The sequence below is a fragment of the Amphiura filiformis genome, chromosome 11 (assembly GCF_039555335.1).
Source record: "Amphiura filiformis chromosome 11, Afil_fr2py, whole genome shotgun sequence".
NCBI classification, from domain to species: domain Eukaryota; kingdom Metazoa; phylum Echinodermata; class Ophiuroidea; order Amphilepidida; family Amphiuridae; genus Amphiura; species Amphiura filiformis.
Window position 1 is genome coordinate 26,375,407 of NC_092638.1, and position 118,765 is coordinate 26,494,171.

Here is a 118,765-nt window from a genome sequence, read left to right on the forward strand (position 1 = left end):
CATATTTAAATTGAAAGAGAATCTAAATTTTTGCATTAGCCGATAGGGCCACCTTAATAGAAACCTGTAAAATGTGGTTTGGTATTTCAAAAACAGGTTGCAGACCCATTGTAAACTCACCTCTCTGTTATAGACCCAAGGAGAGCTGACCTCGCTGCACTATGTGTGTAGTGTTCAACACATCTACACAAAATTGATTTGTACCCACAAGATAGTGAAAAGCTGACGACCTCTATTGGCAATTATTTGAAGTAATATTTGTGAAATTTGATGTCTGTGACAAGTTTTTCTCAACTCTGGAATAGAAACAACTCTTTTTGCTTCAATGTGATATATAATTATTTATTTAATTTGCTGTTATATTATATAGAATACAAGTAGAAATGTATCGTAACTTATAAACTATAACTAATTGTACCAATAAAATCAAGTTGGGTGTCTGTATATCAATGTAACATCCTAACACTGAATCTCTTGGTTAAATCTTGAGGTTAAGTTTGCAATAATAGTGAAGCTTATACAGGTCATTTCATTATTCAGTAGTATTGACCTTATCCAATTGAAATCCATGCAACCCGTATGGTATACATGATCTTAATCCCCAATGGAGGGGTGTAAATTTCAAAAGGGAATCGGCCATTGAGGTAACACCATTTGAAATTTGTACTCCCTGTGTGCAAGATTAAGGTCTTCCATAGGGGGTGTATGGATTTAAACTGGAATAGCCCATTTTGTGACAGGGATTTTCATTAAATTATCATTTGCAATCACATACAAATGACAATTTTGCTGAAATTACTTTTCTTTTCTTAGCACAGCAGGCAGCATGGATAACAAAGATAGGAAATGTGTAAATGCTCTCTCATGTATTGAAAGCTCCTTGATGGCATCCAGTTTGTGGTGCATTGTGCAATATTTGCTGTAGTATATATGCAATGCAAACAAAGTAATAGTGGTAGGATACCAATGACATCATGAGAATTTACCTGGAGGTATGATAAATACGATGGTTGTTTAAGACCCCATAGATTGGGCTATATATGGCCTGGGTTTAACACAAGTGCCCCTGATCTTATGTCTTTGATTGTCATTCAATTCCAAGCAGCATGCTGTCACCCTTCCTTATATTTGTGCTGTACCTCAATGTTTGAGTGTTATAATTTTGTACAGGTTTTACATGCAATTTAGCTATGATCTTGATCCTTGAATAGCTCTGACCCGAAACATGGACAGGGATGACAATTCCTGTACATAAACCAGCAGTTTTATCAGATTTCTGAACCACAAGACCCTGCTGCCATAGATAGAAGAGACTCCCTTTGTAAGAATTATTTTCTTAATTGTTTCTAATCTGTATAGAATTACTCATTGATTTACTTTTGGGGTGTTTTTGCTCTTTTTATGTACCCGTCTAGTGCTGTGTTTCTTAGAATAGGTCAAGCTTCTACAATTCAATTTTAAGTGGCCAATTCTATCCTGAGGGTGAAAATCCATCTCAAAATTTATAATTGGTAATTGGCCAATTACTATCAAATTAAAGCCATAATATATGATCTTATAATATGGAATTTGCAAACCTAATTTTTTGCTATATTGTAATGTTTACTCATGCCCCCAACATAACCTAAATGGAATCGGCCAAATGTGTTGTGTTTGTAGGACAACAGAGCAATTTCCAACATAATGTCATAATTCACACATAGAACACCACATTAAAAGGCAGAAATAGCTTGTGAGGTTTCTCTAGCTTTACCTCGTATTTCTGCTTTAAATGGGCAGAACCTCTCCTGAGAGTTATTACAATTATTCAACATTTTTGGTAAAGAATACAAGATTAACATTGAACAGATATCGTATATTATGGCTTTAATTGTGAAAATGTTCAACTCGAGAGGTAAAAGAAAAGTCTATCGTGCATGTTATTGTTTATTAACGCTTATGTACATAATTACTATTTAGCAATGAGTGGTGTTAGTGAAATTAATTCTGAGGTCATTACTGTAAAAGTGGAAATTTTCGCGGTATGTTAATTTTCGTGCTTTTTCGCACGCAACACAGCTACCGCGAAAATAAAAACAAGCAAATATTTTCTTCTAATGTATAGGTCTATGTAAGGAAACTCAAAATCGCGAAATTAAAAACAGCAATGTAGGTCAAAATCACCAAAGCGCAAAAATATTATATACGCGAAAATTACCACCTTTACAGTCCTTTTGTAAAAAAAATATATCTAATAATTTACATATCTTGGGTGATGTAACATATAAATTAAAGAAATGAAGTTCAAACATGTATATTTTGTAAACTTTTTGTATTATTTTGAAGCAAATCATGATGGTGTCTCGGTGTGTCCTTGTCATGATTGAGGTTATTTGTTAAATATCAAGAAACCAATAATTGCACAAAAGTTTTATAGTAAATTGTATGCAACTTGAGCAGCAAAGATTGTAGTACTGTGTCTTAGAAAAGCCTGATGTTATATCATAATTTTGAAGCAAATGTAGATTGCACACATAACAAAAAGGACCAAAACTGTCTTTCAAGATATTTTACATGGTTAAATTTTATTACAAAATATACTTTGTTTATACATGACAAATATGTGCCTTATGGATATTATTTTTTGTTACCGGTACACAAGTTTCTGATATCTTGATACATTTTCTGTACAAACAAAATGATTTTATTTTGATAAATTTATAAATTCCATTCATTAGTATTGAGGTTGTGTACAAATTTTGTATGATGTCATTTTGAGAAGCAAAGTAACACGTGTGCCAATAATATTTCCATCGTAGAAATAAATTATGTGAACAAATTTGAATATAGAAGTCACACATTTACTTATAGACGATTTCCGTAATTGACCACTTCGTCGCCGTTGGCGGCGTTTGGCTCTGCTAACTCCAGTTTAGCGAGCAGAAACACTGAAAGGGAGGTCAAAGATCAAATTACATACTCAATTATGCAAAGTTAATTTGCTAAGTAACTATAAGGACTATCTAGCTGAAACTTGGTACATAATGTAGTATAAGTAAAATAGAAGTATATTACGTTTAGCATTTTGCTAATTTTAATCTGCATAATTAATTAGAGTTTATTTTATTTTTTCAAGAAATTAACCCTAATTAATTATGCAGATTAAAATTAGCAAAATGCTAAACATAATATACTTCTATTGTGCTGGTACTACATTATGTATCTAGTCTCAGCTAGATAGTCCTTATATTTACTTAGCAAATTAACTTTGCATAATTGGGAGCATGTAATTTGATCTTTGGCCTCGCTTTCAGTGTTTCTGTTCCGCTAAACTGGAGTTAGCAGAGCCAAACGCCGCCAACGGCGATGAAGTGATCAATTACGGAAATCGTCTATAAAAGGATTATGTGATGAAATCATGAGCTTACGAGGACCTGTCCATTGGCAGGCTCCTTATTTTTAATGGAATTATATATAACATATTTTCAAAACTAAGTAATGTACAATCTCAACTTGTGTATAAATTAAGATGAATGAAGCCAACTAATTATGCATTCATGTTTTGTTTTCTTAGCTTTGAAGAAGACATGACTGTAAGTGTAAATTATGAACTATTTAACGGTACATTAATTAAAGCAATAAAACAGCAAATTTAATCATGAATAGAACTTTATGAGCTTGTGTGTATTGATCATGATTTGTTAGCATACCATTTATTAGTGACCAGTTGCAACAAAAGGGACATCTTTTTGGAAAAAGCACTTGTCAACATGAAAGATAATCAACTTGAGTGAAGTTATACACTGCCTTCTGAAGATGAAGAGCTATATAATAGTAGTTATATCCCACTACTTGATAGTTCCCACCCTTTCATGGAATATGGGTAAATCAATCATTATTGAATTCTTAAGGGCTGGGGTATGAATGTTTGGACAGTATTTATTTTGGGACATTAGAGCACATCAGACATATCGAATTGCATTCTGAATACGAAGAATGTCATTCTGATATCAAATAATTTTGAATTTTTGAAATTAGCAATTTAATACACATTTTATGGCAAATCATTAAAATTGATATTTTTGATATTTAACAGTACTTGAAGTAAACTTTATAAATCTGATGATTTATACTTAAAGTGTATGTAGGTGGGTTGAAAAAGCGACGATCAATTGAAAATTTTGACCTTTTCATATTGAAGATATGGATTTTTTTCCCAAAACACCAAAAAAATTAGGTCTTTTTGGAAAAAAATCCATATCTTCAATATGAAAGGTCAAAATTTTCAATTGACCGTCGGCTTTTCCTCCCTGCTACATACACTTTAAGAATATATCATTAGATTTATATAATTTACTTTAGGACTGTTATATATCAAAAATTCAAAAATATCAAATTTTTATAATTTGTCATAAAATTTGTATTATATTGTGATTTTCAAAAATGAAAATTATTTGATATCAGAAAGACATGCTTCGTATTCAGAATACAATTCGATAGGTCTGAGGTGCTCTCATGTGCCACAAAAAATACTATCGAAACGCAATAAACGCTCATTTTAGATCCCTTAAGCTCTATTTGATTTAGCATTAGGGCCTAAGCTTTACTTTTCATCTCAAGCATTCAAGTTATCTTGTGGGTTCATATTATTTGTCGAACCTGACCATGAAGTTTTATATTCTGGTCAGCATATGCGCAATTCAACCCATATAACTATGTTTCATCTCCCAGAGGGCAGCATATATTACATATAAATTTGCATCTTTTTCACCCATCTTCAAAAATGCTGCACACCTTGATTTTAGCAAGAAAAATGATTTTGTTCTCATTCATTATATTCATAGCAATTAAATGGTGTTCCTTTTGATGTGACTGGTAAGGCCAATAAAAAAATCCAACTCCTTGTTTCTCATTCCATAAGGTGTGATATGAGATGTACAGTAAGCCAAAGAATTAAGGTACCAGTTATGTTCACTTCTGTAGGCCTATCCTAAACAAAGGCAAATAATGTGCAGTGGGCACCATTCTTATAGGGGACGCCAAATTGACCAATTCAGCATCGATTCTGTGCCCATCCAAGCGATGAAGGTCAAAATTTTTTGCACATTTCAGCACAAAATCATTTGAAAGATCTATTTAAGACCAATATTCAACTTCATTATAACAAAATGAATTAGTGGAAGGTCCTATTTGTGTAAATTTTCGCTTGCAATTGTTTCAATAATCGGGGTAGGGGCGCCATTATGTATCCTTTGCCCTGGGAGCCACAACTCCTAGCTACACTATTGAATATGTCAAAATTAAAAACAAGCAGATAATACCTGTACTCTTTAGCTTTCATTTAAGACCTTATTTATTGAAATTGGTTGAGAATTTAAGAAACAAAGACATCTGTGATTTTAAACAGTTCTCTCGACAAATATTTGACTTACTTGATATTTCATCCCACATCCATGGGATTTCATCAGAAAGTGAGGTAGAGCGGTAAAAACACCTAGTCATGTCTGTCTTTGTTTAGGATATACAGGGGGTGAACAGCTGGTACCTTAATTCTTTGAAGGTGGTCAGAAGTTGCGAAAATAATTGATTAAATGCTGAAAATTAATTTATACTCCCAGGCATTGATACTCAAAATCTAAAAGTGAATTTTGTATGAATATTACACTCTTTTGGTGTTCAATGAAAAACAAATTGTATTGTGTTATTTACTCATAGACGCCTGCGCATGCAGAAGATTTGATGGCTACAATGGGCTGTTCCATTTGAAATCCACACTACTCCCAATGTGGAAGACGTCAGCTAATTCTTCCACAGGGGTAATGTTGATTTTAAATGGAATAGCCCAAATGCATTCACTAAGGAGTATTGTGAAGCACCAACTATTAAAAATCTGAAATGAGAAACAAAGAATGGTCTTCCACTTTCTAAAAGTTTAAACTGACTTTCAGCACAACAAATTCAACTTGCCCTGAATTTTTGATGTGCAACACACATCTTTATGTGAAGAAGTCTTTGATGTTGTGTTAGACTTGCCCTTATGTTGCATTGGCAATTTTTGGTTGAATGAGGGTGTTGTACAAGGTTGGCAAGTTGTGGTAATTATTTCTTGATTTGATGGCCTCCCTCACGAAACAGGGATACTCTCTACCAACCTTTGTGGATTCCAAGTTGTGGCAAGATTCTGTCTTGTGTTCAGCAACAGCAAACACCCTCATTCGACCAAAACAAGTTGCCTATGCTCAAAAGAGCAAGCCCAACACAACATAATGAAAGTTTGTGTCACACATCGAAAATTCAAAGATAGTTGACTTTTTTAGAAATGGTTTTATCACCAGCACATATGAAGTTGAGTATTGATCTTCTACTACATGTATAATACAACGTCTGCATGTATGAATTTGCTGTTAGTAATAATAAACTTGAGACATCTTGGAATAAGGAATCTTACGGTTTTGTGCAGATCATTTTATTGTTATCAGTGTAACTTGGCTCAGTCCGAGATAAAGGATTGTTGTGTATTTCCTCAGGAAGAAAACTATTAATTTTGTGAATTAACCAACCAAAATGATGGCCTTGTAATGTAAGGCTTTGTTTTATCCATTATTGCAATTTGCCAGATGAATGAAACCCATCAAATTTGTACTTGATCCCCTATATCACAAAAATTGACTTAAAGAAGATCATTATTGGATCGATCATCAACACTCAGATCTGTTCAGAACATTGTATAGTGAAAAGTATGTGATCTACTTCCAAGTTGAACTGTTATAGCTGCCACAAATTTAATCTAGCATTGCCCATCCCATGATCCAAAATGGTGTTGTTAGCTAAGACACTGATTGCAAACTTCACCAGTCCAACAAGGAGAATATCGGAGAAGACAGCTATCCCGGCAGTCAGTAAAAATATATGTAAGTTGGCATTACCCTACCATCATGAATCCAGGAACCAGTCATATACATCGTATTCGCCTATTACACGGTTCAGCCTTATGCGGGGAGAGCCTCGAACTGGCAATAGACATAAAAAGGAAGTATAATCATGCATGCTGCCAGATCGAGGCTCTCCTCGCATATGACGGAACCGTGGAATGGGTGAATTGGAACGATATATGGTCCTGTGTCACAACCTGGGGTACCTTTGTGTTACATAGTAAAAAAATCAAATGGTTCAAACATTTTACCTACACATCTCATTTGAAGTGGTTCATCCTCCTGAGCATTTTGACACCTTTTTATGGAAATCGGTTAAAAATGAGAGAGTGAGGGCAAAAACAATCACAAAGTAGGGAGGATGTAACCCGACCTCTTTTTTCCACATTTACAATCATTTTGAGCAAGTATATTGGTCTTTAAATGAACTTCTGTATTTATTTACTTGGTTTAGATGTCTGGGAGTCCATTTAGACATTTTTTACCAGATTCAAATTTTTAATGGGGGTTTTAAATCAAATTTACGATATGAATCCTCCCCTAATCCTCCTCCCCTAATCCTCAGCCACCCTTGGCACATTTCATGGCAAACGTCATAAGAAAATAATTAAAAAATATTTTAAAACAGGATAAAAACATGAGTAATCTAGAATAAATTAGCCTCAATTTAAGACCTAATTGAATCTTCTAAGTGAAGGAATACTCAAGAGACAGTGTTTTAAAATCCAAGCTGCACATCTAAATGTAACAAAGCCACCTTTTTGGGTTCCCCAGTATATGACACAGGATCATATATGGTACATGTTGCTGGGTGTCTTGTAAAAAATGTTACATTAATAAGAAAAGATATTCAAAATATTTCCATCACACTATTTTTTAATAGATTTGGAAAGAAATTAAAATTTCTTTCCAAATCTTATATATTCCAGGTAGATAGCTGCTGTACATGGATAAATGATTATGATCAATTTATAAAAGGCTCCAAATTTAAAGCGGTCAAGGATTCAGGTGACTAAATTCCTCTGTATTGTTAACCCCCTGAGCACTACCTGCTGATCTAACATTGCCTCTGATTGGTCAATTACATGTATGTGATATCTTCACTTTAATCACCAATCAGAATGGAGCTTTGCAAAAAATTCACCCCATTTTTTGTGTGTGGTGAAATTATTCTAACAATGTTGCTGATTGGTCCAATCGATAAAAAAAATTTTTTTTGCCAATCGGCAGGTAGTTCTCATGGGGTTAATGAAAAGGAGGCATGATTGAATTACATCAGGTGATACACAGGCAAATAATAAGATTATGATGATGCAAGCACCAAAAAATATTGATTATGACTAGTTCTTGACGGGAAATCATATAGGATTTTCATTAGAATTCGCTGGCCTAGTGCATGTTAGAATATGACCGTTGCTAGGTCAACTGGCTCACACTTTCTTTGTTACGAACCACTGATCAAAATGATCACAACACAAAGCCTATGGCATAATTCGGAACAGGTGTATGAGCCCAGGCTTGAACCAGTAACCAATGGTTTACTAACGTGCAATACGGCAGCGAATTGAAACGCATAATAATGCCTGTGTGTTTGATATGGCTGCTGCTGGAAGATGGAATACTCTTGAAGAACATGTTTCATGATCGTCACTTATATTGAACCATGAAGTTGGCAGGAAACTGAGATTGTTTTCTATCCCCTTTCCCCTTACCAAAACCGACATCAAGTTGCCAAGAATTACCAAAAGTATGTTGCATTTGGAACAAGTCTTAATAAAGAGGCATGTATACTTGTCGTATGCTGTTATGCTGAGGTATGGAATCTGGTCCAAATGGAATTTAGACTCATTTGCTTACAATCTCCTGAATGAAACCATTTTATCTAGCTCACTCACTAAAAATCTCATGAGAGCTAAGACACTTCTCTGTGTCACTGATATCAATATGGTACAATGTATGAAAATGCTTTCAAAATTTCAGAATAAAATCACTGTGTTTTAATGTTACATTTATTATGATGGCAACACTTGCCCAGCAACCCTCACAGGGTTGCCAAACGTGCGATTTGGTAGCCCAATGGTTAAGAAAAATTGGGCGACATTTCAACATTGGCTCCCGTGACTTTCTGTAGTTTCCTGTCCCATAGAAACCATTGGTTAAGGGAAAAAATTTGGCAACTTTTTCGATTGTTTGACCCTGGATTTGGGCTGAAACTTTCTGGCAACCCTGAACCCCATACAAGTGTCCAATTTGTTATTTACTGTTTGGTCTTCAGGCACTGTAGCATGCAAACTTGGCTGATCTAAGCCAATTTTCTCACAGCCAGAATTTTGCTTCCAGTATTTTTGTTTGCAACAGATATGAGGCATATTGTCACGGAGGTATAAGTGTGTTAGTGTTATAGACCTTACGGGGAAGTCCTCTTTTGGTCTACACGCTAGCGCGCTCGCCTCTTAATCCCAGGGTCGTGGGTTAGAGTCCCGGCAGGACCGGAAGTGGCTCAAGGAGGCGCAGGATATTTTCGTGAGGGGTTTGTGACAATATGACCACCACCTCCAAATCTATTTTGCAAAGGTACAATTTTCCAGCAAATTGTGACTGTTCACAGTGGAGGTTTGGTCCCAGATGTCCATCAATCCTCGCTTCCATGACAAACATCACCTATTGTTTTCGCATACTGCTGAGTTATCATATGAGAAGTTTGTTGTGCAAGCTGACCTTTGACCTCATCTGTTATACTGTAATCTAATGTCACTTCTTGGAATACTTCACTAATGGAGACCTACAATACAATATGTGGGAAACATGTACTATTAGGAAAAGAACTTTTGGAAAGACTTAAGGGGGTACTACACCCCTCGATAAATTTGTGTCTATTTTTGCATTTTTCTCAAAAACTAATAACTCAGTGGTAACAAAAGTTATGCATATTATAGGGTCAAGGAATCCAATTACTACTACTGGAATTTCAGTGACTCAAGGCAAGCGGTTTGTTATTTATGATAAGAAAAGAGGTACCGCTAGGATGTACCTCATTTCCTATCATATATACTGAACCGCTTGTCTTGAGTCACTGAAATTTCAGTGTAGTAATTGGATTCCTTGCCCCAATAATATACCTAAATTTTGTTACCGGTGTGTTATTATTTTTTGAGAAAATGCAAAAATAGTCACAATTTACCACATGGGTGTAGTACCCCTTAAAGAGCTGTTCAAATTTCCCCACCATTATACGAAAACTTTACAATGACCTTAATGTTCTCTCTGCGTCGCACAAAACTCTACAGTCAGAAGTGAGCGAGCTACAGAAGTCCCAAGAAACCCTTAATAAAGAAAATGTAAAACTACGCCACGATCTTGAAATCATCAAACAAAGTACTACTGACAAACCGGACTCCCGAATGAAACAGAACTTTGTGATTCCCCTGAAGACAAGATCAGTTCCGCCTTTGCATGTTTAATCGTAGGTGACTCCATTGTCAGAGACTTTAAAGATCATTTTGAGAACACTGAAGTAAAATCTGTCAGTGGTGCGACTGTATCTGATATTTTCAACGAGTTAGATCAACGCAATGATCTCAGCACCTTTACTGATATACTGATACATGCGGGTATAAACGATATTTCGAAGAACATTGCCTTTGATGACAGTGTGTCTTCCTTGGAAGCCGTGATCACCCTCCTCATGGTAAAAGCCCCAACAGCCAACATTTGCATATCGGCTGTCTGTCCCCGCACTAAAGGAAAAGTTCAACACAAGGTTGAAACGCTTAACGAGGCGTTTAAAGACTTGGCCACTATTATATATTTTAGATAAATAATTTAGCAGTTATGATGCCCAAAAGTTTCCATAATTCCAGGGTTAATACCAACCTTAATAGGAAAAAGTAATTAAAAATTCACTATGGATTAGTTTTGAAAACATTAATAGTTCTCTGTGCATTCTTCATCACTTTATGATATTCAACTATGAAACATTTTGTTGAAAAATTGTTCAATAGGATTTTATGTCTGATAAACAAATTGAGGGTTCCTATAATTTGATGAGGGTTAGTATGGGAATTTGATGTCCCACAGGCTGTAGTAATAAAGAGGATCTGCCTCTGCCATACCTTATAGTGCAGGTCTTCTCAACTAAACTCCTCAACAAAAGTTTGGAAAGTTTTTTCAAGCATCTGTATCTCAAATTATTTGTGACATATTCATATCGTATTGCATATCACTGGATAGCTACAATACTCCCCTTTACAATGACTCCCCATTTGAAACAATAACATTTTTCACGGCTGAGTACACGCCTTGTGAATGTAGTGGGGTCTCAAACAGAATTTACCAAATGACCATTATTCTGTGCTCAAACAAAGCTAGCCACTAAACTCAATAGCGGGTGGAAAAAAACCACAGGCAGCCACAATAGTGAGGCACCTTCTCCTCATGCTGCTCACCGACCTGGTTACACATTACTGTGTGATGGAATTCCATTCTTCAACAAGGATTCGTCGCAGGTTATTCAATGTGGTTGCATGGGCTTCTCTGGCACGCACAGCATGATCAAGCTGGTCCCACAAGTGTTCAATCGGGTTGAGGTCTGGCGCCTGGGTCTGGCCTGGTGGCAGGCCAATTTGACTCTACTCCCATATTCTGCAGGTAGTCGTTGACTACCGTGGCTGTGTGGGGCGAGCGGTGTCATCTTGGAAGATTGCATTAGGTCCCAGATTGTGAAGTTATGTGATTGCAGCTTGCTGCACAGAATAATGGTCAATTTGGCAAATTCTTTTTGAGACCCCACTACATTCACAAGGCGTGTACTCAGCCGTGATATATGTTATTGTTTCAAATGGGGTGTCATTGTAAAGGGGAGTATTGTAGCTATCCAGTGATATGCAACACGATATGAATGTCACTAATAATTTGAGATACAGATGCTTGAAAAAACTTTCCAAACTTTTGTTGAGGAGTTTAGTTCATAATCATTTGAAGTGCCAACTGGAAAATTTTAGTAACAATGAAGTGCCAACATGTTAAGGGAGCCCATATCGGGTACTGTGCAGTGGTGACGCTTTATCGGGGTAAGCTCCTGGAGTGTAAGGTTTTATAAAGGCCCAGATTGGGTATTTCACCCTTTTTTGTTCAAGATTTATGTTAAAAAATTATATAAATTACCGTGCACTACTTCGAGCATCACCTCGACTGACTCAAAATGCCACCGCTCGCCGCCAGTTGAAAGGGCCTGATCTAGTATGATGACTTAAAAACATTTTATTGGTTACTTACCTGTGAGAAGCCAAGTTTGGTGAACATTTTGATGCTAACTTGATTCTCCATACCAATTTTGGCCACATATTTAGACACTGACAGCTTGGAGATGCCTGTAATGATCACATGGATACCAGTGATAGTCAAATGGAAAATACCTAAGTTACATCACAATAACACAAAATCTACACCAACTCAAAAACTTATGTGATCAATGACCCTCACTTTTCTCAAAATAAATCAAGCTTTTCATACCACCGGAAACCTCTGACTTTGAAAGGTACGTGTGCAAAAATTGTCCTGCAGATTCTTTCGCTTAAGGGTTCATACCACTAAATCCGCCTGTGAAGCGGTTTCCGGTAAAAGTTTATCACAACTATAGTCCCAACTTTGCATTAAAAATGTGCAAAATCGGTACAATATTAACAATTTTAGTGTTGCAAATCGTGTTTTGCTAGAACTTGTGAATGTGATCTCTAATAATTTGAACAGAAAACACGAAAATTTGAGTGATGTTTACGATGATGAGCGCATGAACACACGAGGTCAAAACGCGGTTAGCAGTCGGACGTAAACACGGGAAAATCAGGTCTTTTATATAGCGCTATTTTTCTCAAAAAGTAGACCTAAAATATGGTGTCATTTTCAGATCTGTTAGGCAAAATTTCGTTCTGGTTATGATGATACTAAATATATATTTCAAAGTAAGATGTAACTCGACTTATAGCCTAAAACGTGACCCCTATTTTGCACGTAAAGTCTATGGAAAGCTATTTTGTGGCATGTACCCTTAAAATAAAATTACAGCACAGGAGCCTATACTATGATCAGCTCGTAACCATTATAGGCCACCTCAACCTCAGTAAAGCAAAGGTGTGGCCCAAATCAGCAAAATGTCTCTTAGTTGCTTGTCCGGATCAACCCAGACAGAACATCCCAACACTGCAATATTCATTCCATTGAAAGGGCAATTTATACTGCTATGCACACCTCCTAAAACAGATGCACTTTCAGAAGTTTCTAGAATATTTTTCATGTTCTGTTTTTGATAAGCAAAGGTACACTTTGTTTTACTTTGAGTTTGGCAGTGGTTCTTTTATGCATTTGCACAGCAAGCATGCCAACAAAGCGCCCTTGTATGCATGTGCACATGCTGGATTAGGTTAACATGCCGGATTTGAGACTATGGCTAGCAACATTCACATACATCTACATGTATGTCACTACCAACTATAGGTTCAACAAACTATCATTCATTCAGCAGCTTTGGGCAGGATAATCCAGATTTAAATCTGATTTTCAGCTATTTTTCTGCCCTTGCTCTGTACAAAAGTATAGAAGCTTTCCAAATTCCATATTTTTTCAGATTTTTCATACCTGTTTTCTGAAATTTATCTGTGGTCACTCACACCCCTAGTTTGGGGTATAGGCTAAAAATGCGCTGTCACACAAAGGAACACATTGGGTTCAATATCTGAACTAGGAGTGAATTACATAGGCATTCTAATAATTATTTTTTAATAATCTAGTGTAGAATTTCTAACATACCATATTGCATCATCAGAAGCAGTACTTCTTTTCCAAATCCTTTTCCACGGCATGATGGCTCTGTGTATTAAAAACAATTAATTATGTAGTAGTTAAGTCCATTTATTCTATGTTAAAAAAATAAAAAATAATTCATTTTTATAAAATGGTTTCACTTTCCAGACAAATTGCAATTTTGCTGTAATTTTTACATGTCCTGTAAAACACTTAAATTTGTGGCATTTTTTTTCTTCAAATTCCCAAATTAAATTTTCATATCTGTCAACTGTTCACATATATTAATCTGATTTGTTAAGATTTTAGAGTTCTAAAACTCACTAAATCTGAACAAGTAGATTTTTCAAACCTTCCATAGAACAAATTTATATAACAAAAATACATGTAGGCCAATGCATGAAATGTTGTAATATCCGAATAATAAAGTCAATTTTTAATGTTAACATCTTGGGTCTTTCCCAAATCAGAGTCCTATCAAAGGGGGTGCAGAGGGTGTGTGTGCTCCGCGGGTTCTATGCCTAAAACATGCAAAACAGCCTACCTTTAGTGGATTTCTGGGCTATTCTTACATCTACGCACCGGGGGTGTCTAAAGTTTCTAGGTATGCCAGTCAAGTCAGATTTTGGACTTTCTTTTGTTGGGGGATATGGCAATTTCCAGTGCCACCGACAAGAGGCTTAAGGGTGTATGTTACCCCTGGGCCTGGGGTCCTAGGGGTAAAACATACCTTAATGGGCCCATAAAAGCAAAGAAAAGAGACATCAGGGGGCTCAAGCGTTAATTTTACCCCTGGGCCTGTGATGGCTCTCAAGGCGGCACTGGCAATTTAATTCTGCAAATTTAATAATTCTTCTGTTTAAGACCTAAAATTGCTCACCAAATGAAGATGTTTTGCAGTACTTACCAGCTATCATAATTTCAATCTCTGCAACAGAACTGTCATCAGCATCATTGAAGAACAGATTTACATCACCACACATACTATCTAAAAAAAAGTTTGATGCCCAATGTTAACAGTTTGGTGTAATAACACAGTGCTGTGATAAAATGCTTTATGAATTTAATAAGGGAAATTACAATGCAATGCTCACAAGCTGAATTTCCCACTCCTTTTTTCTTGTTGTATGTTGTATGCATATTGTGAGCATAGCGAGCAGGAAAGATTGCATACTGTTTTCATAAGCCTTTCTAGAACGTTTTATTTAAAAGGTGCCCCATGTGTGCTAGAAATCGCTTGCTTCCTCTCTCAGGTTGCCAAAAATTGCTTGCCTCGCCCTTTTGGCTGGCCAAAAATTCATGCCCCTCAATTATTGCACAGCCCCTAACTAATGTAGTTTGAATACGGTATGAAACATTACTTTTTCAGAAAGATACAAAGAGTCCATTACCTTCTTCAGAAATGTCAGGATCTTGCCATTTCACTTTATCAAGAACTATAAAAGTTAATTCTGCAAGGCACACAAAGTAGTAAAATTCAAATTAATTTAATATGTACAAGTTCACAAAGAAAGAAAGAATGAAAGAAAGACAGAGAAAGAATGAAAGAAAGAAAGAAAGAAAGAAAGAAAGAAAGAAAGAAAGAAAGAAAGAAAGAAAGAAAGAAAGAAAGAAAGGAAGGAAGGAAGGAAGGAAGGAAGGAAGGAAGGAAGGAAGGAAGGAAGGAAGGAAGGACGGACGACGACGGACGGACGACAGACGACGGACGGATTTGAGACCAGACGAACGAAACGAGCAAGAAAGAAAGAAAGAAAGAAAGAAAGAAAGAAAGAAAGAAAGAAGAAGAAAAGACAGAGCATCCAATATTTGAACAGTAACTAATTTAACAATAAAACAACTTTGTTCATGTCCATGTCATGTGACATCTTTTAAGACAGGGGACATGTACTCTTGGCACCTCTTTAGGAGATGACAATTAGGCAGAACAAGCAATTTTAATCATAAAGTTTGTTTCAATTTTTGCAGTCAAAATGGCTATAGTATAAGTAGAATTACATGTAAACAGTTGTTTTGCACATAAATCTATGCAGTGTCTTTGACTATTTGTGACCTGCTACTACGAAATATGCATTAACTTGCAAGTTGGTAGTTTCGAGATGCCTCTGCTACTGTTGGTGTTCTTTGTTTCACATGCATCTGTTCAAGCCAGTAGTATATGTATGTCCTCTAAGAATGGGGGCACAATATGCCATTCACAAAGGACATACTACTGGCTTGTACAGGTGTGCGCCACATACAGTACATCAACTCAGTCAGCCAGGATGTCTCAAAACTACCAACTTGCGACTTCACGCTCATTTCGTGGTAGCAGGTCACATTGAAGTGTGTATGCCAGCACTTTGAATGATGCTTGTGATGTGCACTTCCCCTAATGAAATACATACTGACATTACTGCATGCACTCTATAGGGTAGAAGAATTTGGAATAAAACTCAACTGTTATCATCCAAGTGCCATGATTTCTGCATTTCATACTCCTGATCCATAGTGAGTGGCTCTGAGGCTGTTAGCTGCTGTAGCTCTGGGGACTTCATCCATTCATGGTATCTGAAAAAAATGAAATAATGGGTCTGCCAATTAATGACAAATGCGGGAAAGGAATAACAATTTTTAGAAGTACACTGGTCAGGATTTTTTACTTCTGTTTTTTTTGGTGGTGGGGGATGGGGAGGGGGACAAAGTGTCATTATTGAAAGAAGTGTGAACATGGTCTAGATTGGGACAGGGACAATATCTGGGAAATATGGGAACAATTGTGGGAAAAGGGGCTAATCAGTTGAAATCCATACTCTGGTATGGAAGACATTACCTCAATATCTAACGTAGTTGGTGTAGATTTCAAATGTAGTCGCCCATTAGCTCCCACTTACATGTAGGTAACCCAATTTAAGAATCATGCTCCCTGTGTGGAAGATTAAGGCAATATATCTTTCATAGGGGGTGTATAGATTTCAACTGGAATAGCCCTGTATATATATGTTAGTGACTGGTGGTGGTGGTACTAATGTGCAGTGTGCTGATAGATCAACTTGGCAACTTTTCAATGCATGGAAATTATCAAGGGCCTAGCTATATTGCTTAGCATTTATCTACATGTACCTGCAACAAAGAAAAAAGCTTTCTTCAACTTCAAGAACAGAAACGAAGCAGCAAATAAAGAGGAATGTAATAATCTGTCCCTGCCCCATATCCATTGAAAAATGGCCCAAACAGTGCTGCTGCCCTCTCCAAATCGGATTAATGCATGTAATTTTGCAATTCACATTGAATCACTTTTATGGCTTTAAAAAGCCATATTATAACATTTCCGTATTAAGAAATAGAATTATATTTTTTTGGTATAAAATATGTTAGTTTTCACTGTCAGACATGTCCTCTTTTAATTTGGGCCCAAACAGCGGAGGCAATACAAAGAAAATCGGTATTTAATACCAGCGCATATGTCGCCAATGTGAGGCACTCATTTGAATATGAGTTGTGTCTCTATTCTTTTGATATGTCACCACAGTTGCATGCACCTCAATTGTTTGTTCATATAGAATATGCACACTGAGGTTACGTTACCTGGAAGTCCACTGTCATGCTGTTGTTTATTGTACTGTATATAGTAACCGTGCATCACATTCGCATTTTGGCAAATAAATAAGTTTGATTGGTCTTTGTAATTGCGTATGAGGTTATGAATTCTGCATTTACCTTGGTACATGGTACTTCTTGTATGGAACAAGCACAACTTTGTGACCTTCTAACAACGTCTGTTCATTGAGTCTCATACTGAGCTGGATTACTGGAATCTGAAATGGAAAAATATTTTGTTACGGTTCAGAATATTTGTATTGACATTTGTTGACTTGTTGGCAATTATGTCAGTTTTGTCACATTGTGAAACTTGAAACCAGCCAAGTTTGCACGCTATGAGCCATACGGAAACTAAAAATAAACAACAGTGAACCACATTTTCAGCCATTTTGTTATGATTATATTCAGTGGCGTGCCTGTGTTAATGAAATAGACATGTACAAAATGGTGTGTACCAGTCCTAGATACATACATGTATAGGACTCATGACTGGCAGCGAGTGTAAGACTAAGGGAGCGATTATTATTTATGACAGAGGGGAATGGGAAAATTTAGGGGAACACAAAATTTTTTGGGGTCTTTAGGGGAACCTGAAATTTTAGTTGAACCAGGAGGGGGGATTGTTAAATTTTAAATGGAGAAAATTGGGAAAACCACGGGAACGCGAAAATTTTGAGCGGGCGCGAGGGGGAACGCAAATTTGTTCCAAAATCGCCCATTACCCCCCCTGCCGTAAATAACGATCGGTCCCTAAGACTGTACTAATAATGCACTCATGACATTGCTTCTGTCAGCTTGTTGACAACAAAACAATCTTTCCAAAAATGTACTTCTTTTATGCACTAATTTGTTTGTTTTTGTTTGCCAGAGCAAAGTTTGCTAATTTGAAAGAGATTAACCATGCTAGCAATATTCACCGATATGTCATTTGAGCAACTTTTTTTGGGAGCTATACCCATTGTGATCAGGGATTTGGTGTTGTTTATTTTGGAATACCCATTGCAATTTGCATACATGGTGTCATGCTTCACTGATTCTGATGCAATTTGAGATAGCTCCCAAACTATATCCTCGTATCCATCGTCGGTTACCAGTGGCCTGAATTGAGGATAGACTTCGCAATCAACATGAGTCATGACAAGTAAACTACAATGCCAATGTTTATGTAGGTTTAGGATGGGGTTTAGGATTCTCAAGGTAGGCCTACTAGTTTTGTACAATACACGACTTACACTATATTTTGCTGTGTATCGCGCATTTAATGTATAAATAGAACTTGTATCCGATTGGCTGATGAGGCGCTCTCCTGTTGCCAAGTGGAAATTTGAATGAACTTTGTGCCATACGCATTGTTAGCTCCGACTTTGCAACGTCATGGCAGTATGCGCCCTTCAAACTTTTCCCACTCGACAAGCCCGTAGGAAAGACAACTAGTAGGGATCTATACGATGATTTTTATGTTGGTTGGTATCATCTAGAAAGGATAACATTCAAATTGAGAAAACAATCTACAATCAAGGAAAAAAGTCTTGGAACGCTTGCGTGTAAATAACGGAAAACTGTCACCCCCTCTCCCCCGTGCAATGTTGAGAACTGCCAATGTCTTCAGCGGTTCCCCAATGTGTTCCAACATTGCTTGATGGGGAGAGGGAAGGGTAAATCATTGTTGTAGATGTCATGTTTCTTCCCAAACACAATATAGGTCATTTCCATGAACATAAGAAATTCTGCACGAATTTCGACAGAGTGTGCCAAGCGTTCAAGGACTTTTTTCCTTGATTGTCTCTACCGAATGCAAAATATTTCATCTAAATTTCGTTTTTGTCTCATAACTCAAAAACGGAATGTCGTATGAGCTTCAAATTTCACACGATTTGAGAATGGGTTATATACTTTGCAATCATAATAAAATTGTTGATAACGAATTTGGTTTACTTAGGGAGTGGTCACCGAAAACACCCCATATGCTAAATTACACACGTTTCATAATTATGGCTCTAAACTGCTCTAAAATGTCGTTTTGTCCATAACTCAAAAACAGAATGTTGTATGAGCTTCATATTGTACACGATTTGAGAGGGATTATATGCTTTGCAATCATAATAAAATTGTTGATAAAGAATTTGGTTTATTTAGGGAGTGGTCACTGAAAACACCCCATATGCTAAATTACACACTTTTCATAATTATGGCTCTAAACTGCTCTAAAATGTCGATTTTGTCCATAACTCAAAAACAGAATGTTGTATGAGCTTCATATTGCACACGATTAGAGAGTAGATAATATCCTTTTGAATCATAATAAAATTGTTGATAAAATTTTGAGTTATTTAGGGATTGGTCACTGACAACACCTCCTATGCTAAATGACACAAGTTTTGTAATTATGGCCCTCTTCTGTATGATACTGAGTCAATTTTCGTTTTTGTCTCATAACACAAAAACACTACAAATGCATTTTTAGTACAATATCACAATGTTTTGCAGCATGTTTCCAAAATGGTTTTTTAATGTTATTAAAACGTTATGTACCCTTTATGATATAACCTAACGTGTAAAATTTATGTTTTCTCTAAAACTTGTGTTTACTGAGTATAGGCACATCCGGCGAATCAGAAAGATTATGATGTAACAATTTGAAACAACGCTTTTCTGAATAGTATTTATAACAAAATCCGCTTTTGCGATGAGAAAAAAACAAAACAAAACAAAACAATTTAATACACTTAAAGAAAAAATATAGACCACCATTGGGACTCGAACCATGCACATCAGTCAATAGCCAAAAGGTTAACAGTCGGAGGACTAATCCGCTTTGCACGCTGCCATTGCAAAGCGAAATAACAAGTTTTGTTCTTTTATAGTAGTCAGGTATGGGAAAGTGTAAACTTGTATAGTAGAAATGGCAAAAGTGTATCAGTTTACCATAATGACAAAATGGTCCAAAATCGACATTTTATGTTTTGAGGCCGCATCTCATGAGATGCGTCCGTTTGTTTACATTTGCTATACCAATTGAGAATGTTTTAATGCAAAAGGAATGACACCTTGATCTCTTATATAAATTTTTAACACTTTACCATTTTGAATTGAAATAAATATATATGCTATTTCTTTCAATTCAAAATGGCAAATATGTTTCATTTGCGGATTAGTCCTCAGACTGATAACCTTTTGACTATTGACCGATGTGGTTCGAGTCCCAATGGTGGTCTTTTTAAAAGTATATTCAATTGTTGTTTTCTTTTCTTTTCTTGTTTTTTTTTCTCATCGCAAAAGCGTATTTTAATATAAATAATATTCAGAAATGAGTTGTTTATCGTATTTATTTCAATTCAAATTGGTAAACTTAACTGTTAACAAATTTTATATCATTCCTGTTGCAATAAAACATTTTCAATTGGTATAGCAAATGTAAACGAACGTGACGCTTCCTGAGATGCGGCCTAAAAACATAAAATATCGATTTTGGACCATTTTGTCATTATGGTAAACTGATACATTTTGAGGTTTCTACTATAGGGTGCTTGCATGGAAGATCACAAAGTTCAAACCATCCTAAAGACACGCTCCAGAGGACATGCAAATGCACGGAGTACAATACCAATCACCTGTTTAACTGGTTTTGATCAAAGTAATTCTTTGTACTCCATGCATTAGCATATCTTATGGAGCGTGTCTGGAAAATGATTTGAACTCATGACCTTTCGTGCAAGCACTCTATACAAGTTTACACTTTCCCGATACCTGATTACTATAAAAGAACAAAACTTGTTACTTCGATTGCGAAATGGCAGCGTGGCGTAGCGGATTAGTCCTCAGACTGATAACCTTTTGACTATTGACCGATGTGAATGGTTCGAGTCCCAGTGGTGGTCTTTTTTAAAAAGTATATTCAATTGTGGTTTTTTTTTTTTTTCTTGTTTTCTCATCGCATAAAAGCGTGTCTTAATAGAAATAATATTCAGAAATGAGTTGTTTCAAATTGTTACATCATGATCTTTGTGATTCGCTCGGATATGCCTATACTCAGCATACACAAGTTTTCCAGAAAACATTTATATATGCCTATACTCAGCAAACACAAGTTTTAGACAAAACATTTACATGTTGGGTTATATCATAAAGGGTACAAAATGTTTGAAGTTTTAATAACATTGAAAATATTTTGGAAACATGCTGCAAAACATTGTGATATTGTAAATAAATGTATTTGTAGTGTTTTTGAGTTCTGAGACAAAAACGAAATTTGACTACAGTAGAGGGCATAATTACTGAAACTTGTGTAATTTAGCATAGGAGGTGTTTTCAGTGACCACTCCCTGAATAACCCAACAATTTTATCAAAAATTTTATTATGATTCAAAAGGATATTATCTACTCTCAAATCTGGTGCCATATGAAACTCATACAACATTCTGTTTTTGAGTTATGGACAAAAACGACATTTTAGAGCATTTTAGAGCCATGATTAAGAAACGTGAGTAATTTAGCATAGGGGGTGTTTCCAATGACCACTCTCTAAATAAACCAAATTCTTTATTAACAATTTTATTATGATTACAAAGCATATGATCCACTCTCAAATCGTGTGCAATTTGAAGCTCATATATGACATTCCGTTTTTGAGTTATGAGACAAAAAAGCGAAATTTAGATGAAATATTTTGCATTCGGTAGAGACAATCAAGGAAAAAAAGTCTTGGAACGCTTATGCGTGTAAATAACGGAAAACTGTCACCCCTCTCCCCGTGCAATGTTGAGAACTGCCAATGTCTTCAGCGGTTCCCCAATGTGTTCCAACATTGCTTGATGGGGAGAGGGAAGGGTAAATCATTGTTGTAGATGTCATGTTTCTTCCCAAACACAATATAGGTCATTTCCATGAACATAAGAAATTCTGCACGGAATTTCGACAGAGTGTGCCAAGCGTTCCAAGGACTTTTTTCCTTGATTGTAGGTATGACTTATACTAAAAGACAACAGCTCCTGTACTATAAGGTGGGCATGCAAAAAGGGTGGTGGTGGAACATTTTTTCGCACAATGCCCGGGATAAATTATTGTAGCACTACAACCCCTACACTGAAATTATTGTGCAAGGTCTCATTTTAAAGCTTAAAGTATGGGTAACAAATGCTGCTAAAACTAAACCAATACAATGTCTGTAACAAAAGTTACAGCACATTAAGTTTGAAGAGATAGGGGTGGTGGTGCAGGTGGCAGCGGTGCAGGTGGCGGCGGTCCATGTTAAAGTATAGGAAATGTCAATTTTCTATGCTTTGGCAACTTTTCTTGAGTATATCTACATCAAATATTATGCTTTAGGGCTGATTCAAGTATTTACCATGAGTAATGAATCTGTAGAATAGTTTAGGATCATAAAACTGTTCCCATCATCGCTATTTGTAAAATGGTCACACATTTTTGTTCAAATTGTACCTATTTTCTTATGTATTTCATTGTTTTTTGACCGCAAATTACAATATATCATAACACACTCAATAATGATTCAATCCTGAGAAAAGTATACATTTTCTGAATGGAAATTGCATGAGGAATCTAAATATTTCATTAAAAAAGTTGTTGGAGCTAATATTAAGCAATTATTGTCACTTTTGCAAAATTACTACTTAAAAATTAAGTTGTTTTTTGGGCACCCTGTATAAATCAGATCTGATTTTCAAAAATTGTTTTAATGAACTAGGTTAATGAACTATAGTATATATAACGTACATGTTCTGATGATAACGTTTGTAACAAAACCACATTACAACTTTAAATTTGAAACTTATATGATTAGGGTCCAATTTGAGGAAAATGCATTTTAAAATATAAATTTACATAGAAGTCTGTGTATTAACGATATGTTAATTGGCTGCTATAACAAAAACGCAACCTATTTTGAGGTTAAATTTTTTGTCAGTGATTTACAGGTGTCATATCCTATAAAATATCAAAAAATACATTTTTGATAATTTTTTACCATGTTCTGGAAATTGGACCACCTTATGACATGCGACCACCACTGGTATCCAGCCACTGAACGTTGATTATATAAGCTCCAGGATAAGGCCCAAGCATTGGCCGACCAGTTTGAAAAATGGCTTAAATGTGGGGCTCAATGGAAAAAAATCACTAAAAATTAATTTTGACAACCAAAACCCACGTGATCACATAGTGCAATCTATGTTCCACCAAGTCGACACTTGTTAAAGCTCAAAAGCAATTTGTGTGTAAATCAAGACCATCCAAAACAGCTTTCTTACAGTAAAGAAAAGGAGGTCATCTGGAGTCATATACAGTAGTGTACATTGTACATGTGCCTGCTGTCACAATTTCACACACAAAATTTTGGGCAATTTGGTGACACTATTTGTGACCGTACAGCTCGAATGAGCCGTAACTGAATTCCCTAAATTGTATTCTGAGTTACAGTGTAAAATGTGCATGCAGGTCGTATTCATCAGCAATCTCTAGCTGGCGTGACATCTATCTCATTTTGATAGTCAAACACCAATCATTAATCCTATTATTGAAGAGGAATAAGCTTCTACCTTAGATGGCAATAGAATTTTTAATAGCTCTGGTCTTTGTTTGCTTTGCCTAAATCCTGTTCAAGTGGTGGGTTACCAGGCATTGTATTTGTATAGGGTGGTATAACCAACAATTAACAATGCAAGAATTTTTTTGAACCTCGTTGACTTGGAGATGATTTGATATGACCGCCAATTATGACTGTTTGATATTTATTGCCAGCAATGTGGAAAAAGAGACACATGTAGAAACCAAAAAAGCTACCATTTTGTTGAAGGAGCAAAGTTCATAACCCTGCTACTGGATATCGTTTGAAGTCAAATAATATACCACTTTAAAGCTTATGATGTATATTTTCTAAACACGAAATAAAACAATTTTGACCGGGGGAGGAATTTACGGCTCATTCGCCGTGACAGGTCACATTTTTGTCTGCAACTTCAAAAGTATATGCACTAGAAACATGATTGACCCCTTAGTTATTGTTTAGCCTAGGTATTCGCAAGGGGGTGACACTAAATTCACGGTTGTTCTATTAGCAACGCAAAACTGGTTTACTAGCTAGAAAGTGAGGCCAGTTATCGATCCGTTATGAATAATTCATGTTCGACCCCTTGGATCATGTTAATTAATATTGGCAAATAACAACGTTGTTAGTTTTGCGAACTTTGCCTGTTCAATGAGAGTATAGCGCCCCCAATACATCTGGGCACAAATCACGCGAAAACGATCCAGTTTAATGAAATGGCGGACAGGTATTCCCATCAGGCACCAGTGATATGTTCTTTCAAAGAAAGTCTACTAATTTGATATGAAATGACATTTTGCAATAGCAAAGTCAAAATTAGTACTTGAAGTCAATAATATGAAGGAAATACGTGACAGAGGCAAGGTGTGAAACACAAGTAGTATTTGAAGTTAAAATAACCTTTGATACCCGACCTGACCTTCCATAGCTTTCCATCATGGCGCCTTATTCGTCTTTATGTATTTCTATTATGCTCTCAAGTAAAATAAAATACAATCTGCACTAAGCAGACAGAATGTTACTTGGCTCCCTGCATGAATTATTGATTTTATACGGAAGTAAAGAAATACACAGTTGCCTGCAAGCCGTGTACCATACTCTAAATACTTACGGTAAATCTGAATAATGGTCACGTGTTGAAATATCATGTGTTCGGGAAATCACGTGGCAACATTTTAAGATTTCAGACTTGTTTACCAGTTAAATTGACATTTGTATTATTGATTATTTATCTTTGCTAATTAATATATCTTTTAAATGCTGATAAATCGTGGTTGGCTGCCCATATTATATGTTAAATTCAATGTTTTATGAATATAATTCTACCACGCAGATGGGGTCACACAGCATAATTTCACACTACACGATTTAGCTACATTACATTTGGAGCTCTGCACTTCAAATTCACGTCAACTTCAAAGTTTATACACTTAATATATTTAATATAATACTTATTTTTTGGTTATAACAAACTGGAACACGAAATATACTAGCTTATTACCTATACAGCAAGGGGATTTATACACATTCACTCAGCAATTTGACATGCCTGGCGCATCAAGACATTCTCTGTCTGGATAACATGACTGTCACCCTCAATACGTCTGGGCGCAAATTTAAATAACAATACGCTATTTACATATGAATGCGACTTCATGCTAATTTCTAGTGCCGCTTCCAGGCCTATTCCGTGGTATTCGCTTTAAAAGGGTACCATTCATGTTGAAGTGACAGAAAGGCGTTGATATACAGTGAAATAGCTGGAAGATTACAAGTCCTGTGTAAACTTGAACGTCTCAGGACCCTTTTATAACATACGTAAATTCATCTCTAATAAATGCCCCTTACGAAAAAATTAGGTAAACCAGGTGAAAAATAAGCGCCCACCCAAAATGACTTTGTTAAGCGCCCTGGGCGCTTATTGGAATGAATACGGTAATTTGATTCTCTTTCAATTCAATTGAAAGAACTTTCAGCTGAAAATATATGAACATCCCTATCTGTGACAAGATGTAACTTTTGGAAAGCGCTTTGACAAAACGGTTATCAGTTTTGGCTTTCTTATACTCTGAAGGACTTGATTTAATTTAAAAATGATGTGGTTTGATGACAAATTTGAATCAATTCGCTTCATACCTTAAAAGTACAATCAGTAATTCAGTATACATGTAGTCCTGACACGAATGTAACTAAATTCGTCTCAGGTACATCATTATTATGTATTAAACAAAAACATGATATCCAGAGGATGTTTAAAGACATTCCCACAACCCAATGGGGGTTTCTGACCTTGTATAGGTATAATACAAAAAAAATTGAACTTTTTTTGATTCTCATCAAAGTAATCTCATATTAAAGAGGTAAATGAAAGAAAACTGATGAGGCATAAATGAATGTCATACGACATGTGGTTGCGGAGATATGCTAATTTGAATGTCTCAATTTTTCAGCCAATTTCCTGTACAAACTTTTGTGCATGCACATATTAAAATGCTTATAGGCCTATACTGTGCATTGTGAGTAGGGGGCCAACACAATTTTAAAACAAGCACTTGCTATTTACGGTACTGAACTGTAAATGTAATCCTAGATTGATTGAATATGTATTGATGTGAACATCTTGGCCTATCATTTTCTTTGGAAGGGGGGGTCCCAAATATACAGGGGGGTCATAATTTTTGGAAAGAAAAATAGGGGGTCATGAAATTTTGATGACCAAAATGTAGGGAGTCGCAAGATGACCACAGATAGTGTGTTTATCTTATTCAAAAAGACTGAATACAATTTTAGCCTCTTCAGGGGGCACATGACTTGTAAGGTGTATCAGTGGGTGGTGGGGGAGGGGGTCATAAAAGTTTGTTGCCGAAATAGGGGGGTCGCAATTTTATTGATGCTGACTTTTTGGAAATTTGGGCGCCCCACAGAAAATGATAGCCCCCTAATATACAAATGAACATGTATGAGTAACATCTTGTTTTATTTCTGTTTTCTGATGCAGATTCCAGCTTTGACAGAGGATGGAAACCAGGGACTGTCTTTTGGAATTTGCAGGAGAGCATTACATAGCTCTTCTAGAGCCTTCAAGAGCTGTTTAGAACATTTACAATAAAATGTAGTGAGAGAATGGTCAACCAAGCTAAAAATCACTCTCCGATTTAAGGAGAGCAGAAGAGAGCGATTGCTCTCGCTCTCCTCAAAAGGCAGTCCCTGGGAAACCACAGTGAGGGCCAACAGCATATGCAAAAATAAAGAAAAACTTTTCAAAAAAAATGAAATTTGTGTTGAAGTGTCTTATTATTTTTTTGTCATTGAAAAACTCACGGTTTTGATACTACCCACCCGAGTACACCTTTTCACTGATACAAGGGGGGGAGGGGGGGGGGGTAATTTGTTTGAGGGGGCACCCTTTAAAATGTTTAATTATTAAAAGCACTAGCTGCAGATGCATTCACCCCCTCCCCAGGAAAATGTTTTGAGCAGGCACCCTTTGGAGCACTGGCTGGCGCATGCTCCCTATTCCGAAGATCATTGCGGAAACTCGAGGGCCAGTTCACTTGATTATCAGAATGGGGTCACTCCTGCTCAAGTATGAACCCCCCCCTTCCCCCAGCTTAAGTTGTGTGTTTGAGCAGGCACCCTTTGGAGCACTGGCTGGCGCATGCTCCCTATTCTGAAGATCATTGCGGAAACTCGAGGGCCAGTTCACTTGATCAACAGAATGGGGTCACTCCTGCTCAAGTATGAACCCCCACCCCACCCCTTCCCCCAGCTTAAGTTTAAGGGGGGGGTAATTTGTTTGAGGGGGCACCCTTTAAAATGTTTAATTATTATAAGTACTAGCTGATGCATTCACCCCCTCCCCCAGGAAAATGTTTTTGAGCAGGCACCCTTTGGAGCACTGGCTGGCGCATGCTCCCTATTCCGAAGATCATTGCGGAAACTCGAGGGCCAGTTCACTTGATCATCAGAATGGGGTCACTCCTGCTCAAGTATGAACCCCCTGCCCCCATCCCCCAGCTTAAGTTTTGTCTTTGAGCAGGCACCCTTTGGAGCACTGGCTGGCGATGCTCCCTATTCCAAAGATCATTATGCGAAACTCGAGGGCCAGTTCACTTGATCATTAGAATGGGGTCACTCCTGCTCAAGTTACCCCCCCATGACGTGGCGTCATAGGACTACGCCCCCCCATCAATTTGAACATTTAGAAAATCAAATAGGAAAATGGCCAAAACCGGCATGTGCCCGCCCCCTCCCCCCCGGCCATCATACCCGATGTGCCCACAATCATTCATGCGTCTATAGCAAAAATCTGATAGCGCTATGCATGATGGGATAGGAATAGAAAAGGTCCAAATTTGCTTCTTCCCCCGACTCATAGTCGGCACAGAGTGAGAATCTATCCCAGCATCCACAGCATGAGCCCATTCAATTAGTATATACGCAAACCATGCCGGGTTAAACATGTTCACTCACTGGCAAAAGTAGCCGAATTCGTACTACACAAAGTCCCCAGTTCACTCACTTTTTGCGCAAGGCATCCATCCAATCTCATCAAAACAAACATTTTTATGTACAAAAAACTACCTTTATTTACCGCGTGCTCCATTTAACTTACCGCTCAACTCCGTTATTCAGATATTTGGAGAGTAATTTCCGAAAAAAAATAGATCAAAATCGTCACTTTCAAACCCACTAGAAAGTCGCCAAAATTTGCCGCGACCACGTGCGAATCATCTGACCTCTTTCGGGTTATGATCAAGTTCAACCTTTTGACTTGACCTTGTAAGCTTTGGAACTGTTTTTAACTCGATCTAATTCCCCCCAAAATTTTTTTTCAAAAACATCGCCGTAAAATTTACTACCGGTAATGAATTTCCAAAATGGCGCCGGGTGCGCGATTTCCCTATGCTGAGAGAGGCTGAATATTGCGCATGCTCAGGTAAGGAATGCTCACATACCTACCTTGTATGTCTGGCTTTTGTACACATGTGGTAGGCCTACAGTTGATCATGGCTTGCATTGGAATTGTGTGCAAATATCTAGTGTTTTCATCCTATTATTTAACATTCATAACATCGAGACTTAGGAATACAATTAATGCAGTGGGACAATATGAATGTTTCCTGTAAGAAAATCAAATATCAGTCCGAAGTTGGCTGCAGTTTTAAAATTACCATTTTGTGTGTGTGGCAATGGGGACTTTGCCTTTAAAATTAGGTTATATTGATCAAATTTCCCAATCATAGTGCATTGTAGGAATGCCTTTAAGCCTCCTCTGCATGATATCATATTGCTATTCTTGTTTTTATGATTGATAAGCAAGCCCGGTTGATATTGATAAGCTTATTTATTTTTTAACAAAAGCATCCTCGTCGATCCTTACCCAAATTTACTTCAGTCAGCTTGCTGACAGCAAAAAAAAAATCCGTTGAATTGTGTCTACATATGCTTTTAAATCACTTATGTTATTTATTCGATGAAACTGGCACATTGGCAGTTTGAAGTAAATTAAAACAGGTATACCATTAAAACAAGAGAAACGGAAATTTGTGAAAACCTCTCAGTCCTCTCTTCGGTAGTTATTCACAGCCCGTAAGCCCCAATCACCACTTGCAGGGCGCATACCACTAAATAATCGTCCTTTTGAAATACGTGTAAAAACGCCGGTTACGTTTTCATTGCTCGTTTTGAGGCCTTTTGGGCTCGTTTCATGGAGGTATATAAATATTTATATACCTCCATGCTCGTTTTAAGATATTTTATGATAACCAGTCGCTTGCAAATCGATGAAAGTTTAACATACATGTTTCAATGTATGGATAGTCTTCCACCTCGTTTTCCCGTTACGAGGCTGTGAATAGCGCCCTCGCTGTTTTTGACATGCTCTAAAGACTGCAAAACTGTTTCTGCCGTGTTTTTTTTTAATCCGCGGACCTATTTTCTTGATAATGATAAAAATGCGACTTTTTTGTCGACTCAAATTCATGTATAGGCTTCAAAGACTAACCTAGAAGACATGAAGCTACTTGATGTGTGTCATGATGAACTCTGACATGAGATTATCCACAACAGAGGCTGCGTGTCCTAGCCTACCACCTTTCGCAAACAAAGACTAACCTAGAAGACTTTATAGTGAAATGAATCAAAGTAATCCTACTACTAGTACCAAGAAACCTAGGCATGTAAAATCAACTTGAGATCTACTACACCTGGGAAACCACTTGGTAGCCAACATGTGACTATTGATAACTATCGAAGTATTAAAGGAAAGGCTGCCGTCCTTGAATACTCTGAACATGGAGGTATATAAATAAATGGAGACTGATCCAGCCAAGCCTCCTTTGTACTACGTTGGTTATGACCAATTATTGTTGAATAGGCAATTTCAGGTTTATATTGATTATGCTAAGCTGATTACATTGTGAAGTCTGTTTCACTGGCCATTGATTTCAATGGGGTAAAATGAAGTTTATACTTATTGGAAGGTGCTCATGTTTCATAAAATTTTGATATCAAAATCTCATTTTCGCCAAAAATTGAGTGCTTAAATTCTGAGACTAGTATACCTAGGTTTAGGTATACTAGTCTCAGTTAAATTGCATCAAGAAATCAGTCTTTTTGAAAAAAGAAACACCTTATCTGTTGTCATCTTGTGACTCCCTACATTTTGGTCATGAAAAATTTAATTATGACTTTTTTTCCCAAAACTTTATGACCCCCCGTATATTTGGAACCCCTCCTCCAAAGAAAATGATAGCCCCTAATAATATTAATATAATCATTTAGGCCTAAATACTGATAATTATTTATTATAAAATGAGAAGTTTAATGATGATGATCTAGGCGGCCTATACGATTTCATGACAATACAGAATTATAAATTAAAAAAACAATAACATGACATATCCATCATGGCACTCAATTAATTTGACCGGAAGCTTCAACCAAAATCACGGTTATCATACACTAAACTATGAGAAACTGTTTAAACAAAGTATGTAGGGCCTATACATTCTGTATATCAATTTCTCTCTAGAAAAGATTGTCTGATCATCACTTTTGCTTGAATTCCGAAGTACTTCCGGTAAATTTTGCTCGCTCGTAACTCAAATGGCCCAAATTGGCCCAACATAATTTTTTCACAATCGGAAGGTAAAAACGTTTTGCTTTCATTTGCACTATATTTGAACTCCCTCAGACCCCCTTAAAAGCTTAATATATGAACATGAAAACTAAGTATATTTGTCAAGTTACCGCACAACTAGTGTAGAAAACAGTTTCATAACTTGAGAACAGAACATCCGAATTTCTTCGGGTTTTCGCACGATCATACATTGAAACTATAAGCTATCAAAACTGGTGACTTTGAACATCTGATTGACTAGCTGACGTCATTATACAATCTCTTTTACAAGGCTTCCGGTACGGGTCAATGTAGGGTCAATTCCTATGAGGAAATTTTGGGAGTGACAATCAATGAACCATGGTAGAGGCTCATAACCATCGTGGAGATCAATAGCTTGGCTGAAGTGGCTGGTCAATTCAAGTTTGGTGACTCATTGAATAGAGGTAACGGGATAATCTCCACTTAAGAGATTAGAATTCTGGCGATCATTCTCCATTTATTTATATACCTCCGTGCTCTGAATAAGCAGTCAGATATCTTATTTGGATCTGAATCCTGGCTAGAAGATAGCATCGCCTCTGCGGAGATTTTCCCAAGCCACCTACAAATCTTCAGAAAGGAGAGGAGGAGTATTTATTGCGGTCAATGCTTCGAACGAAAAGACCTCTCCCATTCTGATATAGACTACCCCGTAGTCCACTTGCCCATTCTGCATATACTCTGGGTATTGTATTTGAGCTTAAAACTCTGATTTAATTAATGTGTGCACAATTGATAGATTTTCACATCTGATCTTTTTAGTCACTCTACACCCTCTGTTTGTTAGCTCCCCAAGTGGACTACTGACATTGGATTGCGGTCAGAGATGCTTAACACGGCTGTCTATGAGCTTCTATGGATGAGATTGTCGGAAATCTGGCCTACTAAAATTGGCCATGATGTAATGCATCTTTAAATGGATCTGGCTTGTGATTGGTCGCCCAGATCTCGTTATGGTTTAAATCCTCCGGGTACCTATCATTGCCATTAATAACTACATGGTACACAAGTCTGCCGCCATTGTGTTGTGTAATTGCATGAACGCGTTACTAAGTGCATGAGCGCGTATTGTATTTGCTTGCGGTTAAATTTGATTGATAAACAAGTGTGATTGACAGTGTGAGTGTCTGGGACTTTGCCCACTCAAAAACCCGTTTAAAATTGGAAGTCCATAGTCTAATTCTGATATCAAATCATTATGGTGTGAAGCTTCTTTGAATGACCAGACATTCCTAATTGGTGCCTTTTATCGCCCACCGAGCGAAAAATCTGCTACCAGTACTATTGTGAACCTGAATGAAAGTTTGATGAAGATCAACAGCGCACCGTTAAAGTCACACTACATTATCCTTGGCGGCGGTTTTAACGTACCTGGTCTTACCTGGAAACTTGGAGAGACTACTGAAACTAGAGACTGTTTACAGAGATCGCTCATGCACTTCATAAATGACAACCACCTACATTGTAACGCAAGGGACAGTGGTTACGGCCTTGGACTCATAATCTGAGAGCTTGCTTGACGTGCGTGGGTTCGAGTCCCCGTCCCGCCACCGTGTTGCGCCCTTGGGCAAGGCGCTTTGTCACGCTCGCCTCACCCACCCAGGTGCAATGGGAAGCTGTTAGGGGTAGTCACAGTCGTTGTACTGATGAACCCTGCGCCATTTGTAGGCAGCAAACGTGGTTCCGACATATTCTAATAACGGCGGAATAAATGTTTTGAGGCTGTTTACGGCATAAAGCGCTATATAAATATCTACATTTAAACGTGATGCAAACGGGACTGAAAATACTTTGGGTCTGCTAATAACAACACATCCGTCTCTGATTTCTGATGTTAAACCAATTGTTTTAACCTTGTAAAAGGGATGTGCTACTTGTTTTAACCCTGTGCTACTTGTTTTAACCTTGTAAAAGGGATGTTTTTATGCTCCCGAAACGTCGGTTGTTTTGTCTTTTTAACCCTAAATTTTGGATGTTGTTGTACATATTAAACAGTTACAGTTAAACCAATAGCAGGTATCAGCGATCACAGCATCGTCCGGGCAAGAGTTGCCACCAGACAAGACACTCTCAAAACCGCCCCGTAAGATTCTTCTTTGGAGGAATGGCGAACCGGAGAACTTTAAAGCAAAGGCTAAAAGAGATGAAGGATGACTACTTTGACCGCAAACCTGAACCAAAGACTGTGGAAGAGAACTGGAAGCTACTGGAGTTGGTTCCGTGATTCCTTATGCAGCATAGTATCAGAGACTGTTCCCCACAAGATGGTTAAGGGTGTTCCCCACAAGATGGTTAAGGGAAACACACGGTCACCTTGGTTTTCTTCAAAGTTAAAGAGACTCTGCAGCACGAACGAAAATCATTAAGGCAAAAACTCGGGTAAAGAGAGTGACTGGGCCAAGTTCAACACTACCGTGAAACAAGTTGACAGGGCTATCAGAAAAGCCCACAGAGACTATGTGAATGACATTATGGTTATGGAATCGGACAACTCAAAAGCTGCTTCTGAATATTGATGTGTCCAAAGCCATCGGACCAGATAAGATCCTAAATCAAGCTTTGAAAATGGCCGCAGTTGAACTGGCACCAGTCATTCAGCACTTGTTTCAGCATTCACTAGACACAAGCAGTGGCGTGCGCAGCACATTGAAAGCCGTGGTGTGGGGCAGGTTGTTCAGTTCCCCGAACGGAGTATGATTAGGAGCAAATTTTAACGTTTTTAACGTTTTCCCCCGAATCCCCCGAATGACCAACAAAAGTGGACACAAGGGACTTACCGTTAGACTGGAGGAAAGCAAATGTTACGCCAATCTACAAGAAAAGCGCCACCACAGACCAGTCTCGCTCACATCTACCTGTTTCAAATTACTGGAGCACATCGCAGACAGTAATCTGATGAGACATCTTTCCAGGTGGAACATCTTATCCGACAACCAGCATGCCTTTCGTAAGGCCAGATCATGCGAGTCTCAACTGATCTTGACATCCAACGACCTTACCAAGCACTTGGACAACGGACTTACTAAAGACACGGGTATCCTTGATTTTTCAAAAGCTTTGACGTCATTCCCCATCATAGACTGCTCATCAAATTAGACTTACACGATATCCGCTGTACGACCAAGAACTGGGTGTCCTCCTTCCTCAGAAAAAGATTTTAAAGGGTTGCCGTAAATGGAAAATCCCCTGAGTGGGTACCTGTTCTTAGCGGAACTCCACAAGACGGTTTTGGGACCTCACCTCTTCCTTCTTTATATCAATGACATCCAAGATGGAGTGAATAGTACAACAGGACTCTTCTCGGATGACTGTCTTATCTACAAGACCATCAGATCCCGGCATCAGATCTCCCGAAGACGAGTGTGATTTTAAACACCATGGTAAATTGGTTCAGCAAGTGGGGCATGAGATTCAATCCCAGCAAATGTAAGACCATACGTATCACAAGGAAAAGAAATCCAGCCCCTACCTCATTATGAAATGATGGGTGCCGACCTGGCCACAAGACGCAACCAGCAGCCATTAGCTTGGAATCTAAATCCAAAGCGACCTCCGATGGAATAAACAGACTGACCATGCCAAAACGAAAGCCTTCAGGGTACTAAATTTCCTGAGAAGGAACTTCTACGACACTTCATTCTCCATCAAAGAAAGACTGTTCAATACTCCTGTCCGTACATGTTGACTATGCCACCGCCGCCTTGGACCATAATACAGATCTAAGACATCAAAAACCTTGAAAAGGTTTAAAATGCAGGGGAGAGATATACAACAAATACCTACGGCAAGGACACCAGCTTCACAACTCGCAGCGTCACAACTCACTGAACTGAAGACAGACGCCGCAAACACACTATATCCGAGAACCGCTAAAACCCACTAACCGCTCCACCCAAATAGCAGTCACTGGGTTTAGCAGTTCTTTGCATGGATATAGCCAGGTTTTCTGATATAGTATGGTTCATTCATTCTTCTTTATTTCATTAAAATATAAAATATTGAGGTGACCAGATCACCAGGCTGTCATTAAACAGGAAACTGTCATTAAATCAATATAATGTTTTGGATCACCACAGTCAAAAGGCCCTAGTAGGGCTACTCTGTGTTATGTTAGAATGAATATTTTAAACAGTTACTGTTTTTGGTATACGTGCTATGTAAGAATAGAATATGCATGCAAATTATGTTCAGCCATTTTCTTATTAATATGCAAATATATTCATGAATACTCATTACTATTTTTGAATTTATTCTAGTATATTCTAGTACATTGTACTACATTCCAGGACATTCTTGTACATTGTAGTACATTCTAGTACATCCCAGTACATTGTAGTACATCCCAGTACATTCTAGTACATCCCAGTAAATCCTAGTACATCCGAGTACATTCTAGTACATCTCAGTACATTCTAGTATATCCCAGTACATTTTAGTACATCCCAGTACGTTCTAGTACATCCCAGTACATTATAGTACATCCCAGTACATTTTAGTACATCCCAGTACATTCTAGTACATCTCAGTACATTCTAGTACCTCTTAGTACATTCTAGTACATCCAAGTACATCCCAGTACATTCTAGTACATCTCGGTACATTCTAGTACATCCTAGTACATCCCAGTGCATTGTAGTACATCCCAGTACATTTTAGTACATCCCAGTACATCCTAGTACATTATAGTACATCCCAGTACATTCTAGTACATCACAGTATATTCTAGTACATCATAGTACATTCTAGTACATCCCAGTACATCCTAGTACATCCGAGTACATTCTAGTACATCTCAGTACATTCTAGTATATCCCAGTACATTCTAGTACATCCCAGTACGTTCTAGTACATCCCAGTACATTATAGTACATCCCAGTACATTCTAGTACATCTCGGTACATTCTAGTACATCCTAGTACATCCCAGTACATTGTAGTACATCCCAGTACATTTTAGTACATCCTAGTACATTATAGTACATCCCAGTACATTCTAGTACATCACAGTACATTCTAGTACATCATAGTACATCCCAGTACATGCTAGTACATCTTAGTACATTCTAGTATATCCCAGTACATTCTAGTACATCCCAGTACGTTCTAGTACATCCCAGTACATTATAGTACATCCCAGTACATTTTAGTACATCCCAGTACATTCTAGTACATCTCAGTACATTCTCGTACATCTTAGTACATTCTAGTACATCCAAGTACACCCCAGTACATTCTAGTACATCTCGGTACATTCTAGTACATCCTAGTACATCCCAGTACATTGTAGTACATCCCAGTACATTTTAGTACATCCTAGTACATTATAGTACATCCCAGTACATTCTAGTACATCACAGTACATTCTAGTACATCATAGTACATCCCAGTACATGCTAGTACATCTTAGTACATTCTAGTTCATCCTAGTACATTCTAGTACATCGCAGTACATCCCAGTACATTCTAGTACATCTCAGTACATCCTAGTACATCCGAGTACATTCTAGTACATCTCAGTACATTTTAGTACATCTCGGTACATTCTAGTACATCCCAGTACATTCTAGTACCTCTTAGTACATTCTAGTACATCCAAGTACATCCCAGTACATTCTAGTACATCTCGGTACATTCTAGTACATCCTAGTACATCCCAGTACATTGTAGTACATCCCAGTACATTTTAGTAAATCCCAGTACATCCTAGTACATTATAGTACATCCCAGTACATTCTAGTACATCACAGTATATTCTAGTACATCATAGTACATTCTAGTACATCCCAGTACATCCTAGTACATCCGAGTACATTCTAGTACATCTCAGTACATTCTAGTATATCCCAGTACATTCTAGTACATCCCAGTACGTTCTAGTACATCCCAGTACATTATAGTACATCCCAGTACATTTTAGTACATCCCAGTACATTCTAGTACATCTCAGTAAATTCTAGTACATATCAGTACATTCTAGTACATCCAAGTACATCCCAGTACATTCTAGTACATCTCGGTACATTCTAGTACATCCTAGTACATCCCAGTACATTGTAGTACATCCCAGTACATTTTAGTACATCCTAGTACATTATAGTACATCCCAGTACATTCTAGTACATCACAGTACATTCTAGTACATCATAGTACATCCCAGTACATGCTAGTACATCTTAGTACATTCTAGTATATCCCAGTACATTCTAGTACATCCCAGTACGTTCTAGTACATCCCAGTACATTATAGTACATCCCAGCACATTTTAGTACATCCCAGTACATTCTAGTACATCTCAGTACATTCTAGTACATCTTAGTACATTCTAGTACATCCAAGTACATCCCAGTACATTCTAGTACATCTCGGTACATTCTAGTACATCCTAGTACATCCCAGTACATTGTAGTACATCCCAGTACATTTTAGTACATCCTAGTACATTATAGTACATCCCAGTACATTCTAGTACATCACAGTACATTCTAGTACATCATAGTACATCCCAGTACATGCTAGTACATCTTAGTCCATTCTTGTTCATCCTAGTACATTCTAGTACATCGCAGTACATCCCAGTACATTATAGTACATCTCAGTACATCCTAGTACATCCGAGTACATTCTAGTACATCTCAGTACATTTTAGTACATCTCGGTACATTCTAGTACATCCCAGTACATTCTAGTACCTCTTAGTACATTCTAGTACATCCAAGTACATCCCAGTACATTCTAGTACATCTCGGTACATTCTAGTACATCCTAGTACATTCCAGTACATTGTAGTACATCCCAGTACATTTTAGTAAATCCCAGTACATCCTAGTACATTATAGTACATCCCAGTACATTCTAGTACATCACAGTATATTCTAGTACATCATAGTACATTCTAGTACATTCCAGTACATCCTAGTACATCCGAGTACATTCTAGTACATCTCAGTACATTCTAGTATATCCCAGTACATTCTAGTACATCCCAGTACGTTCTAGTACATCTCAGTACATTATAGTACATCCCAGTACATTTTAGTACATCCCAGTACATTCTAGTACATCTCAGTACATTCTAGTACATCTTAGTACATTCTAGTACATTCTAGTACATCTTAGTACATCTTAGTACATTCTAGTACATCCAAGTACATCCCAGTACATTCTAGTACATCTCGGTACATTCTAGTACATCCTAGTACATCCCAGTACATTTTAGTACATCCTAGTACATTATAGTACATCCCAGTACATTCTAGTACATCACAGTACATTCTAGTACATCCTAGTACATCCCAGTACATCTTAGTACATTCTAGTACATCCAGTACATCCCAGTACATTCTAGTACATCTCGGTACATTCTAGTACATCCTAGTACATCCCAGTACATTGTAGTACATCCCAGTACATTTTAGTAAATCCCAGTACATCCTAGTACATTATAGTACATCCCAGTACATTCTAGTACATCACAGTATATTCTAGTACATCATAGTACATTCTAGTACATCCCAGTACATCCTAGTACATCCGAGTACATTCTAGTACATCCCAGTACATTCTAGTACATCTTAGTACATCTTAGTACATTCTAGTACATCCCAGTACATCCTAGTACATCCGAGTACATTCTAGTACATCTCAGTACATTCTAGTATATCCCAGTACATTCTAGTACATCCCAGTACGTTCTAGTACATCCCAGTACATTATAGTACATCCCAGTACATTTTAGTACATCCCAGTACATTCTAGTACATCCAAGTACATCCCAGTACATTCTAGTACATCTCGGTACATTCTAGTACATCCTAGTACATCCCAGTACATTGTAGTACATCCCAGTACATTTTAGTACATCCTAGTACATTATAGTACATCCCAGTACATTCTAGTACATCACAGTACATTCTAGTACATCATAGTACATCCCAGTACATGCTAGTACATCTTAGTCCATTCTTGTTCATCCTAGTACATTCTAGTACATCGCAGTACATCCCAGTACATTCTAGTACATCTCAGTACATCCTAGTACATCCGAGTACATTCTAGTACATCTCAGTACATTTTAGTACATCTCGGTACATTCTAGTACATCCCAGTACATTCTAGTACCTCTTAGTACATTCTAGTACATCCAAGTACATCCCAGTACATTCTAGTACATCTCGGTACATTCTAGTACATCCTAGTACATCCCAGTACATTGTAGTACATCCCAGTACATTTTAGTAAATCCCAGTACATCCTAGTACATTATAGTACATCCCAGTACATTCTAGTACATCACAGTATATTCTAGTACATCATAGTACATTCTAGTACATCCCAGTACATCCTAGTACATCCGAGTACATTCTAGTACATCTCAGTACATTCTAGTATATCCCAGTACATTCTAGTACATCCCAGTACGTTATAGTACATCTCAGTACATTATAGTACATCCCAGTACATTTTAGTACACCCCAGTACATTCTAGTACATCTCAGTACATTCTAGTACATCTTAGTACATTCTAGTACATTCTAGTACATCTTAGTACATCTTAGTACATTCTAGTACATCCAAGTACATCCCAGTACATTCTAGTACATCTCGGTACATTCTAGTACATCCTAGTACATCCCAGTACATTTTAGTACATCCTAGTACATTATAGTACATCCCAGTACATTCTAGTACATCACAGTACATTCTAGTACATCATAGTACATCCCAGTACATGCTAGTACATCTTAGTACATTCTAGTATATCCCAGTACATTCTAGTACATCCCAGTACGTTCTAGTACATCCCAGTACATTTTAGTACATCCCAGTACATTCTAGTACATCTCAGTACATTCTAGTACATCTTAGTACATTCTAGTACATCCAAGTACATCCCAGTACATTCTAGTACATCTCGGTACATTCTAGTACATCCTAGTACATCCCAGTACATTGTAGTACATCCCAGTACATTTTAGTACATCCTAGTACATTATAGTACATCCCAGTACATTCCAGTACATCACAGTACATTCTAGTACATCATAGTACATCCCAGTACATGCTAGTACATCTTAGTACATTCTAGTTCATCCTAGTACATTCTAGTACATCGCAGTACATCCCAGTACATTCTAGTACATCTCAGTACATCCTAGTACATCCGAGTACATTCTAGTACATCTCAGTACATTTTAGTACATCTCGGTACATTCTAGTACATCCCAGTACATTCTAGTACCTCTTAGTACATTCTAGTACATCCAAGTACATCCCAGTACATTCTAGTACATCTCGGTACATTCTAGTACATCCTAGTACATCCCTGTACATTATAGTACATCCCAGTACATTTTAGTACATCCCAGTACATCCTAGTACATTATAGTACATCCCAGTACATTCTAGTACATCACAGTATATTCTAGTACATCATAGTACATTCTAGTACATCCCAGTACATCCTAGTACATCCGAGTACATTCTAGTACATCTCAGTACATTCTAGTATATCCCAGTACATTCTAGTACATCCCAGTACGTTCTAGTACATCCCAGTACATTATAGTACATCCCAGTACATTCTAGTACATCTCGGTACATTCTAGTACATCCTAGTACATCCCAGTACATTTTAGTAAATCCCAGTACATCCTAGTACATTATAGTACATCCCAGTACATTCTAGTACATCACAGTATATTCTAGTACATCATAGTACATTCTAGTACATCCCAGTACATCCTAGTACATCCGAGTACATTCTAGTACATCTCAGTACATTCTAGTATATCCCAGTACATTCTAGTACATCCCAGTACGTTATAGTACATCTCAGTACATTATAGTACATCCCAGTACATTTTAGTACATCCCAGTACATTCTAGTACATCTCAGTACATTCTAGTACATCTTAGTACATTCTAGTACATTCTAGTACATCTTAGTACATCTTAGTACATTCTAGTACATCCCAGTACATTCTAGTACATCTCGGTACATTCTAGTACATCCTAGTACATCCCAGTACATTTTAGTACATCCTAGTACATTATAGTACATCCCAGTACATTCTAGTACATCACAGTACATTCTAGTACATCATAGTACATCCCAGTACATGCTAGTACATCTTAGTACATTCTAGTATATCCCAGTACATTCTAGTACATCCCAGTACGTTCTAGTACATCCCAGTACATTATAGTACATCCCAGTACATTTTAGTACATCCCAGTACATTCTAGTACATCTCAGTACATTCTAGTACATCTTAGTACATTCTAGTACATCCAAGTACATCCCAGTACATTCTAGTACATCTCGGTACATTCTAGTACATCCTAGTACATCCCAGTACATTGTAGTACATCCCAGTACATTTTAGTACATCCTATTATAGTTATGCGCATTGCAATCGCCAACACAAGGTCCGAGGGATGATGAGACCGTAGGCCAAACCCAACACACTGAATCTCACCTATACATAGTATAGGTGAGAAAAGGGGAATAATTTGCCCGACCGGGGAAAGCAGCTGCTTCAACATAGTGAGGAGACCAGTGGATCCCTAGTGAGCAAAACGGAGTGTCAGGTTCCACTGATCTGGCTATGGGAAGCGAAGTGGGGCCTGTGAAAAGGCACAAGCGCTGACCCGATCGCCCAAGCAACCGCTTTCCCAAAACAAAAAGAAGATAACAAACTCTGAGCTAAGAGCGCCAATGAGGGCATAGCTAAATGGGAGGAGAGGGCGGGAAGTAGCAGCTAGAAAACTGAAGATGCTAAAAATGGAACAGTCAATAGTGGAATCTCGACAATAGAGGGCGACAAACGTAGGTAGCCAGAGGGGCTCTGCACTGCTGAACAATAAAGCAAGTTAGCAATACTAACTTTCCCTTATAGTTATGCGCATTGCAATCGCCAACACAAGGTCCGAGGGATGATGAGACCGTAGGCCAAACCCAACACACTGAATCTCACCTATACATAGTATAGGTGAGAAAAGGGAATAATTTGCCCGACCGGGGAAAGCAGCTGCTTCAACATAGTGAGGAGACCAGTGGATCCCTAGTGAGCAAAACGGAGTGTCAGGTTCCACTGATCTGGCTATGGGAAGCGAAGTGGGGCCTGTGAAAAGGCACCAAGCGCTGACCCGATCGCCCAAATTGGCCCAAGAAATATGTAGTAATAATGATAATAAAAAATAATATATATATATATATTAGCCCACCAGTAAAGACAACTTGGAACGGCAAGCATGTATGAAGAACGCTGAATACTTTATTAATCATAAAACATGACATTAAAATACAAGCTGACATAACAGACAAATGGGTTCATAGACTGAAAACTTATACTGTGCACTAATAACTACAAGCCACCACGGGCTGAACAACTACTTTAATTGGTCATTAACAAACAAGACCCACAATATCATTGGTAACTCAAAACTTATAAACTTGAAAAACAGTGAGTTGAAAAAAGAACACTTGACCACTATGGAAAGTCTAATGGCTGTTAATATAAAATGTCTTTAACAAACATGAAAACCGTGGTTGTAATGTACTTTTTAAAAAACTATTATGGATAGTCTGACAACCACCTCTTAACGATAAATGACTTACGCATAGTTGCTCACTAATATACAACTTTCACACTGACTGTGTTAAATTAGCCATTATCTTTGCTAATAACTGATGTCTGTGACTTGACTAAAAGAAATTTGCTTACATATATCAAAGACTGAAAGCAAAACGCTGCTGACCGAGATTCAAAGTCCCATACCTTAGCATGAAAAAAATAAAAATTATCAATATTGTGTGCACTCTGTGGGCGCATTGACAAGCTGTTGTGGTATGTTAGCTAGCACTGAGGGTGGTGTAGTGATATACAATTGGTAAGCATCGCTAGCCCACCGGCCTTGGGCTTTAATCAACCAATCTGGCAAGCCTGCCGCCGCTGCCGTTGTAGCGGAACCTGACCGGAAGCTGTGCGACGAAAAACGTGTAGGATCTAGACCTAGGTGACTAACGGCCGTTTTGATAACGCAGTTAAAATGGGAGGGGGAGAGGTGCTGGCCGCTACTGAGAACAAAAAGTGGGCCAGCAGGGAAACTCGCTAAGCGGTGTGGTAGGTAGCAGGAGAGGGCACGTACCGGACATAGCGGGGAATCAATTGGCTTGATCAAAATATCTATACCCACGGAAAACCTATCTGTTTTGGAGTGACGAAGGTGTAGGCGGAGCCAATTATCATGAAAATACACATCTCCAGTTTGAATATTGTTATCACCCAAGGTGGGAAGCAGCTCCCCTATACGGAAGCAGCAAAAAAATGCCAGCGAGCAACAAGACCAAAGACAATGTTGGTCAAACAGATTGATGGTGGAAGTGGCAAAATAATGATGTATTCCTTGTAAAATGGGGACAGTGATTGGTAGGCGAGATGCCACGGGAGGTGATGTGTGGCGAAGGCCACAGAGGGTGCGTTGGAGGATGGGCATGGATGGTAGGTCTAGAGCAAAACCACGTAAATTGTGGGCAAACGTAATTGCGGCAAGGTAGGTCCTAGCTGAAGAGTAGCTATACCCATAGAGGGATAGGTGGGCGACAAAGAGACAAAGGCTTCGTTCGGTTGCGGGAAAAATGCTAATAGAGTGCCAACGACAAAATTTCTCCCACATGTTGCTGCCTGTTTTGTAAGTGGCATTGGTTCCTCTGGCAACACTGTGCTCCAAAAGCCATTGAGATTGCTGAATTAGGTGTTGCGGAATAGGTCCGCCGTCATTGATGCTGGGATCAATATGGGATCCTGATCCGCTTCTGGCGCCACGATATGGAACTGGGCCTGTAGATTACGAGAAATCAAATCGGCAAAAGTGTTAGTGTGACCTGGGATGTGGGTCATGGCAACATGAAAATTGTATTGTGCTGCGGTGAGAAAAAGCTTGCGGACGAGAGACATGACCAGTGGGGCCCGTGAGGACTGCTTATACCAGATATCAACGACTGCTCTATTGTCTGTATGGAATAGGACTCGTTTACCGAACCAAGCACTGCCCCAGACTCTTGCTGCTACTACGATTGGGAAGAGTTCCATCCATGTGATATGGATGGACTCATTGTCCTTGATCTCCTGGGACCACGGAATGAAGAACCACCTACCCATGAAGTAAGCACCTGCTCCAACCGATGCAGCTGCATCTGTGAACAACTGCAAGGAGTCAGCTGGTGTCCATGTAGGTTCGATGAAACGGGCTGTGCCATTCCATTCTGGAAGGAATCGGGCCCACCAGGCAATGTCCTGTCTTGCCTCGATGGTGAGATCCAGACGGTGATGTAACTTCTGTGCCTTCATAGATAGGTCTATGAGCCTACGGAAGAATATACGACCTGCGGGAATGCACTTGGAAGCGAAAGATAATTTCCCTATTAAGGATAAGAGATCACGTTTGGTGCACTTCTTCCTGTTTGGGTCCCATTCGCTTAGTTCCTGCTGCAGCTGTTGAAGCTTCTCAGGTGGTAAGGACAGGGATTGATGGGGTGCATTCAACTCAATGCCCAGGAATGTGATGATTGGGGTTGGGCCTTCTAATTTGCCAGGGATAATGGAATGTTGAGCTGATTACAGTCATGTTTGAAGGTGATGAATGTCTGCAAGCACTTGTCCTTCTCGTCGCCACACCAGAAATCATCAAGGTAGTATAAGATTGTCGAGGACTTACACTGGTGACCGGCGATCCAAGCTAATAAGGAAGAGAATTGAGTGAAATGGAATGGGCTGGACCTGAGACCAAAAGGAAGCCTGGTATGAAAGAAATACTCTCCTTCCCACTCATATCCGAGAAGAGGCCAATCTTCACAGCGCACAGGAATCAATCTAAATGCATCCTTGATGTCAAGTTTACACATGTAGGCATCTGGGCCCACATGACTTAGGATGGCAGTAGCATCATCAACACCTGCATATTCTAAGCTGTAATCATCTTTGCAGATGGCATGGTTAACTCCTTCCTCAGGACGAGAGAGGTCTGTTATCATCCTGAAGGTACCAGACTTCTTGGGGACAACTCCGATAGAATTGACAACAAAATCAGGCAAAGGGGGTGAATCAAAGGGACCCACTGACCAACCAGACTCAAGTTCTTTCTGTATCGTAGCTCGAATCACTTCTGGGTTATCAAAGGCAGAGCGCATGTTGGGGGTGCGCAACGCAGTGCGGAGACCACGGAAACCAATATCCACACCATTGCGAAGTCCATCGCAGACGTTGTTGACCAAAATCTGATCAGGGTGGGACTGAAGCATATGCTCAAAGGAGTCAACCTGAATAGGAGTTGAAGGGCAGAGCTGTTGGATTGTGGACTGGTGAAGTAGGGGAAAAGTGGTGGATAGTTTAGAGGAAGTTAAAACTTCCTCTGTGGCCCGTTTTTTGGCTCCGACTGGCGTGGTTGGTAGGCGCGCTGTGGTGTACGAGTTGTAAGGGCATAGTGGTCCGCGCCTGGGTGGGGCTTCCCACATAAGAAACACACATGTGGGCGTGAGCAGCTGCTGGTAGAACACTGCTTGATATTGAAACGCTTGCATGGTTCATCCTTGCTAGTGGGCTGTGCTGCCACGCGCTGGTCTTTGCGTGCAGGCTGATAGGAGGGCTGAGCTATGCTTGGGAGAGCCAAGGGGCTGCTGAAAGACATGGACTGGATGTCCTGGTCTGGACATTCCCAATGCATAACTGCTGGGTATCTACTCATACGCTTCCTAAATTCTGTGTCATATGATAAGCAGGCCTGCAAGGGATATAATGTGAGCTTGCTTGCCATGAATGCTTGATAAGAAAACAAACCTAAGGCCAAGTGTGGGAAGTAAAATGCATGGTAAGCTGCAAAAATGCTAAACGCTTGGCACCATTGAGCAGAAGTAGTAATGGCTGCCGTAGGCCTGGCTGATGAAACCGTCGTGGCACCCTCATCGTCTACTATGATTTTGCAGGTGGTGCTGTTCTGCTCGACCCTATGGCCTGCAGGAGCAGGCGTGCCAAGTCGACGAACCTGTTCCGTGATTGCAGAGCATGCAGGATCTTATCCTCGATGTATGGCAGACGCAAGTCCATAGGTGGTAGGGATGGAGCTGATAAAGCTGAAAGTGAGAAAGTTGAGAGTGCAAGCAGCAGTTAGGAACTGAGAACATAAGGCAAATGTTGCTTGTGGTTAGCTGAATGAAAAAACTGAGATATAACAGGGGTACTGATAGGGCGCCCCCTGGTTATGCCAGGGAGCAAAGGCATAGGTACAAGTTTGGATAAGTGTAACTGTAAGTGCACAGTGAATATAAAAGAGTAGGTAGAGAAGGTAACTTACCATGAGGTGTAGCTGGGGGCACTAATTGATAGGGGAATGATGACATCAGTGGACTGGCGGATGGTTGCTGGGCCGCCATTGCCATGGTAGATGGTTGGGTATATGCAGCTTGGAAGGTCGGCTGAGTTTGGCCATACGTGTATGACTGTGCTTGGCCCATCTGCATCGGCTGCTGCTGCCCCGGATGTGCAGGGCACAGTGCAATGAGCAGTGCCATTGTTAAAAACCGGTGGTGTCGGTTGTGGGCAGGCCATTTGCATCACCTGTTGCTGCTCCAGGGGTGGTAAGGGGTCATGCAATGAGTGGTGCTAGTGCTCTGAACTGTTGGGGTTGGTTGAGGGCAGGCCATTTGCATCACCTGTTGTTGCTCCAGGGGTTGTAAGGGGCCGTGCAATGAGTGGTGCCAGTGCTCTGAACTGTTGGTTGCAGAATTGCATTGGCTGTTGCGGCTGCCTGAAGGGGCGGCTCAGACTGTTGCCCTGATGGTGACGGTAATCGCCGGGTTGATTTTCTTCTCACTGCAGATGCTACAATGAAGGGAAAAAAATAGCCTGATAAAATATGTAGTAGCAAGGATATGCCAAAGGTGGACATTTTGGCATAGGTTTAGCATAACTGAACGTGACTAGTAGGTCTGCAAAATTGAACGTGACTAGTAGGTCTGCAAAATTGAACAGTGAGCGTAGGCATAACCGTAAATGATGCACAAGGATATGACATGTACTAGAAGATCTATACGCGAATGGCATAGGTGAAGCCGAATCATACATGCATGCAAGCAGAAATGTAGACACCTACGTAACCGTACACAGGAACAAACAGAATATAAATTATGTACGTCTACAGCAAGATACGGGAATGGCGTAGGCAAAGCCGTACCATTATAAACTGATGTGAACAGCGAGCGTAGGCGTAACCGTACTCATACGCGAATGGCGTAGGCGAAGCCGTACCATGTATAGTGAAGTGACCATGAGCGTAGGCGTAACCGTACTCATACGCGAATGGCGTAGGCGAAGCCGTACCATGTATAGTGAAGAAAGCAGTGAGCGTAGGCGTAACCCAACTCATATGTAAATGGCGTAGGCAAAGCCGGACCATATATACTGAAGTGAACATGAGCTTAGGCGTAACCGTACTCATACATGACTGGCATAGGCAAAGCCAAACCATTAAACTGAAGTGAACAGTGAGCGTAGGCGTAACCGTACTCATATGAAAATGGCGTAGGCGAAGCCGAACCATATATACTGAAGAGAATGGTGAGCGTAGGCGTAACCGTACTCATAAACAGGATATGTGTATGCCTGTGAAAAAAACCCAAATACATGAACGGCGTAGCCGAACCATAAGCATGAATTGCCGAAGGTAACAGTGAGTGTTGGCGAAGCCGTACTCAATAAGGATGGTCTAGTATGTTAGTAAAGGAGCAGAGTGACCAGTACATGAGCACTGTCATGACTGTAGCCACCCATGCACCATAGCAGCACAGCCAGGAATTGCCCCACCACGACTAGAGTACCGTGGGCGTGGTAGGATCAACCACTGGAACAGCTAGAAAACTGAAGATGCTAAAAATGGAACAGTCAATAGTGGAATCTCGACAATAGAGGGCGACAAACGTAGGTAGCCAGAGGGGGCTCTGCACTGCTGAACAATAAAGCAAGTTAGCAATACTAACTTTCCCGTACATTATAGTACATCCCAGTACATTCCAGTACATCACAGTACATTCTAGTACATCATAGTACATCCCAGTACATGCTAGTACATCTTAGTACATTCTAGTTCATCCTAGTACATTCTAGTACATCGCAGTACATCCCAGTACATTCTAGTACATCTCAGTACATCCTAGTACATCCGAGTACATTCTAGTACATCTCAGTACATTTTAGTACATCTCTCGGTACATTCTAGTACATCCCAGTACATTCTAGTACCTCTTAGTACATTCTAGTACATCCAAGTACATCCCAGTACATTCTAGTACATCTCGGTACATTCTAGTACATCCTAGTACATCCCAGTACATTGTAGTACATCCCAGTACATTTTAGTACATCCCAGTACATCCTAGTACATTATAGTACATCCCAGTACATTCTAGTACATCACAGTATATTCTAGTACATCATAGTACATTCTAGTACATCCCAGTACATCCTAGTACATCCGAGTACATTCTAGTACATCTCAGTACATTCTAGTATATCCCAGTACATTCTAGTACATCCCAGTACGTTCTAGTACATCCCAGTACATTATAGTACATCCCAGTACATTCTAGTACATCTCGGTACATTCTAGTACATCCTAGTACATCCCAGTACATTGTAGTACATCCCAGTACATTTTAGTACATCCTAGTACATTATAGTACATCCCAGTACATTCTAGTACATCACAGTACATTCTAGTACATCATAGTACATCCCAGTACATGCTAGTACATCTTAGTACATTCTAGTATATCCCCGTACATTCTAGTACATCCCAGTACGTTCTAGTACATCCCAGTACATTATAGTACATCCCAGTACATTTTATTACATCCCAGTACATTCTAGTACATCTCAGTACATTCTCGTACATCTTAGTACATTCTAGTACATCCAAGTACATCCCAGTACATTCTAGTACATCTCGGTACATTCTAGTACATCCTAGTACATCCCAGTACATTGTAGTACATCCCAGTACATTTTAGTACATCCTAGTACATTATAGTACATCCCAGTACATTCTAGTACATCACAGTACATTCTAGTACATCATAGTACATCCCAGTACATGCTAGTACATCTTAGTACATTCTAGTTCATCCTAGTACATTCTAGTACATCGCAGTACATCCCAGTACATTCTAGTACATCTCAGTACATCCTAGTACATCCGAGTACATTCTAGTACATCTCAGTACATTTTAGTACATCTCGGTACATTCTAGTACATCCCAGTACATTCTAGTACCTCTTAGTACATTCTAGTACATCCAAGTACATCCCAGTACATTCTAGTACATCTCGGTACATTCTAGTACATCCTAGTACATCCCAGTACATTGTAGTACATCCCAGTACATTTTAGTAAATCCCAGTACATCCTAGTACATTATAGTACATCCCAGTACATTCTAGTACATCACAGTATATTCTAGTACATCATAGTACATTCTAGTACATCCCAGTACATCCTAGTACATCCGAGTACATTCTAGTACATCTCAGTACATTCTAGTATATCCCAGTACATTCTAGTACATCCCAGTACGTTCTAGTACATCCCAGTACATTATAGTACATCCCAGTACATTTTAGTACATCCCAGTACATTCTAGTACATCTCAGTACATTCTAGTACATCTTAGTACATTCTAGTACATCCAAGTACATCCCAGTACATTCTAGTACATCTCGGTACATTCTAGTACATCCTAGTACATCCCAGTACATTGTAGTACATCCCAGTACATTTTAGTACATCCTAGTACATTATAGTACATCCCAGTACATTCTAGTACATCACAGTACATTCTAGTACATCATAGTACATCCCAGTACATGCTAGTACATCTTAGTACATTCTAGTATATCCCAGTACATTCTAGTACATCCCAGTACGTTCTAGTACATCCCAGTACATTATAGTACATCCCAGCACATTTTAGTACATCCCAGTACATTCTAGTACATCTCAGTACATTCTAGTACATCTTAGTACATTCTAGTACATCCAAGTACATCCCAGTACATTCTAGTACATCTCGGTACATTCTAGTACATCCTAGTACATCCCAGTACATTGTAGTACATCCCAGTACATTTTAGTACATCCTAGTACATTATAGTACATCCCAGTACATTCTAGTACATCACAGTACATTCTAGTACATCATAGTACATCCCAGTACATGCTAGTACATCTTAGTCCATTCTTGTTCATCCTAGTACATTCTAGTACATCGCAGTACATCCCAGTACATTATAGTACATCTCAGTACATCCTAGTACATCCGAGTACATTCTAGTACATCTCAGTACATTTTAGTACATCTCGGTACATTCTAGTACATCCCAGTACATTCTAGTACCTCTTAGTACATTCTAGTACATCCAAGTACATCCCAGTACATTCTAGTACATCTCGGTACATTCTAGTACATCCTAGTACATTCCAGTACATTGTAGTACATCCCAGTACATTTTAGTACATCCTAGTACATTATAGTACATCCCAGTACATTCTAGTACATCACAGTATATTCTAGTACATCATAGTACATTCTAGTACATCCCAGTACATCCTAGTACATCCGAGTACATTCTAGTACATCTCAGTACATTCTAGTATATCCCAGTACATTCTAGTACATCCCAGTACGTTCTAGTACATCTCAGTACATTATAGTACATCCCAGTACATTTTAGTACATCCCAGTACATTCTAGTACATCTCAGTACATTCTAGTACATCTTAGTACATTCTAGTACATTCTAGTACATCTTAGTACATCTTAGTACATTCTAGTACATCCAAGTACATCCCAGTACATTCTAGTACATCTCGGTACATTCTAGTACATCCTAGTACATCCCAGTACATTTTAGTACATCCTAGTACATTATAGTACATCCCAGTACATTCTAGTACATCACAGTACATTCTAGTACATCCTAGTACATCCCAGTACATCTTAGTACATCCATCCAGTACATCCCAGTACATTCTAGTACATCTCGGTACATTCTAGTACATCCTAGTACATCCCAGTACATTGTAGTACATCCCAGTACATTTTAGTAAATCCCAGTACATCCTAGTACATTATAGTACATCCCAGTACATTCTAGTACATCACAGTATATTCTAGTACATCATAGTACATTCTAGTACATCCCAGTACATCCTAGTACATCCGAGTACATTCTAGTACATCTCAGTACATCTTAGTACATCTTAGTACATTCTAGTACATCCCAGTACATCCTAGTACATCCGAGTACATTCTAGTACATCTCAGTACATTCTAGTATATCCCAGTACATTCTAGTACATCCCAGTACATTCTAGTACATCCCAGTACATTATAGTACATCCCAGTACATTTTAGTACATCCCAGTACATTCTAGTACATCTCAGTACATTCTAGTACATCTTAGTACATTCTAGTACATCCAAGTACATCCCAGTACATTTTAGTACATCTCGGTACATTCTAGTACATCCTAGTACATCCCAGTACATTGTAGTACATCCCAGTACATTTTAGTACATCCTAGTACATTATAGTACATCCCAGTACATTCTAGTACATCACAGTACATTCTAGTACATCATAGTACATCCCAGTACATGCTAGTACATCTTAGTCCATTCTTGTTCATCCTAGTACATTCTAGTACATCGCAGTACATCCCAGTACATTCTAGTACATCTCAGTACATCCTAGTACATCCGAGTACATTCTAGTACATCTCAGTACATTTTAGTACATCTCGGTACATTCTAGTACATCCCAGTACATTCTAGTACCTCTTAGTACATTCTAGTACATCCAAGTACATCCCAGTACATTCTAGTACATCTCGGTACATTCTAGTACATCCTAGTACATCCCAGTACATTGTAGTACATCCCAGTACATTTTAGTAAATCCCAGTACATCCTAGTACATTATAGTACATCCCAGTACATTCTAGTACATCACAGTATATTCTAGTACATCATAGTACATTCTAGTACATCCCAGTACATCCTAGTACATCCGAGTACATTCTAGTACATCTCAGTACATTCTAGTATATCCCAGTACATTCTAGTACATCCCAGTACATTATAGTACATCCCAGTACATTTTAGTACATCTCAGTACATTCTAGTACATCTCAGTACATTCTAGTACATCTTAGTACATTCTAGTACATTCTAGTACATCTTAGTACATCTTAGTACATTCTAGTACATCCAAGTACATCCCAGTACATTCTAGTACATCTCGGTACATTCTAGTACATCCTAGTACATCCCAGTACATTTTAGTACATCCTAGTACATTATAGTACATCCCAGTACATTCTAGTACATCACAGTACATTCTAGTACATCATAGTACATCCCAGTACATGCTAGTACATCTTAGTACATTCTAGTATATCCCAGTACATTCTAGTACATCCCAGTACGTTCTAGTACATCCCAGTACATTATAGTACATCCCAGTACATTTTAGTACATCCCAGTACATTCTAGTACATCTCAGTACATTCTAGTACATCTTAGTACATTCTAGTACATCCAAGTACATCCCAGTACATTCTAGTACATCTCGGTACATTCTAGTACATCCTAGTACATCCCAGTACATTGTAGTACATCCCAGTACATTTTAGTTCATCCTAGTACATTATAGTACATCCCAGTACATTCCAGTACATCACAGTACATTCTAGTACATCATAGTACATCCCAGTACATGCTAGTACATCTTAGTACATTCTAGTTCATCCTAGTACATTCTAGTACATCGCAGTACATTCTAGTACATCTCAGTACATCCTAGTACATCCGAGTACATTCTAGTACATCTCAGTACATTTTAGTACATCTCGGTACATTCTAGTACATCCCAGTACATTCTAGTACCTCTTAGTACATTCTAGTACATCCAAGTACATCCCAGTACATTCTAGTACATCTCAGTACATTCTAGTACATCCTAGTACATCCCAGTACATTGTAGTACATCCCAGTACATTTTAGTAAATCCCAGTACATCCTAGTACATTATAGTACATCCCAGTACATTCTAGTACATCACAGTATATTCTAGTACATCATAGTACATTCTAGTACATCCCAGTACATCCTAGTACATCCGAGTACATTCTAGTACATCTCAGTACATTCTAGTACATCTTAGTACATCTTAGTACATTCTAGTACATCCAAGTACATCCCAGTACATTCTAGTACATCTCGGTACATTCTAGTACATCCCAGTACATTGTAGTACATCCCAGTACATTTTAGTACATCCTAGTACATTATAGTACATCCCAGTATATTCTAGTACATCACAGTACATTCTAGTACATCATAGTACATCCCAGTACATGCTAGTACATCTTAGTACATTCTAGTATATCCCAGTACATTCTAGTACATCCCAGTACGTTCTAGTACATCCCAGTACATTATAGTACATCCCAGTACATTTTAGTACATCCCAGTACATTCTAGTACATCTCAGTACATTATAGTACATCTTAGTACATTCTAGTACATTCTAGTACATCCAAGTACATCCCAGTACATTCTAGTACATCTCGGTACATTCTAGTACATCCTAGTACATCCCAGTACATTGTAGTACATCCCAGTACATTTTAGTACATCCTAGTACATTATAGTACATCCCAGTACATTCTAGTACATCACAGTACATTCTAGTACATCATAGTACATCCCAGTACATGCTAGTACATCTTAGTACATTCTAGTTCATCCTAGTACATTCTAGTACATCGCAGTACATCGCAGTACATTCTAGTACATCTCAGTACATCCTAGTACATCCGAGTACATTCTAGTACATCTCAGTACATTTTAGTACATCTCGGTACATCCTAGTACATCCCAGTACATTGTAGTACATCCCAGTACATTTTAGTAAATCCCAGTACATCCTAGTACATTATAGTACATCCCAGTACATTATAGTACATCACAGTATATTCTAGTACATCATAGTACATTCTAGTACATCCCAGTACATCCTAGTACATCCTAGTACATCCGAGTACATTCTAGTACATCTCAGTACATTCTAGTACATCTTAGTACATCTTAGTACATTCTAGTACATCCAAGTACATCCCAGTACATTCTAGTACATCTCGGTACATTCTAGTACATCCTAGTACATCCCAGTACATTGTAGTACATCCCAGTACATTTTAGTACATCCTAGTACATTATAGTACATCCCAGTATATTCTAGTACATCACAGTACATTCTAGTACATCATAGTACATCCCAGTACATGCTAGTACATCTTAGTACATTCTAGTATATCCCAGTACATTCTAGTACATCCCAGTACGTTCTAGTACATCCCAGTACATTATAGTACATCCCAGTACATTTTAGTACATCCCAGTACATTCTAGTACATCTCAGTACATTATAGTACATCCCAGTATATTCTAGTACATCACAGTACATTCTAGTACATCATAGTACATCCCAGTACATGCTAGTACATCTTAGTACATTCTAGTATATCCCAGTACAGTACATTCTAGTACATCCCAGTACGTTCTAGTACATCCCAGTACATTATAGTACATCCCAGTACATTTTAGTACATCCCAGTACATCCTAGTACATCCCAGTACATTGTAGTACATCCCAGTACATTTTAGTACATCCTAGTACATTATAGTACATCCCAGTATATTCTAGTACATCACAGTACATTCTAGTACATCATAGTACATCCCAGTACATGCTAGTACATCTTAGTACATTCTAGTATATCCCAGTACATTCTAGTACATCCCAGTACAGTACATCCCAGTACATCCTAGTACATCCCAGTACATTGTAGTACATCCCAGTACATTTTAGTAAATCCCAGTACATCCTAGTACATTATAGTACATCCCAGTACATTCTAGTACATCACAGTATATTCTAGTACATCATAGTACATTCTAGTACATCCCAGTACATCCTAGTACATCCGAGTACATTCTAGTACATCTCAGTACATTCTAGTACATCTTAGTACATCTTAGTACATTCTAGTACATCCAAGTACATCCCAGTACATTCTAGTACATCTCGGTACATTCTAGTACATCCCAGTACATTGTAGTACATCCCAGTACATTTTAGTACATCCTAGTACATTATAGTACATCCCAGTATATTCTAGTACATCACAGTACATTCTAGTACATCATAGTACATCCCAGTACATGCTAGTACATCTTAGTACATTCTAGTATATCCCAGTACATTCTAGTACATCCCAGTACGTTCTAGTACATCCCAGTACATTATAGTACATCCCAGTACATTTTAGTACATCCCAGTACATTCTAGTACATCTCAGTACATTATAGTACATCTTAGTACATTCTAGTACATCCAAGTACATCCCAGTACATTCTAGTACATCTCGGTACATTCTAGTACATCCTAGTACATCCCAGTACATTGTAGTACATCCCAGTACATTTTAGTACATCCTAGTACATTATAGTACATCCCAGTACATTCTAGTACATCACAGTACATTCTAGTACATCATAGTACATCCCAGTACATGCTAGTACATCTTAGTACATTCTAGTTCATCCTAGTACATTCTAGTACATCGCAGTACATCGCAGTACATTCTAGTACATCTCAGTACATCCTAGTACATCCGAGTACATTCTAGTACATCTCAGTACATTTTAGTACATCTCGGTACATCCTAGTACATCCCAGTACATTGTAGTACATCCCAGTACATTTTAGTAAATCCCAGTACATCCTAGTACATTATAGTACATCCCAGTACATTATAGTACATCACAGTATATTCTAGTACATCATAGTACATTCTAGTACATCCCAGTACATCCTAGTACATCCGAGTACATTCTAGTACATCTCAGTACATTCTAGTACATCTTAGTACATCTTAGTACATTCTAGTACATCCAAGTACATCCCAGTACATTCTAGTACATCTCAGTACATTCTAGTACATCCTAGTACATCCCAGTACATTGTAGTACATCCCAGTACATTTTAGTACATCCTAGTACATTATAGTACATCCCAGTATATTCTAGTACATCACAGTACATTCTAGTACATCATAGTACATCCCAGTACATGCTAGTACATCTTAGTACATTCTAGTATATCCCAGTACATTCTAGTACATCCCAGTACGTTCTAGTACATCCCAGTACATTATAGTACATCCCAGTACATTTTAGTACATCCCAGTACATTCTAGTACATCTCAGTACATTATAGTACATCTTAGTACATTCTAGTACATCCAAGTACATCCCAGTACATTCTAGTACATCTCGGTACATTCTAGTACATCCTAGTACATCCCAGTACATTGTAGTACATCCCAGTACATTTTAGTACATCCTAGTACATTATAGTACATCCCAGTACATTCTAGTACATCACAGTACATTCTAGTACATCATAGTACATCCCAGTACATGCTAGTACATCTTAGTACATTCTAGTTCATCCTAGTACATTCTAGTACATCGCAGTACATCCCAGTACATTCTAGTACATCTCAGTACATCCTAGTACATCCGAGTACATTCTAGTACATCTCAGTACATTTTAGTACATCTCAGTACATTCTAGTACATCCCAGTACATTCTAGTACCTCTTAGTACATTCTAGTACATCCAAGTACATCCCAGTACATTCTAGTACATCTCGGTACATTCTAGTACATCCTAGTACATCCCAGTACATTGTAGTACATCCCAGTACATTTTAGTAAATCCCAGTACATCCTAGTACATTATAGTACATCCCAGTACATTCTAGTACATCACAGTATATTCTAGTACATCATAGTACATTCTAGTACATCCCAGTACATCCTAGTACATCCGAGTACATTCTAGTACATCTCAGTACATTCTAGTATATCCCAGTACATTCTAGTACATCCCAGTACGTTCTAGTACATCCCAGTACATTATAGTACATCCCAGTACATTTTAGTACATCCCAGTACATTCTAGTACATCTCAGTACATTCTAGTACATCTTAGTACATTCTAGTACATCCAAGTACATCCCAGTACATTCTAGTACATCTCGGTACATTCTAGTACATCCTAGTACATCCCAGTACATTGTAGTACATCCCAGTACATTTTAGTACATCCTAGTACATTATAGTACATCCCAGTACATTCTAGTACATCCCAGTACATTATAGTACATCATAGTACATCCCAATACATGCTAGTACATCTTAGTCCATTCTTGTTCATCCTAGTACATCCCAGTACATTGTAGTACATCCCAGTACATTTTAGTACATCCTAGTACATTATAGTACATCCCAGTATATTCTAGTACATCACAGTACATTCTAGTACATCATAGTACATCCCAGTACATTCTAGTACATCCCAGTACATTCTAGTACATCCCAGTACATTATAGTACATCCCAGCACATTTTAGTACATCCCAGTACATTCTAGTACATCTCAGTACATTCTAGTACATCTTAGTACATTCTAGTACATCCAAGTACATCCCAGTACATTCTAGTACATCTCGGTACATTCTAGTACATCCTAGTACATCCCAGTACATTGTAGTACATCCCAGTACATTTTAGTACATCCTAGTACATTATAGTACATCCCAGTACATTCTAGTACATCACAGTACATTCTAGTACATCATAGTACATCCCAGTACATGCTAGTACATCTTAGTCCATTCTTGTTCATCCTAGTACATTCTAGTACATCGCAGTACATCCCAGTACATTATAGTACATCTCAGTACATCCTAGTACATCCGAGTACATTCTAGTACATCCCAGTACATTCTAGTACATCACAGTACATTCTAGTACATCATAGTACATCCCAGTACATGCTAGTACATCTTAGTACATTTTAGTTCATCCTAGTACATTCTAGTACATCGCAGTACATCCCAGTACATTCTAGTACATCTCAGTACATCCTAGTACATCCGAGTACATTCTAGTACATCTCAGTACATTTTAGTACATCTCGGTACATTCTAGTACATCCCAGTACATTATAGTACCTCTTAGTACATTCTAGTACATCCAAGTACATCCCAGTACATTCTAGTACATCTCAGTACATTCTAGTACATCCTAGTACATCCCAGTACATTGTAGTACATCCCAGTACATTTTAGTAAATCCCAGTACATCCTAGTACATTATAGTACATCCCAGTACATTCTAGTACATCACAGTATATTCTAGTACATCATAGTACATTCTAGTACATCCCAGTACATCCTAGTACATCCGAGTACATTCTAGTACATCTCAGTACATTCTAGTATATCCCAGTACATTCTAGTACATCCCAGTACGTTCTAGTACATCTCAGTACATTATAGTACATCCCAGTACATTTTAGTACATCCCAGTACATTCTAGTACATCTCAGTACATTCTAGTACATCTTAGTACATTCTAGTACATCCAAGTACATCCCAGTACATTATAGTACATCTCAGTACATTCTAGTACATCCTAGTACATCCCAGTACATTGTAGTACATCCCAGTACATTTAGTACATCCTAGTACATTATAGTACATCCCAGTACATTCTAGTACATCACAGTACATTCTAGTACATCATAGTACATCCCAGTACATGCTAGTACATCTTAGTACATTCTAGTATATCCCAGTACATTCTAGTACATCCCAGTACGTTCTAGTACATCCCAGTACATTATAGTACATCCCAGTACATTTTAGTACATCCCAGTACATTCTAGTACATCTCAGTACATTCTAGTACATCTTAGTACATTCTAGTACATCCAAGTACATCCCAGTACATTCTAGTACATCTCGGTACATTCTAGTACATCCTAGTACATCCCAGTACATTGTAGTACATCCCAGTACATTTTAGTACATCCTAGTACATTATAGTACATCCCAGTACATTCTAGTACATCACAGTACATTCTAGTACATCATAGTACATCCCAGTACATGCTAGTACATCTTAGTACATTCTAGTTCATCCTAGTACATTCTAGTACATCGCAGTACATCCCAGTACATTCTAGTACATCTCAGTACATCCTAGTACATCCGAGTACATTCTAGTACATCTCAGTACATTTTAGTACATATCGGTACATTCTAGTACATCCCAGTACATTCTAGTACATCTCAGTACATTCTAGTACATCTTAGTACATTCTAGTACATCCCAGTACATTCCAGTACATTCTAGTACATCATAGTACATCCCAGTACATTCTGGTATATCTTATTACATTCTAGTATATTCTAGTACATCCCAGTACATCCCAGTACATTTTAGTACATCTCGGTACATTCTAGTACATCCTAGTACATCCCAATACATTCTAGTACGTCCCAGTACATTCTAGTACATCCCAGTACATCATAGTACATGATAGTACATCCCAGTACATTCTGGTACATCCGAGTACATTCTAGTACATCTCAGTACATTTTAGTACATCTCGGTACATCCTAGTACATCCCAGTACATTGTAGTACATCCCAGTACATTTTAGTAAATCCCAGTACATCCTAGTACATTATATTATAGTACATTTTAGTATACTCTAGAACATCCCAGTACATTTTAGTACATCTCGGTACATTTAATACATCCCAGTACATTCTAGTACATCCCAGTACATTCTAGTACATCTCAGTACATTCTAGTACATCTTAGTACATTCTAGTACATCCCAGTACATTCCAGTACATCCCAGTACATTCCAGTACATATCAGTACATTCTAGTACATCTTAGTAAAATCTAGTACATTCTAGTACATCCCAGTACATCCCAGTACATTTTAGTACATCTCAGTACATTCTAGTACATCCCAGTACATTCTAGTACATCCCAGTACATTCTAGTACATCCTAGTACATTCTAGTACATCCCAGTACATCCTAGTACATCATAGTACATCCCAGTACATTCTGTACATCTTAGTACATTCTAGTATATTCTAGTACATCCCAGTACATTTTAGTACATCTCGGTACATTCTAGTACATCCCAGTACATTCTAGTACATCCCAGTACATTCTAGTACATCTCAGTACATTGTAGTACATCTTAGTACATTCTAGTACATCCCAGTACATTCCAGTACATATCAGTACATCTCAGTACATTCTAGTACATCCTAGTACATCCTAGTACATCCCAGTACATTTTAGTACATCCCAGTACATTCTAGTACATCCCAGTACATTCTAGTACATCCCAGTAAAATCTAGTACATTCTAGTACATTCCAGTACATCCCAGTACATTTTAGTACATCTCGGTACATTCTAGTACATCCTAGTACATCCCAGTACATTTTAGTACGTCCCAGTACATTCCATCCCAGTACATTCTAGTACATCTCGGTACATTCTAGTACAATGTATATGGTTAATAATGAATTATTAATGAATACCTACTCAATTGTCTGTCCCGCACTTTTTGATCTGCTCTGATCTCATCCCGTAAAAAAATATTGTGACACTTTTGATAATAGTTGTACAATCACCTTCATGTGGTTGTAAACTACATCTGTAAACTACAAACTGTGATTTAAATCACATGTATACATGGGTAGTTATTGGTTTACACCTGTAACAGATGCAATAATGAAATGGTATAAAATAATGAATAATGAATAATGAAATGGTCACCTACACAGTCATGAAAAATAATGTAACGGGAAACTGGGAATTGACTTTCATTAGCCCAAGACCAAATAAAGTGGAGCTGGCAATTTAGTTTTGTAAAATTTAACCAATCAATCTGACGTTGATGCGGGATCCCGCTTTGTCATGAATATACTGGGTGGTCATAGAATATTTGGACCCAAAATAGGGGGCTGGCGACATAAAATTTTTGCACACAATGCGCACATTTTTTTGACTTACAATCAAGATGTGCGCACTATCTTTAATTATATAATGCTAATTTTTTGCGCGCAAATTCGCACGTAAGTTTTTTGCGCGTGCCGCACCTTAGTTCTGGCAAAGAATAATTTGTCTTGAGTCTGTGTAGACAAAAGTACATCCTAGTACATCATAGTACATCCCAGTACATTCTGGTACATCATAGTACATTCTAGTATATTCTAGTACATCCCAGTACATTTTAGTACATCTCGGTACATTCTAGTACATCCCAGTACATTCTAGTACATCTCAGTACATTCTAGTACACCTTAGTACATTCCAGTACATCCCAGTACATCTTAGTAAAATCTAGTACATTCTAGTACATCCCAGTACATCCTAGTACATCCGATGTTTAAAGAGTGATAGAGTTACGCAATCTGCTGTTTAGTTATCAATTAGAACTTTGCAGAGAATCATGACAAGATAGCTTTTCACTGTACCTGATTGAAATACCAAAAGTATGTCAATATTTTGGTGCACTCTTAGCTATAATTTTTGCTTTTTGCAAAACATGCACATGGAGGCCGGATTATGTGGTTTTATATTAAAATTCCACTCAGCCAAAATTATTCCTAAAATATATAGGAATATCGAATAGACACGAGAGGTTCTTTAAATATTTTAAGAAACTCGTTGGAAGCTATTGTAGGACGCGTTTCGATTAACTGTGATCAAATTAATTTTATCTATTTTGGTTAATCTCATCAGCTACATTTTGCTGTGTTTGATCTTAGGATAGATGCCCATTTTAGGCTGTTTTGTCGCACATATATACCAAATGACCGTCTAGCTTTTTGATATTCAAATTGGTAGATGTGCGGATCAAACACAAAAAGCGTGTTATATTTTAATCTTCACTACTTATATGGATGTATCTGGTCTTGATAAGACTAAGAAAACAAACCGATATAATGAACAAGTTTGAAAATACAACATACTTTGGTTTTGTTGGTTGAAACTATGATTATGAACCCGTTTTAGGCATGTTTTTATAAAGTTCTATACATAGGCCTACAGTGCAGCGTTATAGATGTGCATATAAAAGAGCCTTATTATGAGGACCATATGATTACCCGATTGGGTGTGGTTTTATTATGGTTCATTATAAGGTCTATATATTTAAAATAACATGTTAACATGCAGATCAGGTACGTATAAGAACAATGGAACTAGTGTAACCAACTAAAGTGTCAAGGAAGCTCGTAAGGAAACATTCATGAAGATAATGTGATGATAGATAATTAATTTTCATCTAATAGATCCAACAAATCTCTCAGTGTAGGAGACATAGGGCAAATTCCGGTTTTGGAGTTAGCATCCGCTATACTTTGCAAAGTCGGAGTCAAAGATATATTAGGGTTTTGGTCTAAAGTTATCGTTGCTCTGATAAGACGCTCTCCTATGTTTTGAGTGCGTCTTAAAGCTAGTATAGGGGGGCAAGGGAAGATTTTGCACAGGTTATGATTATTTGATATAAAATGCCAGTTCCTGAGAAGTGCCTTTTTGATTTTTGCATTACCTCTTTGGGGGAAGTGATGCGTGCAGAAAACTAGAGGTATTTCCTCACGTTTTTTTGGAACATCCTCTAAGTAAATATTTCGTCTATTGTATGAAATATCTGCTAGGCATGCGAGCACTTCTGGTTTCTTATATCCTCTTGTGAGAAGTTTTGAGATAAAGAAATCAAGTTTGTGCTCATATTCTGTCTCCGAGCTGGAGTTTCGAATATATCTTATAGCCTCACCCTTAACCATGCCACGAAAACACGAATTTGGGTGAGACGAATCTCTTGAAAGATATTGAAATGTGTCACAGGGTTTGCTGTAGCATTTTATATCTAAGATCTGTTTGTCATGAAATCTTTCATCCTTGTATAGAGTTAGGTCTAGAAAATTAATTTCTGTTTTGACCACTCATGTGTGAATTTCAGAGTCGGGTGCATAGAGTTGATACGACTTATGAAATTAGCTAACTCGTTTTCATCTCCCAAACCAAAACATAAGAATATCATCACGATAACGGAACCATTTGAAGATTTTATCGCTAAGGAAATGAATTTCTTTTCCAACGAATGGAACATTATGTCACATAGTTCTGGGGAGCATTTTTGTCCCATAGCTACACCTGTCGTTTGCAAATAGTATTTTTCATTAAATGAAAAACAGTTTCTATGCAAAATCAGTTTTAATAATGCTTCCATATGACGGATATGTGGCATTCTAGGAAAGTACATTCCTGGATTAACTTCTGAAAAAGTCTTTAAAACTTCTTTTTCAACTTCATTTTGAAGAACATTAGTGAACATTCCAATGCAATCTATTGTAACCAAAAGACATTGGGCTGGAAGTTTTAATTGCTCAATTTTTCTTATCGCATCTTTTGTGTCTCTCAAGTATGTGTTTTGTTTTTGAACGAGAGGACTGCAAAAAGTCGATAAATTCACCAATTTTTCACATGGTCCACTAACATTACTGACTATAGGTCTTTCAGTAAAGACCCGGCCAGTAGGGGTGGTTTTGTGAACTTTTGGCAAAAAGTAGCAAGTTGGTGTTCGAATTTTATGTTCTATCGGATACAGATAGTCGTGTGTATTTTTATCAATACTTTGATCCCATAACATGAGGTTAAGCTGTTTTTGAACCAATTTTACCGTATCAAATGTCATGTCTGCATCGATTACAGTGTATTGATTACCTTCCAGCATGATTTCGCCTTCATGTATGTAATCATTTTTATTGATTACGACCACGCCACGAGATTTATCCGGTTTTTGGAAAACCAAATGTTTCTTTTCCCTTAATGATTTGAGAGCTTGACGTTCGGGTTTTGTCAAGTTATCGTTTATGTTATTATTCTTAATTTTGTTTAAAGAGTGATAGAGTTACGCAATCTGCTGTTTAGTTATCAATTAGAACTTTGCAGAGAATTATGACAAGATAGCTTTTCACTGTACCTGATTGAAATACCAAAAAGTATGTCAATATTTTGGTGCACTCTTAGTTATAATTTTTGCTTTTTGCAAAACATGCACATGGAGGCCGGATTATGTGGTTTTATATTAAAATTCCACTCAGCCAAAATTATTCCTAAAATATATAGGAATATCGAATAGACACGAGAGGTTCTTTAAATATTTTAAGAAACTCGTTGGAAGTTATTGTAGGACGCGTTTCGATTAACTGTGATCAAATTAATTTGATCTATTTTGGTTAATCTCATCAGCTACATTTTGCTGTGTTTGATCTTAGGATAGATGCCCATTTTAGGCTGTTTTGTCGCACATATATACCAAATGACCGTCTAGCTTTTTGATATTCAAATTGGTAGATGTGCGGATCAAACACAAAAGCGTGTTATATTTTAATCTTCACTACTTATATGGATGTATCTGGTCTTGATAAGACTAAGAAAACAAACCGATATAATGAACAAGTTTGAAAATACAACATACTTTGGTTTTGTTTGGTTGAAACTATGATTATGAACCCGTTTTAGGCATGTTTTTATAAAGTTCTATACATAGGCCTACAGTGCAGCGTTATAGATGTGCATATAAAAGAGCCTTATTATGTTTAAAGAGTGATAGAGTTACGCAATCTGCTGTTTAGTTATCAATTAGAACTTTGCAGAGAATCATGACAAGATAGCTTTTAACTGTACCTGATTGAAATACCAAAAAGTATGTCAATATTTTGGTGCACTCTTAGCTATAATTTTTGCTTTTTGCAAAACATGCACATGGAGGCCGGATTATGTGGTTTTATATTAAAATTCCACTCAGCCAAAATTATTCCTAAAATATATAGGAATATCGAATAGACACGAGAGGTTCTTTAAAAACGGGATGTACCAGAATGTACTGGGATGTACTAGGATGTACTGGGATGTACCAGAATGTACTGGGATGTACTACAATGTACTGGGATATACTAGAATGTACTGGGATGTACTAGAATGTACTGTGATGTACTAGAATGTACTGGGATGTACTAGAATGTACTGGGATGTATTAAAATATACTGGGATGTACTGACATGTACTATAATGTACTGGGATGTACTGAGATGTACTGTGATGTACTATAATGTACTGGTATGTACTATAATGATAGAATGTAGTGGGATGAACTAGAATGTACTGAGATGTACTAGAATGTACTGGGATGTACTAGGATGTACTAGAATGTACCGAGATGTACTAGAATGTACTGGGATGTACTGCGATGTACTAGAATGTACTAAGATGTACTAGAATGTACTGAGATGTACTAGAATGTACTGGGATGTACTAAAATGTACTGGGATGTACTAGAATGTACTGGGATGTACTAGAACGTACTGGGATGTACTAGAATGTACTGGGATATACTAGAATGTACTGAGATGTACTATAATGTACTCGGATGTAATAGGATGTAATGGGATGTACTAGAATGTACTAGATATGTACTAGAATGTACTGGGATGTACTATAATGTACTAAGATGTACTAGAATGTACTGAGATGTACTAAAATGTACTGGGATGTACTAGAATGTACTGGGATGTACTAGAACGTACTAGAATGTACTGGGATGTACTAAAATGTACTGGGATGTACTTGGATGTACTGGGTTGTACTAGGATGTACTGGGATGTACCATAATGTACTGGGATGTACTATGATGTACTAGGCTGTACTGGGATGTACCAGAATGTACTGGGATGTACTAGAATGTACTGAGATGTACTAGAATGCACTGGGATGTACTAAAATGTACTGGGATGTACTAGAATGTACTGGGATGAACTAAAATGTACTGGGATGTACTAGAATGTACTGGGATGTACTAGAATGTACTTGGATGTACTAGGTTGTACTAGGATGTACTGGGATATGAATTGGGATGTACTAGAACGTACTGGGATGTACTAGAACGTACTGGGATGTAATAGAATGTACTAGAATGTACTGGGATGTACTAGAATGTACTGGGATGTACTAGAACGTACTGGGATGTACTAGTACGTACTGGGATGTACTAGAATGTACTGGGATGTACTGTAATGTACTAGAATGTACTAGAATGTACTGGGATGTACTAGAACGTACTGGGATGTACTAGTACGTACTGGGATATACTAGGGATGTACTAGAATGTACTGGGATGTACTAGAACGTACTGGGATGTACTAGTACGTACTGGGATGTACTAGAATGTACTGGGATGTACTGTAATGTACTAGAATGTACTAGAATGTACTGGGATGTACTAGAACGTACTGGGATGTACTAGTACGTACTGGGATATACTAGAATGTACTGGGATGTACAATAATGTACTAGAATGTACTGGGATGTACTAGAATGTACTGGGATGTACTAGAACGTACTGGGATGTACTAGAATGTACTAGAATGTACTGGGATGTACTAGAATGTACTGGGATGTACTACAACGTACTGTGATGTACTAGTACGTACTGGGATGTACTGGAATGTACTGGGATGTACTATAATGTACTAGAATGTACTGGGATGTACTAGAACGTACTGGGATGTACTATTACGTACTGGGATGTACTAGAATGTACTGGGATGTACGATAATGTACTAGAATGTACTGGGATGTACTAGAATGTACTGGGATATACTAGAATGTACTGGGATGTACTATAATGTACTAGAATGTACTAGAATTTACTAGAATGTACTGGGATGTACTAGAATATACTGGGATGTACTAGAATGTACTAGAATGTACTAGAATGTACTAGAATGTACTAGAATGTACTGGGATGTACTCGAATGTACTGGGATATACTAGAATGTACTGGGATGTACTAGAATGTACTAGAATGTACTAGAATTTACTAGAATGTACTGGGATGTACTAGAATGTACTGGGATATACTAGAATGTACTGGGATGTACTATAATGTACTAGAATGTACTAGAATTTACTAGAATGTACTGGGATGTACTAGAATATACTGGGATGTACTCTAATGTACTAGAATGTACTAGAATTTACTAGAATGTACTGGGATGTACTAGAATGTACTGGGATATACTAGAATGTACTGGGATATACTAGAATGTACTGGGATGTACTAGAATGTACTAGAATGTACTAGAATTTACTAGAATGTACTGGGATGTACTAGAATATACTGGGATGTACTAGAATGTACTAGAATGTACTAGAATGTACTAGAATGTACTAGAATGTACTGGGATGTACTCAAATGTACTGGGATATACTAGAATGTACTGGGATGTACTAGAATGTACTGCGATGTACTAGAATGTACTGGGATATACTAGAATGTACTGGTATTTACTATAATGTACTAGAATGTACTAGAATTTACTAGAATGTACTGGGATGTACTAGAATATACTGGGATGTACTAGAATGTACTAGAATGTACTAGAATGTACTAGAATGTACTGGGATGTACTCGAATGTACTGGGATATACTAGAATGTACTAGGATGTACTAGAATGTACTAGAATGTACTAGAATTTACTAGAATGTACTGGGATGTACTAGAATGTACTGGGATATACTAGAATGTACTGGGATGTACTATAATGTACTAGAATGTACTAGAACATACTAGAATGTACTGGGATGTACTAAAATATACTGGGATGTACTCTAATGTACTAGAATGTACTAGAATTTACTAGAATGTACTGGGATGTACTAGAATGTACTGGGATATACTAGAATGTACTGGGATATACTAGAATGTACTGGGATGTACTAGAATGTACTAGAATGTACTAGAATTTACTAGAATGTACTGGGATGTACTAGAATATACTGGGATGTACTAGAATGTACTAGAATGTACTAGAATGTACTAGAATGTACTATGTACTATGTACTGGGATATACTAGAATGTACTGGGATGTACTAGAATGTACTAGGATGTACTAGAATGTACTGGGATGTACTAGAATATACTGGGATGTACTCTAATGTACTAGAATGTACTGCGATGTACTAGAATGTACTGGGATATACTAGAATTGTACTGGGATGTACTATAATGTACTAGAATGTACTAGAATTTACTGGGATGTACTAGAATATAGAACTGTGTACTAGAATGTACTAGAATGTACTAGAATGTACTGGGATGTACTCGAATGTACTGGGATATACTAGAATGTACTGGGATGTACTAGAATGTACTAGAATGTACTAGAATTTACTAGAATGTACTGGGATGTACTAGAATGTACTGGGATATACTAGAATGTACTGGGATGTACTATAATGTACTAGAATGTACTAGAATTTACTAGAATGTACTGGGATGTACTAGAATATACTGGGATGTACTCTAATGTACTAGAATGTACTAGAATGTACTGGGATATACTAGAATGTACTGGGATATACTAGAATGTACTGGGATGTACTAGAATGTACTAGAATGTACTAGAATTTACTAGAATGTACTGGGATGTACTAGAATATACTGGGATGTACTAGAATGTACTAGAATGTACTAGAATGTACTAGAATGTACTGGGATGTACTAGAATGTACTGGGATGTACATGAATGTACTGGGATATACTAGAATGTACTGGGATGTACTCGAATGTACTGGGATATACTAGAATGTACTGGGATGTACTAGAATGTACTAGGATGTACTAGAATGTACTGGGATGTACTAGAATATACTGGGATGTACTCTAATGTACTCTAATGTACTAGAATGTACTGCGATGTACTAGAATGTACTGGGATATACTAGAATGTACTGGGATGTACTATAATATACTAGAATGTACTAGAATTTACTGGGATGTACTAGAATATACTGGGATGTACTAGAATGTACTAGAATGTACTAGAATGTACTAGAATGTACTGGGATGTACTAGAATGTACTGGGATATACTAGAATGTACTGGGATGTACTAGAATGTACTAGAATGTACTAGAATTTACTAGAATGTACTGGGATGTACTAGAATGTACTGGGATATACTAGAATGTACTGGGATGTACTATAATGTACTAGAATGTACTAGAATTTACTAGAATGTACTGGGATGTACTAGAATATACTGGGATGTACTCTAATGTACTAGAATGTACTAGAATGTACTGGGATATACTAGAATGTACTGGGATATACTAGAATGTACTGGGATGTACTAGAATGTACTAGAATGTACTAGAATTTACTAGAATGTACTGGGATGTACTAGAATATACTGGGATGTACTAGAATGTACTAGAATGTACTAGAATGTACTGGGATGTACTCGAATGTACTGGGATATACTAGAATGTACTGGGATGTACTAGAATGTACTAGAATTTACTAGAATGTACTGGGATGTACTACTGGGAGAATGTACTGGGATGTACTATAATGTACTATAATGTACTAGAATTTACTAGAATGTACTGGGATGTACTAGAATATACTGGGATGTACTAGAATGTACTAGAATTTACTAGAATGTACTGGGATGTACTAGAATATACTGGGATTACTAGAATGTACTGGGATGTACTAGAATATACTGGGATGTACTAGAATGTACTAGAATGTACTAGAATGTACTAGAATGTACTGGGATGTACTCGAATGTACTGGGATATACTAGAATGTACTGGGATGTACTAGAATGTACTAGAATGTACTAGAATTTACTAGAATGTACTGGGATGTACTAGAATGTACTGGGATATACTAGAATGTACTGGGATGTACTATAATGTACTAGAATGTACTAGAATTTACTAGAATGTACTGGGATGTACTAGAATATACTGGGATGTACTAGAATGTACTAGAATGTACTAGAATGTACTAGAATGTACTGGGATGTACTCGAATGTACTGGGATATACTAGAATGTACTGGGATGTACTAGAATGTACTAGAATGTACTAGAATTTATTAGAATGTACTGGGATGTACTAGAATGTACTGGGATATACTAGAATGTACTGGGATGTACTATAATGTACTAGAATGTACTAGAATTTACTAGAATGTACTGGGATGTACTAGAATATACTGGGATGTACTCTAATGTACTCTAATGTACTAGAATTTACTAGAATGTACTGGGATGTACTAGAATGTACTGGGATATACTAGAATGTACTGGGATATACTAGAATGTACTGGGATGTACTAGAATGTACTAGAATGTACTAGAATTTACTAAAATGTACTGGGATGTACTAGAATATACTGGGATGTACTAGAATGTACTAGAATGTACTAGAATGTACTAGAATGTACTAGAATGTACTAGAATGTACTGGGATGTACTCAAATGTACTGGGATATACTAGAATGTACTGGGATGTACTAGAATGTACTGCGATGTACTAGAATGTACTGGGATATACTAGAATGTACTGGGATGTACTATAATGTACTAGAATGTACTAGAATTTACTAGAATGTACTGGGATATACTAGAATATACTGGGATGTACTAGAATGTACTAGAATGTACTAGAATGTACTGGGATGTACTCGAATGTACTGGGATATACTAGAATGTACTGGGATGTACTAGAATGTACTAGAATGTACTAGAATTTACTAGAATGTACTGGGATGTACTAGAATATACTGGGATGTACTAGAATGTACTAGAATGTACTAGAATGTACTAGAATGTACTAGAATGTACTGGGATGTACTCGAATGTACTGGGATATACTAGAATGTACTGGGATGTACTAGAATGTACTAGGATGTACTAGAATGTACTGGGATGTACTAGAATATACTGGGATGTACTCTAATGTACTAGAATGTACTAGAATGTACTGCGATGTACTAGAATGTACTGGGATATACTAGAATGTACTGGGATGTACTATAATGTACTAGAATGTACTAGAATTTACTGGGATGTACTAGAATGTACTAGGGATGTACTAGAATGTACTAGAATGTACTAGAATGTACTAGAATGTACTGGGATGTACTCGAATGTACTGGGATATACTAGAATGTACTGGGATGTACTAGAATGTACTAGAATGTACTAGAATTTACTAGAATGTACTGGGATGTACTAGAATGTACTGGGATATACTAGAATGTACTGGGATGTACTATAATGTACTAGAATGTACTAGAATTTACTAGAATGTACTGGGATGTACTAGAATATACTGGGATGTACTCTAATGTACTAGAATGTACTAGAATGTACTGGGATATACTAGAATGTACTGGGATATACTAGAATGTACTGGGATGTACTAGAATGTACTAGAATGTACTAGAATTTACTAGAATGTACTGGGATGTACTAGAATATACTGGGATGTACTAGAATGTACTAGAATGTACTAGAATGTACTAGAATGTACTGGGATGTACTCGAATGTACTGGGATATACTAGAATGTACTGGGATGTACTAGAATGTACTAGAATTTACTAGAATGTACTGGGATGTAGTAGAATGTACTGGGATATACTAGAATGTACTGGGATGTACTATAATGTACTAGAATGTACTAGAATTTACTAGAATGTACTGGGATGTACTAGAATATACTGGGATGTACTAGAATGTACTAGAATTTACTAGAATGTACTGGGATGTACTAGAATATACTGGGATTACTAGAATGTACTGGGATGTACTAGAATATACTGGGATGTACTAGAATGTACTAGAATGTACTAGAATGTACTAGAATGTACTGGGATGTACTCGAATGTACTGGGATATACTAGAATGTACTGGGATGTACTAGAATGTACTAGAATGTACTAGAATTTACTAGAATGTACTGGGATGTACTAGAATATACTGGGATGTACTCTAATGTACTAGAATGTACTAGAATGTACTGGGATATACTAGAATGTACTGGGATATACTAGAATGTACTGGGATGTACTAGAATGTACTAGAATGTACTAGAATTTACTAGAATGTACTGGGATGTACTAGAATATACTGGGATGTACTAGAATGTACTAGAATGTACTAGAATGTACTAGAATGTACTGGGATGTACTCGAATGTACTGGGATATACTAGAATGTACTGGGATGTACTAGAATGTACTAGAATGTACTAGAATTTACTAGAATGTACTGGGATGTACTAGAATGTACTGGGATATACTAGAATGTACTGGGATGTACTATAATGTACTATAATGTACTAGAATGTACTGGGATGTACTAGAATATACTGGGATGTACTAGAATGTACTAGAATTTACTAGAATGTACTGGGATGTACTAGAATATACTGGGATTACTAGAATGTACTGGGATGTACTAGAATATACTGGGATGTACTAGAATGTACTAGAATGTACTAGAATGTACTGGGATGTACTCGAATGTACTGGGATATACTAGAATGTACTGGGATGTACTAGAATGTACTAGAATGTACTAGAATGTACTAGAATGTACTAGAATGTACTAGAATATACTGGGATGTACTCTAATGTACTAGAATGTACTAGAATGTACTGCGATGTACTAGAATGTACTGGGATATACTAGAATGTACTGGGATGTACTATAATGTACTAGAATGTACTAGAATTTACTAGAATGTACTGGGATGTACTAGAATATACTGGGATGTACTAGAATGTACTAGAATGTACTAGAATGTACTAGAATGTACTGGGATGTAGTCGAATGTACTGGGATATACTAGAATGTACTGGGATGTACTAGAATGTACTAGAATGTACTAGAATTTACTAGAATGTACTGGGATGTACTAGAATGTACTGGGATATACTAGAATGTACTGGGATGTACTATAATGTACTAGAATTTACTAGAATGTACTGGGATGTACTAGAATATACTGGGATGTACTCTAATGTACTAGAATGTACTAGAATTTACTAGAATGTACTGGGATGTACTAGAATGTACTGGGATATACTAGAATGTACTGGGATATACTAGAATGTACTGGGATGTACTAGAATGTACTAGAATGTACTAGAATGTACTAGAATGTACTGGGATGTACTCGAATGTACTGGGATATACTAGAATGTACTGGGATGTACTAGAATGTACTAGAATTTACTAGAATTTACTAGAATGTACTGGGATGTACTAGAATGTACTGGGATATACTAGAATGTACTGGGATGTACTATAATGTACTAGAATGTACTAGAATTTACTAGAATGTACTGGGATGTACTAGAATATACTGGGATGTACTAGAATGTACTAGAATTTACTAGAATGTACTGGGATGTACTAGAATATACTGGGATTACTAGAATGTACTGGGATGTACTAGAATATACTGGGATGTACTAGAATGTACTAGAATGTACTAGAATGTACTAGAATGTACTGGGATGTACTCGAATGTACTGGGATATACTAGAATGTACTGGGATGTACTAGAATGTACTAGAATGTACTAGAATTTACTAGAATGTACTGGGATGTACTAGAATATACTGGGATGTACTCTAATGTACTCTAATGTACTAGAATGTACTGGGATATACTAGAATGTACTGGGATATACTAGAATGTACTGGGATGTACTAGAATGTACTAGAATGTACTAGAATTTACTAGAATGTACTGGGATGTACTAGAATATACTGGGATGTACTAGAATGTACTAGAATGTACTAGAATGTACTAGAATGTACTGGGATGTACTCGAATGTACTGGGATATACTAGAATGTACTGGGATGTACTAGAATGTACTAGAATGTACTAGAATTTACTAGAATGTACTGGGATGTACTAGAATGTACTGGGATATACTAGAATGTACTGGGATGTACTATAATGTACTAGAATGTACTAGAATTTACTAGAATGTACTGGGATGTACTAGAATATACTGGGATGTACTAGAATGTACTAGAATTTACTAGAATGTACTGGGATGTACTAGAATATACTGGGATTACTAGAATGTACTGGGATGTACTAGAATATACTGGGATGTACTAGAATGTACTAGAATGTACTAGAATGTACTAGAATGTACTGGGATGTACTCGAATGTACTGGGATATACTAGAATGTACTGGGATGTACTAGAATGTACTAGAATGTACTAGAATGTACTAGAATGTACTAGAATGTACTAGAATATACTGGGATGTACTCTAATGTACTAGAATGTACTAGAATGTACTGCGATGTACTAGAATGTACTAGAATTTACTAGAATGTACTGGGATGTACTAGAATATACCGGGATGTACTAGAATGTACTAGAATGTACTAGAATGTACTAGAATGTACTGGGATGTACTCGAATGTACTGGGATATACTAGAATGTACTGGGATGTACTAGAATGTACTAGAATGTACTAGAATTTACTAGAATGTACTGGGATGTACTAGAATGTACTGGGATATACTAGAATGTACTGGGATGTACTATAATGTACTAGAATTTACTAGAATGTACTATAATGTACTAGAATTTACTAGAATGTACTGGGATGTACTAGAATATACTGGGATGTACTCTAATGTACTAGAATGTACTAGAATTTACTAGAATGTACTGGGATGTACTAGAATGTACTGGGATATACTAGAATGTACTGGGATATACTAGAATGTACTGGGGTGTACTAGAATGTACTAGAATGTACTAGAATTTACTAGAATGTACTGGGATGTACTAGAATATACTGGGATGTACTAGAATGTACTAGAATGTACTAGAATGTACTGGGATATACTAGAATGTACTGGGATGTACTAGAATGTACTAGAATGTACTAGAATTTACTAGAATGTACTGGGATGTACTAGAATGTACTGGGATATACTAGAATGTACTGGGATGTACTATAATGTACTAGAATGTACTAGAATTTACTAGAATGTACTGGGATGTACTAGAATATACTGGGATGTACTAGAATGTACTACAATGTACTAGAATGTCCTAGAATGTACTAAAATGTACTAGAATATACTAGAATGTACTGGGATGTACTAGAATGTACATGGATATATTAGAATGTACTGGGATGTACTGAAGTTATTTATTTATTTATTTATTTATTTATTTATTTATTTATTTATTTATTTATTTATTTATTTATTTATTTATTTATTTACTAATTTATATTAATATTTATGGTTTATATGTAAATTTATGTTAATGGTATCTATATGTAAATTTATGTTAATGGTATCTTATTAATCTTATATGGAACACTAACCCTGTTTTTAGTATAGCGCCATCTCTTGATTGCATGTAATGGCGTCTCGCGTGTATAGAAGACCTAAAAGGCATTTTCATTAATTTCGTATTTCAAGCTTTAACTATCCTGCTGTATATAGAACTACTTAACTTGCATAAAGTAAACAGTAACAAAATCAAAACTAAGTTAGGTGTGTTATTTATTCTAAGCATGTACTTTTAAACAAAACAGATGAAAGGTAAATCTATTTGCAACTACAATCCAATAGTGGGGCGCCCGCTACGGCTACATAGGAGTCGAACGCGCTCTTTAATTGCCGCACCAGGACTCTCTACAGTGCTCGGGCATTTCGGATCCAGTAATTGAGTCAATTCGACACCTTTATTTTTCTGTATACATGATGCAATAAGCAGTCGCCAAATCACTCCTAACATACTTAATTCTTATTACCTTGAAAAAGTTAATCAGGATTGTAGATATCAATTATTGGTAAATTATGCTTTACAAATCCACTTGATTACTCACGTTTTTAGACGTTTCATCTTCCTACGGAAGACTTCATCAGTAATGTGATGAACCAGCAACACTCCTACTCTCATCTCCAGAGGGTGTAGTTCTTTGCAATAGCTGGTCATATACATGATTGAGGGAGAAATTTACATGCAGAAATTTGGAGCGGCCATGGGAAGCCCAGTGAGCGCGATTATCGCGAACATTTTTATGGAATGGCTGGAACAAAAAGAGCTAAAAAGCCATAGCCAATGCACCCATCGCGTGTCGTCCAAAGTTATGGAAAAGATATGTCGACGATATCCTGGAGATTATACCAAAGGGCACTACGCAAGAACTGACAGATCACCTCAACAAAGCGGATCCAACCAACAACATTAAAGGCCCATTCAGTGATTTGCTCATCCGGACGATCGTAAAAATCATCAAAATTCAGATTTTGGTACCTTTGTAATTGGCATAGATGTGCTAACATAGCCTGCTAGTGGTTCGGTCGAAAGCCGTGTATTTTAGACAAAATAAAGCATTTGCATGATTCTGGACTTTTGATACTGACAGTACAAAAAGTCCGACTCGAGACTCGAGATCGAAAGAAGCTCACTCTCCACATACCAACACGCGTTGCGTATTGTTTCTACTACTTATTACATCAGTAGCTACTATTTTAAACAAAATACACAATTTTAACTGTTTTTCATATTTGAATTGACCGTTAGTTTGCCTCGGTGACCTTTAATTGCTTATTTTGTTTTCTACTACAAAAATTAAGCGTGTTTTAAATCAATTTAGACTCTACTTCCCCGTGTTAGAAACACTGGACTAGGAAGTTTTTCCAGTCGATTGGTGGCGCACTGTACGAAAATCTCGATTTTCTCGAGTCGATCTGAGTTGAAGTAGAAAACCTTTCTAAAACTTCTGTTTTTTGACTAATTTTGTCGATGTATTCAGGGGACAAGTGGTTTAATGAAATTCTGTAGACTTATTCTTTATTTCTAAGCAACTCTGACAAATTTCCATTTTTTTTAATGTTCCTGTGAAATCACTGAAAGGGCCTTTAAGTTCACGCACGAGGAAGAAGCAGAAGGAAAAATACCTTTCCTCGATACGCTGATCAATCGGAAAGAAGACGGTTCGGTAAAGACAACAGTGTACAGAAAGAAAACGCACACCGACCAGTATTTAAACTTTGCTTCGCAACATCCCTTACACCAAAAATTGGGTGTAGTCAGAACATTGCTTGATCGGAAAGACGCGATTGTAACGGAAGAGGAGGATAAACAACAGGAGGAGGAACACATCAAGCATGCGCTAAATCAATGTGGATATCCTAACTGGACGATTGAAAAAGTGAAACAACAGATCAGTGATAAGACCAAAGCGAAGAAGAAAGCAAAGGACAAGAATACAGAAAGAATTAAGGGCATGGTAGTGATACCCTATGTCCAAGGTGTGTCCGAAAGACTGCAACGTGTGTTTAAAAAGCATAACATCCAGACAGCGATGAGACCACACAATACGCTGAAACAAAACCTTGTACACCCCAAAGACAAAATAGAAGCCACCAAAACTTGCGATTGTGTTTATGAAATACCATGCAAAAGTTGCAAGAAGTCGTACATTGGGGAAACCGGCAGACCTTTCGGGGTAAGACTGAAAGAACATTTAAAAGAATCTCAAAAGTTAACAGAGAGGAAATTCACACGCGCTGTTCGAAAGGAGTCGGTCGATGAAATTAACAAGTCCGCCATCACAGACCATGTTTCGCAACAAAACCATGTTATTGATTGGGACGGAGCCAAAGTAATCGACAAAGACTCATGTAAGCAAACCAGATGGATTAGAGAAGCAATGTGGATCAGAAAACGGGGGGCCAACGTTATCAACCGCGATGAAGGGACATACTCACTCAATCATGTATATGACCAGCTATTGCAAAGAACTACACCCTCTGGAGATGAGAGTAGGAGTGTTGCTGGTTCATCACATTACTGATGAAGTCTTCCGTAGGAAGATGAAACGTCTAAAAACGTGAGTAATCAAGTGGATTTGTAAAGCATAATTTACCAATAATACTTCTTATTACTTTCCTATAGGCCTATATTATTTTCCTGTTGTGAGCCGTAACACGATTTTCATTGATAGGGGCATGGCCCGCATGGGTATCACAAACACTATTAAAAATCCTTTCTAGACCTTCCAAGTTTTATCAACATCGTTAAAAGTATATACTGCATTCAAATTTATACGACACTGAGATATTACAAAATTATTTATATATTTATATTGTATATTCAAGGTTTATTAGAAAAATGCATTTCGCAGGCAAAGGCTGGATTATATACATTGCACAGATAAAAATTCATAAGTTAAACAATAAATGGCATATAAATATAATTTGACAATATTTTTAAACAAAGACACTTCAAATGCAAACAACCTTCCCAGCGGCGTAGCTGGGATTTTTTCCAAGGGGGGCAAGCCTGTATGGGGCGGGGGCCCAAATCCACCAAATTTCCCTGCACTTGGGGGAGAGGGGCAGGGGCCCAAATAGACAATTTTTGCTAGGCTGATTGATAATAATCGTATGGTATTGCATATCGTATGGATTCTCCATCTCTCTCTCCTCTCTTTTTTCCTCTTTCTCACTCCTTTTTCCTCTTTTTTCCTTGTACTAGGGGGCGGGGGCCCAAATAGGCAAATTTTGCCAGGGGGGCAATTGCCCCCCCTGCCCCCCGGCAGCTACGCCACTGAACCTTGCATGCTTGCTTATACAAGCCATCACTCGCATTTACACCCGCACCCGCACCCGCACTCATCACCCTCACACTCACCAATAAATAAAGGTCATCCAATTACCAAGATTAGTACAACAACAAACATAATGCAAAGAGATCGACTTTCCTCACCTCACACACACACATCCAAACATCACCCCACCCCCACCCACCCCACTCCCTCAAACTCAGTACTCACACACCCCCATCGGAATACAAAGGCCATATCAACACAATATCAAAGACCAAAATATCAATCAATGATTCATGACAATGGAATTCGTGAGGCACTAATCACATACATGTGACATTTTGCGTTCCACATTTTAATTATGAAAGGAATTGCACTTTGAGCGTATCCTTTAGTGCGTGTTTTTGGCACACATTGCGGAGAGTTCTGATTTGCTTAGATCTTAACTTTGGCAACCAATTGCGAAACTCATTTGAATTATAAAGAGTTTTGGCAAAGTCCAAACAGATTATGTCACGACATAATCGGAGTTCAGAAATATCACAATTGATACGTGCTTCTTGGTAAGAAATAAATTGAGAACCAATAATGATCTTACAGGCCCTCTTCTGTATACGTTCTAAAGCACAATGTTGATTCTCAGTAAGACCGGGTGCCATACAGACACGGCGTATTCCAGAAGAGGGCGAATAAAACCGACATATATTAATTAGGCCCTATATTGTAACCAATTATTCTAGTCGGATACTTAATTTGCTTATGTAACAACATAAATAAGAGAGTGGTCACTAAGACCAAGACTGTGAACACCAGAGGGGGCTCTGAAATGGCATGTGAGTTTAAAAACGACCATCTGTAGATAGCGTATTGGTTTAAAGTTTTAATCCATTATAGTTGTATAGAAACCGCCACGGACGACGATATGTTCGCCATTTTATATCTAATCCGTGTGTGAAGCATGTGTTGAGAGTACACACCAGTAAATACAAGTATCCTACACCCTGGGAGGATAAGAAATCAGTGTTTCAAACTAGAAAAGTGCAATACGACTTAATGTAATACATTTAAAAAAGGCTTAAACCCCAACTATTAGACCCTGATTCATATTTAATCCTGATTTAGGCCTGAGAAATAGATTATCTGTGAAAAATGAGCAGGATCCGACTTTTCATGACGAATTGGCTAAACTTTCAAAATGTGTTACATTTCAGAAACACCAAGCTATTTGCGAGGTGGCGTAAGCTGTATGGACTATAGGGTGATCTATTCGGTATTTTTCTGGAAAAAATGAAAGGGTAAGTTTTGAAGAACTGAGGCGCTCTGGAGTCAAGAAAATGACGTTTTCCCGGATCAACAGAAAGTCAAAGGGGGCTATATACTGGTGTGCACCCTTGAGCTGACTCTGGCAATGATCACGAAATGTTGGAATATCTCCCCTCTAGGTATTATACGTAAACCACAACTTGGCCACTGACTTGAGTGCACATGCCTTCCTCGGCACGCGAGTTCGGGGCCTCCAAATTTTGGCCTGGCATGGCCCAGGGACCCCATCAGGTAAATCCCGCCCTGGTTAAAAGGTGCCCGTACTGCTCCTTGTCCATGGTCCCCTGATGCTTTTGCTACGCCCGTTCACGGAGCAAATTTGCGATCATTGCCTATCAGTTACACTTACCCCCCATCCACCTGAAGTCAAAAACGTTGTTTTTACGACGCGTCACAGTGGATTAATGAAAATAAAAAAGAACACCTTCCCATGGCCCTGGCCCTATATATTGTAATAATGGATTAAACCATTTAAACTATTACAGAACAAAACTTTTAACCCGTGCTGCTGTTTAAGGGTTAAACTTGGCTTATAATCCGTTTCGAGTTAAAGCATATAAATACGTATTTATAAATATAGCCGAAGCATACTGTTAAATATACTGTTGCTATAACGCCTTCAAAAATTGGGAAATTCCAGGTATATAATACACAAGTATGAACTAATCAAAGGGGTTAACCTAAACACGAAAGTTTAAAACCAAGCAGACGCTTAGAATATTTACATGAACTGCTATTATAATTCTTTAAAATTAATTGCAATACTATAGTATGAATTCCAATTGAATGAACGCAGCTTTCAGCAGCTGCACTCGATCCAACCGCGATCGTATATCGCGTATTTCAAATTACAACACGAACGCACGACCTTGGATACAATGCTAACCAAATCACGAGTGTATTGGCACGGTTGGATTCACTTCCGCATTACTCACGCACAATCGCACACGCTGGCATACATCGCGAAGTGTACGCAAAAAAATCGTCACGCTATTGAAAGCTGCGTTCATTCAATTGGAATTCCCACTATAAAATGAGCGCAAAGGATGGATGTAATTTCAAGCCATAAAGTGGTTAATTTCTGCAATTTAGTGCTCTAGGCAGACACCCCGATGAAGGGTTGGGGTTGCACCAACCCCATCACTACCCTTCACCCCCATAGGATGAGCGTTAACATGGTTAAGCAATCACTTCGATGTAGCCATCCTGTTCCGTGGTTACTGTGACATCATCGCCCACAATCGCATCTCTCATATGTCTTATTGGAATTTCATAGCCTGGTGCGTTGACATGTGGATGAGCCGATGAGTCGTCCGGAGAAATGCATGTGAAGTATGATACTGGAAGAAGTCCTGCAAGTTTTGGACAAGCTGAGTCGGTGGGTGGATGTGGTGATGAGTTGTACGGAGGAGGAACATCTGTGAAGTATGGTACCTTGGAAACAGTATGATGTTCTGGATCAGATATGTCGATGGTTGGATGCTGCGATGAGTCGTCCATTGGAGGCCTATATAAGGCGTATGGTTCACATTCAGGAGTTTCTATAAATTCTGGGTTCTCTTCCCGGATCTTTTGCCTGACAATAGATGATGATATAAACAAAAAGTGTTTATCATGTTTATTGTTCGCAATGCTATAATTGAAGACAGAGATAAGACTAGTTTACGTCTGACGTCACTGTCAATCAAATTCTCTACGATCCTTGATTGGTTAATAGCGCGTAAAAGGAAGATCGATTTATGCCGATCGGAGAAAAGGAATAGCAGAACATTCCGAAAAATTACGTACAAGGCAAAAAGCAACTTTTCTAGGCATTGTTGACATGGTGCCTTCGGAAAAGAAAGTTTCCTACTACAAAGACCTAACTTTTGAGATGGTTTGTATGTTTGAAGGTGCAAAATAACAATAAGGCGCACGGATTTACCGCCGCGTTCAGCAACTCATCATCATCACGGCATGCGTGCTCGAGTTTGATTGACAGATGACGTCAGATGACATCTTTTTTTTAATCTCTGTTTTCAATCAATCATATCCACCTACTCCTGTAAGTTTGTAATGGGGAAGTGCATAAGGGATGATGACAACCGATTCGGGGTGTGGGGTGTGTGTAGGGTGAAGGTGGAGTGTGCGCGTTGGGCATCTTCGGTTGCCGATCATGACCACGTTTGCATGCTTGACTAGTCTTGGCTTGCTTGTAATTGGAGCAGGAGCTAATATTGCCTTTTGTTACAAAAACTCCATAATATAGACGAGTCAATTTCGCGTTTGAAAAAATTGCCAAAATTGGAACACCAATGTTTTTGCTTATGCAAAAAGGACAAAAAAGGACATAGGGGAAATGGTAATTTGCATATTTCCAAAATGGCCGCTGATGCAGGGCTCAAAATTCAAAATTAGCCGAATATGGATAAAAACCATCTAATTGCACATGCGCCGGAACACTTCACGTGCACGCAACTATCATATTTGCACATGGCGTGATAGTCTCGGTCCCAGCCGATTTGTGCTCCTTCGTCACTAAACAAACCGTCTGGCGACAACCTCATAAAACGTCTTTCCTGATTGGCTGAATTAACTCCGTAAAATATTGTGTTACCGAATAAGGCAAGTGATGGACAGCCATGCGGTGATATAAATCCCCGTATTAATCAACACAATGTATGTGAGTACGCGTTGCGAGTCACTGACATGAAAAGCGATATCGATTGGCGCCTCAGTGGCTGCAAGCTATCGTACATTTTGCGTTTGCGGTATCTACAATTAAGTACGATGTTTGTGTCACTTACACAAGTAACGCTCTAATTCATCAGCCATAGCCAATTGAAAACCTTTTTATTTGGAAATTCATTAAACCAATCAGCGATCGTCATTTCGGGGTTGTCGCCAGACGATTTGTTTAGTGACGGAGGAACACAAACCGACTGGGACCGAGACAAATGGCGTGATTAATTGGTAAGTCGTTTTTAGCCTGTTAACTTTTTTGAAGTTATTTCAACAAATTTCAGAAAATAAAATCTTTTTCGGTTTACGGTTATGAATTCGGTTTGCCTCGAAATATCCCTCGGTTTCAAAGGCAAAATTTTTATATTTTTCACAATGCCCTCCAATAACTGATGCGCAGTTATTAAAATATAGGCTAATCAATGACCTCCGCGTGTGACGTAGCGAGGAATTACGCAGTACAATGACACAAGCGTATGCACATTCTTTGTGCCGGAACACTTCATGCTATATTTTTGCACACGCTGCAGGAGTTTGATCTCACGACTTTGAGCTGCGATTATGACTTGCCTTTTTACAATAATGAAATTGCACTATATCTTACCCCTTGTAGTATACAACGCCAATCACTAATATGAGTACAACTCCTATTGTTGTTGCTCCGATAATTATTGCTAATGTGACATCAGACCCATCTGGTAATTAAGAGAACAAATGAAAAATAACTTTTATATTACCTTCATTTTATGTCAGTCACGGTGTAGACCACTTGACATCATTGTTTATCAACAAATGCGAGGAATGGTCTATCGATATGCTTGAACGAACCGCTACACTGTTCAATTGTTATATGAAAATTAAATGTGGTAGGCGATTTAAAATGCACGTGCCCTGAGCAAACTACGATGCGTACGAACACTGCAGGCCAAAGAACAATGGAAATTGCATAATTCGCGCGCATACTGCCGGGCAATGACGTCACATGTCAAGTGGTCTATACCGGCAAAAGAGCACATGTAGCGTTTTCATAAAATGTCACCCATTCTTTTCAATTCCTGTCCTTTCCTGACCTTTGCAAAATTCCAGCAATAATAATTTTTGCAAAGGTCAGGAATTCTTTTGTTACCACTAGTGAGGAAAAATGTCAGTCAGGGGCTGAACGTTTTCAAGGGAGAATTCCTTGGTCAAAATGTGCTTTTCACCAAAGTCGACTTCCTAAAATAAAAACATTAGCTCCACTTCGGACAAATAAAAATTGCTACATCTTGGATCAGGAAAAAAAAAGATTTGATGTCACCGGTGGAAAAAAAGTTAGTGAAGGAAAATTAACCTCATTTTTTAAATGGCAAATTTTTGAAAATTTTTAAATTGCGAACTTGTTCCATTTTTCATCATATTTAATATTTTAGCTTCAAGCTGGTAAGTATTTGTGATATCAAATAATTTTTGAAATTCGCAATATAATACAAATTTATGGCAAATTATTAACATTTGATATTTGTGATATTTAACAGTACTCAAAGTAAACTTTATAAACCTAATAATATGTGACGTGTCATGTCAAAAGGAGACACTTTTGGGCAGGATCGTAAATGAAGAAATAGCCAAAAATCTGCCCGAGGGTGATTTTTTCACAATTTGGGTTTTTTGCAAATTTGTGATGTTATTAATGTTTAAGATATTGTCAGATAGTTTCAGACCGGAATATAACTGGCGTCTTGTATTTTTAGAGACATTTTTCTAGGTAATTCCTACTCTCAACATTGTCAATAATATTTTTAATGGCCAATATCTCAATTTCCTATTTTATAATACCATAACTTACGAACTCAATATCTTTGCTTAGGAATGTCCGATTTCATTGGGGAAAACAGTGTTGTGGAGCAAAATATTTCTATATGTAAGATATGTAAAAAGCTCAAAATTGATAACCTGCCCAAAAGTGTCTCCTTTTGACATGACACGTCACATATGTACTTATAGTGTATGTAGCTGGGATGAAAAGCCAATAATCAATTCTGGCTATTCACAATACGATGCGCCGCCAGAGGTTACTCCCGTCAGTCCAATTTTTGACCTTCAGGGTCGACATCGCCGTTCTAGCCATCATTTGGATTTTCACGCGAGTGTGATAATAATAATGTTGAAAATAGCTCCACGAAGAATTCCGTGTGATCAGTACAAGAAAATGGATCTGCTATAATTGTAGATTACAGTTTTACTGTGCATTCGCGTCTAGCATCCATTATAATTGACATTTAAACACACAATGACATTATGTTCCTGTGTTGTATTTGTATCACACGGGCTTTGGACATCGACATTTTCCCATTGTGCACTGCGTATTTTGACCTCTCCCCAGCAAACGCTGGAGGCGCATCGTATTATGAATTGACCAATTTGAAAATTTAGACCTTTCATATTGAAGATAATACATTTTCCCTCCAAAGGACGTACATTTTTTGGTGTTTTGGGAAAAAATCTATGTCTTTAATACGAAAGGTCAAAATTTTCATATGATGGACAACTGTTCATCCCAAGTACATATCATTAGATTTACTTCGAGGACTTAATTTAGAGAAAATCAATTTTTAGTAATTTGCCATAAAATGTTAATTAAATTGTGAATTTCAAAACATCAAAATTATTTGATATCATAAGGTCATTCCTGGTATTCAAAATACAATTCGACAATTACTCTGATTGCTCTCAGGTACACAAAAAATACGTAAAAAATAATTTGAGCCTTCGTGAGAGCGAAAACACTGGATTCGCTTGACTTCACAGATTTTTACCAAAGTTTATTGTTTGATTTGCAGCAGTTATCATTGTACTGAGTACTAGTCTCACATGTGATCAATCATTATATTTTAATCTGTATTATTTTGGAGATAATTAATGTCATTTGTAATTTGTAACTGCTTTTAATTTTTGCCATTTTTGCAGAATAATATTGCTTCACTTTCAGTCCTAAAGTTCTTAAAGTTCAAAGACGTCCCATTTCCACCCAATTTTAATGACAAGTCTCATATTCTACCAAAGGAAGACCCAAGATCTAGTGTTTATTCCTGCTGAACACTAGCCATACGCACCGTGTACTTTTGTTATTCTGGGACGTTTTAAACACTGCCTTTGACGTAATTTAAAAGGCCCGTCTTTTTGCGTGATTTGACAAAGGTACAGTGATTATGTGATCATAGATAAATGCCATGATAATAATCCATATAATGGAGTTAAAAGTCAACTCTCATTACATACTGACCGACCCTCGTATAAGCACCACATTGTCTTCTATTGCAGCCAAATTATTGCATTACGGAAATGTTTGGTTTGTGCAAATTACTTTTACACCTATGTTATTAGGTAATACACAAAGGTATTTATTGTGGAACATTAGAGCACATCAGACATATCGAATTGCATTCTGAATACGAAGAATGTCCTTCTGATATCAAATTTTTTTTTTGAAATTCGCAATGTAATACACATTTTATGGCAAATCATTAAAATTATATTTTTGATATTTACAGTACTCGAAGTAATCTTTATAAATCTGATGATTTATACTTAAAGTGTATGTAGGTGGGATGAAAAGCCGACGATCAATTGAAAATTTGACCTGATTCGTATTGAAGATATGGATTTTTCCCAAAACACCAAAAAAAAATTAGGTCTTTTGGGAAAAAAAATCCATATCTTCAATATGAAAGGTCAAAATTTTCAATTGATCGTCGGTTTTTCCTCCCAGCTACATACACTTTAAGAATATATCATTAGATTTATAAAATTTACTTCGAGGACTGTTATATATCAAAAATGTGAAAAATATCAAATTTTAATAATTAGTCATAAAATTTGTATTATATCGTGAATTTCAAAAAATGAAAATTATCTGATATCAGAAAGATATTCTTCGTATTCAGAATGCAATTCGATATGTCTGATGTGCTCTCATGTCCCACAAAAATACTGTCGAAACGCTTAAAACGCTCATTCCAGATCAAACTTGCTCTGTTGACTCAATGAATTTGGCAGAATCCAATTAGGTTTAAGTTAGGATATGTGTAAATCAAGTTTGAAAAAAAAAATAGACCAAACTCATTTTAAAAGATATGCATGTACATTATGGCTTTAATGCCGTATCCTTCACATTTTTAAATGTGAAGGATACGGCATTAAAGTAATTTATTATTATTATTATTATTATTATTATTATTATTATTATTATTATTATTATTATTATTATTATTATTATCACTTTCACTGTCATCACTGAAGACGCCATTAAAAAACACCAGAAAGTTTGTTATCATCATTTCTTATCAGGTCTACACATATGATATAAGCTTTAATTATGTAAAATAACCGAATACATACAATTGTATTTTATCGCAAAGTATAATTCATATGAATCAAGCAATCATACCTGTAGGACTTGTGGGTGCCTCGGGTTGCAGATCATCGATGGTCAGCACTATTTTTTTTGGAATAAAAATTAAATAATTATGATGTTAATTCAAATTTGTTCTGTTGTCCTAAAACTCAATGAATTTGGTTGAATCCAATTTGGTATAAGTTAGGATATGTGTAAACGTTACAAATATACCAAAAAATCAGGTTTGAAAAAATAGACCAAACTCAAAGATATGCATGAACATGACTTTAATGCCTTATCCTTCAATTTGAAGTAATTTATTATTATTATTATTACTATTACTATTACTATTACTATTACTATTATTATTATTATTATTATTATTATTATTATTATTATTTTTGCACTTTCACTGGCATCCCAATAGAAAATTTGCTCTAATCATTTCTTATGAGGTCTGCACATCTGATATAAGCTTTAATAATGTAAAATAACCGAATACATAAAATTATATTTTACCACAAATAGAATTCATATGAATCAAGCAACCATACCTGGAGGATTTGTGGGTGCCTCGGGTTGCAGATCATCGATGGTCAGCACTATTTTTTTTGGAATAAAAATTAAATAATTATGATGTTAATTCAAATTTGTTCTGTTGTCCTAAAACTCAATGAATTTGGTTGAATCCAATTTGGTATAAGTTAGGATATGTGTAAACGTTACAAATATACCAAAAATCAGGTTTGAAAAAATAGACCAAACTCAAAGATATGCATGAACATGACTTTAATGCCTTATCCTTCAATTTGAAGTAATTTATTATTATTATTATTACTATTACTATTACTATTACTATTACTATTATTATTATTATTATTATTATTATTATTATTATTATTATGCACTTTCACTGGCATCCCAATAGAAAATTTGCTCTAATCATTTCTTATGAGGTCTGCACATCTGATATAAGCTTTAATAATGTAAAATAACCGAATACATAAAATTATATTTTACCACAAATAGAATTCATATGAATCAAGCAACCATACCTGGAGGATTTGTGGGTGCCCCGGGTTGCAGATCATCGATGGTCAGCACTATTGTTTTTGGAATAAAAATTAAATAATTATGACGTTAATTCAAATTTGCTCTGTTATCCTAAAAATATTGATATCGCATTTTTCTTTTAATCACGCTGTACCGGTTCCATCTCTGGCCGATTCCTTGAAGAAATAAACACGATTCTGAATAATAAAAAGTAACTTAATTGTACAGACTGACTCTACAGTTGACATGTTTGAAATAACACACAGTACGCAATAAATAGGAATCTCGCTTCATATTCCCAAGTTGGTGCCTTTTCTCTTCCTCATTCAGTTTCAAATGCAGATCACCGAACTTAAATTACCTGATCATCCAAAGTGTTTCTATTAATACATAAATTCAAATCATTTCCTCTACGGATGCCACACTTTAAATTAGTATGGGAAAAATAAGGTCTAAATTTAGAAATAATGATCATTGGGATGATTTAATATAAGGCCGGGAAATTAATGTTGAATTGTTTCAATGCAATTGTACGGTATACTATGACAGCCAATTACTCGAACAATAATTATTTTCACACACGTGAATTAATTCACACACACATGACACCAGGGAACTTACGATGATATCGGGAATTGCGACTGACGTAAGATCACACACCGTGACGTGACCCGTAAGTGGAATACCACGTCTATAATAATCCGACATAGGCCAGCATACGGCAATATCCTTCCCGACATGCTATAGTAGCCAAATCCGTAGAAGATATTATTCTTGTGATCCACATACTATTTACATTTGGCCACATTTTTTTGACCTCCGTTGACAACAAATCCGATTCAGAAGTCAAATTTGTAGTTTTCTGAGGTTTTTCCCTTTTCAAATCGGCCAAAATACTACCATTTCTATAACTTCTCGACATGGGGCCTCCAGCCAACAACAAAAATAAAGACTCTCCTCTACATGTTCATGTGTTCAGCTTCACATAAAATGCAATTTTCGCCAAGTATTTAACCCGTTTTTACCGAAATCGGCTCAGAAATGAGCTCGATTCGAGGTCAAAACAAAATGTAAACAGACTGAATCAGCCTCTGCTACAAGCCTTCAACTAGTCGCACTGCATGCTCCACTGTCTATTGTGGGTTGAAAATCGTAAGTGTAGGCACTTTAGCGTCATGTAAAATAAGTACCCGGATGGCCGGGGTCACCTATACGATAAATACGAATTGAGTAAACATGGACTTTGACCTTTTTGCCTACAACTCAAGAACTGTATGTTGGAGACTGGTCAAACTATACTTTTTCTGTATCCTTAGTATAATATGAGTAAGACATTAGTATGTTTTTTAACAAGATTTTACCAACTTTGAAATTTCACCCCCTGCATAAGCGGCCACTTTGGATTTATGCGAATTAGGCACTGTTCCACTATTTGGACTTTTGGGGACTTTTGATATTTTCTTTAATATACTTTTCTGAAATGAATGGTGATTAAATGGTTTCTGTTGCAATTAGTGGTGGGTTAAGCCCTGATTTTCATTAATTTGATTGGCCTACAGGTTGAACGTGGAGGCCAGGCTGGCTTATTTATGATGACGCTATCTGCGCATGGTCAAAGACAATTCCTTACTAGCCACAGACCATCCGCTGGAATTAGTTAGAACAGGAACCATTCGTTATAATGAACAAAATGGCTGTTGGTGGTATAATTATCCTGTTTTCGCATCCCCAGCAAACACAAAAACGTTTTAAAAACGTTTTGAATAAGTTATATTTTGTCTTTTGGTTTCGGTAAAAACGTTTTAATAACATTAAAATGTCGGGTTATATAAAGGTCATGAAAACGTTTTAAAACGTTTGGTATGAAAACACACTACAACAATATTTTTAAAATGTTTTCAAAATGTTATTGTAAACTACTTTTGCAAACATTTTTTCCAAATGTTCTTAAAATGTATTTTTCAAAACGTTTTAATAACATTTAAATGTCGGGTTATATAAAGGTCATGAAAACGTTTTCAAAACGTTATTGCAAATATTTCGGGCAAACATTTTTTGCAAAAATGTTTTTGGAACGTTATAAAAACGTTTTTATACCCTTTATATAACCCGACATTTAAACGTTTTCTATAAAACATTTTGTGTTTGCTAAGCAGTTGATTATCAAGAAATGTTTTTTAATGTTATGAAAACATTTTATACCCTTAATATACCCTTTATATAACCCGACATTTAAACGTTTTCTAACAACCTTTTATAACCTTTTGCAAATGATGTCGAAAACGTTTTGTGTTTGCTGGGTCGACTGTGACCTTTAGTCTCAGCAGACATTGCCCTTATGAACTCACATCCTCCAGTTAATACACACACAACCACCCCCAATTAAATCACACACACACCACAATTTATTTTCACATACGACAATTATTTCACACACACACCCCCACGCTACAATTAATACACACACCCCCCACACACCCCAATTAATTTTTACACACGACAATTAATTCACACACACTCCAATAATAATAATAGAATAATAATAATAATAATAATAATAATAATAATAATAATAATAATAATAATAATAATAATAATAATAATAATAACAATAATAATAATAATAATAATAATAATAGGATAGTATTTTTTTCTTGATTGATTGATTTTTTTTTTTCATTTGTCTTTTTTTTGCTTTCTGTAAGTGTTCTCCACCTACCTCTGATCTATAAAGTCTATCCAATCGCCAGTGGTCCTGCTTGTCATGATTTAAGGAAGGGATGTGACTACAATAATGTAGAAAATTGCTGATCCCAATTTTCATCACTTAACTGCTCTCAACTACAAGAAGTTCTCAATCTATTACAGGCTCCGTTAGTGATCTTTCTTAGCCTAAAATGTGTAATTTTGGTGTTTTAAATGCGTATTACGCAAACATTATTCTTATATAAAAATGTGTACACTTAGCATTTTGAAGATATGCGCAAATTTTTGGAAGGTCATTTAGGGGCCACCAGGGGTCATCTGAGGTCAAATTAGTAAAAACTGTCTGATGAGCATGAAACTTGGTGGGCACAGTCACCATTTAGAGCCAAATTTTGGGAAGATCATTTTGGGATCATCAGGGGTCATCTGAGGTCAAATGAGTAAAAACCATCAGCCAGGTAATCGCGCCCAGCCGAGAACCGCCAAATACGGGTAACCGCCTAATAATGATAATGATGATAATAATAATAATAATAATAATAATAATAATAATAATAATAATAATAATAATAATAATAATAATAATAATAATAATAATAATAATAATAACAGTAAATAAATAATGCAACATATTCACAGCCCAAAATGTGTACACATGCTGCATTTTATATATTCAGCAGCGCCCTCTGTTTCTTGTAGGTAGAGCGGTTTCCGACCTGTTTCCCGGCAGGGCTACAAGGAAGCACTAACCGCGAAATAGGGAAATTATGGGGTTAAAAATAAAGAAAGTATAATGTTACATTAAGGTTAAAATTCTATAGCTTTCTAGCCCTGCGGAAAAACTGTTATTCGTCTCCAGTGAAAGCATAACACCATCGGATTGTAAAATGAATAATGTGGACTAAATTTAACGAGATACACAAACTTTAGGAAGCGGTGAGCGAGTATGAAAAAAGCACTTGTAGATCAAACGCAATATGTAATTGTTAATTTCTTCGTAACCATTCAACCGAATCAAATAAAATTTTCGTATGTGATGCACAATAAAATATGTTATGCGCTACATTTTAAATTGTTTGATTTTGAAGTCTAGTTCTCGACGTTCAATTTTATTCACTCGGTATTTTTTTCTGGGACACCCTGTATACTTCATATGAAATTTCAGCCCAAATTCACGGCAGGATCATTATACCCCTTAAATATTTTGTGTTCCCATATTTTTCAACTTTTGATCAAACATTTTCCTTTATAATGATTGTTTTAACTTTGGTAAGTATTGTATTATTTGTGCATCTATCATTTTTACCTTTATCTAATATATATTTAATTCTCACGGACATGTGGAGATCTGTGTAATTTATGTTGAACATGATTATTACCGTGAATAAATAAAGCTATTATTACTACACAAAATTACAAGGCCTTGATCTCAAAAGTAGGCCTATCGACGTGATCCGGGATTTGTGGGAACCGCGGAACCGTTAATATATCCTTTGGTATTTGCGTGACGATGTATTGTGGGGTGGTGACATTAGGGTCACACCAAAAAATATCCAGGGGGTATATACGGAGTTTGCGTCGTGCAGTTTTTGCTGTCTTTGGGGGGGGGGGGGCATCGGACATCAAAATTTGTTTGAACCTCCTAAAAAAAGGTGGATTTTTTTATCACCCGTTTTTATGGTCTAAAATTGTTTTGACCCCCCCCCCTCATGTCCTAAAAAAGAAACCCAAAATATATGTTATTAGCTCATTAGCTAAAAATTACCGTTTGAAGTTATTACGGGTGCTTGTCATTGGGGTCATAGTGTTACTCCCAAATTGTAAAGTGCGCAAATTTTGTTGATTTGAAGCTTGAGAGTACACAATTGAAATACTTAACATTAATGCGCGCGGAGCGACCCAAAAATTTGGAATGTGCATGTATTGTCGTACATGTTACCCCGGACTTTTACCCTCAAATTTTTGTGGGAGCGATTGCCGAATAGGGTGCAACTACTAGTTTTATTACAAGACTGCCCGTACCCCAACCCTAAACCTAAACTCCGTAAAAGAGGACTGGACTCAAGTCACACCCTATTCGGTAATTAAACGTTTTTGTGATCCCCCCTATAAAGGACTGGTTTGTTTAATCCCCCATTATTAGGATCCAAATTTTTTTCGATTACCCCATTATTTTCCAACCCCCAATAATGTATTTATGAATACTCCTTAGTCGAGATTTTTTATATCACCGGAAACCGCTGGCTACATAAGCTAATGTTTGTGTGTAAGGCACTGAGAATTCCCCATGTGAGTCTCATGCGTACAGAATTTTACTGCTCGATTTCATATCGGGAGTGCAGAGAACAACAAAAAGTTGTTTCCAGTAGCAGTTCTAAAAAGTGCAATGCCCAATGTTGTTTTTTACTCGCAATGCGGTAACTTTTTTGATAATACAAGAAGAAAAACCCACGCAAACAACACCATTGGTATCTTTTAACATTTATAAAGAAAATAAAACTAGAGCTAATTGCGCATACACATATACGCGACCTTAGCAATAGCTAATTAACAAGGCCTATGGCTAATTAGCCCAGCTATCTAGCATGCATGTATTAAGGCATATAAACAGCCAGCAGTAGTATAATATGCTGATTTTACTGAGAGGTCTTTTTTGAAATGCACTGTAATTTGAAATTGACCATAGGGACAATGGGAGCAAGGTTAATTTGTTAGCTCACCTATAGCATATGTGAGTTCAAAAGGTCCAGCAGTTTGGTGTAATTCATTGGAATATACATACATGTATAACTAGAACAGAAGTTTGTAGTCATATAATTAGGCCAAGTAAAATAAAAAACATGTTTCAAGTCCGGGTTTTTGTAAAAAAGGAGGAAGAGGGGGCTTTTTATTTTATATTTTCATGGCAAAATCGGTGTGAATACCCATAATTTGAGCTGTTTTAGCATACACAATAATGCCTGGAAAAAGGAGGAGGCCTCTTTTATTTTTGTTCTGAGGATATAGGCCGGCCCCTCTCATTTTCATAAAACCTTCCAAAAGTGTTTCTTGTATATTAGCAAGGCTAAAGAAATATTTCTGCTTCCTAGATATATTTTTTGAAAAGTTATAATTGAATAAATATATAATTGAAGAAACCTCAAAAAGGAAGCGAGAGGGTACGTGAAACATGTTTATTTTTTTATTTGGCCTTATAATTATTAATTATATTACATAATTATTTTCCATAGTTGTGAAATCATTTTGTTAACCAAAAATTATTCAATATTCATGTAAATATTTCTGTGCAACTTTGGTCATGCGCTATTAGAGTGCGACTTCCTAAGGTATTTTTCTACATACCGGAAGTAATATCTGCATGACCTTTGACCCCAATGACCTTGGACCCCAATGGATGAATACAATGTGTAATGTTATCATGCTATATTATAATTTGAGGAATGACTTAGCATTTTTAGTAACAGAACAGAAAATCAGCATCAGCCATAATGACCTTCGTATGACCTTTGACCTCAAGGCTAATGCATGCGTCAAGTGACATCATCTTGCTGTGTAATTTGTGTAAGGAGTAGCAGTTTTAGTAAAAAATAACAGGAAATAACATTTTCGGCCATAATGACCTTTCCATAACCTTTGACCTTGAGTTGGTCACGTTACATTTGTGCCACCAGCTATTGGTCCTGATGACCAAGTAACATTGTTGTACCATATATATTTGCGACAGCAGCAGCATTTTAGGGCATTTGGTCATATACCGGAAGTATCCCCTTAATGACCTTTGACCCCAATTCTGAACATTAACTTTTAGACACTGGGTATAGCTGATGCATGTACCCAAGTGCCATCATCGTGCTGTATAATTTGTGGAAGAAGTAGCATTTTTAGTGAAATCACGTTTTTGGCCATTGACAGGAAGTGGATGACCTTTGACCTGAAGTTGATCATGTTTCATTTGTCCCCCCACCCAATGGTCCTAATGACCAACTTTGGTCAACATGACTTAAAGCATATGGCTACGGTGGCTCATTATAAGATTGACAGAAAGAAAGAAAGAAAGAAAGAAAGAAAGAAACAAAGAACTTGACAGAAACAGACCTTAGCAATTTTGCAAATTGCTAAGGAACAAACAAAAAAGTTACTCTGCTGATCGTAAGTTACAGGGTGTCCCAGAATGATCTATACCGGAAAAGTTTAATTTTTAAAGCATGAAGAGCATTACTATTGGTAGTACGGTATTGTTTTAAATTCTAGGATTTACATAATATAATTATTTAGCTTTCTTAGGAATTTTAGATTTTAGAAATTGGACGTTTCTAATAGAAGTTACGAGATAATACGTAAAAATGTTGAATTCCAAGTTTGACAAAACAACTTATTTTGAAAACTAATTACTAACTGTTGAGTTATTTTGAAAAATGTTATGCAGGTGCATTTGTGGTATCCTGTTCTTACTTTCACTAAATAGTCGATACCTATCGATAATTTATGATGTTACAATTAAAGCAATCCTTGTATAGAATTTTAATTCTTAAAAGAATTTGTTACGCTTGAGTGACCTTATTATACTATTCTTTTTTTGGCAGCAGTTTTGAAGATAATTATTGCGGTGTGTGAGTTTCATCATTTTAAATGCCGGCAAAGATGGACTTGTCATAAAAGTATAGAGAATGGCATCATGCAGTTATTGTTAACTACATGTATGCAGTCATATATGAAAAAGTATAAAAGCTATGATTTTAGTACTTTCTCTATGTTCCAATTACTTATTCTTTTCAAAATATCTGAATTTTCAACCCGGTACAAGCTTTAATAACGAGGGAGCATACATTTTTATGAGAAAGAAATAATACCATCTATATCCAAACTCCCGTGTTATTCCAATGCACATTTTGCTTCACCGGGCCGCCCTGGCTTGGTCACATTTGCAAGAGGCGTGTCACGAAACCGTAATAGGTACAAATTTAGTACTTTCTGTCAATCAAGTATGGTTTATTCTCTATATGTCAATCTTTAAATCATTAGCATCGTCCTTATAATAACGGTGGAGCGCCTTGATGAGTTAATGACAGCAAACCAGTGAAAAATACCCCAAAACTCAGTCAGTGGAGCTCCGACCGTACATGTCAACAGCGTCATTATCAATTGGATTAGTCGACCGTAGCGGACAATTCGATCGCTCATTGGATTAATATTATCACGTGGTAATACATTTGCGTTGGACAATCGATTACTATAATGGTTTAAGTACTGCATATCTCGGTTTAATCTTCACTATGCGGGTTTATGGCTGGAAAGGTCACGGTGAATTTGCCGTGGACATAAGTGCACTATGGAGCACTGGGGCCGGATTTGTATTCGGACTGTTATGAATGTTATGGATATAGTGTATCGCTATGAAGTATGTATGATTCCAAAACTTCAGTTGGCATTTTTTTTTCAAAATGAGCCTCTTATACTCGCATTGATTCACATTATGGTGTATAGATTGAACCTTCCTTAAAATAGATAGAAATTGATGATCCTGTTAATTATTTTAATTGTTTAGTCATCTATAGTATTTGGCATAGGCCTATAAATAAAAAATGAGAAGTCATTATTACTCCCACATGTCTCAACGCGTAAACACGGTATATATTTACGTGTTATTTGATGTGATCATTTATTAATTTGTCTAACAAAACATATAATTTTCAATTCTAGACATGCACAATGCCAACATCTATCATACTAATTATACACATATATTTTGTAGCTATTTTTAACAAAGATTTTCCTTTCTTTATCAAATTTTTCATCTTTTTCTGCCTTTTTATGGTACTTTTTATTCTATAAATTGTATATTTGTGTGAAAATTGAGGGCGCTATTTACAAACATTTTAAGCTTAATTTCAAGCGCAATAATATGAGTTATTCCTTTCATTTTATGATCAAATTTGTTTTAAAAATTTCTTTGCTATTTGTTACTCATTTTTCTGGTGTTTTAGTGTCATTATACAAGTGTCTTCCCCTTGTAAAGATGCAAACAAGATTTAAAATAAATAGCGCCATCAGTGTTCAACTATGCTTAAAAATTAATACAGCTCTCTACATGCCATCAAACAATATGATCCCCGGTAGGTGTCAAATGAAATTTAAAAAAAAAGAGTCAAGAATGTTGTTCCTACCGGGGGGAGGGCGGGGTGACAATCCTTAAAAGACCCAGGTCAGTATTCATATTTTAGTTCTTTTTTATATATCTCCAAAACAAAAATCGAAACGTGACCCCTGAGGGGTATCTTCCGTGGGTATTTTAATGCAAAGAATATATTAAAAACACAGGTGCTACTTCGAATAGTTTAAATTTGAGGATATTTTTCGAATTGGAAAGCTAAAAAAAGTACCCCGGGTGGTGTGAAATGAAAGAGAAAAAGGTAAAGAATGCAATAAAAAGAAGATCCCCTCCCTTTGGCAGCAAAGAAAGAAAGAAAAAAAAACCCGCCCGACCCAAACTACAATACCCCACCTGATAATGGTGCACCCTTAGGTTAAGTTAACATGGTTAATGATCATATTAATTTTTTGTTTACTCATTTAGGCCTCTCGTATTAGGCATATGCCTAAATTAAAAAGAGAAGTCATCGTCTGAAAATCAACAACTCCAGACATTGTTCAAATAAAATATAATTGAACTCCCACATGAGCGGAAGTATTACTGCTTGGTAATTGTCTTTCACCCGGGGGTACTTGACTTTGGACTCGACGGGGAGGTGCGGATACCAGTTCGAAACTAGGAGTTAGTGGGGTTCGGTGAGAGAATTGACTCAAAAAAGGGGTAATTGGACGAAGTTTGTGGGCACTCCCATATATTGGAGTACACGCCTGTCAATAGACTCCCTTTTTGAGGCAAAATCTACACCCAATTACCAAATTTGCAATTTTATGCGATCTTTATGCGCATTTTGAAAATTTTTTAACATTTTTGTGGCAATTTTGGCTTAAAAATTGCAAATTTTTGCTACATTTTGCACATGTTTTCCCTGCCTATAGAATTAGTTTTCACTCTAAATAACACTATGTTTAGAATTTTAGCGGTCCCCATTTTCTTGGGAGGCCACACTGAATGACCCCCTTTTGATACTGATAATCCCCCATGATAGTATCGTACTCCGATACGCACATCACTTTCATATTCGGGGTTCTTTCCAACTCGGGAAAATTGTACAAAATAAACTATTCTTTCCGTGAGAGTGGGAAAATGTTTTAGGCAAAATATAAAAGTTGACAAATTCTCAATACAAAATTTTAATAAAAGTTATTAAAATTTGAATTTTTTTTAAATTTTGAAGACAAATATTGAAAGTTTGAATTTTAGAGAAAAAAGGGGATCATTTGTAGAAAAACTATAAGAAAATTCTTGAAAAAGGGGTCCTTTGGTGATAGTAAAACAAAAAGGGGGTTATTGGGTGAGAGGGAGTTGACTAAGCGGGGTTCAATGTCTACACATCCCGTAACCCATTTTTAGTGAGTACCCCCGGGTCTTTTCAAAATGCATTTAATTTTTGGTGTTGTTCATCACACAGAGAAAGTTCAATAGCTAGGTCTACTTAATCATGTCAATATAGTTCAAGTTGAAAACTTTTGCTACATATTAAGGAAACCACCGTGACTCCAAGGATTTCCGAATGACAATTCATTTGGTTTTTAGGTCATAACAATAAGCATAGTTAACCATAACCATGACACGAATCTAATAAAATACACGATAGGCCTAACAATGACACGCGCGAAATTAGGCAGAAAATTGATGACATCATTAACTGATTAAATGACATAATTTGCAATGACATCATTTAGTGATTCAGTGGCCAAATATGGCATGACATTATAATATATAAAGAATTAGTACTTGGTGCAATCCACTACATATCCAAGTTCAGCGTTATAGATACGAGTATTTAAACATTGTATTTATTATAAAGAGGGAACTATTATAGAGCGGTGTTCATTCGAATTATCTGAGCAGCTCCTGAGCAGCAACTACAATGGCAGCAAAACGTGCTTTCTTTATCACGACACTTCTCTGTATTCAAGTATTTTTTGTGTATTCGCAATCAGCAAAACCAGCAGTAACACAAGATTCTAATAATGAGGAAAACAGGGACCCAAAACACGCTACCTCCAACAAGTCATTCTTTGATCTTCCAGTAAGTATTCGCCGGTTACCAGAAGAGATAACTAGAGGAGACTCTTATGGATACACCGATTTTGGCACAAGTGATGCTGATGATATTGTCAAGTTACATAATCATTACAGGGGGAATACGGTCCCACCTGCAGCCGACATGAAGCACATGGTAAATAAATTAATTTAATCTAATAAACTAAGGTGCTACTAGTACACCCCTTGATACATTTTGTATTTTTCTCAAAAAATAACTATACGAACTGGTAACAAAAGTTATGAATATTATAGGGGCAAGGAATCCAATTACTTCACTGAAATTTCAGTGATTCAAGACAGGTGGTTTATTATAGCCTATTATGTTTAGATATGAGGTACATTCTAGCGGTACCTCTTTGAAATTCCAGTGTAGTAACTGGATTCCTTGCCCCTATAATACATAACTTTTGTTACCAGTGTGTTATTATTTTTTGAGAAAAATGCAAAAATAGTCACAAATGTATCAAGGGGTGTAGTATCACCTCAATACCTTTGTAATACTTTTTTTACATTAATAAGCTCTTTTCACATTTTTGTCGTCACGTCAAAATCGGAAAATATTTTCCGCATCTTGGCCTAATAAATATTATATCGCAGAATATTATTTCGATTTTTTAGTTATTTAGGCCTATTTATAAAATAAAGTTGGGTTTTAATGTTTCTTTTTGTATCATATACTATTTTATGTAATTTGTATATACTTAGAAAATGGAAATGAAGTGAAAAATGTATTCATTTTTTAAACAAATATTTGTAAAGGGGGTGTTGTTTCAGGCATTTGTTTGTCGCACATGTATTTGGGAAGTGTTCTCTTTTTTGTGTAGCATTTTTTTGTTTCGAAAGAAAATAAATAAACCTAATCGATTGATTGATCATTTATTTTATAACACAATTTTACTTTTCTTCCAGTCTTGGGATGGAAATCTGGCAACTATGGCGCAAAACTGGGCCGATAAATGCATATACGAACACGGTGGTTTTGAGCCCAATTTAACACCATTCAGTAATATAGGGCAGAACATATTCGTTGGTACTGGTGCTGGTCGCGATTCTGGCGTTTTGGCTACAGAGCTATGGCATGATGAAGATCAGTTTTATTCATACGATACCAATTCTTGTAGACCAGGAGAGGTCTGCGGTCATTATACGCAGGTGAGTGAGTGTACTAAGATGTATAGTTATAGGCTTATTAAAGCTGGGTGGTCTTGATTTTGGATTGGGTACGGCTAAAATATTTTGACAAAAAAGACACCCACTGAAAATATAACAAATTTCTATTATTTTGTTTAAAATTACGAGAAATTTATCCAATTCTGGGTAATTTTCGCAAAATTGAAAAACAATAAAAAAAAATTTCCAGATTTTTGGAAAAACTTTTGAAACACACCCCATCTTTAAAAGGGCATTTCGTGATCCACAGCCTCATCCCCCACTTTTCTCAAAAAAGTTGAGATTTTTATATCACTGGAATACTCTGGCTACATAATGTTTATGTACAAAATATTTCTTGCACATTAATTCGTTTAGCAAAGATATCGCGAAATTTGAATTTCGTTCTGGTGCACCAGAACGAAATTACAACGTATTGTCTATGGAGCAGTGTAATACACATAATCATGCATAACTCGCAAACGCAAAATCGGAATCAACTGAAATTTTGGGAATATGCTTTTTCGTGGATATGTACTGAAAAATGGCATAAAAAGAGGATGCTAGGATCACGAAATACTCCTTTAAACCAGTTTTCTGAAAATTGTGACCAAAAATCTCCTGTAAATGCACCGCAAATCTGCCTAACATCCATGTACCCACCTTTTGACTAAGAACCAGTTTTATATCTTCTCTTTCTTCATTTCTACTCATCAACTAAATTCTCTTCCCTTCTCTTCTCTCTGCTCTTTCCTTCTCTTCACTAGATCTTATCATAAGCCTAAAAAAGAAGAAAGATTTGTATTGCCCTTTTCGACCGACCCTATTTGGTTTTTTATTGTTTGTTGTTTTAATTTGTTACCATTGTACATAAGAAAAATAAAAGAGAACGAATTAAGGAAGAAGAAATGTTGGCAGCAAACATCAGACGTCAGAGAGTACGATTGAACATAAAAATACCCGAACAGATAATTTTGCATTCGTGAATGAAAATATTGGAAAAAGTGTTTACAAGCTTTTACATTATAATAATCATCTTTTGATAATGAAAAATTAGTATCCAGACACCTTGGATTGTTTGGTGTCATTTAACATTAATTTTCAAAACACATACCAAAAGAATAATCATCTAATCCATTTGAACCGATTTAAATTTTAGTATTGTTTTATCAACGTTATCCTTGTCAACAACTTGATAGGCCGCCAATGTGTTTTATTATTGAATTTTATTTTGTAGCATTTTTGTCATATTTATCAGTTATACCCCAAAACCAGGAACAAATACAATACACGGAAATGAGCTGTTCCGGAAAATAAATGCACACCCCTTATAGAGGAGTAACTTTTCAATAAAAGAAATGTCTGGATTTCCAAGTTTGCTTTCTGAAAACGACTAGAATTCCAGTTCCAATGACCGGAAAAGCTCGGAAATGCAATGAAAATCACGGAATTGTTCAAAAAGAACCTCTCAAATTTAGGATTTCTGATTTTGAACTATTTTCTGCTGGATTTTCGCCTTTGGACACTGACACTTTAAAAGTCTGGATATCCAACAACCATGATCGACTGGACAAATGGTCTGGAAATCCAAACTCCTCTATAGAGTGTGCATTTATTTTCTGGAATAGCCCATTAGAAGGAACAAATAACCCTACGATTGTACTTTTATGTGTCCTTGTATACAAATTAAAAAAGTCTCCTTCCATTCTATCCCATTAGGGGGCCGTATAGAGCCATGCAGATTATTTCTCCCCCCCCCCCCTTTTCTTTCCTCGTCCCTCCTGCTCTTCTCTTTCCCGTTTTTGTTATATTCCTTATCCCCGCTTATCCCCCCTCTCTTCTTTTCCTCCTTCTAATCTTCCAATTGTTTCGTTCTCCTTTCCCCATTTTGTTGCTACTGGGAGGGAAAGGTAGACATTATGCTACATTGATCATGCTAATGGACAAAGAATTTTTCCGGTGGGGTGCAATTTTCATGAATTTTTGTATGCTCGTTTTTGCTCGGTAGCTATATATATTTATATGGTATCGTTAATAGTGTTGTATCTTCATCAATTAACATTACTTAACCTTATCAATCTTATTATCGATCTTTATCAATTACATTATTAATTATTACATCTTATAATGTCCATTGTTTTAGGTTGTCTGGGCCGATACGTCCTTCGTTGGGTGTGGTAGGACATTCTGTTCTCAAGTGCTAGTGGGTAGCCAATGGTGGAACAATGCCCATCTTATAGTTTGTAACTACGGCCCTGGGTAAGTATATTAATTATAGACATTAAATCTACATTTGGATTAATGTTAGATATTCCTCAGAATAGTAAACGTAACATAGGTAATTCTAAGTATGTAACATTTTTTTAATTGTTTACAATTTCGCACACATTTTCCACGGTGCGGTATTTACTTATGACCATGTTGTTAAAAAACACACATCCCTGTCACATCCCACCTCTAACCACGCCCTCATCTTACCCCACCCATCCCCATACACACCCCCACTGTGGCCGAGTGTTGAGTGCACCAGTATGTATGTGTTTCTTACTACAATTGACCACTGACTAACGTAGTTTTTTTCATTCTTTGCGGGATTCTTTGGACGTATAAAATCACTTTTTATCATTTTATACTTTCAGTGGTAACTTTCAAGGTGAATTGCCATTCAGCAAAGGAGAAAGGTGCTCTCAGTGTCCAAATGATGCTGGTTTTTGTACTGCCGAAGGACTATGTCGTAAGCAATCATCTCTTATTCTTTAAATGACGCTTATTAGATTTCATTGTCAAACGAATAAGATGACTGCCTTTGGTTAAGATAACGACGTGCTTTATCAATTACGGTCTACTTAGTCTATGCCGTTATCTGAATTTATTTTGAAATGTGCTTTGTCCGAAAGATGAAAGTTTAAGGTTTAAATTTCAAATGTGCTCAAACTTTATTGCAAAGATAAAAGATTATTTGATTTAAATGATAGTCTACATTATAATACGTGGTGACAAAATGATTGAATTTTTTGTTCTTGATACAGGTGACTGTAGAGACCAAGGGAACGAAGTAGAAACTTGTGGAGGTATGTTATCTCAAGCTTATTGAAGTAAAATAAATAATGGAAGAAATAATAATAGTACACATACGTATCAAAATTTTATACATTGACTCTTAAATGATCTATGACAATGTCAAAATAAATGCAACAAATATATTAGAAACGAGATAGAAATACAAAATAAGACAATTAAATTAAATGAGTATTTCGTGATTTTAACATCCTCTTTTTTTTGGAATTCTAAAAATATTTCTCGCCCAACCCCATCCACAAACAAAACTTCAGTTCATTGCGTTTGTGCGTTATGCAATTTCGTTCTGTTAGCAGAACATTTTTATTTATTTGGACGATATTGTTGTTAAGTGAATGAATCTGCAAGAAATATTTTTGCACAAAAACATTATGTAGCAAGAAGTTTCCTAATGATTTAAAAATCTCAACCTGTTTTAGAAAAGTTGGAGATGAGGTTGTAGATCATGAAATGTACCTTTAATATATACAAATCATTACGATTAAAACATTTAGCCATGAAATGTTCTTAAAAGTATGAAAGTATGCAATCAGAGAGACCTTATTTTCTTAGAACTTAAACATCCACCCACATCACAGTTTTATTGGTATTGGTGAAGGTTCATCTCTTTTTATTAGCATAGATGTACTCATTAACCATTGTTGTTAACAAAAGCATTACAATATTTGTCATTTTAATGACAAATATTAAAAATCGTTTCAATATTTGTGTTATTTCAACAGTATGCAATCGTCAATGTAAGAACTGTGGCACTCTGGATGAGGAAACATGCACATGTAAATGTGCGCCAGGATGGGATGGTGCAGACTGCTCAGGTAATATAATCATTTGATCACAGATTATATTAAAGGACAGGGTCTATGATAAATATAATTGAGGATTACACGAAGATTAAGTGCCATTTGACCAATCAACTATCAGTAGAGTTAAATGTAATCTTCCAACATTTGAACTATTGAATTTTTAAAGAGTTACCATGTGCTTCGTGTCTGCTGCAGGTGGGTTAGTATTCCAAGTTAAGATTATGTAACTTGACAATATCATCAGCATCACTTGTGCCAAAAGTGGTGTATCTATAAGAAACTCCTCTAGTTATCTCTTCCGGTAACCGGCGAATATCATTTACTGGAATCAGAAATAATATTTTTTGTAAACAGCTTCATTTTATTAATTTTCGTCTCAGATTTGTGAAAAATACGATTAATTTTTATCATGTGACTGCTTGTTGAGTGCTCGACTATAAAATGATCATTGAACCTTTTTGTTACGTAAGTGGTATTGTTTCCCCAAAGTGACGGGTAAAGTGGTAACGTCTTGCGAGTCATTTAATAGCAAAAATCGAAATCTTCATAAAACTTTGAAATCCACACTTTTTGTTCTGATTATACCGCGCCTAAATAAACAAACAAAACGAAAACAAGCGTAACTAAACCATGGATTGATTTTCCAGGGCCCAAGCGTATATCATTTAAGGCCCAACCTAGGTAAACAAACAATCAAAAACAAACAAATAAACAAAACAAAATCAAAGCAAACAAACCAGAATGGAAACGAAACAAAACAAGACAAAATAAACAAATCAAACCAACAAAACAAACCAATATCTATATCAGTATATCACATTGTTTGTTTTACCACATCATCTTTTTTTTTCCATTTACAGAGCCCTGCGGCAATCACCACGAGTGGTGTGGTGCCAACCCAGGTTGGCCAACAGCCGAGTATTGTGATCTAGAGCCATATGCTTCATACACGAAACGTTACTGTCGGGAAATGTGCGTGTCATGTCGTAAGTTATTTATAAATCATTTCTGATTGGACAAAAACAGATGAATAAACAATATGTATAAAGAAACATAGAAACGAAAGTAAAAAACAAAACAAAACAAAAAAATAAAAACAAAACAACCTCAAAAACACAGCAACTACAAAATAAGACAATATTAGTTGCCCAGCAAACACAAAACGTTTTCGACATCATTCGCAAAAGGTTATAAAAGGTTGTCAGAAAACGTTTAAATGTCGGGTTATATAAAGGGTATATTAAGAGTATAAAACGTTTTCATAACCTTAAAAACATTTTTGTTAATCTACTGCTCAGCAAACAAAAATGTTTTATAGAAAACGTTTAAATGTCGGGTTATATAAAGGGTATATTAAGAGTATAAAACGTTTTCATAACCTTAAAAACATTTTTGTTAATCTACTGCTCAGCAAACAAAAATGCTTTATAGAAAACGTTTAAAGGTCGGGTTATATAAAGGGTATAAGAACGTTTTAATAACATTCCAAAAACATTCTTGAAAACTTGATACAAAACATTCTAAACAGAATGTTATTTTAGTAGTTGAAAAATATTTTGCGAAAAATGTTTGCCCAAAATATTTTCAATAACGTTTTAAAAACGTTTTCATGACCTTTATATAACCCGACATTTAAATGTTATTAAAAGGTTTTGAAAAAACATTTTAAGAACATTTCTGTGTTTGCTGGGTTCAAATAATGTTATTTAAGTATTGACACAATATTTGGCAAAAATGTTTGCAAAAATAGTTTACAATAACATTTTTTGAAAACATTTCAAAATATTGTTGTAGTGTGTTTTCATACAAAACGTTTTAAAACGTTATCATGACCTTTACATAACCCGACATTTTAATGTTATTAAAACGTTTTTACCTAAACCAAAGGCCAAAATATAACTTATTTAAAATGTTTTTAAAACGTTTTTGTGTTTGCTGGGTGTTTTGCCTTTGCACAACCTTTTTTTATTTTTATGTGGGCAATTTAGAAAAACGGTTTTCTAAAGTTCTCAGGGCCTAATCATAAGCCCACAAACAAAGATAAATATTTATTTTACCCCACTTTCAAGAAAACCACGTAAGCAAAATACCAGTACATTGCTCTATTCTAAGTCCATTTTCTATAAGAAAATTTAAGAAACTTTAGTTAAATAGTTGAGCATGCCTATAGTTTTAAACTAATGTATGATCCTAAACACCGTTGATAATTTTTGATATTTTTTATCATATTTACAGAACCAGCTGATGGCAACTTTCAGTGCAATCGTAAGTTTAATTCTATAAAGTCAATCTTAACTATATTCATTAACAAGACGTTTAACTACTGCATTATTATGTTCCCACACCTAAAGTAGTTAGATTAATTCAGCTATTATATCAATGTTAATCGTTTTAAACAAACACAATTGATTCATTGCGTGCTTATTTTCAATACGTGCTTGTTTTTCAATACATTTATAAATTTTTTCAAAAACACTTACAAAGAAACCAGCAAATTTTAAACTAATTAGAAAACTGAGCCAATCACTGGCTCCAATAGTTTCATTTCTCGGACAACCAATCAGCGGCTCTTCACAACTAGCGCTGCACACACACACATGAAACTAGAGTTTCATGCTTCCTAACTTTTCAAACAAATGCTAGCCATATAGGTACAGTTCTGGAGGGTCGGGTCCAAGCTGGCCGTGAGAAAAAAATTATAGGCCTATATTGGGTGTCCCATAAAAAGGCGATAAGTAGATTGTCATTATGTACATTACCCCTAACACCAGTAAAAACCACAAAATACCACGATGAAAAATTCATAACATGCATGCATCCCAGGGTCTGCGATGACGCAATCACCCGAAGTGTGATATGATCACGGAATTGCTGGCCGGGCAGCAATAACCCGAGCAGCTACCGGTCCGCGTTCGTTCGCTTGGCATGCGAGGGGTCAAAGGTTCGAATCCAGGGGTGCCAAGTCAAAATTCTTCTTCTTCTTGAAAAATCGGATCTTCTCTGACTTCCGATACCAAAAAGCATGGGTCAGTGTTAGGGTTAAAATACATGTATTTTTCCAGATTAGAGTGTCCTTTACCCCTAACACCAGTAAAAACCACAAAATACCACGATGAAAATTCATAACATGCATGCATCCCAGGGTCTGCGATGACGCAATCACCCGAAGTGTGATATGATCACGGAATTGCTGGCCGGGCAGCAATAACCCGAGCAGCTACCGGTCCGCGTTCGTTCGCTTGGCATGCGAGGGGTCAAAGGTTCGAATCCCGGGGGTGCCAAGTCAAAAATTCTTCTTCTTCTTGAAAAAATCGGATCTTCTCTGACTTCCGATACCAAAAAGCATGGGTCAGTGTTAGGGTTAAAATACATGTATTTTTCCAGATTAGAGTGTCCTTTACCCCTAACACCAGTAAAAACCACAAAATACCACGATGAAAAATTCATAACATGCATGCATCCCAGGGTCTGCGATGACGCAATCACCCGAAGTGTGATATGATCACGGAATTGCTGGCCGGGCAGCAATAACCCGAGCAGCTACCGGTCCGCGTTCGTTCGCTTGGCATGCGAGGGGTCAAAGGTTCGAATCCCCGGGGTGCCAAGTCAAAAACTCTTCTTCTTCTTGAAAAACTCGGATCTTCTCTGACTTCCGATACCAAAAAGCATGGGTCAGTGTTAGGGTTAATAGTTTGTTTGTATAAACGGTCGCTCCGTGTGGAGATCCCGGGGGGGCACATCAAAAATGTTGGTGGGTATGCTCCCCCGGAATTTTGAGGTGGTGGGTCTTTGGGAGCTGACGGTGTACCGGTAAAAGGGGGTCTTTCGGAGCTGCGAACCGGGCTGTGAACAAGTAAAATGGGGTCTTTTGGAGCTGCGAAAAGTCAAAATCAAGGGTATTTTTTGGCATTTTGGTTGAAAATCGCTTGAAAAAACAAGAAATGTGAGGAATAAGCAATTTTTGGGTCTTTTAGAGCTGAAATTATCAAAATCAAGGGTCTTTCGGAGCTTTATTTTGGTCAAATATAGCGGGTCTTTCGGAGCTGCGAAACCCAAAAAGGGGGTCTTTCCGGGGGAGCATACCCGTATGGTCATTTGTGTTGAGTGCCCCCCCCCCCGGGGTGGAGACACGCTTGGGTCCTGATGGGACCGGGCTCAAACAAAATGCTCAAGCCAGGCTAAAAAGCCTATATAAGCATGCTGGCCTGTATGTAAAGAGAAGTGAGAAACAAATTTAAAGAAACAAAGAACAAGAATAGTTGTTTGAATCCGCGGAATGGTTTAATAATCATGTATCGAGAAATTGTTATAATTAACGTTTTTGACGATTCTGTCCCTTGTACTAAGACTTCAACAAAAAAACAACAAATTTATCACTTCTTATTTTCGCTATTATTTTTAGCTGTGACTACTGTAACGGAAGCGCCACGGATCATCAAATCAACCAAATACTGCAAGACATCCTTCACATCGGTGGCAGTAATCAATCAACAATTATACGCTTTCAAAGTAAGTTCATATGATCGCAACAAAATTTAAGATATAAAAAATAGATATTGCATAAATAATAATCATGATAATTGCTTTGGTTTGCCTTAAAAATGTGTATATTGCACATGATCTGCATTTCATCAGGAAATATAATAAGCCGCAATTGAATAAAAACGGTATCACCTTTTATGAAATAAGCGATCAAAATCCACATTAATCTAATTTTATATCTTCTTTGACCAGAAAGAAAAATTCTGGCGATTTGACCGTGTTCGAAATGGGCGTCTTCTTACCAGTACGTCCGGAGACGAGACTAGAGGACACTTTAAGAAAGTAAACCCTGATGTAAGAGCTGTGTATCAGAGGGAAAGTGACGGCAAAGTCCTTTTCTTTAGAGGTATGATTTTATTTTGTTGAATACATTAATTTGCACAACTTACTCCATGAAAGGAAAGCGACTCGACAGAGAGGGAAGAGACATGTGGAGAGAGGGGAGAGGGAAGGGCCGGGAAAGTATTAGACAATGTTGGATCTGATAAAACTGTATTAATTACGTTCTTGTTCTTGGGAAAAAGTGGTATCGACTTTAGCTGTTGTCAGAGAGTGAGAGAGAAAGAAAGAAGAGAAGAGAGAAAATGAGATATAATATTGAAATCAGGGGAGGGAAAGATTGGGAGAGAGAAAGAAGAAAGCAATGTTAGAATACAATGGTATTCATGGAAGTAAAAACTACAGATTTATTGTTAATTTGAAGCATATTAAGCTTGCAATTAAAACAAAAGCAACTACAACACGGGATGGGTTATTGAGGATTGGATTGGATCGGATGTGCGACTGGAATTCCAAAAATATGTTCTGCCCAACCCCATCCACAAATATATATACAAAGTTTGACAAAAAAGTCACTGATTTTCCATTATTTGAACTAATTTTATATTGTTACAATAATGTCTAATGCTGGAAACCGCGTTTTGCGTAAATTTTGCTTAAAACAATTGCTTGATAAAACAGATATGGAAGTGAGAGTTTAACATATCTAAGGTCCGATTTCTCGAAGCTTGGTTAGTGGTCAGATTTCCTAAGCCAGTAGGCTAGCTCTACCAATGTGGATCCATTTTATTGATTGATTTTTCTAGGTGATGTACAATGTGAAATTGTAAGTACTGGTATATAGCCTGATGGCTTATTAAGCCTGACCACTAGCCATGCCTCGAGAAACCGGCCCTAATTGACCAGTTGTAGTCCTAGACTTTAATTGGCTATCAATGTGCACAAGGTGACATTTACACCCACTAATGTTACTTTCTGACCATTTTCCTGGGAAACGAGGAATTCTAACGTGTGGATGTAAAAAAAAAATGTTTGTAACAATTTGTGAAAACCACCCCACCCTTTAAAGCATGTTTAATTCCTTTCAGGTGTTAACTACTGGGAATATTCAGAAGACGTCATACAAGACAGATGGATCAGGGAGGCTGGCTTCCCAAAACCCATTGCAGAAGACCTCCCCGGATTACCTAAAAGTACCACTGCAGCACTGTATGATCGCTTTACAAGCAAAACCTACTTCTTGAAAGGATCTTATGTCTGGCGTTATGATGAAAGAAGGCAGCGATTTGACATGGAAAAGGAGCTTATAGATGATGTTTTTAATGGTCTTCCATCTAAAATAACTGGAGCTTTTCAGGATTATAATGGTAAGGTTTTTGTTCATTTACACTAAAAAGTCCTATGTCATATACCTACAAAGCGAAGATATCACAGAATATATAAAGCCATTTATCACTTGTAATCAGAGTAATTTCCCAGGGATGCCAGTTGCCTAAAGTGACTTTGCAGGAAAAGCCTGAAAAATAGCGTGAGTTTGCGCTATGAAGCAGTGGCGTAGCCAGCACTTTTTCAGGGGGAGGGGGGCAAAGGGGGGGGGGGGACTTTTAAGGGGGGCGACAAAATCAGTTAATGTTACAAATGCGCGAAAATTTTTGGCATATTGAAGCTAAATTGGTGAAATATAGTACACTTCAATGTCGGGGGAGGGGGGCAAGCCTTTTCACAGGGGGGCAGCTCCCCCCCCCCCTTGGCTACGCCACTGCTATGAAGCTATGAAAAGAACAGAACGTAAATACAAATAAAATTATGTAGATGTTTGAAGAAAGTTTGAAGAAATTTTGCACACAAACATTCTGTGACCACAGGTTTCCCTTGGTATAAAAATCTCAACTGTTTTTTTTGGGTTTTTTTTGAGAAAAGTAGGGAATGATGCTGTGGATCACGAAATGGCCTTTTAAATAACCATTTGAGTATTTTGGATATTTTAATTAATTCGTGAAATTGATGAATTAAAGAGTTGCTTCATAAAACTCTCAAGTATTTTACAAAAACTTTGTATTTTGTATGAATTATCACCTCCTTCGAGAACCTAGCACCAAATTGACCTGACTGCTGTTTGTTGTTAAAAAGAATACTAATCTATCTACAAACTTAATTTCGATTTCAGGGGACTACATTTTTGTGAAAAGCAAAGTCTTTTGGCGTGTTCGATATGGAGAGAACAGAGTAGAGTCAACGGAACCGCAGAACCTAGCACTGGCATTTATGGATTGCTACGAGTAATATGGTAGAGTAAACGGAGCCGCAGAACCTAGCACTGACATTTATGGATTGCTACCAGTAATACTATGTAAATTACATCAATTGTCAACCATAATACCAAAGAATGATCTAAAACCCTTGCCCCAAATAGCATTTACCATTTTGTACCCAAGTGACCTTTGACCTTTCTGCATATAACTTCAGAAGGGTATGTCACAGATAAATTTGTGAATATTCTCAGTCATCCAGGTAGATAAGCATAATAAAATGAATATTAAATCTGTTCATCTGGACTTACTATTTTTGATGAGACGCGATACTGTCGCTATCAAAAATAGTAAGTCCAGATGAACAGATTTAATATTCATTTTATTATGTCTGAGATAGGTAAAAGTATACTTTTTCTGGATCGCCATGACAAGAGGAATAATTTGAAGAACTTTTCAACAGCATTTGAAGAATTTGAATTTTGACCTCTGTATGAACTGTGACCCGCCATATCTCAAAATGCACAATATTGACAGACGTCCAGTAAAATTATAAAAATAAGTTTACTTATTTTCTGGTTGGTGGTCTTGAGAAGCAATATCCATCAAACACAAAACTATGGACATCAAAACAACGTCATACCCACTGGCAGTCGGACTATAGCATCTTGGCACTAGAACAACTTTACTTGGTTTCTTTCCTTGTTCAGGTGCAAACGCCATGCCCGAATTTACTTAATCGCCTGAGTTGGGCCACTTTTCGCCATGTTTGCTCATATCATGTCTGTGCCATGTAAAATGAAGTCGCATGTGTATAATAATAATGACATTGGTAAATAAATTATATGATATTTATTTCAAATTTATAAATTAAAATACCACTTTAAATGCCCCATTGTTTAAAGTTACCCATATTAAGAGCACCGACCAGATGGTTCATGATTCAACTCAATTCAGTCACTTTTGCTACACATAGACACGAAAGTGACCCAAGCTGTCTTAGGACTACTTTACACAATTGGCCTCGCTTATAGACCACCGATTTTATTGAAACAAAGCTTATGCAGTAGCTTAAGGGAAGGGGTATGAACGTTTGGACAGTATTTATTGTGGGACATTAGAGCACATCAGACATATCAAATCATTAAAAATTGATATTTTTGAGATTTAACAGTACTTGAAGTAAACTTTATAAATCTGATGATTTATACTTAAAGTGTATGTAGGTGGGATGAAAAGCCGACGATCAATTGAAAATTGTGACCTTTCGTATTGAAGAGATGGATTTTTTTTCTCAAAACAACAAAAAGTCCATATCTTCAATATAAAAGGTCAAAATTTTCAATTGATCGTCGGCTTTTCCTCCCAGCTACATACACTTTAAGAATATATCATTAGATTTAAAAAATTTATTTCGAGAACTGTTATATCAAAAATTTGAAAAATATCAAATTTTAATAATTTGTCATAAAATTTGTATTATATCGTGAATTTCAAAAGATGAAAATTATTTGATATCAGAAAGAAATGCTTCGTATTCAGAATGCAATTCGATACGTCTGAGGTGCTCTCATGTTCCACAAAAAATACTGTCGAAACGCCATAAGTACTATCAACAATGAAAAAACGGCTCCTAGAATTTTTTTTTTACGTTGCACGAAAAAAAAGTGGGCCAAAAAACCGTTTTTGGGGATTTTGGGCCAAAAATGAGCAAAAAATGGTCCAAATTTGATAAAAAAATTTCTGAAGTATACTTTTTCTGAAGTCTTTGCCAGTCTAAATATGTATACTTTTATATACTTTAGACCAACAATTTAGCAGTTATGAGGCCCGAAAGTTTCGTTAATTCCAGGGTTCAGACCAACCTTAAGGGGACTCGATCTTTTGTGCGTAATTAAAGAGGGCCAGGGGAATCAAATTATCATTTAAAAAATCATTTGAAGAAGTCAAAGAGCTCTAAGAATAAAAACTGTAGTGTAATTCACGCCAGACACAATTTCTTTGTATGACAAAAATTAATTTTTGTAATCGATCAAAAAACAAACGTTTTATATCAATTTTAAATTTAGCCTGAATCCGTAAATATGGTACCTCTCGCCCTTTTTTTAGGTCAAGGCTGTTTTTACCATTATGCAGCGAACCATTGTTGAAGCTATTTCACATACATGTATAAAACATTCTAGAGAAAGAATAATGCCATATACTGTTGAAATATCTTTAGTTGATTTCGAATGATAATGTCATGAAGTCGTTTTTGCCGCCCTTCTTCTTCCGCCGCCCTTCATTTTCGCCGCCCCTGCTTTTTACCCCGGGGCTGGCGCCCCAAAGCCCTCCCCCAATACGCGCATGGTACTGGTCATTCACATCACATAACATGATAAAATATATTCGGACCTGAGCAAACCTACTCATAGCCACTACCTCCCGGTAATACCTATCACTGAAAGTAATATAATATATAGCCTATATATAAATCATACCCCAGCCAATACTCCCGGTAAACCTTCCTCTGAAAGCTAATTAACTGTACATAATATAGACGAATCCAATTTCACGCATTCCTACACCTCAATGGCAGCCATAGCCGCGACAGGGACCCAGCTATCTCACCTAAAGTGTGAAATGATGCGGCCTTAAAGGGTACCGGGTATTTTAAACTGCATTCTATCACCCGCGTTACACGTAGACAAAAGAATGATGACAGTTTACAACACAAAAGAATCGGGTTTAATCCACCTAATTGGGCACTCACAACACCTGTTTGGTGCATGCGAGGGCCCTCAAATGGCCGACTAAATCATGTCTATAACTAGGCTCGTTGGATTCGTCTATATTTTAGGACCTGAGAGCAAACCATAGCCACTACATCCCGCGGTAAACCAACCACTGAATTGACTGAAGGCTAATTTAACATAACATAAAATTTATTAAGTTAACCTATATGCATTATGTATAGGTCATATGATCAGAATTGATATCTTTAAGGGCTGTGATAGCGACGTTTGCACAGTATTTTTGTGGGACACACCAAATTGCATACGTGAAATATCCTTCTAATATTAAATAATTTAAGATTTTTGAATTTTTAAAGCGTTTTGGGGAAAATACGAAAGGTCAAAATTTTCATATGATGGGCGGATTTTCTTCCCAGCTACATACACTTTAAGACCAAAAAGTGACGATTCAAAATGAACCCGGCCGGCTAAACAACGTCACGGAGTGCAACAAAAAGGAGTACGCCCATTGGTTGAACTGAAGAGCCCGATTTGGTATTGATAACAACACCATAACAACGGGCTCGAATGGGTTATGTTTAGACAAGCTAAAACGCAGCTCCATTTGAATTTCATACATCAAATTGTACCCAAAAAGGGATTCATTCTTCCCGTGAGAGTGGAAAAAAAATAATGTTCAGTCAAAATATAAAGGTTGGCATATTTTTTATACAAAATTTTCATCAAAGTCATCAAAATTTTTTGTTTTTTTTTAATTTTGAAGAAACCGGGGAAAACGGGGTCATTTGGTGAGAGATTATCAGAAAAGACTTGAAAATCGTGTCTTTTGGTGACAGTAAAACAACAAAGAGGGTTATTGATCACCGTCACCCATTTTTAGAGAGTACCCGGCCCCGGCTGGGGCATTACGAAACTAATTGCATTTCATTTATCGCACAGAGAAAGTTTAATAGCCATAGGCCTATTTTAATCATGTTCATAGAGTTCAAGTTGAAAACGCACGGTAGATATTAAAGCCATAATGTACGATCATTTAAAATGAGTTTGGTCACTTTTTTGGCATATTTGTAATGTTTAAACACATGTCCCAACATGTCCCAGCCAAATTCATTGTGTTTTAGAACAACAGAGCAAGTTTGAATTAAAGCTATATTGGGTCAAAACCGATAAATCGACAGTATTCGGAATTGAAAAATGGGCAAAAGTAAATTTTTTTTTAACTAGTTCAAAGGCAGTCCTTCTAAGATTCATTCTGGAAAATATGAAGATCAAATCTTTTGAACTTTTTACTTCAATTTCAATAAATGACCTTGGGTTTTCTATGGGTAACTTACGTTACTAATAGCTAATACTGCAAAAAATCCGATGTTGAATATGCAACACCGAGCTGGTGTTGAAGCTTCTGGTGCTAATTTACGGTGTTAAATTGTTACATTAACACCACATGGTGTCAATACAAAATCTGATATGTGCACTGCATGGATTTTTTTGTACAGTTTGTCCACTCTGAAGTACAAAGTGACAACGCGCGCGTATACAGCGGGTTAACAGTGCGTTGTGCTGCGTCTCTGCTGTAGGTATGCGTGCCTTCAAAGTCGGCACAATGTAGCCTACTTCAGAGTAGACTGACTGTAGATCAAAGTGATCTTTTTTGGGTGTAAACCAACAGAAGCAACAGAAACAATTCACGCTCATTGATTAAGATGTTAACAATTATTAAATATTATAATTTCAACACCCGTACCAGTGTCCCTTCTACACCAAAGAGTGTGGACCTCTCAGAACACCGCCGCAGTGTTAAATATGTTCCTTCAACACCCAGTGGTGTTAAATTTACACCACAGTGGTGTTGAATACAGGAAATTCAGGCAAAGCGGATGTTGAATAGGAAATTAACACCGGAAAAAGGATTAAATTAACACCAGGATACAGTGTCAAAATAACACTTCGTAGTGTCAAAATAACACTTAGCAGTGTATCATTAACACCGAAAAGTGTGGACACCCCGGTGTTAAAATCAACACCCTCGGTGTTACTTTTAACATCGACGTTTTTGCAGTGTAATAGTAACAGAGTTGAAAAAGTATTGAAACATAACGTGACAATTTTGATGACACTTTGAAACAATTTAGATACTTTGAATTCAGCGTATTTTCTATCATTCACCTTTCCTAAGTACCTATAATACATGATGGAGCTATAATTAAACAAGCCAGGGGTAATCGGACCGTCGGACGTGGTTTTAGTCAACTCAAAGTAGACCATGGCATTTAAGCCTTCGCTGTTAATCATTGCTTCGTGTATGTTAACAAATGAAAGTTCTGTATCTTCTTTACATTCTTCAGTGCTAAGTATTCTTTTGGATATCATCAAATTGTAAATCTCTAGTCATATTTTTAGACGTACAAAACATAAACGTTCTTGTAAACATTGTATACCCATAGCTACTTTTATATAATTGATTTTTATCCTTCATCTCTATTAAATTTTCAGTGTATTAGCAAGTAGATGATGTACATGTATCACAGACGTTATCCAAAGCAATATCCTTACTACAATAGGCCCCCAAAACAGAACTCTCCCACCCACATAATCGCAAATTGACACGAAAGCTTTTCCAATTCAATTTATGTCATCCAAAACGGTCCTGTCATACACCTTCCCCAATCAAACATATTTCTCTTGCATTTGATCATCTTCTACTCTTCCCTAGAAAAAATCATTATAATACCAAATCTAAACACCATGGAATTCACCATATCACGTCCAAGCTCACATTGGGCGCCCCATTCCTTTTTTTATTATCAGTATAGATCGTTACTTCAAATACGAGCCGCGTTCTAACTGAATGCACGTTTGGTTAAGAACGTGGAACTTTAAAATAGGAAGAATCTTTCATTTGCGACACAGTGTTTGACCACATCCTTCATACAACCTCCTGTGGTTTACAAAAGGAACTAATCCAAGATCCAAAAACATTGCAATTTTTGGCGTGTACACTGCAAAAACTCCGGTGTTGAATATGCAACACCGAGCTGGTGTTGAAGTTTCTGGTGTTAATTTACGGTGTTAGATTGTTAGATTAACACCACGGTGGTGTCAATACAAACTCTTAATGTGCACTGCATGGACTTTATTTTGTAGATCTAAGTGATCTATTATTTGGGTGGAAACCAACACAAGCAACAGAAACAATTCATGCTCATTGATTAAGATGTTAACAATGATTAAAGATGATAATTTCAACACCGGTACCAGTGTCACTTCTACACCAAAGAGTGTGGACCTCTCAGAACACCGCCGCAGTGTTGAATATGTTCCATCAACACCCAGCGGTGTTAAATTTACACCACAGTGGTGTTGAATATAGGAAATTCAGGCAAAAGGATCAAATCAACACACAGCGGTGTTGAATAGGAAATTAACACCGGAAAAAGGATCAAATTAACACCAGGATAGAGTGTCAAAATAACACTTCGTAGTGTCAAAATAACACTTAGCAGTGTTACATTTAACACCGAAAAGTGTGGACCTCAACACCCTCGGTGTTACTTTTAACACCGACGTTTTTAAAGTGTAGTCTTGTTGTTTTATTTTACAAAATAAATTCACAATGAAAAAAAGCAGGGGCGGCGCTAGGGGGGGGGGGGGCAGAGGGGCAGCCACCCCCTATAATTTTTTTCGCTCGCTACGCTCACAAAGTTAACCGTTTTTGGCTTTTGGTGGGAGCAACCACCCCCGCATACGCCCTTGATTACGGCTTTCATTTTAAATCTTTTCCAACTTCCAGACAAACCCATTCATATCATTTTTATCGTGCCTATTTATTACGTAATAAATATAAGGCGACTTAAACTTTGCATATTAGGAACCGTTCACAAACACTTGTTAGGGGGGGGGCTGATGCAAAAAATTTCATTCGCCCCTAGATCTCAACAATTTCAGGGCCCCCTTTTTGACATGAAAATTATGGGTCAACCCCATAGAAAAGCATATAAACTCAAATTCCCAAGGAAAATTTGTGGTCATTTTTTTAAGGCCCCCCCCTTAGGAGGGTCAAAATATTTTCAGAGCCCCCTTTTGCATCAGGCCCCCTAACAAGTGTTTGTGAACGGTCCCTTAATTAACCGGGACTTTGTAAATACGCTCAAATAATTATAATGCCTGATTATTTGTATAGGCCTAAGGATGACATGAGAGAAGAATATGTAAAGAATGGGGGGGGGTCAAAAGAAAATTTTATTTAAACAAAGGTGAAAGTGGACAGCTGGCTAATTTAACATAACATAAAATTTATTAAGTTAACCTATATGCATTATGTATAGGTCATATGATCAGAATTGATATCTTTAAGGGCTGTGATAGCGACGTTTGCACAGTATTTTTGTGGGACACACCAAATTGCATACGTGAAATATCCTTCTAATATTAAATAATTTAAGATTTTTTGAATTTTTTAAAGCGTTTTGGGGGAAAATACGAAAGGTCAAAATTTTCATATGATGGGCGGATTTTCTTCCCAGCTACATACACTTTAAGACCAAAAAGTGACGATTCAAAATGAACCCGGCCGGCTAAACAACGTCACGGAGTGCACCAAAAAGGAGTACGCCCATTGGTTGAACTGAAGAGCCCGATTTGGTATTGATAACAACACCATAACAACGGGCTCGAATGGGTTATGTTTAGACAAGCTAAAACGCAGCTCCATTTGAATTTCATACATCAAATTGTACCCAAAAAGGGATTCATTCTTCCCGTGAGAGTGGAAAAAAATAATGTTCAGTCAAAATATAAAGGTTGGCATATTTTTTATACAAAATTTTCATCAAAGTCATCAAAATTTTTTGTTTTTTTTTAATTTTGAAGAAACCGGGGAAAACGGGGTCATTTGGTGAGAGATTATCAGAAAAGACTTGAAAATCGTGTCTTTTGGTGACAGTAAAACAACAAAGAGGGTTATTGATCACCGTCACCCATTTTTAGAGAGTAC

General features: G+C 37.0%; 4 protein-coding genes across 4 annotated transcripts; 1 reads left to right on the top strand and 3 right to left on the bottom strand.

Annotated features, from left to right (window-relative positions):
- Window positions 1-7,468: 7,468 nt before the first annotated feature.
- On the bottom strand, window positions 7,469-29,343 carry LOC140164641 (N-acetyltransferase 9-like protein). The gene is made up of 8 exons (XM_072187983.1): window positions 29,234-29,343; window positions 17,406-17,503; window positions 16,147-16,256; window positions 15,101-15,160; window positions 14,617-14,697; window positions 13,716-13,775; window positions 12,186-12,280; window positions 7,469-9,693 (listed from the first exon to the last, which is right to left on the bottom strand). Exons 2-8 carry the CDS (start codon window positions 17,480-17,482, stop codon window positions 9,544-9,546), a joined length of 633 nt encoding a protein of 210 aa, XP_072044084.1. The 5' UTR covers window positions 17,483-17,503; window positions 29,234-29,343; the 3' UTR covers window positions 7,469-9,543.
- Window positions 29,344-43,767: 14,424 nt separating this feature from the next.
- On the bottom strand, window positions 43,768-45,596 carry LOC140163597 (uncharacterized). The gene is made up of 2 exons (XM_072186912.1): window positions 44,735-45,596; window positions 43,768-44,630 (listed from the first exon to the last, which is right to left on the bottom strand). The coding sequence occupies exons 1-2, from the start codon at window positions 45,594-45,596 to the stop codon at window positions 43,768-43,770; spliced, it is 1,725 nt and encodes a 574-aa protein (XP_072043013.1).
- A 33,298-nt stretch (window positions 45,597-78,894) lies between these two features.
- LOC140163598 (uncharacterized) lies at window positions 78,895-88,279 on the bottom strand. The gene is made up of 3 exons (XM_072186913.1): window positions 88,186-88,279; window positions 83,208-83,298; window positions 78,895-81,458 (listed from the first exon to the last, which is right to left on the bottom strand). The coding sequence occupies exons 1-3, from the start codon at window positions 88,277-88,279 to the stop codon at window positions 81,062-81,064; spliced, it is 582 nt and encodes a 193-aa protein (XP_072043014.1). The 3' UTR covers window positions 78,895-81,061.
- Window positions 88,280-98,634: 10,355 nt separating this feature from the next.
- LOC140164643 (uncharacterized) lies at window positions 98,635-112,279 on the top strand. The gene is made up of 12 exons (XM_072187984.1): window positions 98,635-99,070; window positions 99,847-100,089; window positions 102,230-102,345; window positions 102,726-102,820; window positions 103,116-103,157; window positions 103,887-103,979; window positions 104,828-104,953; window positions 106,203-106,232; window positions 108,370-108,476; window positions 108,702-108,855; window positions 109,877-110,155; window positions 110,956-112,279. Exons 1-12 carry the CDS (start codon window positions 98,759-98,761, stop codon window positions 111,069-111,071), a joined length of 1,713 nt encoding a protein of 570 aa, XP_072044085.1. The 5' UTR covers window positions 98,635-98,758; the 3' UTR covers window positions 111,072-112,279.
- The last annotated feature ends 6,486 nt before the right edge of the window (window positions 112,280-118,765 follow it).

Coding starts and splice junctions, on each gene's coding strand:
- LOC140164641 (XM_072187983.1), bottom strand. CDS start 17,482: ATGAGACTCAATGAACAGACGTTGTTAGAAGGTCACAAAGTTGTGCTT. Junction 16,257..17,405: donor AAGAAGTACCATGTACCAAG/GTAAATGCAGAA, acceptor CATTTTTTTCAG/ATACCATGAATGGATGAAGT. Junction 12,281..13,715: donor GCTTCTGATGATGCAATATG/GTATGTTAGAAA, acceptor TGATCATTACAG/GCATCTCCAAGCTGTCAGTG.
- LOC140163597 (XM_072186912.1), bottom strand. CDS start 45,596: ATGCAAGCGTTTCAATATCAAGCAGTGTTCTACCAGCAGCTGCTCACG. Junction 44,631..44,734: donor TTGGATCGCCGGTCACCAGT/GTAAGTCCTCGA, acceptor GACTGTAATCAG/CTCAACATTCCATTATCCCT.
- LOC140163598 (XM_072186913.1), bottom strand. CDS start 88,279: ATGTCAACTGTAGAGTCAGTCTGTACAATTAAGTTACTTTTTATTATT. Junction 83,299..88,185: donor ATCGGCCAGAGATGGAACCG/GTACAGCGTGAT, acceptor CTTAATTACCAG/ATGGGTCTGATGTCACATTA. Junction 81,459..83,207: donor GGCGTTGTATACTACAAGGG/GTAAGATATAGT, acceptor ATCTATTGTCAG/GCAAAAGATCCGGGAAGAGA.
- LOC140164643 (XM_072187984.1), top strand. CDS start 98,759: ATGGCAGCAAAACGTGCTTTCTTTATCACGACACTTCTCTGTATTCAA. Junction 99,071..99,846: donor CAGCCGACATGAAGCACATG/GTAAATAAATTA, acceptor CTTTTCTTCCAG/TCTTGGGATGGAAATCTGGC. Junction 108,856..109,876: donor CAAAGTCCTTTTCTTTAGAG/GTATGATTTTAT, acceptor AATTCCTTTCAG/GTGTTAACTACTGGGAATAT.